This window comes from Notamacropus eugenii, chromosome 4 (genome assembly GCF_028372415.1).
Source record: "Notamacropus eugenii isolate mMacEug1 chromosome 4, mMacEug1.pri_v2, whole genome shotgun sequence".
Classification (NCBI taxonomy): domain Eukaryota; kingdom Metazoa; phylum Chordata; class Mammalia; order Diprotodontia; family Macropodidae; genus Notamacropus; species Notamacropus eugenii.
In genome coordinates, this window is record NC_092875.1 from 381174093 (window position 1) to 381311716 (window position 137624).

Here is a 137624-nt window from a genome sequence, read left to right on the forward strand (position 1 = left end):
ATGTCAAATTTAGTGAGCATGTTATTCTCTCCTTCAGCCACATGTGGAGACAGTGGCTTTATTTTCCCCCCTCTCCCCTTTTTCCTTATCTCCTCCATTGAGTAAGATTTTTCTTATCTCTTTTATGATTTATAGTCTGCCCCATTCCATTTCTCCCTTTCTCTTCCCAGAATTTTCCTCTTTCACACCTTAATTTATTTTATTTTATTTTCTGTGGATATCATCTCTTCTGATATAATACACCCTGTATTCAATATCTATCTAAGTATATGTGTGTATGAGTGTGTGTGTGTCTATGTACAATCTCTTCATCTACCCAAATACTGAGAAAAGATTCAAGAGTTAAAAATATTTTCTTTCCATGTAGTGATGTAAACAGTTCAGCTTTAGAGAGTCTTTTATGATTTTTCTTTCCTGTTTACCATTACATACTTCTTTTTGTTCTTGTCTTGAGAAGTCAAATTTTTCTATACAGATCTGGTATTTTCCTCAACAAGAATGATTTAAAGTTGTATATATCATTGAATTGCCATTTTTTCCCTTGAAGTATTATACTCAGATATACTGGGTAGGTGATTCTTGGTTTCAATCCCAGTTTCTTTGACTTCTGAAATATCTCATTCTAACCCCTTCAATCCCTTAATATTGAAGCTGCCAGATTATGTGTTATCCTGATTGTATTTCCACAATACTCAAATTGTTTCTTCCTAGCTGCTTGCAGTATTTTCTTCTTGATCTGGAAACTCTGAAATTTGGCCACAATATTCCTAGGAGTTTCTCTGTTCTGGTCTTTTTCAGGATTTGATGGGGGAATTCTTTCAATATTTATTTTGGCCTCTGAATCTAGAACATCAGGGCAGTTTTCCTTGATAATTTCATGGAAGATAATGTCTAGGTTTTTGTTTTTGTTTTTTTTTGTTTTTTTGTTTTTGTTTTTTTATCGTGGCTTTCAGGTAGTCCTATAATTTTTAAATTATTTTTCCTGAATCTCTTTTCCAGGTCAGTTGTTTTTTCAATGAGATGTTTCACATTATTTTCTAATTTTTGGTTTTGTTTACTAACTGCTTGGTTTAACTCAAAGTCATTCATTTCCCTGAACTCAATTCTCTCTTTCAAAGAATTATTTTGTTCAGTGAGCTTTTGAACCTTCTCCTCTATTTGTCTAATTCTGCTTTTTAAAACCTCCTTCTCCTCATTGGCTTTTTGGAACTCTTTTTCCAATTGAATTAGCCTCTTTTTAAAGCTGTTATTTTCCTCAGTATTTTTTTGGTTCTCCTTTAGTAAGCTGCTAATTTGTTTTTTAAGGTCTTCTTTTTCTTTAGCCCATTTCAAGTTACCTTTGGAGGTAGGAGCCTTGACTTCCTCTGACAGTATGCCTTGTTCTTCTTCATTTGAAAGAATAGGGGGAGACACCTGTTCCCCAAGAATGTAACCTTGTATGGTCTTTTTTCCTCCCTTTTTTGGGTATTTTCCCAGCCAGGTGCTTGACTTCTGAGTTTCCTCTCCACAACTATCTGGCCTCCAGTTCCACTAAGCCAGCACTTGATGGCTGATATTCAAATGAGCTGCTCCGAAGTCTCAGAGATTTTTGGTGGGGGCGGGGCTGCTATTCAGTGTGAGATTAAGTTCAGTTGCTCAGGTAAGGCAGGGCCACCACAGAGGGTTCAGTTAACTCAGGCACTTTCTGATGAGACCTTCAACAATGGATGTGAGCTACTGCCTGCTTTGGGAGTCCTGTCCTCTGCTCCTCTACTGCTACCACCTGAGGAGGCCTGAATTATGGGCACATCCCACGCCCCTCTCGGCCAGCCGAAAAGACCCTCTCACTGACCTTTGGTGCATGTGGGTTGAGGGATCTATGCTGCTGCTGGAGATTCTGTCCCTGAAAACTGCTTGGATCTGCTTCTTTCTGTGCTGTGTAGCAAAGGCCAGGCTGGGCTCTGCTCTGCATTCGTTTCGTGACGGACCTTTCCTGTTGGTCTTGTAGGTCTCTCTTGGACAGAAATCTCCTCCACTCTGTTGTTTTGTGGCTTCTGCTGCTCTAGAATTTGTTGAGAGTTCTTTTTTACAGGTATTTTATGGGCTGTGGGGTAAGAGCTAAGCGTATGTGATTCTTTTTACTCCACCGTCTTGGCTCCTACCCCCGAGTGGTTAATTCTTAAAGGAAATATCCAAAGGGAGGGTGAGCAGCTATCTGGAGGTGTGGTTTTAGGCCTGAATAATCACTAAGTCAACTAACAATCAGGGATAGCTCAGAAATACTAGGTTGCTTTCATCAATGTCTTGTTAGCAAGATAAATGCAAGGGAATATATGTATATATATGTCTATGTATATATATGTCTATATATATATGTCTGTATATATATGTCTGTATATATATATATATACATATATATATATATGTATGTATGTATGTATGTATGTCCATATATATATGTCTAAGTCTGGGACACATATGATTGACACAGTGTACAACCAGTTCAGTCAGTACACAGCTGGTTCAGACTAATTAGTTCTATAGATGCTGCTGAGTGCTGTAACAGGAAGGGTGATAACAGTTGTTGCTGAGGCAGGATATGTCCTTGAACTGGGGAGAAACTGCCTGGGATGGTGTTTTGAGACTAGCAAAAAATGTGATTTTTATTTTATTTATTCGTTCAAATTATTTTTTTTCATTTTTCATTTTTAACACAGTTCATATCACATAAACCAATTCCAACTTTTGGTCAGGTGAGACTTCTTTTTAAAGCATTTACAATATAGACCACAAAAATTTTTTATTTTTTTAACATTAACCAGTTGAGACACAAATAATATTTATGTATGCTTTCACAAGCCCTTGACCTAATTGTTTCCACAGTATTAATAAGAATTAAAGGACCCTAACTTATTGTTGCTGATCTAAAGTCTTAAGCCTAATAGCTTAATTTTAGACTTAACCTCCCCTGTTTCCCTACCAACTATCTATAATTTAATAGATCTTGTAGTAAGCTAACAAACCTTTTGACTGTAGGAATTTGCCACATAGAATAGGGATATTGCAGGTAACCAATATTTCCCTATATTCATGTCAATTCGAGGTAGGAGTAGATTGTCAACTTGCATTCAGTCAGGCATAAAGTCTGCCAGGTGTCAGTGGGGAAACTGAATGAGGAGAATCCTAATTTAGTACAGGCTGAACAGCCAATCTCCCACCCCTCCCATGAGATCACCTTTTTCAGTTCATACCAGCATCTCACAGACTCACTGGCATTATAGATTGGAGGTTCAGACTATCCATTCCTGGAGTTAGATTCAGAAGTCTTATAGCATCTTAAAATAGCAAGTTCTGATAAGCAGGTTTCAAATATGACTGTAATTTCACTTTGGCTAAGGAACATCTTTTGAAGCAAGTCTTAAGTGGCTTACATGCCTTTCTATATATGTTCTAGTTCCTGATTAAATAGCAATAATAAAATCAAATTTGCCATTAAAACCTTAACTTTTCCATCAATACCAAATTTTACCTGAAGTTACCAACCTCTAGGAAATTTAGACTACAATTCTTTTACCCAAACTAAAGATGCCATTGATTTATTCCCAGTAATTAATTCAGTGAATTGTTTTAATACTAATTGCTTTTACATCACTTTGTAACATGTCCAACTTTTCTCCCCATCACGCCCCTCCCCCGCTTCCTAATACTTTGATTCTGATTACTCCTTCTCTCAATGTACTCTCTCTTCTATCACACCCCACCCTACCCTTATCCCCATCTTTTCTCTGTTCTTTTAGGGCAGGATAAATTTCTGTATCCCATTCCCTGAATTTCTTATTTCCCAGTTGTATGTAATAAAAATTTACAGCATTTGTTACTAATATTTTGAATTCCAACTTCTCTCCCTCCTTTCCTCCCTACCCATCGCCACTCAGAATGCAAGCAATTCAATACCGATTAAATATGTGTTGTTTTGCAAAAGACTTTCATAATAATCATGTTGTGTAATACTAACTATATTGCCCTCTATCCTACTCTATCCCCCTTTATTTTTTTATTCCCTCATTTGTCCTTGTCCCTTCTCAAAAGTGTTTATTTCTAGTGACTCTCTTCTCTCATTTGCCCTCCCTTCTATCATTCCCTTCACCCCACTCATTGCCTCCATCCCTATTTTCCTGTATTGTAAGATAGATTTTCATATCAAAGTTAGTGATCATGTTACTCTCTCCTTCAGCCATACGAGGAGAGAGTAGTTTCAGTTTTCCCCTCTCCCACTCTCTCTTTTCTCCTCCATTGAACAAGATTTTTCTTATCTCTTTTATGAGTTACAGCTTGCCCTATTCCATTTCTCCCTTTCTCCTCATCCCTTCATTTTTATTTATTTTTTTTTGTATGTGGATATCATCTCTTCTGATTCAACAAAACCTGTACTTTTTATCTATATGTGCACATGTGTGTGTGTGTATGTACAATTCCTCCACCTACCCAAATACCGAAAAAAGATTCAAGTTATAAATATTGTCTTTCCATGTAGGAATGTAAACAGTTAAGCTTCAGAAAGTCCTTTATGATTTCTCTTTTCTGTTTACCTTTTCATACTTTTCTTGATTCTTGTGTTGGAAAGTCAAATTTTCTATACATTTCTGGTCTTTTCATGAATATGAATGCTTCAAAGTCCTCTATATCATTGAATGACCATTTATTCCCCTGAAGTATTATACTCAGATTTGTTGGGTAGGTGATTCTTGGTTTTAATCCCAGTTCCTTTGACTTCTGGAATATTCTTTTACAAGCCCTTCAAACCCTTAATATTGAAGCTGCCAGATCCTGTGTTATCCTAATTTTATTTCCACAATATTTGAATTGTTTCTTTCTACTTGCTTGCAGTATTTTCTCCTTGATCTGGGAACTCTGAAATATGGCCACAGTATTCTTACAAGTTTCTCTCTTAGGGTCTCTTTCAGGAGGTGATCCACAGATTCTTCTGTTTTTCAGGCTCTTCTATTGCCTGAACCCAGTTTAAGTTCCCTTTGGAGGCCCTGAAGTCAGGCGCCTTGACTTCTTCTGACAGTATGCCTTGTTCTTCCTCACTTGAAAGGGTGGGGGGAGACACCTCCTCCCCAAGAAACTAACCTTCTGTGGTTTTATGTTTTTCCCTTTTTTGAGCATTTCCCCATCCAGTTACTTGACTTCTGAGTTTCCTCTCCACAACCACCTTGCTTCCAGTTCTGCCAAGTCAGCACTGGGGGCTGAGATTCAGATGAGCTGCTCCAATCCATCAGCGAATTTAGGTGGAGACAAGGCTGCTATTCAGTGTGAGATAAGATCAGCTGCTCAGGTGGGAGCAGGGGACACACAACGCTCAGTTCCCTCAGGGTCTGGAAATCTCCACTCCATCACTATGTGACTTCTGCTGCTCTAGAATTTGTTGAGAGTCTTTCTTTACAGGTATTTTATGGGATGTGGAGGAAGAGCTAGTGTATGTCTGTTTTTCTATTCCGCCATCTTGGTTTTGCCCCAGAAATGTGATTTTTAAAGGGAAATGTGATTGTAGAATTGAGTTCCAAGCACCTACACCCAAGCACCCCATCAGTATCGCATATAAATATCATGATTATATTCTTTTCTATTCCCATTCAGGAGTAAGTAGAGGGTCTATCATATTTATCGTTGTTTTTTGTTTTTGTTTTTTATCTTGGTATTAAAAAAGGAAATAATTTTGTTCTGTTCCTCCCTGTAAACCAATTGTAAGTAATTATTTACTGGGTTCTGCTGTGCAACAATATTAAGTACTAATATTTTATTTTCAAGAGTGCCTAAACATAATGGAGTTTCAATATTTATATGTTTTAATGCATATACTTCTACTATTGATTTATCGGAGATACTGATCATCACTTCTCCATCTTTTAAATACAAAGCTTACTTGTTGCATAACCAATTCTACAAAAATTCCTTATTTCAACTCTATGTGAAACTTTATGTTTCATTTATGCTTCTTGGTCAATATTTATTAGGTTTTGCTTTCTTATCCTTTCCACTAACCTTTCCTGTTTTATGATTAAGTTCATCCCATTCATGTTCAGTGTTGCAATCATTAATGTTTTCCTCCATCATATCTTCATTCATTTTATTCTCTTTGCTTTTCCCTTTATTAATAAAAGAACATTAAGAAAGAAGAAACACAATAAATATCATTATTCTGTAATTGAAGTCATCTATTCCTATGCCATTGCTCCCATTTTCTACACCTGGATTAGATTTTGGTCAATAGTTTGTGTCGTTTCTTAATTTTCTTTTAATTCATCCTTATGTGTGACACTGAAAAGCAGCAATTGCTTATTCTCTCCTTAACTATGCCTTCATCTTGATTCTGCCACAGGCTTTCTCCTTGTTGCGTATGTTTACCTGTTTCTATGAAAACCTTAGTTGTTTGTGTATTTTTGAAGGTGTATATTCAAACTTTCTTTGTTAGGTTTAGAAAAGAATGACATTCATGGCATGTTCTTTTTTCTGTTTCTTTTTTCTTTGTATGAACTTTTGTTCTTAGACTACAATAAAAAGAAATAGTAACTTCCTCCCCCAAAATTTTCATTTTTTTCCCTAGGGTAATTCTTTCCTTCTTATTTTCCCCTCTAAAAGCCACGAAAAAATGAAAAAAAAAAACACTTCTAGGATCTCTCATGTTTCCCACCACCACCACAAATTTCCCTCTGAGACTTTTTTCTCCCCTACCCATTTTGATGTAATTACTTAACAATGCAATTCTTCCTAATTTCTCATATGTTTTTACCTTTCTCTTGATGCTTGTGTTTGCTTTCTAAGTTTTCTTTTCTGGAGAGGATTCTGGGAGGATGGCTGAGTATGTAAGAAAATTCTAAGCTCTCATGATTTTCCCCCCAAAAAAGTTAAAATTTCCCTTCAGGGTGAACAAGATGTGGGTGGAGATAAATAAGAACAGCTGCACAACTGGGTTTTACCAGTGACAATTTGAAAAGATAAGAAGAAAAATCCTAGGACAAGGTTTGGTCCCTGCGAATAATATACACCTCCAAGCTAGGTTTCATTTGTTTTTAACAACAAGCAGCAAGTACTGGGGTTAGTTGGCTTGATAGCCTTCCTAGGCCCCAGCCACATGAACTTTAACTCCAGGTTAGTAAGAAGAGTTGAGAGTTTGAACACTGGAAGATTGGGGGAACCTTTGCTGATAAGGAAAACCAGACTCAACTGTGCTGAGAAGAGAGTCAGAAGGATCCAGCACATGATCGGTGAGTGCACAGAAAGCCCCAGGCTGCAGGCAATTACAGGAGGTTGGAGAATCGGTTTTGGTTTCAGGCAGAAGGGGAGAACTGAAGATTTGGGGCAAGAGGCACCATTTCCCATAGGCCAGGGCTATTGCCACAAAAATGTACAGGTAAAGAAGAAAGAATCCAGCCATAGAAAACTATTATGGGAATAGAGATGACTGCAGTTCATATTCAGAGGAGGAAATTGACGTAAAGAAAACCCCAGTGACCCATGCCAAATGATCATTTGCCCCAAAAGAATTTTTAGAAGGTCTTTAAAAAGAATTTAACACCAAATGACAGAGACGGAGAAAAAAATTAAAGAAAACAATAAAAATAATCCAAGAAAAAACAAGAAGGTTATGAAAGGAAACTCAAACAATTAAAAAAGAAAATCCAGAAACTTAAGGAAGAAAATGAAGTCAGCAAAATTATAACAGATAAAAAAATAAAGAACCAAAATATGAATAATGAAAAAATAGGAGAGAAAGTGAAACATAAGAAAACCAACAGAGTTAGAGAACAGAACAGGAAAAGAAAAATATAAAAATAATCATACTAACTGAAAGTTTTGATGAAAAACATTATCTCGATTCATTAATACAAAAAATAATTAAAGAAAATTGCCCTGAAGCATTAGAAGGGGGGAAAGCAGAAATAGAAAAAAACCCTATCCTCACTTAAAAGAGATACTGTGAGGAAAATTTGTAATAATGTCATAGTCAAATACTAAAACACCCAGCTCAAGGATAAAATATAAAATTATCAAGATTAAAACAATTTAAATATAATGGTGCCCCAATTAGCCCCACACAAGGCTTGTAGCAGAGACATTAAAAGGACCACAGGTCTTGGAACATAATATATAGAAGAGCAAAACAACTGGGACTAAGTCAAAAATATCATGCTCTTCAAAGTTAAAGTATCATCCTGAATGAAAAAAAATGGCCATTTGCTAAATTCTGAGACTTTCAAGATTTCCTTTAAAAATAAAAACAGATCTCCGGAGGGAGAGTCTGACCAGACAGTGGAGGTGTAGAATCCAGTGGGTGACGGATTTTGACGGATTCGGAGCCCAGGCTGGACGAGAGGGTCCACGGGAGGGATCTGTTCCGCGGGGGTAAGACCCCGGCGCACAGCGCAGCGAGGTCGGCACGGCAGGGCGGAGGGGACCAGAGGAGCCCGAGAGTGGCGGGCGAGACCAGTGGAGCAGGAGATAAGCCAGGCCGAGCCGGTGGGAGCCGCTGAGTGCCAGACATCAGCGCAGCAGCCCTTGAAATCTTCAGCCTGAAGACGGACTTCGGTGGGTCACTACTTGAACTTCCAGGAACTGGGATGGCAGAGTGATCAGTAAGTGCTCTCTCCTCCCCCCTGATGACCCTGAGGGAACCATAAAATTCTTCCCCAGATTAATCCTGGATCAGCGGGAACAGCAGAAGGGGGCGGGTGGTCTCATAACACCAGAGGCTGGAAAAGTGGCAAAGGGGGATTCTTCCTATGGTAGCGGAGACGGCTGGAGGGACAGACGACCCAGGGTAGAGAAAATTCGCACTGAGACCCAGGCAAGCCTCAGAGCCGGGAGATAAGCCCCAGGAGGGGCGGGAACACTCATTAACTTCTAGGTGTGCCCCAGCCCTCCAGGGGAAAAGGGAAGACAATAGGGAAGCTGGGATCACCATCCGCTGACCTTGCCTTTGCCTCAAGTCAGCTGAGGAGATATCCTGAGGACAGACCACCCCTCCCACACACCTAACAAGCTAACCCCAGGGTTGATCAGGGAAACAAAAAACAAAAGCCTGCTTTTAGCGTAGACACAAATCAGGTCAACTTAAAGATCTGTACCTTCTGACTGAAAGAACCAAAAGCTACAACACTCAGCCATCATCATGAATCGGAAAAAGCAGACGAAAAGTGAAAAAACCATAGAATCTTTCTATGGGGATAAGGACCAAAACACAAACACCAAAGAGGTTAGAGCTGAGACTGTACTTCCATCTGAAACCTCAGATGGGACTTTGAATTTCTCGCAAGCACAACTAGATTACCTGGAACGTCTGAAGAAGGATATAAAGGAAAAACTGGCCAATGATTTTAAAACTATAAAAAAAGAATTCACTGATGAGAACATCACCCTGAAAAAGAAAATTGAAGAAATGGAAAAGGAAGTTCAAAAATTAACTGGAGAGAATAATTCCCTAAAAGGAAGAGCTAATCAAAGGGAAAAGGAAACCCAAAACCTAATTGGGAAAATTGATCAGATGGAAAAGGAAACCCAAAACCTAACTTGGAAAATTGGTCGAATGGAAAAAGAGGTACAAAAATTAAATGGAGAAAATAGCTCCTAAAAGGGAAAAATTGGTCAGATGGAAAAGGAGATGGAAAAGCTAACTAAAGAAAACACTACGATGAAGATTAGAATTGGGCAAGTAGAAACTAATGACTCAATGAGGCAACAAGAATCAGTCAAACAAAATCTAAAGAATGAAAAGATAGAAGAAAATGTAAAATATTTAATTGGAAAAACAACTAACCTGGAAAAAAGATCCAGGAGAGAAAATCTAAGAATTATTGGCCTGCCAGAAACCCATGATGAAGAAAAGAGTCTGGACAACATCTTCCAGGAAATCATCCAGGAAAACTGCCCAGAAGTACTAGACTCAGAGGGCAAAATAGTCATCGAAAGAATCCACCGTTCCCCTCCCGAAAGGGATCCCAAACTCAAAACCCCAAAAAATATAGTTGCCAAATTCCAGAGCTATCAAGTGAAGGAGAAAATACTACAAGCAGCCAGAAAGAAACAATTCAAATATCAAGGACACACAGTCAGGATCACACAGGACCTTGCAGCTTCTACATTAAAAGATCGAAAGAATTGGAACCCAATATTCCGTAAGGCAAAGGAGTTGGGACTTCAACCAAGGATCAACTACCCAGCAAAGTTCAGCATAACATTTCAGGTAAGGAGAAAGTCATTCAACGAAATAAGGGATTTCCAGAGCTTCCTGACCAAAACACCAGAACTCAATAGACAATTTGATCTTCAAATGCAGGTCTCCAGAGAATCATATAAAGGTAAACAGAGGGGAAAAAACAAAAACAAAAACTTGCTACTCAATTAGGGCAAACTGTTTACCTCCCTATAAGGGAAGATGATACCTGTTAATCTTGAGAACTGTGCAGCTATTATAATAAAAGGGATATATGTAGAGGGAACGGGCATAAAGTAAATGATGTCATGTCAAAAATATGATTTAAGTTTGAGAAGGGAATGTAATAGGAGGTGTGGAAAGGGGGAAGCAGAAAATGGCAAATTATATCACAGGAAGAAGTACAAAACTATAGTAGAGGGAAGGAGGGGAGGGAGAGGAGCATTGTTTGAGAGGTACTCTCATCTGATTTGTTCAAAGGAGGGAACAATAATCTTAAGTAGATAAGCCTAACTAGCTCTATAGGTAGTAGGAGGGGAAGGGGGAAGAAAGGGGAGGGTGGCTAAAAGGGAGGAAAGAAGCAATAAGAGTAAAGGGGACTAAAAGGGAGGGGGGTCAAAAGAAGGAGGGGAAGGCTGCAGGAGGAGGGGGAGAAAAGTGAATACTATTGAGGAGGGGAAGGGAGACGGGAGAGCTAAAAGCACAAATGGTGGGAAAGAGATTGGAGGGAAATACACAGACTGTAATCATAACTGTGAATGTGAATGGAATGAACTCTCCCATAAAACGGAGACGGATAGCAGAATGGATTAAAAGCCATAATCCAACAATATGCTGCTTACAAGAAACACATTTGAAACGGGGGGATACACATAGGATAAAGGTCAAAGGATGGAGCAGAATATGTTGTGCTTCAGCTCATGTAAGAAAGGCAGGAGTAGCAATCCTAATCTCAGACAAAGCAAAAGCAGAAATAGATCTAATCAAAAGGGATAAGGATGGAAACTATATCCTGCTAAAAGGCACCGTAGACAATGAAGCAATATCATTACTAAACATGTATGCTCCAAGTGGTATAGCATCCAGATTCTTAGAGGAGAGGTTGGGGCAGTTGAAGGAAGAAATTGATAGCAAAACTATACTAGTGGGGGACCTCAACCTCCCCCTCTCTAAACTCGATAAATCCAACTTCAAAATAAACAAGAAAGAGGTTAAGGAGGTAAATAAAACTCTGGATAAGGTAGATATGATAGATCTTTGGAGAAAATTAAATGGGAATAGAAAGGAATATACTTTTTTCTCAGCGGTACATGGAACATTTACAAAAATTGACCATGTACTAGGACATAAAAATCTCACAATCCAGTGCAGAAAGGTAGAGATAATCAATGCATCCTTTTCAGATCATAATGCAATAAAAATTACATGTAATAAAAGGCCATGGAAAGAGAAACCAAAAATCAATTGGTAACTAAATAATCTAATTCTAAAGAAGGGTTCGGTTAAAGAAGAAATCATAGAAACAATCAACAATTTCATTCGAGAGAATGACAATAGTGAGACAACATACCAAAACTTATGGGATACTGCAAAAGCAGTTATTAGGGGAAGTTTTATATCTCTGAATGCTTACATAAATAAAATAGAGAAAGAGGAGATCAATGACTTAGGCTTGCAGTTGAAAAAGCTAGAAAAAGAACAAATTGAAAATCCCCAAGTAAATACCAAATTAGAAATACTGAAAACCAAAGGAGAGATTAATAAAATTGAAATTAAGAAAACTATTGAATTAATAAATAAAACCAATAGTTGGTTTTATGAAAAAACTAATAAAATTGATAAACCTTTGGTCAATCTGATTTAAAAAAAGAAAGAAGAAAACCAAATTACTAATATTAAAAATGAAAGGGGTGAACTCACCTCCAATGAGGAGGAAATTAAAACAATAATTAGAAACTACTTTGCCCAACTTTATGCCCACAAATTCGATAATCTAACCGGGATGGATGAATATTTTAAAAAATACAAATTGCCCAGATTAACAGAAGAGGAAGTTGAATACTTAAACAACCCCATCTCAGAAAAAGAAATTGAACAAGCCATCAATGAACTCCCTAGGAAATAATCTCCAGGGCCAGATGGATTCACAAGTGCATTCTATCAAACATTTAAAGAACAGTTAATTCCAATACTACATACACTATTCTTGAAAATTGGGGAAGAAGGAGTCCTCCCAAATTCTTTCTATGATATAAATATGGTTTTGATACCCAAACCAGGAAGAGACAAAACAGAGAAAGAAAATTATAGACCAATTTCCCTAATGAATATAGATGCAAAAATTTTAAATAAGATTCTAGGAAAACGAATACAGCATCTTATCACGAGATTAATACATTATGATCAGGTAGGATTCATACCAGGACTACAGGGCTGGTTCAATATTAGGAAAACTATTAGCATTATCTATTACATCAACAACAAAGCTAACAAAAATCATATGATTATCTCAATAGATGCAGAAAAAGCTTTTGACAAAATACAACATCCATTCCTACTAAAAACATTGGAGAATGTAGGAATAAAGGGAACTTTCCATAAAATAATAAGCAGTATCTATCTAAAACCTTCAGCAAGCATTATATGGAATGGGGATAAGCTAGATGCATTCCCAATAAGATCAGGGGTGAAACAAGGTTGTCCATTATCACCACTATTATTTAATATGGTACTAGAAATATTAGCTGTAGCAATTAGACAAGATAAAGATATCCAAGGAATTAAAATAGCCAAAGAAGAAACTAAGTTATCACTCTTTGCAGATGATATGATGATTTACCTAGAGAATCCCAGAGATTCAAGTAAAAAATTACTAGAATTAATAAACAACTTTGGCAAAGTTGCAGGGTACAAAATAAACCCACAGAAATCTTCTGCATTCTTATATATTAGCAACAAAGTCCAACAGCAAGAGATAGAAAGAGAAATCCCATTTAAAGTTAGGGTAGACAGTATAAAATACTTAGGAATCTACCTGCCAAAACAAACCCAGGGATTACATGAACACAATTACAAGACACTTTTTGCACAAATAAAGTCAGATTTAAGTAAGTGGAAAAACAATAGTTGCTCATGGGTAGTCCGTGCTAATATAATAAAAATGACAATTCCACCCAAATTAATATACTTATTTAGTGCCATACCAATTAAACTATCAGACAATTACTTTCTAGAGCTGGACAAAATAATATCAAAATTCATTTGGAAAAACAAAAGGTCCAGAATATCAAAGGGACTAATGAAAAGAAATGCTTGGGAAGGTGGCCTAGCGCTACCAGACCTCAAACTCTACTATAAAGCAGCAATTATCAAAACCACTTGGAATTGGCTAACAAACACAGAGGTAGACAAGTGGAATAGACTTGGTACTCAAGATGCAGTAGGCAAGGAATATAGCAACCTTCTGTTTGATAAACCCAAGGACCCCAGCTTCTGGGATAAGAACTCATTGTTTGACAAAAATTGCTGGGAAAACTGGATAACAGTGTGGCGGAAATTAGGCATAGACCCATACCTGACACCGTACACAAGAATAAAGTCCAAATGGGTACATGATTTAGGTATAAAGATTGATACCATGAATAAACTGGAGAAGCAAGGAATAGTGTATTTATCAGATCTATGGAGAAGGGAAGAATTCTTTACTAAAGGAGAGATAGAATGCATTATGAAATGCAAAATGGATAACTTTGATTACATTAAACTGAGAAGTTTTTGCACAACCAAACCCAATGCAACCAAAATCTGGAGGGATGTAGTAAATTGGGAAAGAATTTTTACAGCTAAGCTCGGGGATAAAGGCCCCATTTCTAGAATATATAGAGAACTGATCCAAATGTATAATCATACAAGTCATTCCCCAATTGATAAATGGTCAAAGGATATGAACAGGCAATTTTCAGAGGAAGAGGTTAAGGCTATCTATAATCATATGAAAAAATGCTCTAAATCACTATTGGTTAGAGAGATGCAAATCAAAACAACTCTGAGGTATCACATCACACTTATAAGATTGGCAAACATGACAGAACAAGAAAATGATAAATGCTGGAGAGGATGTGGGAGAGTTGGAACACTAATTCATTGTTGGTGGAGCTGCAAGCGCATCCAACCATTCTGGAGAGCAATTTGGAACTATGCCCAAAGGGCTACAAAAATGTGCATACCCTTTGACCCAGCAATATCACTACTAGGACTATATCCCCAAGAGATCATAAAAATGGGAAAGGGTCCCACATGTACAAAAATATTTATAGCAGCACTCTATGTAGTTGCCAAAAATTTGAAGTTAAGGGGATGTCCATCAATTGGGGAATGGCTGAATAAATTATGGTATATGAATGTAATGGAGTATTATTGTGCCATAAGAACTGATGAAGCAGAAGACTTCAGAGAGGCCTGGAAGGACTTATATGACCTGATGCTGAGTGAAAGGAACAGAACCAGGAGAACTTTATGCACAGCAACAACCACAGTATGCGAGAGTTTTTTCTGGTAAACTTAGATTTTTGTAATAACACAAGAACTTGTTATCAAAAAAAAAAAAAAATCCCAATGGAGGATCTCAAGGGAAAATGCCTGCCACACTCAGAGAGAGAAATATGGAAGTCACTCACATATTGAAGCAGATCATGTTTGTGTATGTGTATGTGTTTGTGTATCATGTTCTGATTTGTTATACGATTTCTTTCATTTATCTTAGTCTGACTACATAGCATGACTATAGTGAAAATATACTCAATAGGAAAGTATATGTAGAATCTATACAGAATTGTATTCAGTCGTGGGGAGGGAGGGGGGGAGTGGGGGGTAGGTGGGGGGGATAAAATCACAATTGTATGGCAGTGATTGTTAAACACTACAAAATAAAAAGAATAAAAAAAATAAAAATAAAAAAAATAAAAATAAAAAAAATAAAAACAAAACTCTTAACTTGATAGGTTTGACATAAAAAAAAGAAAGAAAAATAACTTATTTACCAAATACTGAAATATATAAGGGATTCACAGTGACAGACTACTTATTTTTTAATACATATATATATATATATGTATGTATATAAAATGTATGTCTAAGATTTTTTTTAATAAATGGGTACTTCACTAGTAGAATTGGGGAAAATCTGAGTAAGAAATGAATTACAACAGTAACAACCACTTCGGAAGAGCTAAAAAGTGTAATTGTTTTATACAGATTAGGTGCAAGAGGAAGAATCCATAAAGAAGAATTAGATGGGGGAGAAGGGAGAGTAGTTCTGGTAACCTACTTTCATTGGGAATGGGTTTAAGAGAGATCAGTACATATACATACATACATACATACATACATACATACATACATACATACATACATACATTATATATATATATATACATATATATATATATATATATATATTTATATATATATATATTTGGAAAGGGATAGAAGTCTAAGATCATAGGGAGTGGGGAGAGGAAAAGGGAGAGATCTTTCAAGGGGAGGGAGAGGGAATAGGTAAAAAGGGAGGGGGTAAATAAGGGTGTTTAGATTTATAGGAATGGGAGGATAGGGGAGGGATCCTTGGAGGCGGGTAAGCAAGTAATAGGAGGACAGAAGAAAAGTAGAAGACTCAAGAGATATAGGAAATGAGATATATACAAACATAAAACAAACAGATCAGGAGTAAAATATGTTGAGGAAGTACATATGTATATATGCATGTGTATGTGTGTGTGTATATATATATATATAGTTATAGTTATAGAGAAACATATCTAAACTTTATTAGAGCCTTCTAGTGGAGTCTTGGGAGGGGGGGTGAAGAATAAAGTAAAAAAGTGCCCAGCAAAGAGCAAAAGAAGTTATGAGGAAGGAAGGAAAAGATGGACAATTTTCAACACAACAAATATTATTTATCATGTAGATTTTCATGAAGTGAAAATTTATTGTTACATAATTTGAATCCTTTCTTATTTGATTTTCTGCTATGCACTTGGCATTTCTTTTTCCTTTCAATTTTCCATTTAAGTTTCAATATTTAAGTTTATGTTGTATTTTTTTATTCTTTTCTCTATTCTCCATTTCTGTTGAAGTGTTGGAGTCTAAAATACAATTTAAAAAAATATTCTCTTCAGCTTTGATCTTTTCGTCTGGAATGTTGACAATTCTCTGTTTTATTGAAGGTCCAAGGACTCTACCTCCACCGCCATTATTGCCCTGGTCTTATTTTGCATAGTCTTAGAGGGTAAATTTTACTTACAAATAAACTTTCTTTTTCTTTTTACCATTTTCATTCTCTGCCCTCACTGACTTTTGGGGTGGTCCAATTGGACTTCAATTTATTCAGGCTGGTGTCCACGGCAGTTTAGCTCCTTAGCTATCTAGCTGAGTACTGCTTTCACGTTGCTATGACAGACAGAGGAAAATTGTGAATTTTGTTTTTCTTTGACCAAAAGGTACCAAGGACTGAGGAAAGAGTCTATCCCTCTATCTTTTTGGTGATGTGACTCAGAAGTGTGAATTTAAAGGTAAATTCAATTTTAAGTTGTTATGGTACTATTAAGTACCAACAAAAGTGCCAGAAACTGTGCTAAAAACTTTAGAAGTATTTCATTTAAGTATAATTATTTTTCCCTTTGTATTTACCTCTGTGGAATTGCTTAACCAGTAATATTTTTTCATATGTTTAATGTTTTCTGGGTTTTGATTAAGGATTTTGTGCCAGATCTAGGTCTTCTCTATCCTACAGCCTTGAAGAAGGTAATGTAGCCCTGTCTGGGTCTTCCAGGATTCACCTGTCATTGGATTCTACATCCCTACCAATGAAGAAAGAGAGAAAAGAAAGAAGGAGAGGGATTTAGCATTTCTGTGTTGCCTCCTATGTGTCAGAAACTGTTAGATACACAGATGCACACATACATACATAAATATATATACCTATATGTGTGTGTTTGCGTGTCTGTGAGTGTGAGTTTACCCTGTACCCAATATCTCATTTGAACCTCTCAGCAAATCTGAGATATAGGTACTATTACTATTCTCATTTTATAGTTAAAGAAAGTGAAACAAACAACCATTAAGTGACATACCCAAGGTCACACAACTAGTGTGGGTGTGATACTAGATTTGAACTGAGGACTCAGGTCCTCTTGACTCCAGGTCCAGCAGTCAATCTACTGTACCAAGCCCTGCATCACAGCACTTCTGACTTCATTCCTACTTGAAGCATGACTTTTTAGAGGGTTCTGTTTTTCTTCTCCATACGCCCATGTATGTCAGAGAACACCAAAGCTTCAGGTCCACCTGCCACATCCCTGGTTAATGTTTTGGGAGGTTTCTAACCTATTTACCTGTGCATGCACCAACTTCCCTAGGAAGTACTATTCTCCTTGTGACCCTCGGCTTTTGGTTGTATTTTAAATGTAATTTCATATGGGAAGAAGAGTATGTGACTGCTTTTCGTTAGATTTCTTGATTACTATTTGAATTTTTTACTTTTGATAGAAAATATGAGAAAGTTATTTTCCTTTATGATGTTTCCTGTGACCATCATTACTGGAAGTCCTCTGTTCAATGTCTCATGATAAATGACTTTATCACTATTTTATATTCCTCAGATATTATTTTACTGTCTTTAAAAAAGAACACTTCATATTTTTTATTATTTATATTGACTTGTAATGAAAAATATTACAGGTATTTATTTGTGAATCCTCCCAGTCTTGTATGCTTAAGCAAAAAAAAAAAATCCTTATGAAAATTATCTAGTCTAGATTGTCAAGTCTCGAACTGAAGAAATTATTCAAAAAACTGATAACTACTTTAAAATGACAAATAAATTTATCATCTTCCTTTCTTACTTTTTAATACTATTATCTGTTTTTGATTCTGCTCCCCTTGCCCCCTTTATCCTTTGTAAAGACTGGGAAATGATTGTATATACCTCTTCCAGAATTAAATTCCTGAGACATGAAAGGTTAGATGAACAAATATACGTAACCTGATGAATTATTTTTTCCTAAGAATCCAGTTTTATTTTCATCGTGAGTTGAAGTTAAGGGAAAATAATCGTAGATTTTGTTCTCAAGGTCACTAAGCCTGGATCACTGTTATATCGTGCTATTCCTTGGAGCTTAAGAGGACCTTTGTTTATCCTTCACTGCTAATGTGCCAGGGAAGCTAGGTGGCATGAAGAATAGAGTGCTGGGCCTGGAGTCAGGAGGACTCATCTTTTGTCTCAGACACTTAGCTTTTTGACCCTGGGCAAATTATTTATTCCTATTTTCTTCAATTTCTTCTTCTGTGAAAGAAATTGAAGAAGGAAATAGTAAAGTGCTCCAGTATCTTTGCCAAGAAAATCCCAAATGGGATCACAAAGAATTGGACATGATTGAAAAATGACAGCATAGAAATATCAATCTATTTGATTTTACTCAGTTCTCCCTATTCTTGAAATGCTTTCCCTCATCATTTTCATCTCCTGTGACACCTAGTTTGCATATGCCATTAACATCCTTTCAGTGTCCCTTCTTAGGCTGTTTCAATATATAATATTCTTTTTTAAAAATAGTTTTATTTATATATTTTTAGATTTCCACAGCCATTTCCACAAAATTTTGAGTTCAAACTTTTCTCTTCATCTCTCCCTTCCCTCTACCCCGTAACACCCTATATTCTGATTACTCCTTCCCTTCCCAATGAGCCCTCCCTTCTATCACACCCCACCCTTCCCTTATCCCCATCTTCTCTCTTCTTTTGTAAGGCAGGATAGATTTCTATACCCCATTACCTATATTTCTTTTTTCCCAGTTACATGCAATAACAATCCTCAACATCGGTTTCAAATACTTTGAATTCCAACTTCTCCTCCTTCCTCTCCCCCCTCCCATCCCCACTGAGAAGGAAAGCAATTCAATACAGGCTATATATGTGTGCCTTTGAAAAAGACTTCCATAGTAGTCATGTTGTGCAAGAATAATTATATTGCCCTCCATCCTACATTGTCCCTCCTTGTTTTTCTATTCTCTCATTTGACCTTGTCCCTTCCTAAAAGTGTTTACTTCTATTTAGTCCCTTCTCCCATTTGCTCTCCCTTTTATCATCCCCCTCACCTCACTTGTCCCCTTCTCCCCTACATTCCTGTAGTGTAAGACAGATTTTCACACCAAATTTAGTGAGCATGTTATTCCCTCCTTAAGCCATATGTGAAGAGAGTGAGCTTCACTTTTCCCCTCTCACCTCTTCCCTTTCCTCATCCATTAAAAGAGATTTTTCTTATCTCTCTTTATGAGTGATTGTCTACCCCATTCCATTTCTCCCCTTCTTCTCCCAATATTTTCCTCTCTCACCCCTTAATTTTTTTTTTTATGGATATCATCTCTTCTGGTTCAACTCAACCTGTACTCTTTGCCAATATGTGTGTGTGTGTGTGTGTGTGTGTGTGTGTGTGTGTGTGTGTGTGCGAGTATAATCCCTTCACCTACCCAAATACTGAGAAAAGTCTCAAGAGTTACAAGTATTATCTTTCCATGTAGGAATATAAGCAGTTCAGCTTTAGAAAGTCCTTTATGATATCTCTTCCCTGCTTACTTTTTCATGCTTCTCTTGATACTTGTGTTTGAAAGTCACATTTTCTATTCAGTTCTGGTCTTTTCATCAAGAATGCTTCAAAGTCCTCTATATCATTTAATGACCATTTTATTCCCTTGAAGTATTATAGTCAGTTTTGCTGGGTAGGTGATTCCTGATTTTAATCCCAGTTCCTTTGACTTCTGGAATATCCTATTCCAAACCCTTTGATCCCTTAATATAGAAGCTGCCAGATCCTGCGTTATGCTGATTGTGTTTCCACAATACTCGAACTGCTTCTTTGTAGCTGCTTGCAATATTTTTCCCTTGAGCTGGGAACTCTGAAATTTGGCCACAATATTCCTTGAAGTTTCTCTTTTGGGGTCTCTTTCAGGAGGACATTGGTGGATTCTTTCAATATTTATTTTGTTCTCTGCTTCTGGAATGTCAGGGCAGATTTCCTTGATAATTTCATGAAAGATAATGTCTATGCTCCTTTTTTGATCATGGCTTTCAAGTAGTCCCACACTTTTTAAATTTTCTCTCTTGGCTTTATTTTCCATGTCAGTTGTTTTTCCAATGAGATGTTTTACATTATCTTCTGTTTTTTTCAATCTTTTGGTTTTGTTTTGTAATTTCTTTGTTTATCATATAGTTATTAGCTTCCCTGTACTCCACTCTCTTTTTTAAAGAGCTATTTTGTTCAGTGAGATTTTGAACCTCTTTTTCTGTTCGGCAAATTCTGCTTTTTAAAGTCTTCTTCTCCTCATAGGCTTTTTGGACCTCTTTTTCCAATTGAGTTAGTCTATTTTTAAAGATGTTATTTTCCTCAGCGTTTTTTTTTTTTTCTTTTGGTTCTCCTTTAGCAAGCTGCTGAGTTGCTTTTCAAGCTTTTCTATGGCCTGAGCCCATTACATATTAATTTTGGACATATTGGAGGCAGAAGTCTTGACTTCTTCTGACAGTATGTCTTGTTCTTCCTCATCCGAAAGGATGGAAGGAGACATCTGTTTGCCAAGAAAGTAACCTTCTATGGTTATAATATCTTCCCTTTTTTGAGCATTTTCCCAGTCAGTTACTTGACTTCTGAATCCTTTGTCAAATGCTCCTTCCCCAGTACTGTGCTCAGGGTTATAATATTCTTTTAATAGAATGTATGTTCTTTCCTTGAGGTTAGATAGTACTGTGTGTGTGTGTGTATGTGCACATGCATATCCCCAGCTCTCAACATAATGCCTTGTACATTATTAACAAGTGCTTCTTTGATGTGAAAGAAAAACTGTACAGCAAAATCAGCATATGAGGTGTCAACAAAGAGGTCCATAGAAAGAGGTGGAGAGTCAGTCATGTAGTAATACATATTGATAATTGATATAAGGTCTTTGCTGTCCATTCGTTTTCACTCAGGGTTAATTGATGTAGAGGGAAAGCGCAGTATATTCAGGTCCCTTGTTCAAGATTTGGTAGAAGATATTTTACTTGAGTGGCAGAAAGTCAGAAAATATATCAATATATTCTTTTCCATATTATTTACATTGTACACATCCTTAGAAGAAACTAAGTAATTGCTAATCCTGGTAAAGTACTTAAATGAAAAGTTTTTTTAGAAGAATATTTGTGGAAATATAGATAGGGGAAGAAAAAATATGGTCAACATTGTTCATTTTTTCATGGCTTTGCAAATAGCTTGATCAGATTAAGGTGCTAACAAAGTCAACTCATGTTTCTAGGCCAATAATTCTTTGCTGCCCCAAAGTGTTACATTTAATGGTTTCATCCATATGTGAAAGCAGAATTTAGGTATTATTGACTGCATTTAAAAGTTAAGGTCAAGTGAAGTGTCCATGTATGTATTTAAGTGTTAATTAATATTTTCCTATCTTTCTAGAACTTACAGTTATGTGTTACGACAATGTTAAATTTGATGTAATATTCAATGTTCATTTGTTCTTTAGTTTTGTTTAGTCTAACCTACTTAAGACTAGCTGGTATAATGGATGTTTTCAAACAGTGTAGTAACAGAATTAGGGATTTGTCCTAGGTGAAAATCTGAATTCATAAAATTAATATCCACAATTTAGACCTCTAAGGTCTTTTCAAGATTCATTTAATTTGATACAATAATTTCACAAATGAGAAACATGATGATCAAAAGAAAAAAAATAACATGACCTGATTTTAAGAATCTAGTGACCTTAAGAAAGAGAGCGTGAATACATTTATGGCAGTGCAATGGGAAAAATTTTAATTTCCAAAGTTGTAGATCTAAAATACCCCATGTAGAGAGTGATACAGATATTCCAGTGTATGTTCTTTACATTACCCTTCCCATTAAATAGATACTGCAGACATGGAAGATGCCAAGGCCATCGACTTCATGCCAGGTCATTGTCAGTTGTCTGGACTTTTGTGTTGTTACTGGACTTTGCCAACTTAGGAAGGGAGAGTGAGGCTGAAAACTTTCTGTCCCTCTTCCTGACATAAATTCAATTCACACATGAGCCAAGACATCACCCCATGATGGCACTGGCCCTCTTCAAAATGAAGGACAAAATAAGAACAACACTCCCAAAATTAGCTGGATATACTAAGATTTTGGAAGACTAATGCCTGACATTTAGTAGCTGTGAGATTTCAGATTTAATGCTTGATACTTGCTAGTTTTGTGACACTGGCCAAGTCATTAAACTTTTCTGAGCCTTTGTTTTTTCATGTATAAAATGGTGATAGTGGCTTTAGTGCATACCTCTTGAAATTATGAAGTTTAAATATGATCAATTATATATAATGCTTTACCATTTCTAAAGTATAAATTTCTACTTTACAATTGCTGCTGCTACTACAACTACTAATAATAACTAATAAAAGTAGAAATATAATTGAACTAAAGCATCTTTGTTGTTATAATTAATTCCTCTTTCAAGAAATGTTCATGTTATAGCTTTAGTATTTGCACTATACTACTTAAAGTATAGAGTTACATTATTATGGATTGAATACACTTATCTATTCTAGTTGGAGCAGATGGTAATGAAAGCCCTTCCAAAATTTGGAATGCACTGAATATGTGTATGTGTGTTTGTGTGTACACATATATACTTACGTGTGTACGCACATGTAAATATATATATATATATACAAACAATATATACATATATATGACACTCATACAAATATATGATATATGTGAGAGCACATTTTCTAATTTTCAAAATGCAAATTAAAGTTTAAAAATAACATGCTATATTCCTCATATATTAACTTGGAGTATTTAAGGTTAATTAAGGTAAAGGTCAGAGGTATTTCTACATTATTTGGTTAGCATGAGAGGAAGTAATGATTTCATTTTGATCAAAAGAGACAGTGTGCTGTGAAAAACTAACCCTACATATGCAAGTTAGTGTATACAGATGTTTTATATATATATATATATCTATATATATATCTATATATATATATACACACACATACATACATACACATATATACATACACACATACACATATATACATACACACATACACATATATATGTATATATACATATATATGTAAATACATATACATATATATGTATATATAAAACTTATGGCGACTTCCATCAATTTTGAACAGTTTGATCTGTCTAGTACAGACTTTGAAAAACCGCTGTAGGAAAAAAGAAACCAAATGGTGCTTTCTATAGCTATGTTTTTTGAGCATAAATATATAGTTTCTGAGGTTAAGGATTTATTCAGAAGAACAACTTTAACATAGAGGAAAGTAAGTTTAAAAATATATATATTTTTGATTTTTCCATTTTAAGACAGTTTTGGATTAACTATATGGACAATTAGATGACTATGGGGAGATCCACAATTAATTTCATTGTTGCTATTTTCTCCAAAATAACATTTTTATTATCAAGTTACATTTACAAGAAATTTCCAGTTTTCTTTCCCATCCTCATGCTTAGTGCTCATGAACTGTGACTCATACCAGCAAATGCAAGTGCTTCCCTAGAATGGGCCACGCATTCAGTAACATCTTCTACATCAAGATTTCCCAAATATGAACTTCTCCAATATCTACAATTTACATCTATTATTTAAAGGAACACGAAGTATTATTATTCACTCCAAACGTTTGACATGACATGGAATAATCATATTTATTGTTTCTAGAAAAATAAGATTAGAGTTTTATTCTCCTTTCATTTTCATGTTTATAATGCATCTTCAAAACTATGCTCTATTAAGTATTGAATATCACCTTATTTAAATACGTACATTCTACTACTTACCTGACTCTTTTTTTTTGTCTTGGTGAATTCTTATGTAGCACATAAACGTCAGTTACCTTCTTTTTTTTTAAAAAAAATGATGTGTTCACACATTGCAATGAAGAACAAATAAAATAAAACTGGAGAATGCAATGTTTTTGTAAGTGAAAAGTTAAATGAAATCAGTTTTAATCTCTACCCTATTTTCCAGGATTAGCTCTGCAAAATCTGGTTCTCTTTAAATTGCAATTTGTTGACTGTTATTTTCTTAGTATTATATTTCATGGTGTTATATCCATTCTAATTACCATGCTGGAAACATGTCTGCCTCAGCACCAACTATTGGATAACAGAAGTCACTGTCACCTTAGTTTGTCAATTTCCCCGTGATGCCCTAGAAGAGGGCATTGCTTGTTCCTTTCATTTCTATTTCTCCTCTTCCTAATTCCCCAAGGAGTTGAAAGAATTAAAAATATGTTGCCAAAAACTGGAAATCAAGGGGATGTCCATCAATTGGGGAATAACTGAATAAATTATGGTATTTAAATGTAACCGAGTACTATTGCGCCATAAGAAATGATGAACAAGAAGTCTTCAGAGAGGCCTAGAAGGACTTACATGATCTGATGCTGAGTGAAAGGAGCAGAAACAGGAGAACTTTGTGCACAGCCAGAACCACAGTGTGCGAGAGTTTTTTTCTGGTAGACCTGGAACTTCGTAACAACACAAGAACTTTAAAAAATTCCCAATGGTCTTTTAAGGCAAAATGCCTTCCACATTCAGAGAAAGAACTACGGAATTCATTCACAGAATGGAGCAGATCGTGTGTGTGTGTGTGTGTGTGTGTGTGTGTGTGTGTGTGTGTGTGTGTGTGTGTGTGTGTGTGTATTATGTTTTGATTTGTTATATGATTTCTTCAATTTATTTTAGTTCATCTACACAGCATGACTACAGAGAAAATATATTCAGTACGAATGTATGTGTAGATCCTATATAGAATTGTATGCCATGTTGGGGAGGGAGGGGGATGGTGGAGGGTAAGGGGGGGGGAATCTAAGGTTTATGGTAGTGATTGTTGAACATTAAAAATAAAAAAAGAGAATTAAAAATACAATTCCCTCCATGTGACATTCTTCAGAACACTCCATAAGTGGAATTTATTACCTTTGCTGTCATCACGAGGCCAGGTTTGCTTGCTTTTATTTTGATTTCAAAATCTTAAATAATTTTAATCTTTTGGCAATACTTTCACAGGACATCCAAATTCTGGAAATAAGATTAACCCACAACTACCTATGCTATTTAGATTACATGCTTCAAAGAAAGCATTTGGGATTAAAGTTGAAGTGACTAATAAGCTTGGCCCTCTACCCTGGCAAATTAACTTCTGTTCCCACCTCCACAGCTAGGTCAAAGAGCAAAAGCATCAGAATAGGACTGAGCCAAAGGCTGTAATTGCATTTTGCAAATGACACAGAAACTAGTTAAAATATTTTCTGACCCGAATTCCAAGAATTTGGATTTACTACCCAAGATATTTCCAAAGAAAAAAAATTCAACTCCAGAAGTAGTAAAAGTACTTCAAACAGTATTGATCTATATATTACAACACTTGTAATGCACACCCAGGTCTGTTAAGACCTGTGTAATCTTTAGATATTATTTTGTAGGTCAATTCAATGGTAATATATACATTTATGTTACCTCAGTATATCAGAAAACCTGACTTATTATTTCATGTAAGTGAATTACGTTCAATTTTGTAGTCGAAATAAACAACCTTTGATTTTTTTTCAATAATTAATGTGAACAAATTAAAAATAAGAAAGAAAGTAATGAGAAATTCCAGAATAACAAAAAATTAAAGCAAAGTAATAATGACTAAAATTTTGTAGAGGCGCTGAAGAGCATGGCATGCCATCTGCTGCTACACTTGCTTCCAATGCCCATTCACAATGTTATGTGATCAGTTCATTAAAATGTCAGTTCATCCCCTTTTGTCTCCCTAGTTAGAGTGTGCATTTTCTCCCTAAGCACGGATTTGAGAAGGAAATGATTAGCCATGCTTAGCAACTTAGAGATAGCAGAAAAGTATGTGGCTACAAAGGTAGTTATTTAACTACTAAATAAGAAATGAAAAAAAGCATATTTGAAATATGTGTGTACATACATATACATGCTTACATGTATAATGCATTTGCATGTGTGTGCATACAAATATATAAATACATATACACATATGTAAAAATTTTCTTCTTTTGACTTTTTCCTCCTGGCAGAAATATTTTCTTAGGGTTACAGACTTAGAATAACCCAATTACTCTTTTCCTAACCATTATTTAAATAACATTTAAATAACTTTTCCCCATCATATTAATTGAAATGTGTAATTAACAAAATATTCATGGATACAGCTTTGTAGAGGAGGCACTGAAGAACATGGAATGCCACCTTGTTTCAAATATAGCAAAAAGAATATTATCATGTGATATTAGAGCAGAAAAGATCCTTAGAAATGATTTAGTTGCTTCGACTAATTTTATAGATGGTGAAGGAACGGTCTGGAGAGGTTAAGGAACCCGATGAAAGCCATAAAACCTGTCATTAAGAAAGTAAGTGATACAATGCATGTCTTGTTAATCCATATGGATGCAATCAAAGTGAACATGATCATTTATTTTTTTACATTTTATTTTGGATTCATACTTCAGAACACAAATACAGAATAGAGAACACAACGAAAACATACGATAGTCTTAAATATTTGAACTTAAATACGAAGCTAAAAAAATCATGTCATATGCATAGTAGAATATGAGAGATGATTCAAATAACATGACAATAAATTTTCACTTCACGAAGGTCTGTATAATAAATAATATTTGTGTTGACAATTGTCCATCTTTTCTCTGCTTCCTTGTGAATTCTTTTGTTCTCTGCTGTACAATACTTTTTACTTTGTTGTTTTCCCCTCTCCCCCACAATCTCCAGAAGGGTACAATATAATTTTCATATGTTTCTCTATAGCTATAGATATGTACATACACATATGCATGTATACATGCATTTATATACATATATGTTCCTAAACATATTATACTCCTGATCTTAAGTTTTTCCTGTGTTTGTGCATATCTCTTGTTTCCTATCTCTCCTATGTCTTCTTTACTTCAACTCACTACTTTGCCCCTCTATTACTTGCCTACTCCCTCCAAGGATCCCTCCTATGTCCTCCCATTCCCAGAAATCTAAACAGCCTTCTGTATCCCCGCTTTGCCTATTCCCTCTCCCTCCCCTCTACAGATGCTTCCCTCATCCTCTCTTCCCTCCTTATGCCCCTACAATTTTATTTCTTCTGAATTTAGACTTTTATACTCTTCTAAATATATGTACATATTGTTCCCTCTTGAACTATTTCCCAATGAAAGTAGGGTACCAGAACTACCTTCCCTCCTCCCCCATCTAATTCCTCTATATTTATTCTTCCCCTTGCACCTCATTTGCATAAAATAGTTACTCTTTTCAGCTGTTCCTGAATGGTTTTAATTTATAAATTCATATCCTATTCAGGTTTTCCCCAATCTTATTTATCAGCTACCTAATTGTTAAGAAGAATCTTAGTCTCTCTCTCTCTCTCTCTCTCTCTCTCTCTCTCTCTCTCTCTCTCTCTCTCTCTCTCTCTCTCTCTCTCTATATATATATATATATATATATATATATATATATATATATATATGAAAGTTTGAGAGTTTAACAAATGTCTATTTTTATTTCATTCAGGATAACATTTAACCTCGCAGGAAATGATATTTTTGGCCAGAGTTCCAATTCTTTTGCTCTTCTATATATTACGTTCCAAGACCTGAGTTCCTTTAATGTCTCTACCTCTAGGTCTTGTGTGAGTCTAATTCTGATGCCACCATATTTAAATTGTTTTAATCCTGATGCTTTTAATATTTTATCCTTGAACTGGGGCTTTCAGTATTTGACTATGATATTCTTATTTATTTTCCTCATAGGATCTTTTTTAAGTGGTTATTGATGGATTCTTTTCTACTTCTATTTTCCCTCTTTGTTCTAATGCTTCAAGACAATTTTCTTTAATTATTTCTTTTATCATTGTATGGATTCCTTTCTTTATCCTAACTTTCATTTAGTATAATTATTTTTCTATTTTCTCTTCTGGTTCTGTTCACTAAATCTGATGGTTTTCTTATAAGATGTTTCACTTTCACTTCGATATTTTCATGGTTAATATTTTAGTTAATTATTTATTGATCTCTTATAATTTTCCGGGCTTCATTTGGTCCAATTCTAATTTTAAAGGTATCATTTTTGTTCCTTAAGATCAGGGATTTCATTTTCTAATTGGTCTACTTTCTTTGTATTTCTTGGATTATTTTTTTCTTTAGCTTTTCCTCCATCTCTGTCATTTGGTTTTTAAACTCTTTTGTAAGACCTTCTAAAAATTCTTTTTGAGCAAACAGCCTTTTGACATTACTTTCTGAATATTTCTTTATTTCAGTATCCTCCCCTGAAAAGAATCCCCATCATCTCTATTCCCATAATAGCTTACTAAGGCTCGATTCTTTCTCCTTTTCCTTTGCATTTTTTGTGGTAACAGCTTAATTTTTCAAATCACTTCTAGCCCCAGATCTTCAGTTCTCCCCTTCTATCTGACAAAACAAAACAAAACAACAAAAACCAAAAACCAAAAAAAAAACCCTCTTGTAAGTGTCTATAGCCAGAGGTTTTCTGCCCCACTGATGATGCATGTACTTGGCATTTACTGGATCCTTCTGTTCCTACAGCTTTCCTCACCACTTCTGGGTCTGATCTTCCTTATCAGCAGAGCTCAAACTCTCAACTCCTCTCACTAACCTAGGGGTAAAAGTTCCTGTGATTGGGGCCTAGGCAGCCTCTCAGACCAACAAACCTCAGGGATTGCTGCTTGTTGTTTAAGTGAATTGTAGTTTCGTTGATAAAATAGACCCTGCTCTGGAGGTGTTTATTCTTCAATGGGAACAAACCCTGTCCTGGGATTTTTCTTCCAGTCTTCTCAAATTGTCCAAAAGAAGACCCCAGGTATGCCTCTATTTTTATTTATCTCCACTCACACTTTGGTCACTATTTTAAGGTGCTATTTTTTTGGTACTATTTTAACTCTATTTATGGAGGAAAATCTTGAGAGCTCGGAATTTTCTGACCTACTCTGCCATCTTTCCAGATTCCTCTGGTCCATGATGCATGATCATTTGTTATAAGGAAACCTCACAGGAGACTGCAGTCTAAACTTTTGTTTTAAATAATTCATAATGGATTTAATTTACTTCATCAAAGATCTCATTAAGAAAAAGTCTAACAACTTATGATAAAGAAAAAAGAATCACAACATGAATATTTTAATTTTATAAATGTTTGTAGAAATAAAGACATGTTGTCACAAAAGACAAAATAAGTTTATTGGATATATGAAAAATATGAAGAAAATAAACTCACAAAAAGAAAAATTATTCATAAGAAGAGGTGGACTCAAATTTCAAGTACAGCAGTAGTGAGACATGATATACATGTAGCAAAGTAAGTTAAAATATCTTATTTCAGCAGGTCCTGAAATTTATTTTTCTCTTTTTATATATCTCATGTGGCTCCCCTTGGGTATAATCTTTTTTTTTTCAGTAAGCTTATCTAAATAACTTAGGCACACTCCACTCCTTTTCAGAGTTTACTCTTTTCTCTGCCTGCTGACGTCCTGTGCTTGAAAACTGTTTCTTTCTTCATGTGCCTCTGAATCTACATTTTTCAAGAGTGTAAATCTAAGCTCTTTCCTGAAAATAATGTCTCCTACTGATTCAAGAGCTCCCCTTCAAAGTCACATGAACAATGAGAGATAAGATGAGAATAAAATTCTCTCCTCCCCCTCACTCCTACAGTGTATCCTTTCCAGGCAGCTCTCAGTTTACAATCTCTCTCATTCATCTAAACTGGTGGACAGTATATCAATATAGAAAAGTTCACAGATTATTTTAAGTACAAATTGGACTTCTAATAAAAATGACTGTTGTAAATCTGGCTTTCTTAAATGATCATTTCCCAAGACCCTATTCTAAAATGCCAAATGTTCAGCCCATGGTCATCTGTTTTATTTATCTTCCTGGTTCAGGTTAAAGGAAAGAGTTACTTTCAAGAATTTACAGGAAATTGATACTCAGGACAGTGTCACAAATAAGAGTTTTATAAGTATGTGGCACAGCAAGCAGCCAAAAAAAAAAAAATAGCATGTAAACATATCCTATTGTTATTCCCCAAAGATGCAAGAAACTCACTAAGTTCCAGGAGGGAGTTGTGTCAACGAGCAAACATGCTCAAATTGGGGTAAAAGTAGTGAAATTATATATATGAGAATACACAATTGGCACTTATATGGGAAGAGATATTTCTAATCAGTACTTGATGTGAAGGAATAGTTCTCAGGGCCATATCAATATTGATCCCGAATGAGGCTTGAATGAGGTGGGGAACTTTCTTTATGCGGACCAGAAATTGGAAGAGAGTCTGAGTTAACTATCTGTAACATAAGAATGGGAACGATTCAGAGATCACTGCAGTTGGTCAGTAGTGTTATCCAATCAAAAAGTGTTAGCTTTAACTTATGACGCAGCACTAACATAGATCAGAACAGTGAAAAAGCACAATAATCTTTGTCTTTATGCTTCTTAGGGTTCACAGAAGCCCTCTGAGATCCTTTCCAGCTATATATCTATGATTTCATGAATCTTATAACTCAAGCTCCCATAATCTTTCTACAATTCCAGCTAGTTCAGGCTTCTGTCCCTTTGATAGTGACGAGGGGGAGTTGATGCATAGTCTAAAAAAAGAAGATTTATTAAATACTTATTATGTTGCAAGTACTGTGCTAAGAATGAGGGATTCTGTTCAGTCCTTTCTGAATCTTTGTGACCTCATGGAACATACTGTTCTTGAGGTTTTCTGAGAAAGATATTTGAGTGACTCATCATTTCCTTCTTCTACGGATTATGACAGACAGAGGTTAAATTATTTGCCCAGGATCACACAGTGAGTAAGTGTCTGCAAACACAGATCTTCCTAACTCAAGGCTCAGCTCTCTATCCACTGAACCATCTAGTTGCACGCCTAGCACCACAGGTGTGAGGGCTTGTCAAGTTCTTTTCAGGGCTGGTATCCAACTACTATTCAACTGTCACCTGTGTCTCAAAGAAGCTGTAGTATGTGCAGCAGCCACAACCCCATAAAATATCTCAGCACACAGGCTAAACCAGGTTGAGGGTAACCAAAGTGCTTCAAAACTCTTGGTGAGTTAAAGCACTGTATAAACCAAGTATGGGAATACTGTCCCCAACAGAATGGATGTATGAGAACAAATTGTTCCAAGAGTCATGAAGGCAGATGAAACAGGTTCTGTGGAGTACTTAAAAGATTGGTTAGAGACTGAAGATGCCAAGGTCATCACTGCATCCCAAACGATTGCCAATGTTCCTGACTTTTGCCTTGCCAGTGGATTTTAATGATTCTGGAATATATAATGAAGCAGACGACTCTGTGCCATTCTGCCCCACTTAAATCTACCTGACCAAAAAATCGAGAGGACATGAAGACATAGGTCCTATTCAAAAAATTAAGGAAGAACAACAATATGTGCTTCATATGCATTAGGACCACTTAGCCTGAATGATTGTATATTGATGTCCTATAATAGAGTAAAATCAAAGAATATAAGGTTTATAATTATCACATCAAGACGGGACAAGCTTACTAACTCTTTTTTCTTACTATTCTATGCCTAAATTGGCCCACTTGTGGAACAAATAAGTTTCCTACTGCATTTAAAGGTAAATTTGTCTCCTACCTACCTAAACCTAACCCCAAACAATTTCCTTTTTTCTCTTAAAATAAAAGAGTTAAGTAAAATGTAGTTATTCAAAAGACAAAGAACAGTTATTCACAGGCTACATTTCAAAGATTGTGCAACACTATGAAACAATAGTGTCCCACCACTCTAAGAAAAGGAAGAATGTGCCTTCCCTCTGTTTTTTTCTCCTGAGCTTCATTGGTTCAAAATATTAGCTGTTTACTACAGCTGTTTAACTACACAGAAATAACGAAAAAAAGTATGCAGTAAAATATTAAATAAATCAATTCCCTTTTCAACTTATGAAATGTTATTGGCTATGATATTCTACTTCCATTATGGTTGTGGACAGTTCAAAAAGTGAACATCATTGCCTCTCTTTCTATAATTCAAACAAAAATTTTAATACCAGAAATATAGCTTTTGAATTATATTTTTTTCCACCAGGGATAATGTTTATTTTCTTCAGATTTTTTAGCAACATGAAAGATTTTTATGTCAAGATAGGGATAAGAAAGATTTTTTTTATTATGATTTTTTAATGTTTAACAATCATTGCCATACAATTGAGATTTTATCCCCCCCCCACACCTACCCCCCATTAACCCCCTCCCTCCCCACGACTGCATACAATTCTGTATAGGTTCTACATATACTTTCCTATTGAGTACATTTTCACTATAGTCATGCTATGTAGTCAGACTAAAATAAATGGAAGAAATCATATAACAAATCAAAACATGATACACAAAACATACACATACACAAACATGGTCTGCTACATTCTGGGAATGACTTGCATATCTTTTTCTCTGGTGTGGAAGGTATTTTGCCTTAGACAACCGCCATTGGGATTTTATTATTTTTTTTTTAAGAAGTTCTTGCGTTATTACAAAATTCCAAGTCTACCAGAAAAAACTCTCGCACACTGTGGTCGTTGCTGTGCACAAAGTTCTCCTGGTTCTGCTCCTTTCACTCAGCATCAGGTCATATAGGTCCTTCCAGGCCTCTCAAGTCTTCTTGTTCATCATTTCTTATGGCACAATACTACTCCACTACATTCATATACCATTATTTATTCAGCCATTCCCCAATTGATGGACATCCCCTTGACTTCCAGTTTTTGGCAACTACAAAGAGTGCTGCTATAAATATTTTTGTACATGTGGGACACTTTCCCATTTTTATGATCTCTTGGGGATACAGTCCTAGTAGAGATATTACTGGGTCACAGGGTATGCACATTTTTGTAGCTCTTTGGGCATAGTTCCAAATTGCTCTCCAGAATGGTTGGATGCGCTCGCAGCTCCACCAACAATGAATTAGTGTTCCGACTCTCCCACATCCTCTCCAGCATTTATCATTTTCTTGTTCTGTCATATTTGCCAATCTTATACGTGTGATGTGGTTCCTCAGAGCTGTTTTGATTTGCATTTCTCTAATCAATAGTGATTTAGAGCATTTTTTCATATGATTATAGATAGCTTTAATTTCTTCTTCTGAAAATTGCTTGTTCATATCCTTTGACCATTTATCAATTGGGGAATGACTTCTATGATTATACATTTGAGTCAGTTCTTTATATATTCTAGAAATGAGGCCTTTATCCCCGAGCTTGGCTGTAAAAATTCTTTTCCAATTTACTACATCCCTCTGGATTTTGGTTGCTTTGAGTTTGTTTGTGCAAAAACTTCTCAGTTTAATGTAATCAAAGTTATCCATTTTGCATTTCATAATGCTTTCTATCTCTTCTTTAATAAAAAGTTCTTCCCTTCTCCATAAATCTGATAAATACACTATTCTTTGCTTCTCCAGTTTATTCACGGTATCAATCTTTATACCTAAATCATGTACCCATTTGGAATTTATTCTTGGGTACGGAGTCAGGTATGGGTCTATGCCTAATTTCCGTCACACTGTTATACAGTTTTCCCAGCAATTTTTGTCAAACAGTTAGTTCTTATCCCAGAAGCTGGGGTCCTTCTGTTTATCAAACAGAAGGTTGCTATATTGATTGCCTACTGTGTCTTGAGTGCCAAGTATATTCCACTTGTCTTCCTCTCTGGTTCTTAGCCAATACCAAGTGGTTTTGATAATTGCTGCTTTATAGTACAATTTGAGGTCTGGTATTGCTAGGCCACCTTCCCAAGCATTTCTTTTCGTTAATCCCTTTGATATTCTGGACCTTTTGTTTTTCCAAATGAATTTTGATATTATTTTATCCAGCTCTAGAAAATAATTGTTTGATAGTTTAGTTGGTATGGCACTAAATAAGTAAATTAATTTAGGTAGAATTGTCATTTTTATTATATTAGCACAGCCTACCCATGAGCAACTAATGTTTTTCCACTTACTTAAATCTGACTTTATTTGTGCAAAAAGTGTCTTGTAATTGTGTTCATATAATCCCTGGGTTTGTTTTGACAGGTAAACTTCTAAGTATTTTATACTGTCTACCCTAGCTTTAAATGGGATTTCTCTTCCTAGCTCTTGCTGTTGGACTTTGTTGCTAATATATAGGAATGCAGAAGATTTGTGTGGGTTTATTTTGTAATCTGCAACTTTGCCAAAGTTGTTTATTATTTCAAGTAGTTTTTTACTTGAATCTCTGGGATTCTCTAAGTAAATCGTCATATCATCTGCAAAGAGTGATAGCTTAGTTTCTTCTTTGGCTATTCTTATTCCTTGAATATCGTTATCTTGTCTAATTGCTACAGCTAACATTTCTAGTACCATATTGAATAATAGTGGTGATAATGGACATCCTTGTTTCACCCCTGATCTTATTGGCAATGCATCTAGCTTATCCCCATTGCATATAATGCTTGCTGAAGGTTTCAGATAGACACTGCTTATTATTTTATGGAAAGTTCCCTTTATTCCTATGTTCTCCAGTGTTTTTAGTAGGAATGGGTGTTGTATTTTGTCAAAAGCTTTTTCTGCATCTATTGAGATAATCATGTGGTTTTTGTTAGCTTTGTTGTTGATGTGATCGATAATGCTAATAGTTTTCCTAATATTGAATCAGCTCTGTAATCCTGGTATGAATCCTACCTGATCATAATGTATTAATCTCGTGATAAGATGCTGTATTCGTTTTGCTAAAATCTTATTTAAAATTTTTGCATCTCTTTTCGTTAGGGAAATTGGTCTATAATTTTCGTTCTCTGTTTTTTCTCTTACTGGTTTGGGTATCAAAACCATGTTTGTATCATAGAAAGAATTTGGGAGGACTCCTTCTTCCCTAATTTTCAAAAATAGTCTATATAGTATTGGAATTAACTGTTCTTTAAATGTTTGATAGAATTCACTTGTGAATCCATCTGGCCCTGGAGATTTTTTCCTAGGGAGTTAATTAATGGGTTGTTCAATTTTTTTTTCTGAGATGGGGTGGTTTAAGTATTCAACTTCCTCTTCTGTTAATCTGGGCAATTTGTATTTTTTAAAATATTCATCCATCTAGTTTAGATTATCGAATTTTTCGGCATAAATTTGGGCAAAGTAGTTTCTAATTATTGTTTCTATTTCCTCCTCATTGGAGGTGAGTTCACGTCTTTCATTTTTAAAATTAGTAATTTGATTTTCTTCTTTCTTTTTTTTTAATCAGATGGACCAAAGGTTTATCAATTTTATTAGTTTTCTCATAAAACCAACTATTGGTTTTATTTATTAATTCAATAGTTTTCTTTATTTCAATTTTATTAATCTCTCCTTTGGTTTTCAGTATTTCTAATTTGGTATTTACTTGGGGATTTTCAATTTGTTCTTTTTCTAGCTTTTTCAACTGCAAGCCCAAGTCACTGATCTCCTCTTTCTCTATTTTATTTTTGTAAGCATTCAGAGATATAAAACTTCCCCTAATAACTGCTTTTGCAGTATCCCATAGGATTTGATATGTTGTCTCACTATTGTCATTCTCTTGAATGAAATTGTTAATTGTTTCTATGATTTCTTCTTTACCCCAACACTTCTTTAGGATTAGATTATTTAGTTTCCAATTGATTTTTGGTTTATCTTTCCATGGCCTTTTATTACATGTAATTTTTAATACATTATGATCTGAGAAGAATGCATTGATTATCTCTACCTTTCTGCACTGGATTGTGAGATTTTTATGTCCCAGTACATGGTCAATTTTTGTAAATGTTCCATGTACCGCTGAGAAAAAGGTATATTCCTTTCTATTCCCATTCAGTTTTCTCCAAATATCTATCATCTCTACCTTATCCAGAGTTTTATTTACCTCCTTAACCTCTTTCTTGTTCATTTTGAGGTTAGATTTATCGAGTTCAGAGAGGGGGAGGTTGAAGTCCCCCACTAGTACAGTTTTGCTGTCAATTTCTTCCTTCAGCTCCCCCAACCTCTCCTCTAAGAATGTGGATGCTATATCACTTGGAGCATACATGTTTAGTAATGATATTGCTTCATTGTCTATGGTGCCTTTTAGCAGGATATAGTTTCCATCCTTATCCCTTTTGATTAGATCTATTTCTGCTTTTGCTTTGTCTTAGATTAGGATTGCTACTCCTGCCTTTCTTACATGAGCTGAAGCACAATATATTCTGCTCCATCCTTTGACCTTTATCCTTTGTGTATCCCCCCGTTTCAAATGTGTTTCTTGTAAGCAGCATATTGTTGGATTATGGCTTTTAATCCATTCTGCTATCCGTCTCCGTTTTATGAGAGAGTTCATTCCATTCACATTCACAGTTATGATTACAATCTGTGTATTTCCCTCCATCCTCTTTCCCACCATTTGTGCTTTTAGCTCTCCAGTCTCCCTTCCCCTCCTCAATAGTATTCACTTTTCTCCCCCTCCTCCTGCAGCCTTCCCCTCCTTCCTTTGACCCCCCTCCCTTTTACTCCCCTTTACTCTTATTGCTTCTTCCCTCCCTTCTAGCCTCCCTCCCCTTTCTTCCCCCTTCCCCTCCTACTACCTATAGAGCTAGTTAGGATTATCTACTTAAGATTATTGCTCCCTCCTTTAAACAAATCAGATGAGAGAACCTCTCACACAATGCTCATCTCCCTGCCCTCCTTCCCTCTGCAATAGTTTTGTACTTCTTCCTGTGATGTTATTTGCAATTTTCTGCTTCCTCCTTTTCACACCTCCTATTACCTTCCCTTCTCATACTTAAATCATATTTTTGACATGACATCATTTACTTTATACCCATTCCCTCTATGTATATCCCTTTTATCATAATAGCTGCACAGTTCTCAAGATTAATAGATATCATCTTCCCTTATAAGGAGGTAAACAGTTTGCCCTAATTGAGTAGCAAGTTTTTGTTTTTGTTTTCCCCCCCTGTTTACCTTTTTATGATTCTCTTGAGACTTGCATTTGAAGATCAAATTGTCTATTTAGTTCTGGCGTTTTGGTCAGGAAGCTCTGGAAATCCCTTATTTCGTTGAATGACTTTCTCCTTGCCTGAAATGTTATGCTGAACTTTGCTGGGTAGTTGATCCTTGGTTGAAGTCCCAACTCCTTTACCTTACAGAATATTGGGTTCCAATTCTTTCGATCTTTTAATGTAGAAGCTGCAAGGTCCTGTGTGATCCTGACTATATGTCCTTGATATTTGAATTGTTTCTTTCTGGCTGCTTGTAGTATTTTCTCCTTCACTTGATAGCTCTGGAATGTGGCAACAATATTTCTTGGGATTTTTGAGTCTGGGATCCCTTTCGGGAGGGGAACGGTGTATTCTTTCGATGACTATTTTGCCCTCTGAGTCTAGTACTTCTGGGCAGTTTTACTTGATGATTTCCTGGAAGATATTGTCCAGACTCTTTTCTTCATCATGGGTTTCTGGCAGGCCAATAATTCTTAAATTTTCTCTCCTGGATCTATTTTCCAGGTCAGTTGTTTTTCCAATTAAATATTTTACATTTTCTTCTATCTTTTCATTCTTTAGATTTTGTTTGACTGATTCTTGTTGCCTCATTGAGTCATTAGTTTCTATTTGCCCAATTCTAATCTTCATTGTATTGTTTTATTCAGTCAACTTTTGCATCTCCTTTTCCATCTGCCTAATTTTTCCCTTTCAGGAGCTATTTTCTCCATTTAATTTTTGTACTTCCTTTTCCATTCGACCAGTTTTCCCAGTTGGGTTTTGTGTTTCCTTTTCCATTTGATCAATTTTCCCAATTAGGTTTTGGGTTTCCTTTTTAGTTTGATTAACTCTTCCTTTTAGGGAATTATTTTCTCCAGTTAATTTTGAACTTCCTTTTCCATTTCTTCAATTTTCTTTTTCAGGGTGATGTTCTCATCAGTGAATTCTTTTTTTATAATTTTAAAATCATTGACCAGTTTTTCTTCTATTTCCTTCTTCATCTGTTCCAGGAAAGCTAGTTGTGCTTGTGAGAGGTTCATAGTCCCTTCTGAAGTTTCAGATGGAAGTACAGTCTCAGCTCTGACCTCTTTGGTGTTTGTGTTTTGGTCCTTATCCCCATAGAAAGATTCTATGTTTTTTTCACTTTTCGTCTGCTTTTTCCTATTCATGATGTTGGCTGAGTGTTGTAGCTTCTGGTTCTTTCAGTCAGAAGGTACAGAACTTTGTGTTGAGCTGATTTGTGAAAAAGCTAAAAGCAGATTTTTGTTTTTTGTTTCCCAGATCAACCCTGGGGTTAGCTTGTTAAGTGTGTGGGAGGGGTGGTCTGGTCACAGGAGATCTCCTCAGCTGAACTGAGGCAAATTCAAGCTCAGGGGATGGTGATCCAGCTTCCCTATTATCTTCCCTTTTCCCCCTGGAGTACTGAGGCACAGCTAGATACTAATGTGTGTTCCCACCCCTCCTGGGGCTTGTCTCCCGGCACTGCGGCTTGCCTAGGTCTCAGTGCAAATTTTCTCTGCCCTGAGTTCTCTGTCCTTCTGGTTTGCCTCTGCCACAGTAGGAAGGATCCCCCTTTGCTATTTTCCTAGCCTCTGGTGTTATGAGACTATTTGCCCCCTTCTGCTGTTCCTGCTGATCCAGGATTTTTCTGGTTAAATATTTTATGGTTCTTTCACGGTCGTCAGGGGGGAGGAGAGAGCATTTACTGATCACTCCACCATCCTGGCTCCAGGAAGTTCAAGTAGGTAACTTACCGAAGTTTAATCTTCAGGCTGAAGGTTTCAGGGGCTGCTGCGCTGATATCTGGCACTCAGCGGCTCTCACCGGCTCAGTTTGTCTGTTCTCCTGCTCCGCTGGTTCCGCCCGCTGCTCTCAGACTTCTCAGGTCCCTTCCGCCCTGCTGCGCTGACCACGCTGCACTGTGCACTGGGGGCTCACCCCTACGGAACAGATCCTTCCCGTGGACCTTCCAGTCTAACATGGGCTCCGAATCGTCGAAGTCTGTCACCCACTGGATTCTGCTCCTCCAAAGTTTGGTCACATTCTCCTTTCAGAGGTATCCAGAGGAGTTTGTCCAGGAGCTTAGGTGAGTCGTTGCTTTCACTAAGCCATCTTGGCTCCACCCCTAAGAAAGAAGATTTTGTAATATGCTTCGTAGTTTTGCCATCATTCATTGGGAAATGGTACTTACCTTATATTAAGTGTTAGAAACATAGAACTTTAGAGCTTAAATTTGGCCTCAGAACTCATACAATTTATACATATGAAGAAACTGAATGTGGAAGTATTAAACTAGTAGCAGATATGAAAACAGGTATTTAGCAATCAAATTATAAAACTATCATTAAACTAACATATATTAAAATACTGAGTGTATATAAATATGCATGTATATATATGTCTGTATAAAATTAGTATGAAAAATTATTCATACAGATTTATTTGTGAAAACATTCTTTGATAATTCAATATAAATTCTATAATGAATAACTTTTTCATTGTGATAATGAAACGTACTTTTGATCTAGGTTCCAGGAGAAATTTAAATTAGTTCTTAAATACAATGCAGGGATTCCTCAGGCCATTATCAATAACCACTTGAAGGTGATATTCTGTTTAGTACTCTGTCTCAGAGCTGTTTATTAAATTAATGAAATTTTTTATCATCAGTGCTATTCTTGTATTGCTAGGCCAAAAGTAAGGCACATTTAAAAATTAAGTCATGAAGGTATGACTTAAATTGTGTTTACTTTAAATAATTTCTTAATAATAATGAATTTCTTAATAATACTGAATTTCAAAGGCTTTAAATGAAAATTTGAAGTGTTTGAATGACTTTATTTCTCACTTTTTATGTACACAAATGCCCCATCTCATATATATGTATATGTACAATGTTGTTAAATATTTGAGTCTTTTAAAAAATTAAAATAGCATATTCATAAAGAAAGTAAACAAAAATATCTGCTTTGAAGACCTTCCCATTCAATGATCTACTAACGGAATTAGTAAAGTTATATGATTTTACAAATACTTCTAAGAGAACAATATTTTTAAAAATTACAGGAAATTTGAGAATACAGGTGAAGTTCTGTTGGCAAGTCTTTGGAAGATGAAGAGTTTTTTTGATAGAGAGAAATGTTAAGTCACAAATTAGATTTCCTTTTAATTTTTAAATTTCATGCCAGGAATAGTGAGGTTTTAACTGCATTCTTTTTGTTATTGAATAGTATTTTTGTGATCTGCATAGAATCTTTGATTTACCACTCCAGAAAGAATATTAATTGTTATTATATGGAAGGCTGAATATTAAACTATTCTAAGATTAAGAATACATAGATGTTCCTTATAGTATTGATGATGCCAACAATATTTGTCACTCTCTATATACCTGGCTGGTTGTCTTTCATTCCTTAAGAGGACCAAAGTAATATCACCATGTTTAAGTCAGGTTACAGTATGTCCAACTGCACTCATTAGACTAACACAAGTTCAGAATGCTTTAACACAGCTCAGGCACAAATAGTGTATGTGAACAATTGGATTCTTTAAATTTGCACTTCTTATGTTTCTTTTGAACTCCTTCAGTTCTGCTTTCTCGTTTCAAAAATTTCCTATGCTCTACTCTTCCTTCCAGTGACCTTTTCACCTCTGAACATTCTGCATGTCCTTTGAATCAGCAGAACAAGCATTTTTAGATGACTTTGCAGAAAAGGATATTAAAAAACTGTCAACTCAGGGATTTTTTTCTCTGGAACAGTGAGAAACTGGACTCTCGGACTTTACCATCAAATTTGGTTTTTGATGACTTTAAAGTGAAAGAGATAGAAATCAAAGTTCTACAACAGAGATTAAGAAGCTGTATCTGAGACACATTTTATGTGCTGAAAAATAAAAGTTAGCATTTTACTGTAAATTTTCTGAAAAGTACAATTGCAACAATAAACAATTATATTTGTGAAAATCATGTAATCAGCATGAGTGTATTCCAGACTGGTTTTGGCATTGCTAGATACTTCACGTTTTTCTAGAGGCTGATGTGAATTATCTCTTATGAGAGCCTTGGTTAATTATTAGGCACATAGATCCAAATGAAATTTTGATTTCATAAAGTTGAATATTATTGTGTAGAAATTATAGTGACATATTATCTGAATATTGATATAAATTGCATGGTAATTCAAAGTGTGTGGCTTCATAGTTTTCCATTTCAGATTTAGCAATAGACTAATTTTCTTGCATATTTTGTAGGTAGAGGTAAGCCCTCTTAAATCTCTACTGATGTTATTTGGTGGAACAGTCCCTCTGTACACGGAGAAAAATACAAAGGAAAACAACCACTGTTTCTGAAGTAAGGAACTCACAATACGGAACAGAAAAAAAAATTGACGTTGATAAAGATGGCATTGCTGAGGTACAAGTTAAAGCAGAATAATTATGTGAATATTATAGTGTTAGCTACCCGATGAGATAGTATAAGTTATGGATGACTACCTGAAGCACATGAGTTTTAAGCCAAATTTGGAAGCAAAGGAAATCTCTGCACCATTTCTCAGAGAGAAATAGCGAGAACACAGGGAGAAGAGTTAACATTCAGAGATAGAGAGAGTTACGACCACCCTAACATCTAACAGTCTTTGAAGCAATGAACCTGTAATTTCCTTCGAGTGAGCCAGGGGAGAGAAGAGAAACAAACAAAAATAACCTCGTTAAAAATAGATGGAATTTGCTGAAAATATAACCAGATTTCAATTTCTAGCTTCTGAACTGGAAATGAGATTTTTTCGGCAATATTTCAATGATAAACAACTTTCTATACTTATACTTCATTCAGCACTTCGTAAGTATGATCCACAGTTCTTTAAAATTGGAAAAGTACTTTGGATTCTGGTATCACTGTAAAACTTCTACATTCTACTGGAATTGAATCATAACCTGAGTGAAACCAGTTTTAATTTGGTAAGTCTCTCTTTTTCTCTTTTTTTCTTATTATTTTTTTTTTCAGTTTTCAACACTGATTTCTACAAGATTCTCAATTCCAAAATTTCTCCCCATCTTTTCTCTTTCCCCACCCAAGGACAGCATGCACCCCAACCACCCCTTCCTCCAATTTGCCTTCCCTTCTATCACCCCCTTCTCCCATTCCCCTCACCTCTTTTTTTCTAGTAGGGTAAGATAGATTTCTATACCCCCTTGCCACTACATGTCATTTTCCAGTTGCATACAAAAACAATTTTTAACGTAAATTTTTAAATCTTTGAGCTCCACATTCTCTCCCTTCTCCCCTCCCCACCCAACCTCATTGAGAAAGCAACCAGTTCAATATAGGTCATATATGTGTAGCCATGGAAAACACTTCCTTAACAGTCATGTTGTGAAAGACCAACTACATTTCCCTCTATCCTGTCCTGTCCGCCATTTATTCCATTTTCTCCCTTGACCTGTGCCCCCACAATAGTGTTTGGTTCTGATTATTCCTTCCCCTAATCTTTCTTGTCTTCTATTATCCTCCCTCTTATTCCCTTTTTGCCCATCTTCTGTAATGGTAATTTAAGGTAAACTGTGGGTGGGAGAAAGAGTCACTTCCCCATACATTAACAGACCTCAACATCTTTTGATAATTTCTGCTGGATCGTAGGGTCCTGCCCTCCACTTCTAAAAAGTGTATAAATACTTGGAGGTGAGACTGTTTTGGGGCTTGGTTTTTGGAAGAAGGTTTGTGCACCAGATGAAACTCTGGGAAGTCACTAATGAGCATTCCAGCTTTGAAAACTCAGATGTTGCTGTTTCTCTCTCTGGTTGGTTGGTTGTTGACCTTCATTCTATGAGAGGACCAAAGTGATATCACTATCATAAAGTTTCAATGTGTCCAATTGTGGTTGATCAGACTAATAAGAACTAGAAATTCTTTGTCACAGATTGGGCAGATAGTCCCTGTGAACATTTAGGGTGGATACCATAAATTTGTGCTTCCTGTTTCTTTTGAGCTGTTTCAATTCAGCGTAGCACTTTTTCCTATGTTGGCATGACATGCTGAGCAGTCTTGTGCCAGTGTCTCTCATGCCACACTATCAATTCCAAAGTTCTTGAGAGAGATCTTGAGATTGTCCTTATATTGCTTCTTCTGACCACCACGTCATCACCTACCCCATGCCAGTTCTCCATAAAACAGTTTTTTAGTTTTTGTTTTTTTTTTTTTGTCAAGCATAAGTTTTGCATTTGAACAACATATCCAGCCAGTTGGAGTTAAGCTCTCTGAAGCTTAGTTTGGGGTTAGGGTTAGGGTTAGGGTTAGGGAAAATGCTTGACTGTGTAGTTGAAGTAAGGACCTCAGTGTCTGGTACCTTTTCCTGTCAAGTGATACTCAGAATCTTCCTAAGCCAGTTCAAATGGAAGTGATTCAGCTTCCTGGCATGGTGTTGGTAAACTGTTTATGTTTCACAGACATATAACAATGAGGTCAGCACAGTGGCTCCTTAGACCTTCAATTTGGTAGTCAGTCTAATACCTCTTCACTGCCATTATTTTCTTCAGAGACTCCCAAACACTAAACTAGCTCTGGGAATGTGTGCTTCAACCTCATTATTAATGTGTACATCCCTGGAAAGTGCACTACCAAGAAAAGTGAACTTATCCAAAATATTCAAAACTTCTCCTTTTTCTGTAACCAATGGCTCCACATATGGATGGTGTGGTAGTGTCTGATGGAGCACCTATATTTTCTTAGTGTTAAGTGTTACGTCAAAATTAGCTCAGGCAGCAGAGAATTGATCCATACATTGTTGTAACTCAGCTTTCAGAGGCTGCATTTTGTGCACAATCATATGCAAACAGAAAAGCATGTATCAACATTTCTTGCACTTTGATCTTGGCTTGTAGCCTTTTCAAATTGAAGAATTTGCTATCAGTGTGGAGGAGCTGACCTCGATGCCATGTTCATCCTCGTTGAAAGTATTTGGCAACATGGCTGAAAATAACATACTAAAAACCATGGGAGCAAGCACACAGGTCTGTTTCACTCCATTGGTGGCTAAGAATGCACGAGAGCATTGTCCATCATCCAGGACCCAGGAAAACAAGTCATCATGAAACTGACATACAATACAGATGAACTTCTCTGGAAAGACAAATTTCCACATATTTTTCATAAGCCCTCACACCTAAAAGTATCAAAGGCCTTGGTCCAATCTATAAATGTATGCAGACCTCTGTACTGCTCCTAGCATTTCTCCTGGAGTTGTTGGACAGCAAATACTATATTGATTTTTCCTCAGTCCTTTCTGAAGCCACACTGCCTCTTAGGTAGGTGTCCATCTTCCAAGTGAAGAATCAGTCTATTAAGTAGGAGTCTGGCCTCTGATTGTCACAGGACAATCTATTTTCTTTATAGAGCTGGAAAATGGAGGCATCTTTGAACTTCTGGGCATAACCTCATCTTGTCATATAACCTGGAAAATTTCAGTCAGCTTTTGTATGAGCAATGAACCCCCTACCTTTCAAATCTCAGTTGGAATAGAATAGGCAGGTGCATTGCTACATGAAAGGAGCTTAATGGCTTTCAAAACCTCTTCATTTGGAAGTTCAGCTGAGGAGGGATTGATTTCAACCTTAGGTAAACAGTCAATGGCCTCAGCATTGATTAATGATTGTCTTTTGAGAACACTATGGAAGGTTCTAGCCCATTTCTCTAGGATTATGTGTTTATCATTAATCAATGTGGCTCCATCAGCACTCAGGGGTTATGATGCACTGTAACATTTTGGTCCACAAATAGCCTTCAGGGAATCAAAAACGTGCTTTGCATTGTTACTATTTGCATAAAGCTAAATTTCATCTGCCTTCTTACTGAGGCAGGAATCCTGCTATTTATGTATGTAATGGTCAGACAATTTCATCTGTCTGTTGATCTGTAAAGTATGAATTGCTCATGGTTCAACAGTTGGAATTCCTTTCTGTTGAACGTTATTTCTCTGTATTTTCTCCAAAGTTCAGGTTACTGACTTTTTCCCCTGAACTAAGTGAATGATATATGTGCTTGGTTAAAGTAGATTGTTACCCCCTCCTCAAAAGTTGCTTTCCTTTTAAAAAAACAGATCTAAGAACCTGTATAGCAGGCTCTCCTGTGTACATTGGGGTTTTTGCTGCTACACCTTCCTGCAGAGTAAGATAGATTTCCATACACAATTTATATGTGTTATTGCCTCTTTAAACCAAATCTGGTTAGAGTAAGGCTCCCTTATTCTCTCTTCCCTCTCCCATCTTCTCCTCCAATGCAAAAGCTCTTTCTTGCCTCTTTTATGTGAGAAGATTTGAGACATTGTAACTCTCCCTTTCTCTTTTTTCCCAGTATATTCCTCTCAATATTTAATTTTACCTTTTAGGTATCCTACATTTATATTAAGCTCACTCTATGATATATATCTATATCTATCTATAACTATATCTCCGTATAGACATGTGTGTACACATACGTGTGTATATACATATGTATATGAATGCATATATACACATACATACATGTGTATGCATAGATACATATATCTATACATCCATATACATATACACACATATAGTGTACCCATACATATCCATGTATACATATATAAATGTAATATATTTATGTATGTGCATGTATATATATGAATATGTATATGTGTATATATACATATATGTGTGTATGTATATCTATTCTCTCTCACTGCCCTAATACTGAGAAATTTCTCATGAGTTACAAATATAATCTTTCCATATAGGAATGTGAACAGTTCAAATTTGATGAGTTCCTTATGGCTTCTCTTTCTTGTTTACCTTTTCATGTTTCTCTTGATTCTTGTATTGGAAAGTCAAATTATCTACTTAGTTCTTGCACTTTTCCACAAGAATGCTTGGAAGTCCTCTATTTCATTGAAATTACATTTTTTCCTCTGAAGGATTATATTCACTTTTGCTGGGTAGGTGATTCTTGGTTTTAATCCTATCTCTTTTGACCTCTGAAATATCTCCCTTATGCAGAAGATGCTAAATCCTATCTTATCTTCATTGTGTTTCCATCCTATCTTATCCTCATTGTGTTTCCACAGTATTTTAATTGTTTGTATCTGGCTGCTTGTAGCATTTTCTCCTTGAAATGGGAACTCTGGAAATTGGCTACCATATTGCTAGGAATTTTCTTTTGGGGATCTCTTTCAGGAGGTGATTTCCACTTGTATTTTACCCTCTGGTTCTAGACTATCAGGATAGTTTTCCTTGACTATTTCTTGGAAGATAATTTCTAGGCTCTTTTGCTGATCATAGCTTTCTGGTAGTCTCATAATTTTTAATATGTCTCTCCTGGATTTCTTTTCCAGGTCAGTTGTTTTTCCAATGAGATATTTCACATTGTCTTCTATTTTTTTTATTCTTTTGATTTTGTTTCATAATTTCTTGATTTCCCACAAAATCATTATATTTCCTTTTCTCCATTCTAAATTTGAATCAATCATTTTCTTCAGTGAGTATTTGGACCTCCTTTTTCATTTGACCAATTCGACTTTACAAGGTGTTCTTTTCCTCATTCACTTTTTGGACCTCTTTTGCCATTTGTGTTAGTCTGTTTTTAAAGGTGTTATGTTCTTAAGCATTTTTTTCATCTCCTTTAGCAAGCTGCTGAATTATTTTTCCTGATTTTCTTCCATCACTTTCATTTTTCTTTGCAACTGTTTCTCTACTTCTCTTGTTTGATTTTCAGAATCTTTTTTCAGCTCTTCCATGGCCCAAGACCATTTCATATTTTCTTTAGAGGCTTTGGATACAGTAGCCTTTTTTTTTTTTTGCAGTCTTCCTCTGGTTGTATGCTTTGACCTTCCTCATCCCCAAGGGCATAAGGAAAATACATTTTCACCAGTAATGAAACTTTTCATACTCGTATTTTTCTACTTATTTGCTCATTTTCCCACCAATTACTTGACTTTTGAGCTCATTGTTAAACGGAGGATGTACTTCCACAGGTAATAAGGGTTTTGTAACCCGTTGTTTTCAGTTGTTTTCAGAGATATCTTTGGGAACCTGTGAATTTTCAGTGCCTCCAAAATAGTATGATCAAAGAACGAGTGTTTACTGATCTCCTGGCTTGCAATCTTGTCTGTGAGAAACCACAGCCCTTTTATTCTGCCGTAGAACTGCAAGCAAAATTCCCTCTCCACCTCCTCCACTCATTGTGCCATATCAGCACTCTTCCTCTCCCCAGCATCGCCACCCAGGAATGCAACCCAGATCAGTGCTAGATTCCCCCACCATCTGTAAGATGAGAGCTCTAGAAGCAACCACTATTTGTGGCAGTAGCTGTCATCACTTTGGGACTGGGGCTTGTACCAGAATATGTTCCTCTGTAATGGAGGTGAGAGAGCTTTCCTACTAATCTTTGAAACTGTTTTTAACACATGTGGGTTGAGAAGTCTAGAAACTGCCTCAACTTCCAGAGATTCAGTATCCTGAACCCTGCTCCACTGTTCTGGAAAGCAATTTAGACTTATTAAATAGAAGTTACTAAATGGCTCATGCCTTTTGATTCATAAATCTCATTCTTAAGACAATAATCCACACCTAATATAACAAAAGACACCCATATTTAAAATATTTCTAAAATAGCTCCTTTGATAAAATTTGGAAACAAAATATATCAGTTTTACATGAATAGTTGAACAAATCATACTATATGAATGCAACAAAATATCACTTCTTGGAAAGGATAGGAATTTGAAAAAGTCTAGACTTCAGATTTCATTTATTTAGATAAATGCTGCGTGAGTGCATTATTTGTGTGGTCATATGAGGTGGGTATGTCCACATGAATAGTCGCAATGTATAGACATAATTCATGGGAGATATGAACAGATACACTTCTCTTTTCTCCAGTCTCAAAGAGGGGTATCGGACAAGAATTATAGCTCTCTGTTCCTCAGCCACTCAAATATTGCTGGTACAGCAGTACAGTATAAAAAACTGCTTCCCTGGCCACACTGAAGGACACAGTTAGCTTCTACACTTGGTCCTTTGCCACTAAATGCTGATTACACAAAATCCTCACAATACGTAAACAGAACATCACAAATAATGAATGAGTGAACCCATTTATTCAAATAAACAAGATAGTGAAATTAGAGAATATACATTAAGACATGAAAATAAAGGAGTTCTACCATTGACAATTTACATAGCTCAGCTCAAAGCATAAGAGAGGTCTCAAATTTTAATTGGAAAGAAAATCTCCAAAGACGTGGTATGAATGTAGTCTGTATGAATACATGTCTGAAGTTTAAGAGTCTTTCCAGATCAAGTGTTCATCTGGTATAACATGAATCCTCTAAAGCAAGTCTCACACCAACTCCATCACTTTTGAAAACATGATTAATAATTTCTAATTTTGTTCTGCCATTAAATAGTCAAATTTCCTTTCATATAAAGCTTTCCCCTCTCCATCAGCTCCAGTTGAAATTGTTGTAAAGACCACAAAACTTTGCTCAATCAGTATTCCTAACATACTATCAGAGTTAAATGATACATTATTTCTCCTATCCAAATCATAAAAATGCAAAAGTCATGTGTTGTTAATCACAATCATGCTATAAAGAATTTTACTTAACTTTTGAGGCATTATATTTGTAGGGTAGTTTGAGGGTGGTCTGGAACTTGATTACAAATGCTGTGATATCATTGTAAAATATATTAATAAATTCTAAAAGAGTAATAAATTTGATACAATTAACATATTAGTCAATGCCAATAATTTATACAATTAAAAATAAAGTCTATATAAAATATAGCTTTAACATTCCCTTGACCTGTCAGTCTTGTCATTCCATTTAAATACGAAATAAGGTTAATTTGTTATTACATGATCTTGATGAATCTGTAGTGACTGCTTCCTTTTCTACTTGTACACTAGACTTCCCATTAATAATATATTACAAGAATTTTTTCAGGAATTGAAGTCAAGTTCTTTTATGTTTAATTTATTAATTACATTACTTTTTCCTTTTTTTTTTTTTGAAATTTATAACTGTTGCCCTTTTCCATTTCTTTGGCAATTCTGTACTTCCTTAAAACATTTTAAAGACCACTGACTGGAGTTCTAGAATTTCACCTTATTCTGATTTCTGTCCCCTGAAAAATAATTAACCTTGACTTTTTATCCTGAATTAGTCAAATGCTGATAGGTTTTTTTCCTATGAAATTCTTTATTATTTTGAGTTTCAGCCCTATATTAATCTTTTTGTTCTATCCTTTCTAAACCAAGTGTCTTCCTTATTAGAGAAATAGGAAGTAAAAAAATAATTTCTTCTATCAGAATAAAGGTAATCAGAGATGGGACTCTCATCTTTCCTCACTAATTTTTATGATTCAGAGCCATTTTGCATCCTCAAAAGGCCAGAGCACATGACCATCTACATGGGAAGTGCAATACCCTTGACCAATTCATCACAGGAGCTTCGTTGATTCACGTTTTAGTATTATTATTACGTTAGGCATCTCAAAAAGGAGTTTAATCTCTTCTTTTATCCTATTTTTTTCCAGAAAAACTTAAAATATCAGTTTATTTATTTTATTGTTTCTTTCACCAGCTAGAATTCATGAATGTTTAAGATTAGTGAAATTCTTTTTAATGTCTATACCATGTTTTCACATTTACCTACTTAAATTTTTCCTTGATTGCATATTTTCCAAATACTGTGAAAATCTAAATTGGCTTATGAATTCTTTATCTCTATTGGCAACATCAGACATCTCAACATTTTGTTCCTTACTGGAGTTGCTTGTTTGATGTCTTCAGAAACTTATTCACAAGTATGGACCATCCTTTCTAAACTAACTTGAGTTGTTTTATTCTAGTCTATGATATCTGAACGAATTGGAATCTGCTTTCCTCAAAATCTAGTATACATGACAGGCAGTACTCAGCTAGTTTTTCCTTCTCCATCACAAATTATAAGATAGAGTGGCCTTTCTAGTCTATATACACATTGTTTCTAATATACCACTAAGAACTTCTTGCTTAGAATGAATCACAATTATAAAAGAAACTGCCTTTTTTCTTTGCTCTATCTTCTGATGTATGAAACTATAATTAAGAGAAGTCAAAAGATTATTAACTACTCTGCTTGGGGGTAGAAAGAATCACAATAAATATAAAAGTAGTTTAATTTATTCGTCATTAATGTATCTTCATTCAGACTTTCAATTGGTTTTCTAAATTCTTAATTTATGCCTGCTTTCTTTCCATGTTGAACTTTGGAGAGTGTTATGATACTATAGGCTCAGCCAGGAGGTGAAGTGGATAAAATGTCAGACCTAAAGTCAAGAAGAATCATCTTCCTGATTTCAAATCTTATCTCCAGCACTTACTAGCTTTGTGATCTTAAAGGAGTCACTACACTCTTTTTGTCTTAGTTACTTAATCAGTAAACTGAGCTGGAGAATGAAATGGCATATCATTCCAATTTCTTTGTCAATAAAACCCAAAATGGGATTACGAAGAATCTGACATGACTGGAAAGACTGAAGAACTACTATGATGCTATTACTTCTATTTTTCCTCCATGAAATTACTGATTGATTCTTTAATGCCCCCAAATCTTAAACATAAGAAGAGTGTACACTTAAACTTCATTCATTTTTCATATTCAACTTTTAAGAGGATGCCAATAATCAAGGAGAATTAAATAATTTTAAACCCTCTTTGTCTTTCTTACCATATATTAAATCGTTTGTTAGGCAATTTTGGTGAAAAATACAATTAAGCAAATGATTCTCAAACGTTGTTTTTCTTCTTACACACTTTCGTTAAAAGAATTTCTATCAGTTTTCACTTGCATTGATCAAACAAAAAGAATGGTTACATTTGATGAAATACAAAGAGGCCTATCCTAAAATATGTATAAACTCTTAGAAAAAAATAGAAAGTAATTCTTATTACACACATTAATCTTCTAAGAAGTGATCAGCAATCTAAACATCGAGGACACTCTATTGTATTTGTAGTACAAATAAACCTGCTGTGAGAAATTAATGACTGATATTTCTCTAGTAATAAAGAAAGACTATTTTGAGAAATTGTCACTTGGACTAGGAGTTAAACAGTCTTAGCAAGTGAAAGGATCTAAAAAGTTCTCCACTCAAAATCTCTCATTTTGTAGATGAGTGAATTCAATCAAAGAGATGTGTAGTAGTTTAATTTTCATAAAAGTATTAACTGTTGATTATGTTGAATGCATACTTTCTCACTCTTTATGCAATGTTTTGTTTAGATTTTTAATATAACACTGACAAAATAGAGAAATATAATCCAAAAACAAAAGCAAACTATAAATATTACTACAAACTGAACTGGGAATTTTCAAAATCCTATAACTGAAACAACGAACTAAATAATTTTCAAATAAAGCAATTTTACAATATTCAATTTTTATGAAAAACAGTTTTCCTTCAACTTTTGTTGTTAGGTTTACTGACAGCTGTGAGGTAAGACGGCATTTCTTATATTTAAAAAATACACCAAACATAGTGAATGAGATCAAGGTTCTAGTCTTGTCTCTCCAACTTTTGTTTTGTGACTGTAGCAAGAAAATCCATCTCTGGAAGATGGAGTCGAGACGGAGGGCTAAAGGCAGGGACTTGTTTGATCTCTGCCCCACGTCCCTCCAAATACCTTTAAATAATGACCCTAAACAAATTCTAGAGGAAACACACAAAAACATAGAGTAAAAGAATTTTATAGCCTCAAGCAACTTACAAGGTCAGCAGGAAAGGTCTGTTGTACCAGGGTAAGAATGGAACATAGTACAGTGCAAGCCACACTAGTACAGACCAGGTCCCAACAAAACAACTGGGAAGTCTGTCCAAGAGCTATAAAACCATGTATAACCTTTAATCTGGCAGTGCCAGTACTAGGTCTTTATCCAAAAAGAGATTACAAAACAAAGTGGAAAAGAATCTATATATACCAAAATATTTACAGCAGCTCTTTTCTGATGAGAAGTATCTTGAAATTGGGTAGATGTCCATCGATTGAGAAATGACTGGAGAAACTATGGAATGTGATTAGGATGGAATACTATAGTGTTGTAAGAAATTTTGAGCAGGATGCTCTTAGAAAAATTTGAAAAGACTTACATGAATTTACATGATGCAAAGTGAAATGAACTGTGTACAAATAACAGCAATATGGTAAGATGATAAGCTGTGAATGGCTTAGCTATTCTCATCAATACAATGAGCTTAGACAACTTTGAAGGATTTTTAAAGTAAAATGACACCTATCCCCTGAACAAAAACTGAGAATGTCTGAATACATACTGAAATATGATTTTTTTAAAACTTTTTTTTCTTTTTTTAATATGTTTTCTTTCACAACATGACTACTAAGGTAATGTTTTGCATGACTACACATGTATAACCCGTATTGAATTGCTTGTCTTCTCAATGACAGGAGGTGAGGAGGGAGGGTGAATATAAGGGGCTCAAAGTTTTAAAATTGATTTTTAAAATTTTTTTTCACATGTTACTGGGAGAAAAGAAAATACTAAATTTAAAAGAAAAGAAAATTCACCTAAATAAGTCTCCATAGTTTACATACCTATAAACTTAATATTTACGCTTATGTTATTACTAAAGAACTTCTTATTTCTCAGTCCCACTCTTTGTCTTTTTCTATTTCTTATTGGAGAGAGAATGATGGAAATTGATTAGGTATTTAATGTTGTAATGCTGATATCACAATGAATTAATAGAAGGAAACTGATTTATTGAGTAGTACCCACATAGATTCTCTGGAAAAGTGAAAACAGTATCCAAAGCTGCCTAATATAAAAATAAGGATATGTTGAAAATCACACTGCTGTATAAAATAAACTATTCTTCTGCTCTTCCTCAATTTGCTCTGTATCACTTCACACAGTTCTTACCATGTCTCTTCGAGATTATCTTTTTTTTTTGTTTGTTTCTTAGAGTTTCTTAGGGTATAGTATATTAATACAATTGATCAGCCACTTGTTTACCTATTCCCAAATTGATAAATGATCAGCCATTATTCCACATGACTGGAAAAGAATGCTGCTAAATTCATGATAGAAAGATCAAGTTTCAGAATAAGAAACAAACCTCTGGATGTGGCCTATGTAGGAACACTTTAACTATTCTTACATGATTCAAGCCTTTTTTTCCCTTCATTCCTCTTTTTCTCCCTCCTTCTTTTCCTTTCTTCCGCCTTTTTTTTCCATTGTTTTTCTCTATCTGCCAGTGTTTGAGGATGTGAGAGGCAGAAAATCTAACATGAATGGGGAAAAATATTCCAGTGATAACCCATAACGAATAAGAGAAAGATCACTAAATATTTAGGACACAGCGATTGATAGAGTATTTAGGGAGATACTTTTATCAAGGAAACTAAGGATAAAACATGAACCAACCACTTCAGACATAAGACATATATAAGACAAAAGTATATGATTTTGGGTAAATAAAAATGTTGTTAATGATAACCTAATTATAGAAAAAAGGCTAATCTCCTTATTACATTTGGATTTCTTTTTCATTTTTAACAAAGAACTTCCCAGTAAAATAAGAAGCAACGTAAAAAGTAAAGGCCTGAGTGAAAAGGAGGCATTGCTTCTTGATAACTAATAATTTTAAAAAATAAGTGCTATTCATTTTTACCATTATTTTCCTTTTATATTTTGAGATCTAAATTCCCTCTTCCTCTTACCCCACCACAATCCGCTGAGAATGCAATCAAATTAATACAAATCATAAATACTAAATCATGCAAAACATTTCCATATTAGCCATGTCACTAAAAAGGAAAAAAAAAAATAGAAAAAACAAACCAAGAAAGAGAATTATACCTCATTTTGAACTTACAATTCACGATTTCTTTCTCTGAGGTGGACAGCATTATTTTCATTTGAGCCCTTCAGAATTTTCTCATTGCAATGTTGATATTATTGCGTACAATAATCTTTTAATTCTTCTCACTTTGCATCAATTCATATAGTTCTTCCCATGCTGTTGTTATTGTTCCTGAAACCAATCCCTGCTCATTTTTTATAGCACAATAGTGCTTCATTACAATCATAGACCAAAACTTGTTTAGTCAATTTAAGAGCATCTCCTCAATTTCCAGTTTGAATCAACAGGACACTCAGTTTTTGATGAGTTTATTTCCTTCCCCACCTACTTATCTATTGGGTAAGATAAATTTCTATACCAGTCTGAGAGTGTACATACATACACACACATATATTCTTCTATGTTTTAGCCACTTCTGATGAGAGCAACATTCATGCACTGACTACCCATTCATTTTCACCTCCACTATAAAAGTTATTCCTTGTATACCTCCTTTAGGAAAATAATTTGCCCCATTCTACCTCTCTTCTCCATTCTCCCTGTACATGTCTCTTTCTCCATGTTTCTCTTTTATTTTGTGGGGGGAGAAATCATGCCTTCATAAGTGACTCGTACTTATACCCTCTACTTATGTAGGTTCCCTCTAACTGTCCAAAAGTTAAAGTTATTTGGATTTACATATATAATCTTCCCATTTATCAATGTAAGAGGTTTAATTGTATTGAGTTCCTAATGATTATTTATTAATGTTAACCTTGCTATGCTTCTCTTCAGTCTTCTGTTTGAATGTAAAATGTCTATTCATCTCTGGTCTTTTCATGAGGGATGATTGAAAATTCTCTATTTAGTTAAATATCTATTTTCCCCATGAAGTATTTCATTTCATTTTGCTGGGTAGGTGATAGCCTAATTGTAGTTCTATTCTCTTTTATTAACAGAATATGATGTCCCAAGCCCTTTGCTCTTTGAATGTCAAATCTGCTAAATCTCATGTAATCCTAACTTCTGATCCATAATTGTTGGAATCATTATTTCTTGATACATGCAATATTTTCTACATCCCAAATTTCCCTGAAATTTGGCTCTTATACTGTGAGGAGTTTTCTTTGGGGATCTCTTTCAAGAAGCAAACAGTGGATTTTTAAAATTTCTGTTTGCTATCTGGATCTAAGTTATTGTTACGTATTTCTTCTGTACTTTCTTGAACTATGATTTTTAAGCTCCTTTTTAACATAGACTTCAGGTGGCCCAATAATTCCTAAACTATATTTCCTTAATCTGATTTCCCGGTAACTTATTTTTCAGATAAGATAATTCACATTATCTTCTATTTTACATTCTTTTGATTTTGTTTTCTTGACTCTTGAGATCTCATGGAATCATTACTTTCCTCTTGTCCATTTTTAAATTTTAAGGAATTACTTTCTTTTATTGAGTTTTTGTATCCTTTTTCATCATTTGTCAATTATGCTTTTTAAGAATTTCCTTTCTTGGAAGCTATATCCTGCTAAAAGGCACCATGGACAATGAAGCAATTTCATTACTAATCATGCATGCCCCAGGTGGTATGGCATCCAGATTCATAGAAGAGAAATTAAGGGAGGTACAGGAAGAAATAAAGAGCAAAACTATAGTAGTGGGGGACCGCAACCTCCCCCTCTCTGAACTTGATAAATCTAACCTCAAAATGAATAAGAAAGAAGTTAAGGAGGTGAATAAAACTCTGGATAAGGTAGATGTGATAGATCTCTGGAGAAAATTGAATGTGGATAGAAAGGAATACACCTTTTTCTCAGCAGTACATGGCATATATACAAAAATTGACCATATAAAAGACCATATAAAAACTTTATAATGCAGTGCAGAAAGGCAGATGTAGTCAATGTATCTTTCTTAGATCACAATGAAACAAAAATTATATGTAATCAAAGACCAGAGAAATACAAATCAAAAAATAGTTGAAAACTAAACAATCTAATCCTAAATAATGAATGGGTTAAACAACAAATTATAGAAACAATCAACAACTTCATTCAAGAGAATGACAAGAATGAGACAGCCTACCAAATCTTATGGGATAATACAAAGCAGTTCTTAGGAGAAGTTTTATATCTTTGAATGACTACATGAATAAAATAGAAAATAAAAGATCAATGAATTGGGAATGCAGCTGAAAAAGCTAGAAAAAAAACAAAATGAAAATTCCCAAGTGAATACCAAATTAGAAATATTGAAAAACAAAAGAGAGATTAATAAAATTAAAATTAAGAAACTTATTAAACAAATATTTAAAAAAGAGAGTTGGTTTGATAAAAAAAGTAAAATTGATAAATGTTTGGTAAATTTGATTAAAAAAAAAAGAAACAAAACCAAACTAACAGTATCAAAAATGAAAAGGGTAAACTAACTTCCAATGAAGAGGAAATTAAAATAATAATTAGAAATTGCTATGCCCAATTGTATGGTCATAAATTCGATAATCTAAATGAAATGGATGATTATTTTGAAAAATTGTGTTCATCCTACATGGATGGAAAAGACCATGCCATCAGAGAAACGATGATATGACTTGCTTTTGACTTTGTTTTGAGTGAGGGAGGGCTGTGCAAGTCAACAGCCTCACTTCTCCTCCAGAATCATCTGAATCCAGTGACCTCAGGATGATTGGAAATGGCTCAACATGCACAAGAGGAAGATGAGTACTTAAATAACCGCATATCAGAAAAGGTAATTGAACAAGTCATCAATGAACTCCCTAGGAAAAAATCTCCCTGGCTAGATGAATTTACATGTGAATTCTATAAAAAACTTAAAGAACAGTTAATTCCAACGCCATATAGATTACTTGGGGAAAATTCTCTGAAGAAAGAGTCCTACCAAGTTCTTTTTTTTAATACAGATATTATTCTGATACCTGAATCAGGAAGAGTCAAAACAGAGAAAGAAAATTATAGAAGAATTTCACTAATGAATATAGATGCAAAAATTTTAAATAAGATATTAGCAAAAAGAATGTAGCAACTTATCACAGGAATAACATTAGGATCAGGTAGGACCTATACCAGAAATGGAAAACAGCTTCAATATTAGGAAAAAGTATTAGTATTATTATACACATCAACAACAAAACTAACAGAAACCATAGGATGATCTAAATAGATGCAGAAAAAGCTTGTGACAAACTACAACAACCAACCCTATTGAAAACAATACAACGCATAGGAACAAATGGAAATTTCCATAAAATAATAAGCAGTATCTACCTAAAAGCACCATAAGGTATTATACGCAATGGAGTCAAACTAGATGCACTTCCAATAAGATCAGTGGTGAAACAAGGATGTCAGTCATCAACACTGTTATGCAATAGGATATTGGAAATGCTATCTGTAGCAATGAGAGAAGATAAAGAAACTGAAGTAGTTAAAATAGGGAAAGAAGAAACTAAGTTATCATTTTTTGCAGATGATATGATGATATACTTAGAGAATCCCAGAGAATCAAGTAAAAAACTATTTGAAATAATAAACAACTTTGGCAGTTGCAAGTTACTAAAAGAAGCACATAAATCATCTTCATTTCTATATATTACTAACAAAGCTCAGCAGCAAAAGATAAAAAGAGAAATCCTGATTAAAACTACAATAGACACTAAAAAATATCTGGGATTCTCCTTGCCAAAAGAAACCCAGGGACTACATGAACATAATTACAAAACACTTTACACACAAATAAAGTCAGATCTAAGTAAGTGTAAAAGCATCAGTTGCTCATGGGTACCCCGAACTAATATAATAAAAATGACAATTCTATGCAAATTAATTTACTTAGTCAGTGCCATATCAATCAAAGTACCAGATAATTATTTTCTAGAACCAGAAAAAATAGTATCAAAATTCATCTGAAAGAACAAAAGGACCAGAATATAAAGTGGACTAATGAAAATAAATGCTGTAGATGGTAGCCTAGCCCTACCAGATCTCAAATTGTATTATATAGCAGCAATCATCAAAACCACTTGGTACTGGCTAAAAAATAGATAGGTAGACCAGTAGAATAGGTTATGTGTTCAAGCACAGTAGTTAATTAATATAGCAATCTACTGTTTGATAAACCCAAGGACTCAAGCTTCTGGGATAAGAACTCAATTCTGGACAAAAATTGCTGGGGAAACTTTATAACGAAGTGGCAGAAACTGGGCATAGACCAATGTCTGACACCATACACAAGCATAATATCCAAATGGATACATGATCTAGGCATAAAGATTGATACCATAAACAAATTAGGGAAAAAGGAAAGTGTAATTGTCAGATTTGTGGAGAACAGAAAGAATATTACCCAAGAAGAGATAGAGAACATTGTGAAGTGCAATATGTATAACTTTGATTACATTAAATTGAAAAGTTTTTGCACAAATATACCCAATGTTACAAAGACTAGGAGGGAAGCAGAAAATTGGGGAAAATTTTTGCAACTGCTGTCTGTGATAAATGCCTCATTTCTAAAATATATAGAGAACTGAGTCAAATATACAAGAATAAAGTAATTCCCCAATTGATAAATGGCGAAAGGATATGAAAGAGGAATTTTCAGAGGAAGAAATTAAAACTAATTATAGTCATAAAAAAAAGAATGCTCTAAAGCACTATTGACTAGAGAAATGAAAATCAAACCAACTCTGAGATAGCACATCACACCTATCAGATTGGCTAACATGATAATACAGGAAGATGATAAATATTGGAGAAGATTTGGGAGAGTTGGAACACTAATTCATTGCTTTTGAAGCTCTGAGCTGAACCAACCATTCTGGAGAGCAATTTGCAACTATACCAAAGGGCTACAAAAATGTGCATAATCTTTGACCCAATTATATCTCTTCTGGGACTGTATCCCAAAGTGATAAGAGAAACGGGAAAGTGGCCAACATGTACAAAAATATTTATAGAATTTCTTCTTGTGGGGGCTAAAAACTGGAAATCAAGGGAATGCCCATCAATTGGGGAATGACTGAACAAGCTGTGATATAAGAATGAAATAGAATTCTATTTTGCTATGAGAAATGATGAACAGGAAGACTTCAGAGAAGCCTGGAAAGACTTATACGAACTGATGCTGAGTGAAAGGAATATAAGCAGGAGAACTTTGTACACTGCAACAACCACCATGTGTGAGGAATTTTTCTGGTAGACTTATTACTTCATTGGAATGCATGGACTCAAAAAATTTACAATGGACTCTTGAAGCAAAACACCTCCCACATCCAGAGGGGGAAAAAAAACAACTATGGAATTGGACCATAGAAAGAAATAGGCCATTTTCTTTTGTGTTACTGTAAGGGGCACTGACCACCACACCATCTGGGACGCCACACTGATGGACATTAGGTAAACTGAGTCCGGTGCAGGGAAGGGTGAACAAGATGGCGCTGGAAGGGACTGCCCCACCCCTGGTTTGTTTTTGTCACTATAGTTCCAGCTTGTGTTCATTACTATAGCTTCGTGTTTGTTTGTGTGTGTTACCATGGTTCACTGGACTAGCTGGCAGAGACTATATAATCAGAATGCTTGCTTGAATAAATCGGAGTTGCTTCATGACCCGCTCTCCCACCTCATTCCTTTACTCTCGAGCTCCACAGGAGGACGAGCAGCCTGCTGGCCAGGCATAAGACTTGCTCCTCTTGGTAAGCTATGCCATCACCATAGCAACTTGGCGCCCAACTGGGACAATAGCAAACTGGGGCCACAAGCAGGGGGAAGGAGCAGGAAGCTCAGCAAAAGGAAGTCAGGTCCCTTAAGAAACTCAACCGAGGGAAGTCAGGTCCCTCAGGAGCCTCAGCTGAGGGAGTCAGTTCCCTCAGTACCCCCTGAATGAGTCAGGCTCTCCAGAAGCCTAGACAGTGTGCAGGAGCTATCAGGACAGGGTCAAAAGCTGATACCTGAGTGCGACAGGAAACAGTAGCCTGTCTGCCTCACCGAGTTCTTTCAGAAGTGGGTCCAAGAAGCAGACGGAGAAGAAGACGTGCACATTCAGCTTGAGTGAGACGAAGTGTAACCGTGAGTAAGATTGAAATGGGGCAAAGCTCACAATAGTTGAGTCAGGGCCAGTACACATTCTTTCTATATAACATGCTGAAAATGTGTTCATAGAGGAAGACGGTGGCAAGGCCATACAAATGAGAACATTCATCACATCCTCACAGACAGCCCCGTCAGAGTCAGAGAGTAGTATAAGGGACAATAGCCCAGAAAGGCAGCCAGCACCCGTATATCTAAACTTAGAAGAGAGATGGAAGAACAGACAGATGGTGCAGAATTTGCAGGACAGTGTTAAAGAGCTAACTGATAAATTGAGAAACCTACTGAAGAAAGAGAAAAGACACCTCAGAGATAAGGCTTTGAAACTCCTAGGTGAAAAGGAGGAGACTTGGCGCTGCTGGACTTTGTTCCAGAGTCTCCCTCACTTCCACTTGCAGTTTCACAACTTTTTCTTTCAAAAACATTTTTAAGGAGTGGCCACAGACGTGAAATTTTCTTGAGTAAAAGTTAGAACCATCAATATGTTTATTTTACTCTATAATCCAGAAATGGTGTTAGAGAAAGCAATTTGTAATCTGAATTTTGTTGAAACTAAAAGATGTTGGAAAAGTTATGTTATTTAGAAAACCAGGTATTTTCACCTTTGCCTGTTAAAAAAGTTACAGCTAAAAAGCTGCTGTTTTAATGCTAAACCAAAAATTGTTAATGGATTACTATGTGTGGAAAGAAATGAATGGAGTAATAATTTATTTAGACTGGTTCTGCCCATTCAGAACAGTCCTCCTATATGTTCGGGGTTGGCAGGCATGGGATCCATGCCAATTCCTTTTATTTTGTAAAACTGCCAAGGCTCCTTTCATGTGGACATGGTCATCAATCCTAAGAAAATTGTTTGGCTTGTATAATTCATAAATAATTGGCTTTTATATCAGGACAAGTTTTAAATTTGAGAAAGAAGGATCTGAAATGAAATCTCTTATGTATGTGAGTCCTGCTAATCTTCATTGCTTATTTCAACTCCATGGGAATACAAATAACTGTATTTGGCTTTAAGTTAGGACTAGTGAAATTTGCCGTTTGAGATAAAAGTATTTGGGACCATAAATATTTTTGTTTAAGTTTGAATTTGGGTATAGTCGTCTGCATTAAATCAATATCTGAAAGAATATGCCAGAAGTTACTCAGAGAGACTGTGATCCTTCATCCTGTACTGTTATCAGAGGAAATTTGTATCTGGGGAGGAAACACAGAGGGGAAAATTCTAGACTCAATCTAGGATGGGATCCTCCTGGTCAGTTTCTCCACTGTGTCCTTTTATAAAGGAATGTTTCCCACCTGATTGTTCCTGAGTCTGGCTATAATACAGATACTGCATGACTGGAAAATTTCACTCCTATCTGAATTCAAACAGAGTCAAAGATGTTTTATATTTAGAAATTCTTTAATATCTAAGAATCTGGTTTGTTATCATATATTCATTTGTGAGAAGATTTATGATACTTTGCAGAGTACTTGCATAGTGGCTAAATAAAATTTCTTTTCCATAAAGTCTCTCTCCTTGGTTCCCCTCGATTACCAGCTACCAGCTTTCTTTGTGAAAGTGCTGTGGGCTGTAGCTGAAACTTGGAAGGTACCCAAAAATTACTCAAATCTCCAGTCTTTTCTAAAGCCACATGAGCAATTAAGTTGGATTGTCTGTGTTAGGGTATAAAAATTGTGCTTCAGATTTTGTAAGTTGCATCCCTCCACCAGGTAGAGAGATGTCCCTTTCTTAAGAATTGTAATATCACCTATCACCCTCTGAATCGTCAAGTTTATCATACTGGTTAAAGACCTAACCCCTCCAATGTTGGGACCCTGTGAGGCAGGGTCAGCTCTACATCCAGTCTCAGCAGGAAGCAGTTTCAGAAGCCAAGACCTTCATCCCTTATCCCAAAATATGTTGGGTTCCATCTGCTTAATGGGGGATAGGGTGGGGTGCTTGAGTACATGTACTTGGACCCCAGAATTCAGGCAGGTAGAAAGGATGAATAGAACCCTGAAGGAATGCATTGCTAAGCTTAAGGCTGAAACTGGCAAGACCAAAAATGAGATGCTTTAAGTGTGGAAAAATAGGACCTTACCAGAGGGAGAGTAGAAACAATACAGAGGGAAGAAAAGGACTCCAGAACCAAGGGAACAGAACACCATTTAAGAGTAGGCCAACCACACCCAGTCCAAAATGTAAGAAAAACAGGACATTGGGCTTCAGAGTGTAGGTCATTCTCCCCTCTCAAGGGTAGTGCTCAAGATTTATTTTTTTTTTTATTTTTTTAATGTTTAACAATCACTGCCATACAATTGCGATTTTATCCCTCCCCACCCACCCCCCACTACCTCCCTCCCTCCCCACGACTGCATACAATTCTGTATAGATTCTACATATACTTTCCTATTGAGTATATTTTCACTATAGTCATGCTATGTAGTCAGACTAAGATAAATGAAAGAATCCGTATAACAAATCAGAACATGATACACAAACAGATACACATACACAAACATGATCTGCTACATTATGTGAGTGACTTCCATATTTCTCTCTCTGAGTGTGGAAGGCATTTTGCCTTGAGGTCCACCATTGGGATTTTTTTTTTTCAGAAGTTCTTGTGTTATACAAAAATCTAAGTCTACCAGAAAAAACTCTCACACACTGTGGTTGTTGCTGTGCATAAAGTTCCCCTGGTTCTGCTCCTTTCACTCAGCATCAGGTCATATAAGTCCTTCCAGGCCTCTCTGAAGTCTTCTTGTTCATCATTTCTTATGGCACAATAGTACTCCATTACATTCATATACCATAATTTATTCAGCCATTCCCCAATTGATGGACATCCCCCTGACTTCCAGTTTTTGGCAACTACATAGAGTGCTGCTATAAATATTTTTGTACATGTGGGACCCTTTCCCATTTTTATGATCTCTTGGGGATATAGTCCTAGTAGCGATATTGCTGGGTCAAAGGGTATGCACATTTTTGTAGCCCTTTGGGCATAGTTCCAAATTGCTCTCCAGAATGGTTGGATGTGCTCACAGCTCCACCAACAATGAATTAGTGTTCCAACTCTCCCACATCCTCTCCAGCATTTATCATTTTCTTGTTCTGTCATGTTTGCCAATCTTATAGGTGTGATGTGGTACCTCAGAGTTCTTTTGATTTGCATCTCTCTAACCAATAGTGATTTAGAGCATTTTTTCATATGATTATAAATAGCTTTAATTTCTTCCTCTGAAAATTGCCTGTTCATATCCTTTGACCATTTATCAATTGGGGAATGACTTGTATGATTATACATTTGGGTCAGTTCTCTATATATTCTAGAAATGAGGCCTTTATCCCCGAGCTTAGCTGTAAAAATTTTTTCCCAATTTACTACATCCCTCCGGATTTTGGTTGCATTGGGTTTGGTTGTGCAAAAACTTCTCAGTTTAATGTAATCAAAGTTATCCATTTTGCATTTCATAATGCATTCTATGTCTCCTTTAGTAAAGAATTCTTCCCTTCTCCATAGATCTGATAAATACACTATTCCTTGCTTCTCCAGTTTATTCATGGTATCAATCTTTATACCTAAATCATGTACGCATTTGGACTTTATTCTTGTGTACGGTGTCAGGTATGGGTCTATGCCTAATTTCCGCCACACTGTTATCCAGTTTTCCCAGCAATTTTTATCAAACAATGAGTTCTTATCCCAGAAGCTGGGGTCCTTGGGTTTATCAAACAGAAGGTTGCTATATTGCTTGCCTACTGCATCTTGAGTGCCAAGTCTATTCCACTTGTCTACCTCTCTGTTTCTTAGCCAATACCAAGTGGTTTTGATAATTGCTGCTTTATAGTACAGTTTAAGGTCTGGTAGCGCTAGGCCACCTTCCCAGGCATTTCTTTTCATTAGTCCCTTTGATATTCTGGACCTTTTGTTTTTCCAAATGAATTTTGATATTATTTTATCCAGCTCTAGAAAGTAATTGTCTGATAGTTTAATTGGTATGGCACTAAATAAGTATATTAATTTGGGTAGAATTGTCATTTTTATTATATTAGCACGGCCTACCCATGAGCAACTAATGTTTTTCCACTTACTTAAATCTGACTTTATTTGTGCAAAAAGTGTCTTGTAATTTTGTTCATATAGTCCCTGGGTTTGTTTTGGCAGGTAGACTCCTAAGTATTTTATACTGTCTACCCTAACTTTAAATGGGATTTCTCTTTCTATCTCTTGCTGTTGAACTTTGTTGCTAATATATAGGAATGCAGAAGATTTGTGTGGGTTTATTTTGTACCCTGCAACTTTGCCAAAGTTGTTTATTAATTCAAGTAATTTTTTACTTGAATCTCTGGGATTCTCTAGGTAAATCATCATATCATCTGCAAAGAGTGATAACTTAGCTTCTTCTTTGGTTATTCTAATTCCTTGAATATCTTTATCTTGTCTAATTGCTACAGCTAACATTTCTAGTACCATATTAAATAATAGTGCTGATAATGGACAACCTTGTTTCACCCCTGATCTTATTGGGAATGCATCTAGCTTATCCCCATTGCATATAATGCTTGCTGAAGGTTTTAGATAGGTACTGCTTATTATTTTATGGAAAGTTCCCTTTATTCCTACGTTCTCCAATGTTTTTAGTAGGAATGGGTGTTGTATTTTGTCAAAAGCTTTTTCTGCATCTATTGAGATAATCATGTGGTTTTTGTTAGCTTTGTTGTTGATGTGATCGATAATGCTAATAGTTTTCCTAATATTGAACCAGCCCTGTAGTCCTGGTATTAATCCTACCTGATCATAATGTATTAATCTCGTGATAAGATGCTGTATTCGTTTTGCTAAAATCTTATTTAAAATTTTTGCATCTATATTCATTAGAGAAATTGGTCTATAATTTTCTTTCTCTGTTTTGTCTCTTCCTGGTTTGGGTATCAAAACCATATTTGTATCATAGAAAGAATTTGGGAGGACTCCTTCTTCCCCAATTTTCAAGAATAGTGTATGTAGTATTGGAATTAACTGTTCTTTAAATGTTTGATAGAATTCACTTGTGAATCCATCTGGCCCTGGAGATTTTTTCCTAGGGAGTTCATTGATGGCTTGTTCAATTTCTTTTTCTGAGATGGGGTTGTTTAAGTATTCAACTTCCTCGTCTGTTAATCTGGGCAATTTGTATTTTTTAAAATATTCATCCATCTCATTTAGATTGTCGAATTTGTGGGCATAAAGTTGGGCAAAGTAGTTTCTAATTATTGTTTTAATTTCCTCCTCATTGGAGGTGAGTTCACCCCTTTCATTTTTAATGTTAGTAATTTGGTTTTCTTCTTTCTTTTTTTTGATCAGATTAACCAAAGGTTTATCAATTTTATTACTTTTTTCATAAAACCAACTATTGGTTTTATTTATTAAGTCAATAGTTTTCTTTATTTCAATTTTATTAATCTCTCCTTTGCTTTTCAGTATTTCTAATTTGGTATTTACTTGGGGATTTTCAATTTGTTCTTTTTCTAGCTTTTTCAAGTGCAAGCCTAAGTCATTGATCTCCTCTTTTTCTATTTTATTTATGTAAGCATTCAGAGATATAAAACTTCCCCTAATAACTGCTTTTGCAGTGTCCCATAAGTTTTGGTATGTTGTCTCACTATTGTCATTCTCTTGAATGAAGTTGTTGATTGTTTCTATGATTTCTTCTTTAACCCAATCCTTCTTTAGAATTAGATTATTTAGTTTCCAATTGATTTTTGGTTTCTCTTTCCATGGCCTTTTATTACATGTAATTTTTAATGCATTATGATCTGAAAAGGATGCATTGATTATCTCTACCTTTCTGCACTGGATTGTGAGATTTTTATGTCCTAGTACATGGTCAATTTTTGTAAATGTTCCATGTACCGCTGAGAAAAAGGTATATTCCTTTCTATTCCCATTTAATTTTCTCCAAAGATCTATCATATCTACCTTATCCAGAGTTTTATTTACCTCCTTAACCTCTTTTTTGTTTATTTTGAGGTTGGATTTATCTAGTTCAGAGAGGGGGAGGTTGAGGTCCCCCACTAGTATAGTTTTGCTATCAATTTCTTCCTTCAACTCCCCCAACCTCTCCTCTAAGAATCTGGATGCTATACCACTTGGAGCATACATGTTTAGTAATGATATTGCTTCATTGTCTATGGTGCCTTTTAGTAGGATATAGTTTCCATCCTTATCCCTTTTGATTAGATCTATTTCTGTTTTGCTTTGTCTGAGATTAGGATTGCTACTCCTGCCTTTCTTACATGAGCTGAGGCACAATATATTCTGCTCCATCCTTTGACCTTTATCCTATGTGTATCCCCCCGTTTCAAATGTGTTTCTTGTAAGCAGCATATTGTTGGATTATGGCTTTTAATCCATTCTGCTATCCGTCTCCGTTTTATGGGAGAGTTCATCCCATTCACATTCACAATTATGATTACAATCTGTGTATTTCCCTCCACCCTCTTTCCCACCATTTGTGCTTTTAACTCTCCCGTCTCCCTTCCCCTCCTCAATAGTATTCACTTTTCTCCCCCTCCTCCTGCAGTCTTCCCCTCCTTCTTTTAGCCCCCGTCCCTTTTAGTCCCCTTTACTCTTATTGCTTCTTTCCTCCCTTTTAGCCACCCTCCCCTTTCTTCCCCCTTCCCCTCCTACTACCTGTAGAGCTCGTTAGGATTATCTGTTTAAGATTATTGTTCCCTCCTTTGAACAAATCAGATGAGAGTACCTCTCAAACAATGCTCCTCTCCCTCCCCTCCTTCCCTCTACTATAGTTTTGTACTTCTTCCTGTGATATAATTTGCCATTTTCTGCTTCCCCCTTTCCACACCTCCTATTACATTCCCTTCTCATACTTAAATCATATTTTTGACATGACATCATTTACTTTATGCCCGTTCCCTCTACATATATCCCTTTTATCATAATAGCTGCACAGTTCTCAAGATTAACAGGTATCATCTTCCCTTATAGGGAGGTAAACAGATTGTCCTAATTGAGTTGCGAGTTTTTGTTTTTGTTTTTTTCCCCTCTGTTTACCTTTTTATGATTCTCTGGAGACCTGCATTTGAAGATCAAATTGTCTATTGAGTTCTGGTGTTTTGGTCAGGAAGTTCTGGAAATCCCTTATTTCGTTGAATGACTTTCTCCTTGCCTGAAATGTTATGCTGAACTTTGCTGGGTAGTTGATCCTTGGTTGGAGTACCAACTCCTTTGCCTTACGGAATATTGGGTTCCAATTCTTTCGATCTTTTAATGTAGAAGCTGCAAGGTCCTGTGTGTTCCTGACTCTGTGACCTTGATATTTAAATTGTTTCTTTCTGGCTGCTTGTAGTATTTTCTCCTTCACTTGATAGCTCTGGAATTTGGCAACTATATTTCTTGGGGCTTTGAGTTTGGGATCCCTTTCGGGAGGGGAACGGTGGATTCTTTCGATGACTATTTTGCCCTCTGAGTCTAGTACTTCTGGGCAGTTTTCCTTGATTATTTCCTGGAAGATATTGTCCAGACTCTTTTCTTCATCATGGGTTTCTGGCAGGCCAATAATTTTTAGATTTTCTCTCCTGGATCTATTTTCCAGGTCAGTTGTTTTTCCAATTAAATATTTTACATTTTCTTCTATCTTTTCATTCTTTAGATTTTGTTTGACTGATTCTTGTTGCCTCATTGAGTCATTAGTTTCTACTTGCCCAATTCTAATCTTGATCGTATTGTTTTCTTCAGTTAGCTTTCGCATCTCCTTTTCCATCTGGCCAATTTTTCCCTTTAAGGAGCTATTTTCTCCATTTAATTTTTGTACTTCTTTTTCCATTCGACCAATTTTCCCAGTTAGGTTTTGGGTTTCCTTTTCCATCTGATCAATTTTCCCTATTAGGTTTTGAGTTTCCTTTTCCGTTTGATTAACTCTTCCTTTTAGGGAATTATTCTCTCCAGTTAATTTTTGAACTTCCTTTTCCATTTCTTCAATTTTCTTTTTCAGATTGATGTTCTCATCAGTGAATTCTTTTTTTATAGTTTTAAAATCATTGGCTAGTTTTTCTTTTATATCCTTCTTCAGACGTTCCAGGTAATCTAGTTGTGCTTGTGAGAAATTCATAGTCCCATCTGAGGTTTCAGATGGAAGTACAGTCTCAACTCTGACCTCTTTGGTGTTTGTGTTTTGGTCCTTATCCCCATAGAAAGATTCTATGGTTTTTTCACTTTTCGTCTGCTTTTTCCGATTCATGATGTTGGCTGAGTGTTGTAGCTTTTGTTTCTTTCAGTCAGATGATACAGATCTTTTAAGTTGAGTTGATGTTTGTCTAGGCTAAAAGCAGGCTTTTGTTGTTGTTGTTGTTGTTGTTGTTGTTGTTGTTGTTTCCCAGATCAACTCTGGGGTTAGCTTGATAGGTGTGTGGGAGGTGTGGTCTGGTCTAAGGATATCTCCTCAGCTGGCCTGAGGCAAAGGCAAGGCCCGGGGATGGTGATCCCAGCTTCCCTATTGTCTTCCCTTTCCCCTGGAGGGCTGGGGCACGCCTAGATGCTAATGCGTGTTCCCGCCCCTCCTGGGGCTCGTCTCCCGGGCTGAGGCTTGCTTGGGTCTCAGTGCGAATTTTCTCTGCCCTGGGTCGTCTGTCCCTCCTGATAGCCTCCACCACGGTGGGAAGAATCCCCCTTTGCCACTTTTCCAGCCTCTGGTGTTATGAGACCACCCGCCCCCTTCTGCTGTTCCCACTGATCCAGGATTAATCTGGGGAAGAATTTTATGGTTCCCTCAAGGTAATCGGGGGGGAGGGGAGAGCACTTACTAATCACTCCGGCATCCCAGCTCCTGGATGTCCAAGTAGTGACCCACTGAAGTCCCGTCTTTAGGCTGAAGATTTCAAAGGCTGTTGCGCTGATATCGTTGTCTCGGCCTGGCTTATCTCCTGCTCTGCTTGTCTCGCCCGCCACTCTCGGGCCCCTCGGGTCGCCTCCGCCCTGCCGCGCCGACCGTGCTGCGCTGTGCGCCGGGGTCTTACCCCCGCGGAACAGATCCCTCCCGTGGACCTTCCAGTCCAGCCTGGGCTCCGAATCTGTCAAAGTCCGTCTCCCACTGGATTCTACACATCCAAAGTCTGGTCAGACTCTCCCCCCAGAGATATCCAAAGGAGTTTTTCCAGGAGCTTAGGTGAGTCGTTGCTTTCACTCCGCCATCTTGGCTCCGCCTCCAGTGCTCAATATTTAAACACGCAGATGGGCGTCCCTTCAGCCCAGGAGAAAAGGAGTGGATACTGGGAGGACGCAGAGAGGATCCCACAGGCCACTTTAGAATTCAGGAGGAGGTACCAGATACTCAAGTCGGTGCCATACAGTCAAAATTAATTACAAGCCTAGGGAATTTCCTAATACCTCCATGCACAACAGTATGGTTACCAATAGAGGAAGTATGCATCAAAACAAAGCAAGAGATTATCATTTCTGCACCAGCAAATGTTTACACAGGCTTACAGGCCGTAGTACAGCAACCACCAATTGGTACCTTGCACAAGATCATGTGCAACTCTAACAATGTGGAGGTTGAGGTTGATAGAGGGCAACCAGTGGCACAATTGATACAAATGAATCATAACACAGAACTAACAATATATTGGACTCATCAAATTGGCAATCAGAAGCCAATGCTTACCATATATATATAGAAAGAATACCTAAAACAGGCCTTGTTGACACCGGTGCAGACAGAAGCATATTCCCTTTTTCACAATGGGAATTTCAATGGCCTATAGGAGAGGAAAACAGTGTATATGGCATAGGAGGATCACAATGGGCCAGGGAGGTAGCCAGACCACTACGGTGGATTTTGAGGACAGATCAGGAAAATTTTGGCCACAAGTATTGGAAGGGCTTCCCATAATACTATGGGGAAGACACCTGCTTACACAATTAGGGGTAAGATTAACAACAAATTTTTGAACGGGTCCATTGATGACAGTGCCATGAGAATCCCACCACCAAAATTACGATGGATCTCGGATGAGCCCATCTGGGTGGATCAATGGACCCTAAAATATGAAAATCTCACGGCCCTGAAAGACCTAGTACAAGAACAGTTAGAGTTAGGGCACATTGAGGAATCCTTTAGTCCTTGGAACTCTCCCGTATTTGTCATAAAAAAGAAATCTGGAAAATACAGAATGTTGACTGATTTGAGAAAGATCAATGACATCATGCAGATGATGGGTGCTTTGCAGCCAGGTTTGCCATCACCCAATGCAATTCCCAGCACTTATAAACTTTGGATGATTGAAATCAAGGATTGTTTTTACAGTACTCCTGTTCATACTGAGGATAAGGAAAGGTTTGCATTCTCTGTACCCAGTGTCAATCTACAGGAGCCATACCATCGTTACCAATGGAAGGTACTACCCCAAGGAATGAAAAACAGTCCCACAATTTGTCAGTGGTATATAGACAAGACATTACACCCAGTCAGGAAAAGATTTCCCCAGGTGTTGATACTCCATTATATGGATGATATCTTAGGAGCTCATGATAACATTGGAATCTTAGAAATGACATTGCAAATGATAGAGAGAGAATTCCTTAGACAGGGCTTAAGAATAGCATCTGATAAGATACAGAAAGACCTGCCTATACACTACTTAGGACACACCATATTAGAACATCAAATTCATATTAAATCACCAGCAATAGATGTGTCTAAAATCAAGACTCTCAATCATATGCAAAAGGTGATAGGAGAGCTTCAGTGGATCCGACCACAATTAAGAATACCTACAGGTGAATTACACTCATTATATGACATGCTGAAAGGAGATCCTGACTTAAATTCACCACGAGAATGGACTCCTCAAGCGTTGGAGTGCATCTCCAAAATTCAAACAAAAATTGTAGAGGCTAGCACCAGAAGATATGTACCAATAGAAAGTATGTATATCTCTATCCTTTTCACTGTGGAACTTCCCACAGGATGCCTTCACCAAAAGGAAGGAGTATTAGAATGGATACACTTGAAGAGAGTACACAACAGGTCTTGTGTCCCTTACTGTGTACTAGTCGCACAAGTGGTTTACAAGGCAATTCAGAGAGTGAAGAAACTGATAGGAAGAGATCTTGATGCCATCTACTGTAGATACACTACAGAACAAGTAGAGAAATGCTGTACAGAATACCTAGAATTGCAAGTCATTATTAATCAAAACTTCAAAACAGGGAACATAAATAAGGCTCTAAGCATATACCAGGAAACACCATGGACATGGGCCAAGAAACACCAGGACACTCCAGTTATAGGAAAGAATGTATTTACTGATGTCACAAAATTAAATAGAGCAGCCACAATGGTTGCAGGTATATAATACTCCATTCTCATCCACCCAAAAGAACGAACTAATTGCAGTCTGAAAGGCTTTAGAAATTGATGAGCCTATCAATGTCATTACTGACAGTAGATATGTAGCTGCACTTATACCAGACCTAGAGACTGCTTGCATATCAACTCAATTAGAAATTGGACAGTTACTAGCAGAAGTCCAAAACACCATAAGAGGACGTATGTTCCCATTCCACATTTTACATACAAGATCACACTCCAATCTACCAAGGCCTCTAGCAGAAGGAAATGAGGTTGTGGATCAAGTAGTGTCAGGAGGTGTATACCTAGAAACCACTGAGGAAGCTCAGCAGGCTCACAATAAGTTTCATATATCAGCAAAATCATTAAGACATTTATATAAACATACTAAGAAAGAGGCCCGAAAGATTGTAAAATCATGCACAGCATGCATTCCTTTCCAGACACTGATGCCATGCAGAGTGTACAGTCCTAAGGGATCACATCCTAATGATATCTGGCAAATGGATGTGACTCACATAGCTTCATTCGGGAGGCTTGAATATGTTCATGCGTCTATAGACACTTTCTCTGGTTTCATCATGGCTACTTTACGCACCAGAGAGGCAGTTAAGGACGTGTGTAGTTTTTGCTGCCCATGGCGTCCCACGACTATTAAAGACTTATAATGGCCCAGAATACACTGCTTCGGCCTTCCAAAAATTTCTCTCAGAATTTGGAATCTCTCATGTGACTGGGATCCCCTATAACCCCACAGGACAAGCCATAGTAGAACGTGCAAACCGCACCATAAAACAATATGTCCAAAAACAAAAACAGGGAGCTTTGGGACCCAGGTCCACGGCACATGATCAATTAAAATTGGCACTTTACACAATCAATTTTTAAAATTCAATGAGTACAGTCTTACATCTGCCATGAAATACATGGTCAGCTCAGACTGACTGCTAGAACACATACCATAATAACATGGGGCAAGGGTTATGCTTGTATCTTTACAGGAGACAAGGAGATCTGGGTACCAGTGAAAAGACTACAGGTCGTACAGCACCAGGAAGAAATCACAGGGATTCTGCCAGAGAAAGAAGAAGAAACTACAACACCTGAACCATGAAATTTGTCAGCTGCATCTTACTGCTTCTAACAGTGAGCCAGGCCGAGGACCAGTATTGGACCTTTGGACATTAGTAGACATTTCAACTTTACAGGACTGGTGAAGGGCTATCCTTGGTGTTCGCACAAATAATGTACCAGTGGTATTTAGGGAACAATTGAGGATGGATCACGAATTCTATCAGGCCATTCTAATGTTATAAAATGATGTAATAGCTATTAGAGATGAACTGCAGGCCATAGAAACACAATTGGCTTTAAGATGTGATTACAGATATCGTCATTTTTGCATGATGAACAAATTGTACAATGATACTGAATTTAATTGGGAAGAAATAAGAGCTCAGTTGCATGGTTTAACACTCACCAACATTTCTAGTGAAATGAAACTGTTGGAAAAGTTGGCATTGGATATAAATACTCAAGGGACAAAAAAGTTAATGCTTGAAAATTTTGTTTCAGACATGATGCAACTTTTTGGTCATTCCAACTCATTTTTTAATTGGCTAAGTCCATTGTTGTCAGGAGGTATTGTTATCTTGATTTTTATATGTGTCGTACCAGCATGTCTCAAATGTGCCCTACAAACGTTAAAAGATACCGTGTGGATGCTTACTGAAAATCAATTTAAGTTGAGAGAAGTACAAACCCGTGAAGGTCATCAGGTCTAAAACAAAAAGGGGGAGTTGTAAGGGGTGCTGACCGCCACACCATCTGGGATGCCACACTGATGGACATCAGGTAAACTGAGTCCGGTGCAGGGAAGGGTGAACCAGATGGCGCTGGAAGGGACAGCCCCACCCTTGGTTTGTTTTTGTCACTATAGTTCCAGCTGGTGTTCATTACTATAGCTTCGGGTTTGTTTGTGTGTGTTACCATGGTTTACTGGGCTAGCTGGCAGAGACTATATAATCAGAATGCTTGCTTGAATAAATCGGAGTTGCTTCATGACCCGCTCTCCTACCTCATTCTTTTACTCACGAGCTCCACAGGAAGACGAGCAGCCTGCTGGCCAGACATAAGAGTTGTTCCTCTTGGTAAGCTATGCCGTCACCATAGCATATTATGTTTTGTTTTCTTTTATGGTTTTTCCCATTCATTTTAATTGTTCTTTGAAACATGCATTTAATAGGAAAGTATGTGTAGAATGTATATAAGATTGTTCGGTATCTCAGGATGTAGTGGGGAAGAAGCGGGAATAAGGGGGATGTTGTGGAAAGAATTTTTGGATATATGGAAGCGATTGTCAAAAACTGAAAAGAAATAAAATAATTACAAAAATAATTTCCTTTCTTTAGTGAATTATTTTAACATAAATTTATTTTCCTTTTTCAGCGTTCACTTCCACAAGAATTTGAATTCCAAATTTTCTCCCCACCATTCCCCTCAACAGTCTCTAGGACAGTGCACACCCTAGCCACCATTTTCCGTAGTCTGTCCTCCTGTCTATCTCCTCGTCTCTTCCATAGTCCTACCCTCTATTTTACTGTTGGGCAAGATGGATTTCTATAACCCATTATCTGTACATCGTATTTCCTCATTGCATGCAAAAACAGTTTTTAACATTCATTTTTAAAGCATTGAGTTTCATATTCTTTGCTTTCCTCCTTCCCCACCCACCTCCATTGAGAATTCAAGCAATTCGACATATGTCACACATATGTAGCCATGAAATACATTTCCATAACAGGTATGTTGTGAAAGAATAAGCGCATTTCTTTCTTTCCTATGCTGCCCTCCGTTTGTTCCATTCTCTCCCTTGACCTGTCCTGCAACAATATAGTATGTTTGTGATTATCCCTACTTGATCAGAACCATGCTTTTACACTGCCATCTTTGTTTTGTTCCTTCTCTTTCATGAATTTTTGTATGTCCTTCTTCCTTTGACTTTATTGTTTCCTCTGTAAATTTTCCAACGTTGTTTATTCTTTCAAGTAATTTGTTACTTTATTCTCTAGGATTCTCTAAGTATATCATCATATCATTTTCAAAGAGTGATAACTGAATTCCTTCTTTGCATATTATAATTTCTTCCATTTCTTTTTCTTGTCTTATTGCTAAAGCTGACATTTCTAGTACCATATTGAATAACAGTGCAGATAATGGTCATCCTTGTTTCACACCTGATCTTATGGGAAATGCACCTAGCTTGGCTCATTACATATAATGCTTTCTGATGGTTTTAGGTAGATACTGCTTCCTATTTTAAAGAAGTTGCCATTTAGTCCCATGCTCTTCAGTGTTTTCTATTAGAATGACTGTTGTATTTTGTCAAAAAGCTTTTTCTGTATCTATTCAGATAATCATATTGTTTGTGTTAGTTTTGTTGTTGATATGATCAATAATGCTGATAATTTTCCTAATACTGAAGTAGCCTTGCATTCCTGGTATACATGCTACCTGATTGTAATATACTATTCTCATGATCAGTTGTAATCTTTTTACTAATATCTTGTTTAAAATTTTTGCATCTATATTCATTAGGGAAATTAATCTACAATTTTCTTTCTCTGTTTTGACTATTCCTGGGTATTTGTGTTATAAAAAACACTTGGAAGGACTCCTTCTTCTCCAATGTTCCCAAGTAATCTATATAGTATTGGAATTAACTATTCTTTTAGTGTTTTATACAATTTCCTTGTAAATCCATCTGGCAATGGAAATTTTTCCCATGGAGTTCACTGATGGCTTGTTCAATTTACTTTTGTGAGATAGTATTTAGCTCCCTCTTCTGTGAATCTGGGCAATTTATATTTTTTTCAATATTCATCCGTTTCACTAAGATTGTCAAATTTATTGGCAAAGTCACATCTAATTATAGATTTAATTTACTTCTCATTGGAGATGAGTTCACCCTTTTAGTTTTTAATATTGGTAATTTGGTATTCTTTTTTTAATTAAATTGACTAAAGTTTATCAATTACATTTTTTCATTAAAGCAATTCTTAGTTTTACTTATTAGGTCAATAGTTTTCTTAGTTTTAATTTTATTAATACCTCCTTTGGTTTTCAATATTTCTAATTTGGTATGTATTTGGAGATTTTCCATGTGTTTTTTTTTCTACCTTTTTCCACTGTATGCCCAATTCATTGATCTACTCTTTATTTTATTCATATAGGCGTTCAATGATATAAAAATCATCCTAAGAATTCTGTTCTCAACATCCCATATGTTTTCGTAGGTTGTCTCATTTTTGTCACTCTCTTGAATGAAGTTTTTGATAGTTTCTATGATTTTTTTTGTATAACCCACATGTTCCTTAAAATTAGATTATTCTGTTTCCAGCTACTTTTTGCTCCATCTTTCCATGCCTCTTTATTACATATAGTTTTTATTGCATCATAATCTGAAAAGGATGCATTGTCTATCTGCCTTTCTGCATTAGATCGTGAGGTTTATTTGCTCCAATACACGGTCAGTTTTTATGTATGTGCCATGTTCCTCTGAGAAAAAGGTGTATTTCATTCTTTGCCCATTTATTATATTCACTTTATCCAGAGTTTTATTCATCTCCTTAACTTCTTTCTTTGTTACTTTGATGTTGGAGGTGTAAGCTCAGTTCCATGTGGACAGTCTCGGGCAGGTAAAGGTGAGGACTTCTAAACCTTAGAGTTCTAAACCTTAGAGTTCCCCCAGGGAACAGCTGGGAATTGAGGTGTGAGACCCGGGCTATCTCGTGCGTCTCTGCCTCTTCTCTGTGGGATACGTGGTGAGAGAGAGCATCCCCGCCCTCGAGATTGGCCCGGGGTCTGAGCACACCTATTGTTGTCTAACAGGCGTGGTATTCAGGTGCAAACTATGTGGCGGGAGAGCTTAAGTAGGGTCAGGAAAGCCTGAAGGCGCTCTTAGCGCTGAGGGGCCCTTAGAGGACAGAAGGCCCCTCTTCCCTCTCTCCTCTCTTCTCTCTTCCCTCTCCCCTCTCTCCCTCTTCCACTTCCGCTTCCGCTTCCATTCTCTTACTGTAAGATCTTTGCCTCCTGGGGAGATTCCTCTTTCCTCAGGAAGAATTCCCCCTGCACATGTAACCAAGACCCTGAATAAAGCCTAACCCTTGTTCGACTCTGGAAAGTCTCTTCTCTCATATGTTTATCCGGTTTGGCCAGCTGAAAACCTGCGATAGGTAAGGTAAGACTTGGGTAGCCCTTAGGCCTCTAGGCCTGGCACTTTGAGTTTAGATTTATCAAGTTCAGAGAGGGGGTCGTTGAATTCCCCCACTAATATAGTTTTGCTGTCTATTTCTTCCTGTAACTCCCTAAATTTCTCCTCTAAGAATTTAGATGCTATACCACTTGGTGCATATATGTTTAGTAATGATATTGCTTCATTGTCTATTTTGCCTTTAAGTTGGATATAGTTTCCTTCTTTATCTCTTTTGATTAGATCTATTTCTGTTTCTGCTTCTTCTAAGATTAGGATTTCTACCCCTGCTTTTTTACATCAGCTAAAGCATAGTAAGTTCTGCTCCAAACTTTTTTCATTACTCTGCATGTATCCTCCTGTTTCAAATGTGTTTCTTGTAAACAATATATTGCAGAATTATGGTTTTTATTCCATTCTGCTATCAGCCTCTGTTTTATGGGAGAATTTATCCCATTCACACTCACAATTATGATTACTAATTGTGTCTTTCTCTCCATCCTATTTCCCCCAGTGTCAAATACAGATCTTTATAATGCCCATTTTGCAAATTAGGGAAACTGAATAAAAAACGTTGTGGCTTATCTTGGAGAGATATCACATAGTAATGTAAATCACATAGTAATATAATAAACAGCCTGTGCCTCTCTTTTACTTTGCGGATTCAATACACATTTCTCTAGTATTTAAAACCCTTCCAACCTGGCTCCACTACTTTCCCATACTTATTCATTACTCTTCCCAATTCCTGCAGTTTAGATGAACTGGACTTCTTGCTATTCCTTCCACATGATATTCCCTTTCTCATCCCCCTGCTTTTACAAAGGATATATTCCCTCCATTCCCCATCATGCTCCCTGCCTCTTAGAATCCCGAACTGAAACAATATTTGGTACAGGAGGCCTTCGCCATTCCCCATGTACTTGTTGTTCTCCCTGATAGAATGGAAGCTCTTTAAGGGCTGTTTCCTGTTTGTCTTTGGCTCCCTAATGCCAGGCACGGTGCCTGGCATATAATAGGAGCTTAAATGCTTATGAATGATTGGTAGAACTGTGTGTCTTGCCCACAAGTCCTAAATGAATATTGAATTAGTCACAGAATCAGAAAAAAAAACCCTGCATTTTTGAGCTCTAAGTCTCATATGTTCCACTAGATAACACTGTTAATGTAGAACGTTATTAGAGCCAAATTGTAAAGAAAGAGGAGAAACAATTTTTTTCCCCCCAGTGCACTGACCTCTAGGGAAGGCCATACCATTCCAATCAGAACCTCTTTTTCCTACATGGAATTTTATTAATCTCAAAGACTTTTGATCTGCTATTCAGTCAGTGGAGAGGTATGATTCAGTAAATACTTTATGCATCTAGTATGTGCCAAGCATAGTTCTAAGCAATGAAGATGCAATTAATAAAATGAAATGCAAATCTTGCCCTCAAGGACCTCAGCACAGGGGCATTTGGAACCAGGTTAAGCAGTAGATACTGAATGGAGTTGGCTAAAAAGACCAGATTCTGTCCTGTATAAAGGAAGGCACTGGGAGGAGTTCCGTATTCTATCCTCTGGCCCTTCAGTTCTAGAGAAGGGGGCTTGAAGAAATTGGTATCAATCAAAGCTTGAATTAGTATGTTGTGGTGAGATTAGACGTGATGTCAGGGAAGGGGGGGGCAGAGTCAAGTTGGTAGAGCAGAAGAATTCACCTCTAAAAGCTCTCCCCTCACAACCTATAAAATACCTGTAAAAACGATTTTAAACAAATTCTACAGCAGTAGAAGCCACAAAATGACATATTGAAAGAGATTTCCAGCCCAAGGCAGCCTGGAAGGTTGACAGGAAAGGTCTACTTCATCAGTCTCATAGTGGAGCACAGCTCAGCCTTGGCCACGCCAGGGCAGGGAGAGGAATGGAGCAGGTTTCAAGCCAACACCACCAGAGCTGGGACTCCCAGATGCCTCAACCCACAAATGAAAAAGGAAGCTTCAAAGGTCAATGATAAATCTCTTTCATCTGGGTGAGAAAGGAAAGCAGCTGTTTAATCCCAGCTCCAGGTGCAGCAGCTTGCATTGCTGGAGTCCAGTGCTAAAGACCCTAGGGGAACTGAGCTGTTGATATGGGTCTCAGCCCTGAGTGTTGGTCATGGGGCGAGGAGGAGCATTGTCTGCTGTGGTGGAGCTGGTGGCGACTCTGGAGTGGCAACTGTATTGGAACATCCTGGGCAGAAAAGAGTACTTATAGTTGTTCCCAGACCAGAGCGCAGGTCAGAAGAAGGGTAAACTCCTCTCCCCTGATCGTGCCACCTTGGAGGAAATGAGAACTTAAAGGTGCCCGGAGTATACACATAGAACCCAAAAGTCAAATAACTGGCTGGAAAAAAAAAAAACCTAAAGGGGAAAAGAATAAGACAATTGAAAATTACATTCTTGGTGAGCAGATATTTTCTTCCATTTTTTTTAGATGAAGAATAACAGTGGATACCATCAGAGGAAGACATAAAAGTCAAGTCTTCTGCATACAAAAACCTCAAAAAAAATATGCAATGTTCACAGGCTATGGAAGAGTTCAAAAGGGATTTTGAAAATCAAGTAGGAGAGGTGGAGGAAAAATTGAGAAGAGAAATGAGAGAGATAAAAGAAAATCATGAAAAGTGAGTCAACAACTTGCTAAAGGGGATCAAAAAATGCTGAAGAAATTAACGCCTTTAAAAGTAGACTAACACAAATGACAAAAGAAGCCCAAAAAGGCAATGAGGAGAAGAATTCTTTGAAAAGCAAAGTTAGCCAAAGGAAAAACGAGGTTCAAAAGCTCATTGAAGAAAATAGTTCTTTAAAAATTAGAATGGAGCAGATTGAAGGTAATGACTTTATGAGAAACCAAGAAACTACAAAACAAAAACAAAAGAATGAAAAAATAAAGGGCAATGTGAAATATCTCACTGGAAAAAATGACCTGGAAAATACATCCAGGAGAAATAAATTTAAAAAAAAAATGGTTGAAAAAAGCTTAGACATCATCTTTCATGAAATTATCAAGGAAAACTGCACGGATATTCTAGAACCAGAAGGTAAAATAAATATTGAAAGAATTCAGCCATCACCTCCTGAAAGAGATATGAAAATAGAAACCACTAGGAATACTGTGGCCAAATTCCAGAGTTCCCACATCAAGGAGAAAATATTCCAAGCAGCCAGAAAGAAACAATTCAAGTATTGTGGAAATACAATCAGGATAACACAGAATCTGGCAGATTCTAGGTTAAGGGATTGAAGGACTTGGAATATGATATTCCATAAGTCAAAGAAGACTAGAATTAAAATCAAGAATCACCTACCCAGCAAAACCGAGTATAACACTTCAAGGGGAAATAATGGTCACTCAATGAAATAGAGGACTTTCAAGTATTCTTGATGTAAAGGCCAGAGCAGAATAGAAAATTTGACTTTCAAACACAAGAATGAAGATAAACATGAAAAGGTAAAGAGGAAATAGAAATAATAAAGGACTTTCTGAGCTGAACTCTTTACATTCCTACATGGAAAGATAATATTTGTAACTCTTGAAACTTTTCTCAGTATTTACGTATATCAGGAATTACAAACACAGATAGACACACACACACATACACATACACACCCATATAGACAGAGGGCACTGAGTGAACTGAATAGGAAGGGATGATATTAAAAAATAAATTTAAGGGATGAGAGATGAATATAATAAGAGGACAAAGGAAGAAATGGATTGAATCAAATTATTTCCCATAAAAAACTCAAGATAAATAATTTTCAATGGAACAGAAAAGGGAGTGGGGAGAGGGAAAAAGTAAAGCCTGGTCTCATCACATTTGACTTAAGGAGGGAATAACAGGCACCCTCAACGTGGTATGAAAATCTATCTTACACTACAAGAAAGTAGGCAATAAGGGGATAAGTCGAGTGGAGGGAGCTGATAGAAGGGAAGACAAATAAGAGGAGGGGTTAATTGGAAGTAAAAACTTTTGAGGGATGGATTAAGTCAAAAGAGAGAATAGAATAAATGGGGGCCTGGATAAGATAGAGGGAAACATAGTTAGTCTTCCACAACATTACTATTTTGGAATTCCTCAGTAAAACTACATATATGTATATATATATATATTTGTGTGTGTGTGTGTATATATATATATATATATATATACACACATATATATGTATATATATACACACATGCACACACATATATACATATATATACACACACATATATACATATATATGCATACATATGTGTCTGTATACCTATATCTATCTATATCTATATAGCTCTATGTCTATCTCCGTATCTATATATCTATATATCTATAATATATCTATATCTGTCTATCTCTCTCTATGTATATATATGTATATGTATGTATGTATAGCCTCTGTTGAATTGCTTGCCTTCTCAGTAGCGGTGGGTGGGAGTGAGGAAGGGAGAAAAGTTGGAAATCAAAATTTTAGGAAGGAATGTTGAGACTTGTTTTTCCATGTAACTGGGAAATAAGAAATACAGGTAAATCAGAATAGAAATCCATCTTGCCCTTCAAGAAAAGAGAGAAGATCGGGATAAGGTAAGGGAAGAGTGTGATAGAAGGGAGGGCAGATTAGAGAAGGGGTAATCACAATATATAGTGTTTTGGGGTGGGAGGAGGGGAGAGATGGGGAGAAAATTTGAAACTCAAAATCTTGTGGAAATGAATGTTGAAAACAAAAAATAAATATATAAGCTGGAAAAAAAAAGTGATGACTTTATCTGGGGAAGGCCATCTTTTTTACTGAAGAGCAGCAGATGATGATTGGAATGGGAGTGGGATACATGTAACCTTGTTGGCATGCTTTTCCAGTTTTCTAACCAAGCTCATATGATCCTAGGTAATTTAGAACCAGCGGGGATCTTAGAAATTATCCAATCCAACCCCTTCAATTTACACGTTAAGAAACTGAGGACCCTGAAAAGAAATGTCACTTGCCCAGGTTTACTTGGTTATATTAGTGGTGTTGAGGTTTAGTGGACCTCAGGGTCACAAAATACCAACACACCGAGCCCTACCTGGATGAATTTGACTCAAGCGTTCTATCAGTCCGATAACAACGTTTATTAAAGATCTCCCATATCAGGTAGATGCTTAAAAAGCCTAAGCATCTGTGATGAAGCAGGCCAGATAGCATCTCAGCTACATTCAATCTGAGCATTTTCATGAAGGTAAGAAGAATCTTATACACAGCAAGATCTAGAAGGGATCTAGAGTTGTCCAACTCGTCCGGGGTAACTAGAAAAGGGGTTCGGGGAGGCCAGTCAAAAGAGGTCTCCTATTGCATCCTGGGTCATCTCCAGTCATCCCGATGAATATCTGGTCACTGGATCCGGATAGGTCAGGAGGAGAATGTGAGGTAACAAAGCCAAGTGCAAGTCATGTCATTATTTCCCTGATAGCATTGTCTTCATCGAAAATGAAGGACAAACACAACAGTTTCCCCTAATTTATTGTTTAATTTCTTCCTTCCCCTACACATTAGAATTTTAGTTTTGACCACTGCTTTCCTCAGTCTTCCCTTCCTTCTATCAGCCCCCTTCCCTTTTTTCCCTTTTACCCTTACTACTTCTACCCTCCCTTTTAACCTCCCCTCCTTTTTTTCTTTTCTCTTTCCCCTCCTACTGCCTGTAGGGCAAGTTAGATTTCTATACTTAACTGGGTATGGTGTTCCCTTTTTGAACCAAATCAGATATGAGTAAATCTCAAACAATGTGCATCTCCCTCCCCTCTTTCCATCTACTATAATATGTTTCTGTGCCTCATCTTGTGATGTAATTTATCTTTTTCTGTCTCCTCCTTTTCTCTTCTCCTATTACAATCCCTGGAAATCTTAAACCCTTTCTCCTATTGTGCTCTGTCACTCTAAAATTTGTTCAGATTATCTTTTTAGAGATATATGACGTAATTTTTGGTAGAAGTAAGGCGAGTTCATGCTCTTACTCCACCATCGTGTCACCACCCCTTTCTTTTTTAAGCTACATTTTTCTTCAGTATTCTCTGTGACTTTCACTAAGCTGTTTATTCTCTTTTCATAATTTTCTTGTGTTGCTCTCACTTTTTTCTCAATTCTTCCACTACCACTCATTACTTTCCTTAGCTCTCCATGAATTCTTGTTGAGCTTGAATCCAACAGTTGTTTCTCTTTGAAGCTTTTTGCAGGGGTTTTGTTTTGTTTTTTTTTCACATTGTTGTCTTATTCTAAGTTTACATCTTGGTGTTCTTTGCCACCATAATAACTTTTTATGGTCAAATTCTTCATTGTGTTTTGCTCATTTTGCCAGCCAATTTCTTAACTTTGAACTTTATGTTAAAGTTGGGATCTCCACTTCCCCGGGGGTGGAAAACACTGTCCCAAACTTAAGGCTTTATCACTGTCCTGTTTTCAGAACCACTTCTTGGGGCCTGCATATTTTATTAGCTTCAAAGGTGGCATGATCTGGGGAGAGGTGGGGATCACTGCTTTCCTGATTTGTTCTCTGGTCTTTGCCTAGAAACCGGTCTTCTTCCTCTGTGGCCACAAGTGCTAACACTCCTTTTGGTACTGGAATTTTGACCAAGTGCCCTGCCATTCTTCAGCCTCAACCAATATTGTTTATTGTTACCTTGGAATTTTGACTAGTAAGCCTATTCTGTTGTGAGTGAGTGCTTTTCTCTATCCTTAAACTATGACGAAGAATTGTAGATTGGCAATAGAGTTGCCAGTCATTATCCATTATTTCCAGAGCCAACAAAGTGTCCCCTATAATCTCTTTCTGACGAGTTGTTCAACTCCCTTACCATTTCTCAACTGAGAGTTCCTAAAGCTGTTACTGGTTCGGCAGACTCAGCCACCTGCAATACCTGTTGCTAGAGCTACTGATACAGCACTCTGGGTTGATTCCCACCTTTTTGTCACAGACCTCTCTTATCATCTTCCTAAGGTTTTTTTAAGGCTGGAATAAATGTCTCACTCTGACCTTTTGTTCATTCTGCTGCTCCAAAATTTAATTTAAGGTATAATTTTAAAGTTGTTTGGAGAGGAATTTGTGGAGAGTTCAGTTAAGTTGATGCCTGTGCTCTGCCATCTTGACTCTACCTCTGCTTCCAGATTATTGATAACAACATATCTTTACAAAAAGACTACTGGGTATCAGATTAGCTTGTGATGGGAGACTATGGTTTCTAAATAAATTAATGATCTAAAAGTTCTTTGCAAAAGTTGAATCCATTAAGTTAACAATCTAATATGTGTACATATATACATGTATGTATATGTATGTACATATATGTATACACAGATATAGATAGATACATAGGTAATTACAGAACTACTAACAAATATTTTAGTGATCTTGGGGAAGTCATTTATGAAGACAGAGAAGGTATTATTTGAAGGTCAAATTTAATACACAATTGTCCTAGGAATTTTTGATTTCTTTGTAGTTTATTAGTACTTTTCTCCTTTACAAATATTTATGACAAGTGGTTCTTCAGTGTAAGTTTGGTAATAATTTTGCTATTTTTTATTGCATTCAACATTTTCTGACCTATAGTATAACATTTATTTTTAAACAGGAAAAAAGGATGACCTTAGGAACAACATACCTACTAAATGAACCTTGACTCTTGGTAGATTTCATATACACAATTAAATAGATATTTTGCAATCAAATAGGAAATGATATTACACTAGAAAAATAATCTGTATGACTTTGTAAAATCTAGGTAATAGATTTCTAAATCACATCCATTTACTTTTGTGACAGAATGAAACACAGAAGAAGAGGGAAAGATTGCTTCTATAAGGGCACCGTTGTGGCTTTTAACTGTCTCCCGCATCCATTACAATCAACGAATCAAGACGATGTGCTGAGACTATAATTTTTCAACCTTTTCTCATAGAAGCCCTGGTTGTTAAGATATGTCTAAGAATTTTCTAAAAGAAAGTGCATTAAAAATAAGCAGATCTAATTCATCAACGTTCAATTATTTCCTATGCTTAGTGAAACTGCAGCATAGATTATGACTCTGTGAATGAGAGACAGGATGCAATCATACTACAACAAAACTAAGATCAAACTCCGTAAGATCTTGAGAGTATTACAAACCAATAAGGGTATCTGGGCAATTTCCTCAGACTGAGAAACTATGGGGGCGGTGGGTGATGTTGAGATGGAAGCAGTATCACAGCATCTGGGAAGTTAGATTCCTAGGTGAGTCTAAAGATCACATAATAATGAAGTTGATCTCTTGCCAAAAGAACAGAATCAATCAGTCTCAGCAATCAATCTTTCTGGCTTGACCACAACGATTTAAAGCTCAGATAACATTTCAATTAGCAACTGAAGGAAGGGTGGAAGAGAATTCAATAAACAGAGGTTGAGTTGGATGATCTCCAGTGTAGGTATGCAGGACAACTTGAGTAAAGGCAACCATATGTGACAGGTAAAGGAGAATGGAGACTAGAGAGTAGTAGTTTGTCTAGAATCTTAATTTGTCTGATAAGCATGATATTTAGGCTCCCTAGGCCTAATTTACTCATTCCTGCCCTCCCCTTCACTCCTATTCTCTATACACATAACCAACTGCTCAGATTTCACCTGATTAAAATCTTTCATTTTCTGAATTAAAGTGCTATGTCCAAGTCTTATAATATATTGAAGAGCAAATAGTAGAAACCATAAGAGTATTTAGTTAAGTCAAAAAGGGAAGAAAGGACTAGGTTCCATTATTATCATTTGGTATTTGGACAGATTTGCTGGACAAAAGTACCCCACAAGGTATCTCTATATGGCTTTATATTGACTTTGGGGAAACTTTGATAGGTAAAATTAAGTTGGATCTGATATTTTTTTTACATGTTATGTAAAAACTACATGAAATTTTAACAATATGCTTGAGGATATTTAATATTATTGAGCTAGATAAGTGTCAAAGTCTGTTCCTACATATTTGTGATCTTGTTACCCTGTGAAGTAGGGTAGAAAACAGATTCACTAATAATGTGTCATAAACAGTATAGAACTCATTAATGTACTATTGTTTTTCTTTTGTTTTTGTTGTTTTAATGAAACTCATATAAACTGTAAAGTTTATAAAACACTTTAGAACAAAAGGAGCCTTGGAGGTGACTGAATATAATTTCTGAATGTGAAACATGAGGAGTCTGAAATTTCCAGGAACTTTTCCAGAGTCATATAGGTAATAAGTCAAGCCCTTTGAAATGTAGCTGTGGTTTTGTTTTTTTGCTTCCTCCATTACACTTTTTTTGCCTCCCTTATAGGATTGAGACTTAATCCGTCCCATTGTCTTTGACGTTAGTTAGATTATTAGTAGGAGATTCTGCCTTAAATTCTTCCTTAAATATTTTAAAGAGGATTTTCAAAACTTGAAGATCAAGAGCAGAAATATCTAAAAATTAAATTTGAAATTTCTATAAAGAGAAACCTTCCCTTCATATTAGAAGGGAAGATGAGGAGTGAGATAACAATGCATTTTTTAAATTTTTCTAAGTATTAGGTACATTGTTCTAAGTAAGTGCTAGGGCTAAAAAAGATGAAATAAGTCCCAGACTCTAACCTAAAGGAGATTGTCATATAAATGTAATACAGTGCTTGTGAGTGGTGGTAGTGGTGGGAATGAATGGATGAATATCTTTAGAAATAACTGTGGCACAAGTCAGAAGGAGGTGAATTCAAAGAAGTTTAGGGGGAAAAAAGAGAAGTTTCACTTTCAGTTGTGGAAAATCAAGGAAGCATTTGGAGAGGAAGTAGCATCTTAGAAAGTTCTTGAAAGAAATGCTATTAAAAGTATTTTAAACACAAAAAGACATGGGGGTGGAAAAGAATGAATAAAAATGGGCAACAGCAAGTGGTCCAGAATAGTGGGAATATCCAGTATGTGAATGAGAGAGCCTGAGATAGCAGTTGTCATTCATGTGGTACATTAAACTATGTTGTATGTGATTGCATTCTTTCCATTAGACAGTGAAATCTGGAAGATATTCCTATTTAGGGATGGCTTTGTGGGCCGCACCAACACCTAGAATAACACAGAGATTCCTGGATGAGATAAATAACTATTCAAAAAAGTTCAGCCTATCTATATAGAAACATCCAAATGATGAATGCAAACTCTTTAGCCTATGATATGCAGGCAGAAGAATAAAGTATTGATTTTATCTATAGATTCACATATAATGTGCTGGGGATGGAAGCTCAATTCCAGGTGGACAGTCTCGGGCGGGTAAAGGTGGGAACTTCTAAATCTTAGAGTTCTCACGAGGCCCCCCCAGGAAACGACTGGGAATCGAGGTGAACCGAGCTATCTCGTGTATTTCCGCCTCTTCCCGTGAGAAACGTGATGGGAGAGAGCTCTCCCCGCCCTCGAGATTGTCCCGGATCTGGGCACACTATTGTTATCTAACAGCACGGTATTCAGATGCAAACTATGCTGCTGGAGAGTTTAAGTAGGATAAGGAAAGCCTGAAAGTTCTCTTGGGTGGAGGGGCCACGTGTGAGGACAACAAGGCTCCGCTTTTCCTCTCTCCTCTCTCCCCTCCCCCTCTCTCCCCACTTATACTTCTACTTCCAATCTCTTATTGTAAGATCTTTGCCTCCTTGGGAGATTCTTCGCTCCCTCCTAGGGAAGAATTCCTCTGCACTTGTAACTAGACCCTGAAATAAAGCTCAACCCTTGTTTGACTCTGGAACGTCCTTTCTCTCATACGAGCATCCGGTTTGGCCAACCGAAGACCTTGGGAGGTGAGGTAAGGGAAGACTCGGGTAGCCCTCAGGCCTCTAGGCCTGGCAATAATGAACAGAGATTCTTCAAATTATCAAGGAGTTTAGTTTAGAATAGCAAAGGAAGAGGAGGAGAGTGAGCTTAATTGATCTTGGGAAATTCAAAATGTGGATCCTTATTTTCTCTTCATTAGATTACAAAATTAGTCTCCTAAGTGACCTCCTTATTTCTAGGCCTTCTTTTTTCCAAACATCCTTCCCATGGTTGCCTGATCGATATCTCCAAAGCATAGGTCTGTTGCAGCACCTTGCCAGATTTGTGAGGAGAGGTGGCATTGAGGGGTTCTCATATCCTCCTCTCCTGGGCTGGTGAGAGGTGTCTATGGGGCTTCTGCTCAGACTGACTCTAAGGCAAAGGATTACAGCAACCACATTGAGCACCTGTACAGCAGTGAATGCAGATCACAGTCAAAAATATTTCTGAAGTTTGGGTTTGCAACCTGGATGATGAGAAGAAAAAATATCTGTTGTTATACAGAAGTATAATTATGTTTCTATGGACACTGAGTTTCCAGGAGCAGTTCCAAGGCCCATCGAAGAATGTAGAAGTAATGCTAACTACCAATGCCAACTACTGCAATGTGGAGTAAGATTGCTAAAAATAATTCAGCTTGCATTGAGGTTTATGAATGAGCAAAGGGAACATCCTACAAGAACCTCATCATGATAATTCAATATCAAATTTAATTTAACGGAAGACATATTTGCCCAGGACTCCATAAAACTCCTAACAACACTGCGTATCCTGTTTTAAAAGCACAAAAAAGAAATAAAAGAGACATAGTGTTTTGCAGAACTTCCATCTGCTTTGAAATTTGTGAGAGGGTTAGGAATTTTCACTTCACAGTGGTTATAACTTTGGCTATTTAGTCAAAATCCTGACTAAATCTAACTGGACAGAAGAAAGTCAGGACTTTTTTTGAAATCCTCTTATTGTTCTTTCTAGTCATCTGTGATACTAATTACCTAAAAAAACAGCTAGAAATGCCTCATTAGTGGACTGCAGGAAGTTGCTGACTAGGCAGACTGAGGCAGGTAAGACTACACCAAAAGGAGATCTCATTCAGTACTGAAGGAAATGACCTTTTTTTCAGAATGGGAAAAGGGTTCTTTGAAAATCACATCGATGATGTCAAGTATTGTAGGCACTTTTACAGCCTTGATTCAGGTTCCTCCTATGTGTAGAACTCTATGAAGAATGTATATGAAGAAGACACCAATGAGTGGTCATGATATGAAATGGATGGATCACAGACCTCAATGTTTGGAGCTACACGTGTCATTGTATATAAGTTTTATCTCTACCTAAATCCCTTGGACAGTAGAAAAAAAGGCTCTTTCCTTTTTACACTACTCTTTCTCTAACTATTTTTTCTTTTGACTTTCAGTACTATCACCATTACTTCCACATACCCTGAGTACAAGAATCTTCAGGTTAAATTAGACTGTATAATGAATCTATTAATAAGTATTTATGGCCAAAGGAAACATTCATATCATACTTAATCTTGTGATAAATATATGTAGTTGGTCTTTATTTGTACCCCACATCTCTCCCCTCATTCCCAGATTAATAAACAACGACAGTCACTTACTGTCCTATTTCATGTTTGTACCTGTCAGCATGTGAGTGTTTTAGCTATTTGAAAATGTGAACCATCAATTTTGAATTTTAGAGAATGACACAGATACATAACTTTAGCAGAAGTTGTTGATCATTTGACAATTTTCCATAGCAGTCTTTCGTTCTGGACCCATGGAACAGAGTCTATTTAATGTGCTGCAAATTGTTGAATTGACAAAGATCTCCTGAAAGGAAAAGGGAGTACTGAAGAATCAAGCTACCCACTAGCTGTCCCCGGGGTTTTGGAACCATACTCACCAAAACTTTAGAAAGGTCTCTGACTAGATTTTTGAAGTAAAGAAGTGCTTCACAGCAATATTCCACTCATGTGTCAGAACTACTGGCATCCTCATGGCATGGCCACACATATGGTTTGCTTCTTTGTCACTTTTATTCTCCCAGACTGTCCCTCACCACTCCCTAGTGACAGAGTCATATTTACCAAGCCCTTGTTTTGGCAATTTCACAAATCAGTATCTCTAAAGAAAACAAGTCACCTCAGGTATGTCTTATACCAAATTAAATTAGAAGAGATGAGATGATGCCTTTGCAGTTTTTATAAAAACAAATGATCAAGACATTTATTGTAAAACAATGAAACAACAAATTGGAGTGAATAGTCACCTGAAGAATGTAATGTCAATTTTGTGTGTATATCTTTGCATCATATTTCTATATATAGACAGAATAACTATGATATACTTTCTTATCCATGTAGAGAGGAGCATGTGATCAGGCCAGAGTATTTGAAGGAACTAAGGATAACTAACCACTGCTCAGAAATTATGACGAACAGTAAGTGTTGGTGTATATTTTACTTGCACTTAATTAACATTCTATCAGCTATTTGCCAAATTGGCTTGTTCCCTTGAATTTAACATTTTTTACTTGTTGATTTATGATGCTGTAACTGAGTGGTCCTTCTTCAGAAAAGTTACTTACAAAACACAAGGCATTATATATTTTTAAAGTTTTGTAAACAAAGATTTAAAAAATGTTTTCTTACATCTAAAACAATAAAACACTGGTCTGATCATAGTCTCTTGTGCTGAAGAAATTCTAGTAGCTCTCCTCTGATTCCAGAATAAAATCAAAACTCCTCTGTTTCTGCTATGGTAACGGCATAGCACACCGAGTGGAACAAGTCTTATGACTGGCCAGCAAGCTGCTTGTCCTCCTGTGGAGCTCACGAGTAAAAGAATGAGGTGGGAGAATGGGTCAGGAAGCAACTCCGATTTATTCAAGCAAGCACTCTGATTACAGAGTCTCTGCCAGTCAGCCCAATGAACCATGGTAACACACACAAACAAACCCGAAACTATAGTAACCAACACACGCCAGAACTATAGTAACAAAAACAAACCAGGGGTGGGGCCGTCCCTTCTAACGCCATCTTGTTCACCCTTCCTTGCACCGGACTCAGTTTACCTAATGTCCATCAGTGTGGCCTCCCAAATGATGGGGCGGTCAGCGCCCCTTAGGTGTTTCTATGTTGCTTTCCTCCTCACCACCTCCACCACCTCTCTTGAAAGCAGAAAGAAGTTTCATCTTGTTTTTTATCTCCAACACCAGTGAGAGTGCTTTACCATGGCAGGTAGAACTTAATGAATGGTTGTTGGAATATATTAGATTGAAGAGCATTTGATTCAATTAAAATGCAGTGCTGTTGTTCAGTCATGTCTAAGTTTCTGTGACGCCAATATGGGATTTTCTTAGCAAATATACTGGAGTGGCTTATCATTTTCTTCTCCAGACTTTAAGTGACTTGCTCAGAGTCACACAGTTAGTGAATGTGTGAGGACAGAATTGAATGCAGCTCTTGAATGCAGATCTCTATTTACTGAGTTACCTAGATGCCCCTCCAGATTGGAGTAGGGAGATGGTAAACTGAATTTGAAATTTAATGAGTTTTCAGTTGTGATAAGACGGGTAGAAATTCTCAGCTGTGGCTAGGAATATCAAACTGGAAGTCTCAGGACAGATTTGGGATGAGATTTAGGTATGGGAATTAAAATAGTGATTTTTGGAGAAATAGCTGAATGTGGAGTGAGAAGAGAGCCAAAAAGGATGATAGCATGCTAGTAGAAGATACAGCAAAAGAGTGGTCAGTAAATTAGAAAGAATAAACAATACTCTGAAATTTAAGAGAAATAAAAATGAAATTATTATGAAGTATGTGACGGTATGAAAATATTTGGAATGACTAATAAAAGAAATGCAAATGAAAAATCTGAAGTTTCATCTCACATGTAGCAAATTCACACAGATGACTATATAGATAGAGCTATGTATGAGTGTGCAAATTACCATCCAGGAGCTAAACATGATTTTTTTCATTATAAAATATTATTAAATTTAAGCATGTAAAATAATTCTTAGCTTTCTGACCATACAGAAAAACAATGTGTCTATGCTTTGCTGAACACTGGATATAACTATTCAATCTTGGAATAATTTTGGAAAAAATAGGTATAGTAATAAACTATTATTTCATTATTTTTTATTTGTTTTCAGTGTTCTTCAATCACTTAAATATAACTTAGATTTTTCCCCTCTGTCCTCTTCTTTTCCCTCTCCTTCCCCCCTCCTTCCCTGTTTTGGCATATAATTTTATATAAGTTCTACACATACATTCCATTCATTTTCACTTTACTCATGTTGCATAGAAGAATTAAAATGAATGGGAGAAATCATAAAAGAAACCAAAGTGAAATACAAAAGGAAATGATCTGCTATATTCTGCGATCGAATTCCACACTTCTTTCTCTGGATGTGGAAGGCATTGTGCCTTAAGTGATTATTGGGAATTTTTTATGTCCTTGCATTGCAATGAAGTTCTGAGTCTACCAGAAAAAAAATCCTTGCACAGTGTGGTTGGTGTTGTGGATAAAATTCTCTTAGTTCTGCTCCTTTTGCTCATCATCACTTCATATAAGTCTTTCCAGGCCTCTCTGCAATCTTCCTGTTCGTCATTTCTTACAGCACAATAGTATTCCATTACATTCATATACCACAATTTAATTAGTCATTCCCCAGTCAATGGGTAACCCCTTCATTTTCAGTTTTTGAGCACCACAAAGAGTGATCCTTTCCCATTTTTATGATCTTTTGGGAATACAGTCCTAGAAGTGGTATTATTGGGCTAAAGGGTATGCACATTTTTAGCCCTTTGGGCATAAATCCAAATTGCTCTCCAGAATGACTGGATCAGCTCACAGCTCCACCAACAATGAATTAGTGTTACAACTCTTCCACACCTTCTCCAACATTTATCATCATCCTGTTTTGTCATGTTATCAATCAAATAGGTGTGATGTGGTATCTCGGAGTTGGTTTGATTTGCATGTCACTAATCAATAGTGATTTAGAGCATTTTTTCATGACTATAGACATCTTTAATATCTTCCTCTGAAAATTGCCTGTTCATATCCTTTGACCATTTATAAATTGAGAAATGACTTATATGTTTGTGTATTTGACTCACTTCTCTGTATATTTTAGAAATGAGGCCTTTATCACAGACGCTAGTAGCAAAAATTCTTTCCCAGTTTTCTGCTTCCCTCTTCACCTTGGTTGCATTGGATTTGTTTGTGCCAACACTTAGCAATTTAATATAAATAAAATTATCCTTTTTGCCCTTCATATGGTTTTCTGTTTCTTCTTTAGTCAAAAATTCTTCCCTTCTCCATAAATCTGATAAATTTAACATTCCTCATGCCACTAATTTGTTATAGTATCAGTCTGTATACCTAGATCGTAGACCCATTTGGAATTCATTCTTGTACAGGGTGGCAGGCATTGGTCTATGCCTAGGTTCCACCATACTGTTATCCAGTTTTCCCAGCAATTTTTGTCGAACAGAGGTTATTGTCCCAGAACGGGGGCCCTTGGGTTTATCAAACAGTAGATTGATAGATTCATTGACTATTGTGTCTTGGGTACCTAACCTATTTCACTGACCTACCCTTCTGTTTCTTAACCAGTACCAAGTGGTGTGACAATTGCTGCTTTATGATATAATTTGAGATATGGTGGATCAAGGTCACCTTCCCTAGCATTTCTTCTAATTATTTTCCTTGATATTTTGGACCCTTTGTTCTTCCAGATGAATTTTGAATTTATTATTTGTAGCTCTATAAATTATTTATCTGATAGTTTGATTGGTCTGGCACTGAGTAAGTAAATTAATTTAGGTAGAATTGTCATTTTTATTATATTGCCTTGGCTTACCCATGAACAATTGGTGTTTTTCCACTTACTTAGATCCGACTTTGCTTGTGTGAAAAGTGTTTTGTAATTGTGTTCATATAGTCCCTGGGTTTGTTTTGGCAAGTAGACTCCCAAATATTTTATAGTGTCTACTGTAGCTTTAAATGGGATTTCTCTTTTTATCTCTTGCCATTGGGCTTTGTTGGCAATATATAGATACACAGAAGATTTATGTACGTTTATTTTGTAACCTGTAAACTTGCCAAAGTTGTTTATTATTTCAAGGCATTCTTTACTTGATTCTCTGGGATTCTCTACGTATATCATCATATCATTTGCAAAGAATGATAATTTAGATTCTTCTTTGCCTAATCTAATGACTTCAATTTCTTTTTCTTCTCTTATTGCTACAGCTAAGTACCATAATTCTAGTACCATATTGAATAGTAGTGGTGATAATGGACTTTTTTTTCACCCCTGATCTTATTGGTAATGTGTCTAGCTTATTCCCATTGGATATAATGCATATGAAAGGTTTTAGGTAGATACTGCTTATTATTTTATGGAAAGTTCCATTTATTCTTATCTTCTCCAGTGGTTTCAATAGGAATGGGTGTTGCATTTTGGCAACAGCTTTTTCTGTATCTATTGTGATAATCATGTGGTTTCTGTTAAATTTACTGTTGATATGATCAATAATGTTAATAGTTTTTCTAATACTGAAACACCCCTGCATTCTTAGTATTAATCCTACCAGATCATAATGTATTATTGTCATGATTAGTTGATGTATTCTTTTTGAAAAAATATTATTTTAAATTGTTGCATCTATTTTTTAGAGAAATTGTTCTATAATTTTCTTTGCTTTGTCTCTTTCTGGTTTAGGTCTCAAAACTATATTTGTATCATAAAAAAAGACGTTGAGAGGATTCATTCTTCCCAAATTTTCCCAAATTGTCTATATGGTATTGGAATTAACTGTCCTTAAATGTTTGATAGAATTCACTTGTGAATCCATCTGGCCCTGGAAACTTTTTCTTAGGGAGTTCATTGATGGTATTTACAATTTCTTTTTTCTGAGATGGGGTTATTTAAATATTCAAATTCCTCTTCTGTTAGTCTGGGCAATTTGTATCTTTTAAAATAATAATCCATCTCTTTCGGATTGTTGACTCTATGGGCATACAGTTGGGCAAAGTAATTTCTTATTATTGTGTTAAATTCCTCCTCATTGGAGGTGAGTTCACTCTTTTCAATTTTGATATTGGCAGTTTGCTTTTCTTCTTTATTTTTCTAATCAAATTGACCAAAGATTGATCAATTTTATTTGTTTTTCATAAAACCAACTCCTAGATTTGTCTATTAGTTCAATATTTTCTTAATTTTAAGTTTATTAATCTCTCCTTTGGTTTTCAGTATTTCTAATTTGGTATTTACTTGGGAATCTTCAACTTATTCTTGTTGTAGCTTTTCCAACTGCATGTCCAATTTATTGAACTCCTCTTTCTCTATTTTATTCATGTAGGCACTCAACGGTATAAAACTTCCCCTATGAAATGCTTTTGTATCAGCCCATAAAATATGGTAGGTTGTCTCATTATTATCTTTCTCTTGAATAAAATTGTTGATTGTTTCTATAATTTTTTGTTTAATCCACTCATTCTTTTGGATTTGATTGTTTAGTTTCCAATTAGCTTTTGGTTTATGTTTCCATGGCCTTCGATTACATGTAAGTTTTATTGCATGATGATCTGAGAAGGATGCATTGACTATCTCAGCCTTTCTGCACTGGAGTGTGAAGTTTTTTATGGCCTAATGCATGGTTAATTTTTGTATGTGTGCCACATATCCCGAGAAATAGGTGTATTTCTTTCTATCAGTTTTCTCCAGAGATCTATCATATCTCACTTATCGAGAGTTCTATTCACCTCCTTAACTTCTTTTATGTTTGTTTTGAGCTTAGATTTATAAAGTTCAGAGAGGGGGAGTTTGAGGTCACCCACTACTATAGGTTTACTGTGTATTTCTTCCTGTAACTCCCTTTACTTCTCCTCTAAGAATTTGGATGCTATACCACTTGGATCGTATATGTTTAGCAATGAAATTGCTTCAAGTATATGGTGCCTTTTATCAGGACATACTTTCCTTCTTTATCTTTTTTTTATTAGATCTATTTCTGCTTTTGCTTTGTCTGAAATTAGAACTGCTACTTTTGCTTTTTTATATCAGGTGAAGCACAATAAATTCCGTTCCAACTTTTTACCTTTACCCTATGTGTATCTCCCCTTTTCAGATGTATTTCTTGTAAACAAAATATTGTTCGGTTATGGTTTTTAATCCATTCTGGTATCCATCTCCGTTTTATGGGAGAGTTCATCTCATTCACATTCACAGTTATGATCACTATTTGTTTCTCTCCCTCCATCCCCTTTCCCTTTGTTCACGCTTTTAGTTCTCTTTCTCTTCCTCTCACCAACAGAGTTTTAAGTTTTGACCACTGCCTCTCTCAGTCTTCACTCACTTCTTTCAGCCCCTCTACCATTTAGTCTCCCTTTCCTTACTACTTGTTTCTTCCCTTTTAGCATCTTCTCGCTTTTCTTCCAACCTTCCCCTCCTATTGCATTTAAAGCTAGTTGTGTGTGTGTGTGTGTGTGTGTGTGTGTGTGTTCATCCTTCGTTGCTGAAAAGACCATGCCATCAGAGAAATAATGCCATGACTTGCACTTGACTTTGTTTAGAGTGAGGGAGAGCTGTGCAGGTCATCAGCCTCACTTCTCCTCCAGAGTTATCTGAATCCAGTGACCTGATATTCATCAGGATGACTGGAGAAAACCCAGCATGAGGCAATTGGAGTGAAGTGAGTTGCCCAAGGTCTCATAGCTAGTGAATATCAAATGTCTGAGTACTCCTCCTGACTCCTGCACTGATACTATATCCACTGCATCACCTAGCTGCCCAGAGCTAGTTGTATATTTATACTTAACGGAGTTTATTGTACCCGCATTGAATCCAATCAGATGAGAGTACCTCTCCAACAATATTCATCGCCCTCCCCTCTTTCCCTCTACTCTAATCTATTTTTGTGCCTCCTCCTGTGATGGAATTTATTTTTTTTCTGCTTCCTCCTTTTCACATCTCCCATTACACTTCCATTGCGTTACTCCCATTTCACATCATTGGATATATACCCACTCCCTCTATCTAGGTGTGTCCTTTTTACATTTCATAATAGATATACAATTCTCAAAAATAACAAGTATCATCTTCCCTCCTAGGAATGTAATGGTACGCCCATATTGTGAAACAAGATTTTTTTCCCCCTATTTACCTTTTTATGCCTCTCTTGAGAACTGTGTTTGAAGATCAAATTTTCTGTTGAGTTCTGGCCTTTTCATCAGGAAGGTCTGGAAATCCCTCATTTTATTGAATGTCCATCTCCTTGCCTGAAATATTATTCTCAGCTGTGCTCAGTAATTAATGCATGGTTGTAGTCCTATCTCCCTTGCCTTAAGGAATATCATATTTCAATTTCTTCAGTCTTTTAATGTAGAAGCTTCAAGGTCCTGTGTGATCTATAGTTCCTCACTACTTGAGTTACTTCTTTCTGGCTGCTTGCAGTATTTTCTCCTTCACTTGATAGTTCTAGAATTTGACAACAATATTCCTTGGTGTTTTTAGTTCCGGGTCCCTTTCAGGAGGTGAATAGTGGATTCTTTCGATGACTATTTTTCCCTCTGCATCTAGGACTCTTGAGCATTTTTCTTTGATGATTTCTTGGGTGATATTGTCCGGGTTCTATTTCTCATTATGGCTTTCTACTTGCCCAATAATCCTTAGATTTTCTCTCCTGCATCTATTATCCAGGATAGTTGTTTTTCCAATTAGATATTTTACATTTTCTTCTATCTTCTCATTCTTCAGATTCTGTTTTACTGATTCTTGATGTCTTATAGATTTATTAGCTTCTAATTTCCCATTTCTATTTTTTCTCACATTGCTTTCTTCAGTTAAGTTTTGCATCTCCTTTTCCATTTGCTCAATTTTTCCTTTTAAGGAGTTATTTTCACCAGTTAGGTTTTTTATTTCCTTTTCCATTTGTCAAATTTTCCTTTTTAAGGAGTTATTCTCCTAGGTGAATTTACTTTTCATATTTTCAAAATCATTGGTCAGTTTTTCTTCTATTTCTCTAATTTTGGTTTTAAAAATCCTCCCAGAGCTCTTACAAGAAGATTTTTGTTCTTGTGAGCAGTTCATATTCCTTTCTGAAGTTTCAGATGGGAGTACAGCCTGAATGCTGACCTCTTTGGTATTTGTGTTTTAGTTCTTGTCCCCATAGAAAGATCCTATGGTCTTTCCTTTTGTAATTTCCTTTTTACTCATGATCATAACCGTTTTCCTGGCTTTTAAGGTAGATCTCTGCATCTGTGGCACAGGGAGTTCTGTCCTACAGTTTTGGGGCCTAAAACTTGATGCTTTATTTGTTGTGGCTTTTGTTTTTTGCAGCCAAAAATTAAATCAGCTTCCCTGGCACTGACCTGGCTGGTGTTGGAAAGCAGAGACTACTTAGGTCTTTTGGGGTTTCCTTGCAGTTGCCCTGGAGGTAGCTCCTTAAGTGTGGTGAAGAGCTGGTCTGGATGCTGGAGGTTCATCTGTTGACCGAGAGCATAGGCAAATTCAGCTGTTCTTGCTAGTGACTTCCTGGTTCCAGTGGGGGTGTTGAGGCACACCTGAAGCCCTGGTGTTGACAGGTTCTGCCTTCATTCTCCTGGGGTTTCAGGATCTTCATCGAGTTTGTTGAGATGGGACTGTCTGGGACAGCTCTGATCCTGTATTGGTCGCCTTTGGCCACAGCAAGATGAACTCTCCTTAGTGATCTTTCTAGCTTCCTGTGCTGAGTCTGTTTACCTCTTCTGCAGCACCCACTGTTCCATGGATTTTCTAAGGAAATAATCTCTGCACTGGTCAAGGTCAACAAGGGGAAGGAGATAGAAGTTACTGATCACTCTGCCATCTTGGCTCCTGTTTTTTCATATTAATACACTATTGTTGGAGTTATTCAATTATTGAAACATATCAGGAAAGAAATTTGGAACTATGAATATTAAGTGCTTACAATGTTTATTCTGTATGACCTATATATTCCACAACTTCACTCATAGTCGGAGAAAGTCAGTAATAAGAAGAAAGACATCATATACATCAAAACATTTATAGCAACACTTTTGAATATAATGAAATGTTAATGTCATATAAGAAATCATTAGTATGATCAATGTAGAAAAGAACTGAAAGACTTAAAAGAAATGCTGCAAAATGATATAAGCAGAGCCAAAAAAAAATCCCACTGAATATTGTGACTTCAACAATATAAATGGAAGGAAATTACCAACAAATAATTGTTTAAAAATTAATGCACAAAATTTACAAGAACAAATTTGACCACAAAGATAGAAGAAAATATCTACCCTCACTCTTTTTAAGCATTGAGGGGTCCAAGATTTGATGGGTCCACTGTTTTGGAATAATACACATAACAGTTTTAATTTTTTAATTGGACAGGCTATTTTCTGACTTCTGTTCTTTTTCCTTAAAAGTGTTATAAGTAAAGTTTTTCTTGAAGGGGATAAGCACAAAGGAAATGAAGAAATTAGGTGAGGTAAAAAGAAAACGAAATTAAATTTATTTTGAAACAAAAATTGGACATTCATGTGAAGTAAAGGTAAGCAATGTTGGATTAGTTGTATAAATAATGAGTTATTAAGCCAAGAAAATGATCTTTCATCAGACATAGACTGAATTTTAAGTCTTTCTTGTTTCAAGAGGAGCACTATAAATGGCTCCCATAAATAGATGTAAATATTTGGGAAACTTTCCCAAACCAATAGCTAACTGAAGACACTTAATGCCTAGCACATCATACTTAATTGATGTAACTCTGTTAAACTGAATTAAAATATGTTTGGAGGAAAATAACTTGATAATTTGATGTCTCCCATATTCAGTAGCATCTTGTCTTATATTTAGCAAAAAAAGAAAGAGCTATTTATTCTGCCAACATAGGTGAAATCTGCAATGTTACTAGAAACAATTACTAATTAATTAGGGAGCTAAAACAATTTCAGTTAGAGTACTGCTTTCCCAGTTACTACTAGTTGTCTGTCTTCTTAGTGTGAGAATTTGGCTGTATCAAAAACAAACATGGTTTATGGCTTTTACCAGCAAAATATTTTTGTATCGAAATTGTTACATTTCACATTTATTGGCTTGCACAATAGTGCTTTTATTTTTCTTAGTAGATTACATTTTTTTCCTAAAGATCTCATTGTTACTCTCCCTACTATTCATTTTCTTTATGTGAAAACAAATACAAAGTTTCATCTACTTGATAAATAGGTTTTCATATATTAAAAGGCTCTCTTCTTGCTTTTTTTTGCTCTACATCATGTCTATTAGGAAAATGAACTTTGTAATAATTGCTTTAAAACATAATTTCTCTCCCTCCCTCGCTCCTCTTTCTCTCTCATACACAAACATCCATATGTATACATGTTAATATAAGTGTGTTTGTATACATACACTACATGTACACCTGTATGTATACATTATATATGTACATTATATAAACACACTAATGTATACATATAAACATGCATACAAAGATTTGAATATACTCATTGATGTAGACATAGATATTCTATGACTGTAGTCCAGGTATCAATAAGTATACAACCCTTCTTTTCAATTTGTCACCCTTCCTTCATCAATATTATTAGAATAGGAAAGTGAGTTTATTCAGTATACTCAATAATCAATTTATTGCCCAGCCCTTGAGAGGAATAAGGAGAACAGTAAATGTAGTTAACTTCGGTGTCTTCCTCATTTATTCATATATCCCTAACTAATTAGTGAATTACCTTGTTGGGAAAAAATCCAAGTAACATTGCATATTGGTTATAATTCTCTTTTTGACACACACACACACACATATGTATGTATATATATTTACTCCTAAAAACTTCCCAAAGATTATGGGAATGGTCACTTGAATTTCAGAAGAGACCACTTTTAAGCATCCAAAATAGATTAAGCTTTGAAAAAAATCCTATTTAATTTATAACAATTACAGTTACAACATCTATTACTCCAAAAACTTAATGGCAAAAATCAAAATAATTTCCTTTTTAAGACATAATGAAAACAGCTACTTTTTGCTTTTCTAAATTATTTACCATAATGTGTTTATTGGTAGCTCTCTACAATTCTCAGTGTAAAGTTTTAACTTATGAAAATATTTTTACCCATGCCTTCAATTCTGCAACAGTCCTGCAACTGCCCTGCCCTAGTCCATTCCCATTACTAGAAATATCTGTTTTCTCAGTGGTCTCACAGGTAGCTAACATTTGATAGTAGTAGCTATTGATTATATAGAAGTTTATAACTATTACCTAACTTCATCTTCACAACACTTCTGGGAAATAGGTGCTATTATTTACCTGTTTTACAGATGGATACTGAGGCAAAGAGTAATTTATTTCCCCAAGTTGACATAGCTATTAAGTGCCTGAGACTATATTTCAAGTCAGATCTTCCTGACTCCAGATCTAATATTGTATCCTCTATACCATATAGCTAACTCCATATCCCTAACCCACTTTCTCACCTCCACCATCTAGAATAATTTGATTTTGCCCTGTTCATTGCCTAATGTCTTTGTTGCTAAGCAACTTAACTCTGTATATTCTGTCAACCTTGATCTTCATTTTGACCTCTGTCATGATATTCTCTACCCTAATGTACAATGTAGCTCCTCTCTACCTGCATTCCCAACTTTTATTCTGAGAACTCTTATCAAATCACCAGAATTATGAATCCATGACTTTTAGAATTGAAAGAGATATCAGTGGTCATCTAACCTATTTTATACTTAATAGGAATCCTTACTACACCTCTCCCTATGCAGCGTATTTCAATTTCTGCTTAAAGATCTCCAGGGATTGGGGCACCAATGTCTCTGCAGACAACTCATTCCCATTCTAGGATGATGTTGTCCAGTCATTGTAGTCATGTAAAACCCTAGTTTGGAATTTTCTTAGCCAAGGCACTGTAATAGCTTGCTGTTTCCTTCTCCAGCTTATTTTACTAATGAGGAAACTTTAGTAAACAGGGTTAAGTGATGTGCCCAGAGTCACACAGCTAGTAAGTGTCTGAAGTCACACTGGAATACATGAAGATGAGTCTTCCTGATCTACTTCACCATCTAATTGTCTCATGCTAGGATAAGTATAAGTGACTTTGTCTCCATGTAAGTTCTACCCGTTATTTTTTTATTTAACTCTGAAGTGCAAGAAAACAAATTTAACCACTCTTAAACACGACATCCATTAAGATATTTAAAGACAGCTATCATATTCTTCCCCATCCCACATGCAGTCTTCTTTTCACAGCAATGAATATGTCCATTTTCTTTAATTCTTCCTCATGTGCCACACATTTAAGGTCTTTCTCTATCTTTATTGTCCTCTTCTGTATACTCATCAATGTCCTTCTTCACCGTGTTACCCAAAGCTAAACATAATTTCCCTGACAGATTCTCACTAAAGCAGGTAACAGTGGAGCTATCGTCTTTTTTTCCCTTGAAACTACATTCCTCTGAACAAAACCTAGTATTGAGGGGGTTTTTGTTTGTTTTCTGTTTGTTTGTTTGTTTTGTTTTGTTTTGTTTTTTTTACCACCTTATACTGGTGACTCAGAGCTTGGAGTCCACTAGAAACCTCAGATAATTTTCATATACATAAGTGCATTTCCCCTTCTTATTCCTCTTAGAACAATTTTTTTTTCGTTTGTATTTTTATTTTTATTTATTTAACTTTTAACATTCATTTTAACAAAATTATGGGTTCTGAATTATCTCCCCTTTTGTCCCCTCCCCCCCCAAACACCAAGCATTCTAATTGCCCCTATGACCAATCTGCTCTCTCTTCTATCATCCCTCTCTGCCCTTGTCTCCATCTTCTCTTTTGTCCTGTAGGGCCAGAAAAGTTTCTATACCCCATTACCTGTATTTCTTATTTCCTAGTGGCAAGAACAGTACTCGACTGTTGTTCCTAAAACTTTGAGTTCCAACTTCTCTTCCTCCCTTCCTCCCCACCCCTTCCCTTTGGAAGGCAAGCAATTCAATATAGGACAAATCTGTGTAGTTTTGCAAAAACCCAGTAATTGACCCTAGAATCATAATATTCGTGCATAATAAATTGTGTTCTGTCAAAATACTGAGGGAATGCCATAATTATTCAACAAAACCACGTATTATACTCATTCAGGATTTGATTAATAAAGGTTATTTTTTCCTTAAAGGTGGACTTTTTAAAAGAAAGTTAATGAAAATAAGTGAGGAAGTCAGAGAAGCAAAAACTGTATCTACCTGTTAAACATTTTCTGCAAACACAATTTCAGTGGTTGTGTCTGCCATGGTCATGAGATATTTATAAAATTTAAGTTAAAAATATACCTTAGGAAAGAAGTGAAGATGTTCCCTATATAGAAGTTTTATCAAATGACCACAGATGAACTAATTTGTGGCTCAATGATCATTATGTGGTTATTTAGAGGACAATTAAACACATAGATGTGACCTTACATTTGATTGAACTTAATCAACTTCATGAAGCATTTACAAATTGAAAACATTGTGGGAGGAAATGAAAATATGAATCAATCCCTCTGCTCAAGGAACTTAATTTTCTTGGAGGAAGGCAACATGTACATAGGTAATCAGAAGAGAAAGAGAACGTTCAGTGATAGTGGATATTGGGGAAAGCTTCCCAGAAAAGATGGCGCCTAACTTTAATAGTGAAGGAAGAAAAATTTCTACTTCTATGTTATAGATAAGGAAAAAAAATCTCAATTGTAGAAATTTAAAAATAATTTTTGGTATACTATAAATATTATAGAGAATATTTATCTCTACTTTGAAAATGTTGAATATAAAAATATCAATATTTAATCTGATTTAAGCTCGTTATTCAGCAGTATTTTTTTCTTTTTAAATTTAGCCTTCTAAATCCAAGCATTTATAGAGAGAATTAATGTCATAAATGTCATAAAGCCCATGCCCCCTGACATCTCTGTACCCCAAGAAAAATTTAAAGTAACATCGATAGAAATTTTGACTTACAAAAAGGTCATACCATGTTAAAACACAATGATGGATTAAAATTCTACTCCATCTAATATAGGACAACACTCGCTTAATCTAAAACTTTTCAATTTCTTCTTTGACGATTTTTCTCAAGGCTTCAGAGACCTGATCCTTATAAAATAGATTTAAGTTTTACTAATGCCAATCAATTTAGGGCTTTGAGGAAAATACTGACATTGGAGTTTTGTTATTATGCTCAATCCCCAGACCTTAGCTTTTAGTCTTAACCTTTCACATATTTTCCTGTTGGTGTATCTTGCCAACTTCAATGCCTACCCAAGATCCAAGTTCTCCACAGCAGCTGTTTTAGTCACTTTCATGGCCACTAGAATGAATAGTTTCCAACCATGCATTCCCCCAGGGAAGGTTTTCACATGCTTGGAGTAGAGAGGCTAGTCAGTTTACCTTAATCTGGTTTAGCCTATCTGTCAAGAGAGTTTTGTCAAGGTATGGGCACTGCATTCCAGGCCATCACTAGTCATTTAGACACTTGACTTTGATGACTCTGAAAGAGAGATTGAGGCTAAAAACTTTGTCAAGGCATCACTCTATGATGTCATTGGTCTTTTTTGGAAACAAAGGATGAACCATAACAACAACTTTCTTAATGGGAAAACAACGTTGGAAAAGACTTTAAACTAGAGGACTATTTTTCTTTTATAATTCTTTATTTAAGAAGATGGCAGAGTAGAAAGACGCATATATGCTAGTTCTTACCCCACAGCCCATAAAGTACCTGTAAAGAAGAACTCTCAACAAATTCTAGAGCAGCAGAAGCCACAGAACAATGGAGTGGATGAGATTTCTAGCTCAGAGTAACCTGAAACACAGACAGGAACGGCCTGTGGCACTGGATGTGGAGTAGAGCCCAGTCCAACCTTGGCCACATGTCACCAAGAGGAGCAGAACCTAGCAGGTTTCAGGGACAGAATCTCCAGTGGAAGTGCATATTCCTCAACCCACAGGTGCTAAAGGTAAGTGAGAAGATCTTTTCAGCCAGTCGAGAAGGGAACATGGTGTCCCCATAACTCAGGCCTTCTCAGCTCACAGCAGTGGAGGCAGCAGTGGACAGGACTCCCAAAGCAAGCAGTAGCCCACATCCATTGTTGAAGGTCTCACCATAAACCCCCTGAGGGAACTGAGCCCTCTGTGGTGGCTATACCCTGACCTGAAAAGCTGATCTTAATTTCACTCTGAATAGCGGCCCTGCACTTCCTTAAAGCTCCTGAGTGTTTGGAGCAGCTCATCTGAATCTTATCCCCCAGTGCTGACTGGAGGGAACTAGAGGTGAGGTGGCTGTGGAAAAAGAAAACTCAGAAGTCAAGTAACAGGCTTGAAAAATGCCCAAAAAGGGGGAAAAATGAGACCCTAGAAGGTTAGTTACTTGGGGAACAGGTGTCTCCCCCATCCTTTCTGATGAGGAACAACAAGGCATACTGTCAGAAGTAGTCAATGTCTCTGTCTCCAGTGCCTCCAAAGGGAACTTAAACCAGACTCAGGCAATAGAAGACCTTAAAAAACAAGTTAGCAGCTTACTAAAGGAGAACCAAAAAAAAATGAAGGGGAAAATAACAGATTTTAAAAGATGCTAACTCAATTGGAAAAAGAGGTCCAAAAAGCCAATGAGGAGAAGGAGGCTTTAAAAAAGCAGATTTAGCTGAATGGAGGAGAAGGTTCAAAAGCTTACTGAACAAAATGATTCGTTGACAGAGTGAACTGAGTTGAGGGAAATAAATGACTATAAGATAAACCAAGCAGTTAGTAAACAAAACCAGAATTTTAAAAAAAACCAAAAGAATGAACAAATGGAAGATAATGTGAAATATCTCATTGGAAAAACAACTGATTTGGAAAATAGATCCAGGAGAAATAATTTAAAAATTATGGGACTACCTGAAAGCCATGATCGAAAAAGAGCTTAGATATTATCTTCCATGAAATTATCAAGGAAAACTGCCCTGATGTTCTAGATTCAGAGGGTAAAATAAATATTGAAAGAATTCTCCGATCACTTCCTGAAAGAGACCCGAACAGAGAAACTCCTAATAATATTGTGGCCAAATTTCATAGGCCCAAAATCAAGGTGAAAATACAGCAATAAACTAGAAAGAAACAATTTTAATATTGTGGAAATACAATCAGGATAACACAGCATCTGGCAGCTTCAACATTAAGGGACTGAAGGGCTTGATATGGGATATTTCAGAGTCAAAGGAACTGGGACTGAAACCTAGAATCACCTACCCAGAAAAACTGAGTGTAATACTTCAAAGGAATAAGTGGTCATTCAATGATATAGAGGACTTTCAATCATTCATAAAGATCAGATCTGTATAGAAAATTTGACTTTACAAAAATCAAGAAAAGCGTGAAAAGGTAAATAGGAAAGAAAAATCATAAAAGATTCTCTAAAGCTGGACTGTTAACATTACTATATGGAAATAAAATATTTTTAACTCTTGAATCTTTTCTCAGTATTTGGGTAGATGGAGATATTGGACACACAAATACACACACACACACACAGGATACAGGGTGTGTTGAAGCAGAAGAGATAATATCTACACAAAATAAAAATAAAATAAAATAAAAATTAAGAGGTGAAGGAGGAAAATACCAGAAAGAGAAAGGGAGAAATGAAACAGGGCAGGCTATAACTCATAAAAGAGATAAGAAAAGTCTTTTTCAGTGGAGGAGAAAAGGGAGAAGGGGCGAGGGGAAAAGTGAAGCTATTCTCTGCACATGTAACTGAAGGAGGGAATGACGTGCTCACTAAATTTGATATGAAAATTTATATCATACCACAGGAAGGTGAGGGAGGAGGCGACAAGTGGTGTAAGGGGAATGATAGAAGGGAGGGCAAAAGGGACAAGGGAGTTACTAGAAATAAACACTTTCGAGAAGGGACCTGGTCAATTGTGCGGGAGGAGATAAAGGGGGATAGAGTAGGACAGAGGGAAATATAATTAGTATTACACAACGTGACTTTTATGGAAGTATTTTGCAAAACTACACATATTTAGTTTGCATTTAATTGCTTGCCTTCTCAGTGGGATTGGGGAGGAAGGGGGAAGGGAGAGAAATTAGAATTCAAAGTATTGGCAATGAATGTTGAGAATTTTTATTGCATTTAATAGGGAAATAAGAAATACGGGGAATGGGGCATAGAAATTTATCTTGCCCTACACGAAAAGAGAGAAGATGGGGATAAGGGAAGGGTGGGGTGTGATGGAAGTGAGGGTACATTAAGGGCAGGAGTCATCAGAATGCAAGGTATTAGGAAGCAGAGGGAGGGGAGAGACAGGGAGAGAAATTGGACATGTTACAAAGTGAGGCAAAAACAATTAGTATCAAAATAACGGAATATTAATTACTGAGAATAAATCAATGACATCTTTAGTTTGGGGAAAAGAATTTTGGTCTAAATTTCCTAGAGGAAGGTAACCTCGAGTAGAATTTGGCATTTAAGGAAAAGTTAAGGTTTCAATGCTAAATTTGATTTTATGATTGCTATTTAATCAGAAACTAGAACATGTATAGAGAGTCCTGTAAGCTACTTAAGACTTGCCTCAAAAGATGTTCCTTAGCCAAAGTGAAATTATAATCATATTTGAAGCCTGCTTATTGGAACTTGCCATTTTTAGATGCTATGGGACTATTAAGTGACTTATTCTGAGTTTAACTCCAGGTGTGGACAGCAAGAAAGGCGGTCTGAGACTCCAATCTATGAGACCAGTAAGCCTGTGAGATGCTCGTATGAACTGAAAAAGGTGACTTCATGGGAAGGGTGGGAGAGCGGTTGTTCAGCCTGGGCTGAGGTAGGATTCTCTTGACTAAATTTCCCTGCTGACACTTGGCAGATTTTAAGCCTGACTGAATGCAAGTGGACAATCGAATCCTTCTTGGAACTGACATGAAGTTGGGGAGATAGTGAACCCTTGCAATGTCCCTACTCTTGGTGGCAATTTTCTGTAGTCAAATTGTTTGTACGCTTAATACCAGATCTGGTAAATTATAGATTATTGGTAGGGGAACATCCGAGGTTAAGTCTAAAATTCAGCTATTAGGCATGGGAGTTCAGAGCAACAACAGTAAGTTAAAGTCTTTTAATTCTTAGTAATACTGTGGAGACAATTAGGTCAAGAGCTTGTGAAGTTAGCAATATAAATATTATTTGTGTCTCAGCTGGTTAATGTTTAAAAAAATTCTTTTGTGCGCCATATTGTAAATGCTTTAAAAAGAAACATCAACCTGACCAAAAGTTTGAGTTGTTTTATCCGTTATTAACTGTGTTAAAAATGAAAAATAAAATTAAAAAAAGAAAAAATATAAATGTTTATTTAATTTTGAATTTAGGGAATAAAACAAATATTAACATAACATAATATATTTTATTAAAAGGAAGATTAAAAGTGAAACTGATTTTTTTTCTACAAGTTGCTCTTTCTTTTAAATACATGATAAAGTTACTATGTAAATTTGCTTTTCTTTCCTCTACTTATCTCTAGAGATAGTTACTATTAGAATATGTGCCTGTGTATATGTACGTGGGTGCATAAAGTCATTCTGTACATATTTCTGTTTATCAGTTATTTCTCTGGATATACGTAGTGTCTTCTTTCATATGTCTCTTAAAATTAGAGCATTCATAATACTTAAAATGACTTATTCACTCAAAGTTGTTCTTAAAGTAATATTCCTATTGCTATATACAGTGTCTCTTGATTCAGGTCATTTCTCTTTTCATTATTTCATGCAAGTCTGTCCATGTTTTTATAAGGTCATCAAACTTATTATTTCTTACAGCATAGTAGTATACCCTCGCCATGCCATAACAGAACTTGGTCAATCATTCCCCAATTGACAGGCATCCTCCTAATTTCCTGGTTTTTTGTTACAGCAAAGTGAGCTGTTATCAATATTTTAGAACATATAGGTTCTTTTCATATTTATTTATTTTTTTCTTTTCTTTTTTTTAAATTTATTTATCTTTTAACATTCATTTTTACAAAATTTTGGGTTCCAAATTTTCTCCCCATTTGTCCCTTTCCACACCCCAAAACACCAAGCATTCTAATTGCCCCTATCACCAATCTGTCCTCTCTCCTACCATCCCTCCCTTCCCTTGTCCCCATTTTCTCTTTAGTCCTATAGGGCCAGAAAAGTTTCTATACCCCATTACCTGTATTTCTTATTTCCTAGTAGCAAGAACAATACTCCACAGTTGTTCCTAAAACTTTGAGTTCCAACTTCTCTTCGTCCCTCCCTTCCCACCCATTCCGCTTGGAAGGCAAGCAATTCAATACAGGCCATATTTGTGTAGTTTTGCAAATGACTTACATAATACTCATGTTGTGTAAGACTAACTATATTTCCCTCCATCCTATCCTGCCCCCCACTGCTTCTATTCTCTCTTTTGATCCTGTCCCTCCCCAAGAGTGTTGACTTCCAATTGCTCCCTCCTCCCATTTCCCTCCCTTCCATCATCTTCCCCACCCTGCTTATCCCCTTCTCCCTCACTTTCCTGTACTGTAAGATAGGTTTTCATACCAAAAGGAGTGTGCATTTTATTCCTTCCTTTAGTGGAATGTGATGAGTGTAAACTTCATGTTTTTCTCTCACCGCCTCTCTTTTTCCCTCCACTAAAATGTCTTTTGCTTGCCTCTTTTATGAGAAATAATTTGCCCTATTCCATTGCTCCCTTTCTCCTCCCAATGTATTTCATTCTCACCCCTTAACTTCATTTTTTTAAGACATGATCCCATCCCATTCCATTCACTCTGTACACTGTGTGTGTGTGTGTGTGTGTGTGTGTGTGTGTACCTGTGTAATCCCACCCACTACCGAGATACTGAAAAGTTTAAAGAGTTACAAATATTGTCTTTCCATGCAGGAATGGAAACAGTTCAACTTTAGTAAGTCCCTTGTGACTTCTCCTTGCTGTTTACTTTTTCATGCTTCTCTTCATTCTTCTGTTTGAAAGTCAAATTTTCTTTTCAGCTCTGGTTTTTTCATCAAGAATGCTTGAAAGTCCTCTATTTCATTGAAAGACCATTTTTCCCCTGAAGTATTATACTCAGTTTTGCTGGGTAGGCGATTCCTGATTTTAGTCCTAGTTCCTTCTACTTCTGGAATATCCTGTTCCATGCCCTTCCATCCCTTAACGTAGAATCTGCTAGATCTTGTGTTATCCTGATTGTATTTCCACAATACTTGAATTATTTCTTTCTAGCTGCTTGCAATATTTTCTCCTTGACCAGGGAACTCTGGAATTGACCACAATGTTCCTAGGAGTTTCTCTTTTTGGATCTCTTTCAGGTGGTGATCTGTGGATTCCCTGAATACTTATTTTGCCCTCTGGTTCTAGAATCTCAGGGCAGTTTTCCTTGATAATTTCATGAAAGATGATGTCTAGGCTCTTTTTTTGATCATGGCTTTCAGGTAGTCCCATAGGTTTTAAATTGTCTCTCCTGGATCTATATCCAGGTCAGTTGTTTTTCCAATGAGATATTTCACAGTATCTTCCATTTTTTCATTCTTTTGGTTTTGTTTTGTGTTTTCTTGGTTTCTCATAAAGTCATTGGCTTCCATCTGTTCCATTCTAATTTTGAAAGAACTATTTTCTTCAGTGAGCTTTTGAATCTCCTTTTCCATTTGGCTGATTCTGCTTTAGAAAGCATTCTTCTCTTCATTAGCTTTTTTAACCTCTTTTGCCAATTGAGTTAGCCTATTTTTCAAGGTGTTATTTTCTTCACCATTTTTTTGGGTCTCCTTTAGCAAGGTGTTGACCTGCTTTTCATGCTTTTCTTGCATCTCTCTCATTTCTCTTCCCAGTTTTTCCTCCACCTCTCTAACTTCATTTTCAAAATCCTTTTTGAGCTCTTCCATGGCCTGAGCACATTGAATATTTATTTTGGATGTTTGGGATACAGAATTCTTGACTTCTACGTCTTTCCCTGATGATAAGCATTGTTCTTCCTCATCTGAAAGGAAGGGAGGAGATATCTGTTTACCAAGAAAGTAACCTTCCATGGTCTTATTTTTCTGGGCATTGGCCAGCCATTTACTTGAGTTCTAAGTGTCCTCTCCACATACACCTCGTCTCCAGATCGACCCAGTCAGTACTTAAGGGCTGAGATTCAAATGCTGCTTCCCTGCCTTAGGGCTTTTCCAGAGCGTGGTTACTATGCAGTGTGAGATTAAGTTCAAGTGCTTGGGTTTGGGCAGGGATACCACATGGGGCTAAGTTTCCTCAGGGTGTTTATGCAGAGATCTTCAACAATGGATCCAAGCTCCTGCCTGCTTTTGGAGCCCCTGTCTGCTGCTGCCTCGGCTACTGCTTCCCAAGGGGGCCTGGGTTATGGAGACACTCCGCTTCTCTCTTGGCCTGCCAAAAAGACCTTCTCAGTGACCTTGGTACCTGTGGGTGGAGAGAACTGCTCGGCTGCTGGAGATTCTGACCCTGAAGCCTCCTTGGATCTGCTCCCCTAGGTGCAGCGTGGCCAAGGCAGGGCTGGGCTCTGCTCTGGGTTTGGTGCACAATGGACCTTTCATATCAGTTTTTCAGGTCTCTCTGGAACAGAGATCTCCTCCACTCCATTGTCCTGTGGCTTCTGCTGCTCCAGAATTTATTGGGAGTTCTTCTTTACAGGTAATTTATGTGCTGTGGGTTAGGAGCTAGCATATGTGTATCTTTCTACTCTGCCATCTTGGCTCCTCCTCCCTATTTATTTCTTTATATTTAATTAAACTAAAAAGATTTATAAAATATGCTTTCACAATACTTTTCATTGTTTTGCTTATTCACCTTTCTAAAGTTAATTTGTTGATATTAAGACCAAAAACTTAGCTTTTAATTTATCGGAGAAATTTCCAGTGTAGCCACACATGTTTTCCCAATTGACACTGGGCTGCAATTTGCCTCTGTACCTTCTATTATGACTCTACATTATCCAATGGCACATTGAGATAATAATGGATATTGAATAGTCAGCTTGTCTTTAACCATAGCACATAGTGCTATTTGAGTATCAAGATTCATACTGAAAATGAGCTTAGAGTCTGCATAGGTTATAATTATGCCATTTAGGGAAGGAAATATCTCTGCTTAATTTTATTCAAAACAAATATTTTTTTTTAATATTACAGTGTAGTCTCTACTCTCACCCAGAGGTGCTCTATTGAAATATTGCTGTCCTTTGGCATCATATTTAATTTCGTCTAATGTATAGCCTCTTTCCCTTAGTCCTTCAGTTTACTAATATTTTAAATCAAGCAACTGAAGTACATTATATTCGAGGTTACTTCCAGTTCTTAATCTGTGATTTTATATTTATATCTCTTTTGGAACCTTACCCATAGCCTCAGGGCTATTTCAGCTCTTTTATGATTCAGGCCTAAAGCTATATCTTTCCTTGTAGCAAAAATCCTTTAAGGAACATCTATCTTTTGAACTTATATTTACTCTGTCCTCTCACGTTGGCAATTCCTTAAAGCCATACATAAGTAGGAGTGAGTTATTCTTTTAAAATTATATCATGTATCAGGTAGACAGCTTTTATTCTTATACATCACTGTGATTTTGAACATGTGATTGAAGGGGGGGGGTGATTGGAGAATATTGCTTTATTGCATTTGCAACTAACTTATGCTTCCGCAAGAAAAGCATAATATCTAGACCAACTTTTAATTAGTTCACATTCCCTCATTTATTTATTTCTCAACCTTGAATTGAACTACAGATAATTTTTTTCTTTAATAAATTAAGAGGACATCAAAGTGGACCTAGCCTGTCTTACTTTGACTCAGTGGCCATAGAATTTAGGTTTATGGGCATAGATTTCTTGGAACTCAGTTGTAGCAAAGAGATTTTCTATAACTAACTCTTTTTTTAAATTAATTTATTTATTTAACTTTTAACATCCATTTTCACAAAATTTTGGATTCCACATTTTCTCCCCTTTTGTTCCCTCCCTCTACCACAAAACACCGAGCATTGTAATTACCCTTATCACGAATCTGCTCTCTCTTCTATCATCCCTCTCTGCCCTTGTCTCCATCTTCTCTTTTGTCCTGTAGGGTCAAATAAATTTCTATACCCCTTTACCTGTATTTCTTATTTCGTAGTGGCAAGAAGAGTACTCGACAGTTGTTCCTAAAACTTTGAGTTGCAACTTCTTTACCTCCCTCCCTCCCCACCCATTCCCTTTGGAAGGCAAGCAATTCAATATAGGCCATATTTGTGTAGTTTTGCAAATGACTTCCATAATAGTCGTGTTCTATAAGACTAACTATATTTCCCTCCATTCTATCCTGTCCCCCATTACTTCTATTCTCTCTTTTGATCCTGTCCCTCCACATAAGTGTCGACCTCAAATTGCTCCCTCCTCACCATGCCCTCCCTTCCCTCATCGCCCCGACCCTGCTTATCCCCTTATCCCCCATTTTCCTGTATTGTGAGATAGGTTTTTGTACCAAAATGAGTGTGCATTTTTTTCCTTCCTTCAGTGGAATATGATGAGAGTAAATTTCATGTTTGTCTCTCACCTCCCCTCTTTATCCCTCCACTAATAAGTCTTTTGCTTGCCTCTTTTATGAGAGATAATTTGCCCCATTGCATTTCTCCCTTTCTCCTCCCAATATATTTCTCTCTCACTGCTTGATTTCATTTTTTAAAGATATGATCCCATTCTCTTCAATTCACTCTGTGCACTCTGTCTCTATGTGCGTGTGTGTAATCCCACCCAATACCCAGATACTGAATAGTTTCAAGAGTTACAATTATTGTCTTTCCATGTAGGAATGTAAACAATTCATCTTTTGTAAGTCTCTTATGACTTCTCTTTTCTGTTTACCTTTTCATGCTTCTCTTCATTCTTCTGTTTGAAAGTCAAATTTTCTTTTCAGCTCTGGTCTTTTCATCAAGAATGCTTGAAAGTCTTCTATTTCATTGAAAGACCAATTTTTCCCCTGAAGTATTATACTCAGTTTTGCTGGGTAGGTGATTCTTGGTTTTAGTCATAGTTCCTTTGACTTCTGGAATATCCTGTTCCACACCTTTTGATCCCTTAATGTAGAAGCTGCTAGATCTTGTGTTATCCTGATTGTATTTCCACAATACTTGAATTGTTTCTTTCTAGCTGTTTGCAATATTTTCTCCTTGACCAGGGAACTCTGGAATTGGCCACAATGTTCCTAGGAGTTTCTCTTTTTGGATCTCTTTCAGGTGGTGATCCATGGATTCCTTGAATACTTATTTTGTCCTCTGGTTCTAGAATCTCAGGGCAGTTTTCCTTGATAATTTCATGAAAGATGATGTCTAGGCTCTTTTTGTGATCATGGCTTTCAGGTAGTCCCATAAGTTTTAAATTGTCTCTCCTGAATCTATATCCAGGTCAGTTGTTTTTTCAATGAGATATTTCACATTCTCTTCCATTTTTTCACTCTTTTGGTTTTGTTTTGTGATTTCTTGGTTTCTCATAAAGACGTTAGCCTCCATCAGTTCCATTCTAATTTTGAAAGAACTATTTTCTTCAGTGAGCTTTTGAATCTCCTTTTCCATTTGGCTAATTCTGCTTTTGAAAGCATTCTTCTCCTCATTGGCTTTTTTAACCTCTTTTGCCAATTGAGCTAGCCTCTTTTTCAAGGTGTTATTTTCTTCAACATTTTTTGGGGTCTCCTTTAGCAGGGTGTTTAATTGTTTTTCATGCTTTGCTTGCATGTCTCTCATTTGTCTTCCCAGTTTTTCCTCCACCTCTCTAACTTGATTTTCAAAATCCTTTTTGAGCTCTTCCATGGCCTGGGTCCATTGAGTGGGCTGGGATACAGAAACCTTGACTTCTGTGTCTTTCCCTGATGATAAGCATTGTTCTTCCTCGTCAGAAAGGAAAGGAGGAAATACCTGTTCACCAAGAAAGTAGCCTTCTATAGTCATATTTTTTTTCCCTTTTCTGAGCGTTTTCCTAGCCAGTGACTTGACTTCTGAGCATGCTCTTCACACACACTTGGCCTCCAGATCTGCCCAGCCAGCACTTAGGGGCTGAGATTCAAATGCTGCTGCCTAGCCTCAGGGCTTTGGGTGGGGGCAGGGCTGCTATTCAGTGTGAGATAAAGTTCAGGTGCTCAGGTGGGGGCAGGGCTGCCTCTTGGTCTCAGTTCCCTCAGGGGGTTTATGCAGAGACCTTCAACAATGGATCCAAGCGCCTGCCTGCTTGGGGAGCCCCTCTCTCCTCCTGCCTTCGCTGCTGCCTCCCAAGGGGGCCTGAGTTATGGGGACACCCTACTCCCCTATCAACCCTCCAAAGAGACCCTCTCACTGACCCTTGTCACCTGTGTGTGGAGGGACGCACGTGGCCACTGGAGATTCCATCCCTGAAGCCTGCTAGAATCTGCTCCTCTTGGTGCCACATGGCCGAGGCAGGGCTGGACGTGGCTCCCTTGTCCACAGCGCAAAGGACCTTTTGTGAGAGGTTTTCAGGCTCTCTGGAGCAGAAATCTCGTCTGCTTCGTTGTTCTGTGGCTTCTGCTGCTCCACAATTCACCTGGGGTTCTTTTTTACAGATATTTTATGGGCTCTGGGTTCGGAGCTAATGTATGTGTGTCTTTCTACTCTGCCATTTGGCTCCTCCCCCATAACTAACTCTTTAATGTAAATCACAGATCAAGCTTCCTTGGCTGCTATTTTGTAATGGTATTTTATTAATACATTTTCATGATTGAGCAATTCTAATCTGTTAATTTCCTGGTAGCTACTATTGATATTTTAACAGGGTGGTAAGACATTCAAAGGCTTGTTTCGCAATCTATACCTGGTAAATATTTGAAGAACTCAGTCGGTGAATAAACTTTTCTTAATCACCCAGACCTTATGCTAAGCAGCAAGAATATCAAGAAAGGCAAACGCAAGTTCTTGATTTCACAGGGCTCATAGTCTAACAGAAGAGTCAACATGTAAATTAAACAGAAACACGGTATTAACATGGTAAATTGGAAATAATCAAAAAAGGGAAGGTACTAGAATTTGGGAGAAGATTAGAAAATGCTTCCTATGTATGTAATGATTTTAACAGGAACTTGAAGGAAGCCAGAGAAACCAGGAGATATGTGTGACTATCAGAAGCATTACAAGCACAGGGGAAAGTCAGTGAAAATTCAGAAAGCAGGATGATAGAAGATCTTGCTTTAGGAAGACTCAAGAGGGCACTGTCATTGAATCATAGAGTACTTGGCTGTTAAATAGTGTAGATAAACACAGTGGGAGACACTATAAAGGTTTTTGTACACCAAACAGAAGATTTTATATTTGGTCCTAAAAATAAATAACAGAGAGCCGTTGAAATTTATTGGGTATGGAAATGACATATTCAAACATATGCTCCTGTAACTATGTTGTCTTCCCTAATTAATTAGATTTGCTTCTGAATAGTTCCAGGAGAGTAGAAGATCTGGGAATCAATGAGTCCAGCATTTGTGAACATGTCTCCAGTGATGACACAGACAACAGTGAGGAAGTGGGTAAAGAACCTGTGATTCTCTGTCTGCTTGACCATCATGGGTAAGAGCTCATGCAGCACAAAGGCTCTGGGAAAATCTGGTCCCCAGTCAGCTCAATGACAACTTTCTTGTCACAGAGAATTGATTTGTCCTCAAATCTGTCCTCAAAGACAGTCAACAGGGAGAGATTGAAGACAAATGGTAGTGGAAGAAAGGAGAAAATCTGTTGAATAAAATGGAATAGGATTACTTTGCTTTGTAAAACAACTGTCTTGCCAAGGAGATGAACCTCTTTACTATGTGAGAAAGAGCTGGAGGGAAGTGAAAGTGCCAGAAGGCATTTGGGTTATATGCAATGCGGAAGAGGGAAGAAGAGAAAACTCTTTGGTCAATGGATTCATTTTTTTCAGTATGAACAAGGATCTCAGCTGAGTTTGTGGGGCAAAAGTAGCCAAGAAAGGTTTGAGAAAGTATAAAATACCTTGGAAGAACAATGATAATGATTAGAAAAGTGAATATAGAGGTTAGAAGAAAAAATGATTATTGGAGTGATCCAAGGTTGAGACTTGGCACACTAATAAAAAAAAAGTGTTATGATAAAGGGGCAAGAGACTCAAGAGAAGAGGAGAAGGAAATAAGGAAGGAGAAAAATAAACATTTATTAACACAAATTATGTACCAGACATTGTAGGAAGTGTTTTACAAATATTGTCTTATTTGATCCACATAATAACTTTGAAGGCAGTTGCTGTAATTGTCCCCATTTTAGAGTGGAGAAAACTGAAGTAGGCAGAGATGAAATGACGTGTCAAGGGTCACACAAATAATATCAACAATAATAATAATATAATAGTAATAATAAAGTCTGAAGCTTTATTTTAGCGTAGGTCTTGTTGACCCAGACTCAATACTGAATCCACTGTACCTCCTAGCTGGAAAGAAGAAGAAGAAGAAGAAGAAGAAGAAGAAGAAGAAGAAGAAGAAGAAGAAGAAGAAGAAGAAGAAGAAGAAGTAGAAGAAGAAGAAAAAGAAGAAGAAGAAGAAGAAGATGATGATGATGATGATGATGATGATGATGAACACAAAGAACACAAGACGAAGTAGAAGAACCAATCCCTATTTTCAAGTAGCTTACATTCTAATTTGAGACATGATGTAAATTACTAGGTATATGATATGCAGATAGATGTAGATACAGATATTTGTGTGTATATGACATTTACCTAGTAATTTAAATGATTAATTTATTTACATAAATGAATTTACATAAATAATTTACATGAGTGTTTCTGTATGTGTGTTTATGTATATATGTATGTAATCACAATGCAGGCACTAGAAGCTGGGTAACTGAGAAACAACCCTAGAAAAGGAAAGATTTAAGCAGTCTTGAAGGAAGCCAGGGAAGTTAAAGGGCAGGTTTAAAGAGGGAGGACATTTCATGAACAGGTGAAGCAAAACAATATTTAGAGTACTGTGCGTGAGGAACAGACAGAAGTGAATGGATAGGTAAAGCAGTTACAGTCTAAAAATATAAAGATCACTTAAAAAGGAATCAAGATCGCTGGGTTCTAGTCCCAAATTCTGCCAGTTTTTAAAGATGTGACCTTGAGCATTCATTTTACCTTCATAGCTGTTTAGTCTATTCATCTATAAACTGAGTAGTTTTAATTAAATTATCTCTTGACACTTTCCAATTTTAACCTTCTGTGATCATAAATCTGCATGATGACAACTTGGTCTTTTTCAATATTAGTCCATCTACATAATATAAAGTCAAATCATTTTAGCCCTAGATGCCAGCAAGGGATTAGAGTAATGTATTTGGCTTTGAGAAGTTGGCCATTTGTATATTTCTTCTACTTGACTCCACAATTGCAAGATATGTGTGTGTGTTTGTGTGTGCATGTGTGTGTGTAGAAGAAAATGAGAGAGGAGGCAAGAGAAAGGAAAGATATGCACACATTCATACATATGTACATATGTGTTTCTATAAATTAGGGATAGGAGATAATTAGAAATTGAGAATTAAGACTGAGTAAATGAGAATTTCCTCATGTGATATAATAGCTCTGGTATTATCAATGTTCATAGCCTGATCTGCCATAACCTACTTCCTTTTATAGATTATTATTTCCAGGAAGGAATTAAGTTAAAATGAAATGATTCATTAGGACTCAAAATCTTGTTAATAGAAGCATTTTATTTTTCCCACTCTGATTGTTCATAATTTCTACGGAGATTTCTCTCTCCTATATTCCCTCCTGTTGCTATGCAAAAGACCCTGTTAATGAATCTATTCCTTTTTGTCTTCAGAAAGTGAAAGGATACAATGACAACCCTGTTATTCTTGTCACATGCCTAAACATTTTCATCTCTGAAAGGCAGATTGGTGAGCAATCTTAAAGGAATCATTTTCATGTCTTTATAGGCAACTTAAATTATACTTAACACACAGCATAGACCTTACTGGGAATGGAAAACACAGAAAGGAATAAGGAAAAAATACTTCTCCTATTTCTTATGGAGATCTAGAACATGTGCAATCTTTAACTCCAAAAGTAGATACTGAGTCCAAATACAAGATATTTAGGACAAACAATGAATTGAAGCCAAACTAAAGTAAAGTGACACACATGGGTGGGGGATTATTCTTAATATGTGGAAAATAGACATTTAAAAGGAACTGTATATAATTATTCTATTTATAAATGCTTTGCTATCCAGCAGAGTTTGAGGAAAGGATGTATCCAATTTCATGTGGTGGTTTATACTATTATAAGATTAAATGTTACTTTAAGAAAAAAAATAATAATTCAAACCTGTGTAAGAAAACCATGAGGTCATCTGGTTACATATCTCTGAAGGTCTATGTCAATTAGTATATGGCCTTTAACTGGCACCTGGATTTGTGCTATCATTCCTATAAGGGATTCCAGGAAATTTCAGGCATTTCAAATATCCTCTATTAATTCAGGTTGATACCTTTCCTAAAATATACACTTTTAGACAGTAGCATTGAGCATTGAAAAATTAAGTGACTTGCCTAAGATCTCAGAGTCAGTAATGTATCAGAACAGGGACTTGAATTCAGATCTTCCTGTCTTTAAGGTCAAATCTATCCATTCCACCCTGTTGTCTCTGGAATGACTTTTGTGGGTTAGAAAATATTCTAATCCTCAGTGTGAATCTCCATAATTTGGCATTTATTTCCTTATTCATTTATTTGTTTATTTTTTTCTGTTTAATCACGCATTCATTTATTTATTCATTCATCCAAGATTTGTTTATTTGAGCTAAGGCCTCCCTGTCTTCCCAAGGCTGAATATTCATTGATATTCATAGGATATTTAGTAGGCTCCATGTAAAAACTGTAATTGTTGGCTGCATTTTTTCAGCAAGACATTAGAATATTTGGGCCATTCATTCAGGATACTTCAGTTTTAGGCATAATGTAGCTCAGAATTCCTGATTTCAAGGTGTCCCCAACACTCGTCCTCCACTTGCTGAGATTATAGTTTTTTGCCATCACTCCTGAGTCCCTTTTTAAAGGATTTTTTGAAGAATAATCTAGTTTCATACTGAAACATAAGAACCATTTTTATTTTAGTTGAGCTGGAACCAAGGCAAAGCTTGGCTCCAAGGCCCTGAATTTAAAGGGTGATAAAATCACACATAGCACCTATTATTTTGGAATTTCCATCTGATAGATGGGACAAGGAACCACCACACTCCCATGTAATTTCTTTAGCACCATGGTGCACAAGAACTTGTAATGCCATAGGTGTCTTGGAATACATCATTTTCATGGGATCATATGTCATGGAACAGATTCAAGGTCCAACAACTTTCCTTAATCAAATACCCTAGCCTCTCCTACTTACAGTGTAAGTAGTATGGTATGTACACCATACCAAACCTATCATTCATTTTTATTTCTTTACTATAATGACAGGTGAGTCTCAGTCCAGGCAGGAAGTAAGCCCTATGAGCCTCTGCCAGAGAGGAAAAAATTAGAATAATGCTTATAACAGTCTCAGTCACCAAAGATGTTCTTCCTTCTATGATGACCCAACCACAGACACACACACACACACACACACACACACACGCATGCACATACATATGTATGTATATGTATCTCACACTTACCACAAGAAGAAAAGAAAAATAAAAAAGAAGCAAGACTTCTTACCTTCACTGGGTTTATGGAGAGCGTGTGACCAGAAGATATAGCATCAACTCATGGAGTCTTTGGTTAGAAGGTTTATGAGGATGAGTTCCTGACACTTTTTCCAATTGTAGTTTCTGATATGCTGGGTGCAAATATTGCTAGTTAAAGTTCTGAGGTTCCATTTTGGACACAGTGTAAAATTGTGAAGATTTTCCTGACTTTGCAAAGCAAACTAGCCTTTAATATACTACATACAATAAAATAGATCCTTCATCAAAGTCAGACCCAATACCTCATCATGGTGTGTATCTTCTCCAAAGCTATGTCAGGACAGCCATGACTTTAGTTCAACACAAATGACTAAGCAGTGACTGGGGGCCTAGATATAGATTTTCTGTCTTTTATGAGAACCAGATTAAGTTCAGAAAGCGTCATCACCAAGTTGTCTCTAAGGGAATGTCTTCTCTAACTGTGGCATCTCACCTAGATCATATGTCAAAATATAGAGGGATCCTTATCAGTGTTGATGGAGAATAAACACCTACTTAGTACTAAACTGACAAGTACTTTACAAATATTAAGTCATTTGATCCTCAAAACAACCCTAAGAGATAGACACTCTTATTATTATAATTTTTCAGATAAGAAAGCTGAAACATAATTAGCAAGTGTCTGAGGTTGAATTTGAACTTAAGTCTTTCCAGGTCTTATGATCTATCTACTTGTAACACTTAGCTGACCTAGGTGGAGGGAGTCCCTAAACCCACATAATCATATGTATGTGAAGTGTCTATAAAAGAAAAAAAATGACAAGAGACTTACAGACTTAAAATAATACATCAAAGAAAATATTTTACTAGTGTCTTCATTCACCAGCTCATTTCATAGAAGTAAAATCAGAATTCTAGAAGATTAGGCCACTGGAGTTCATGTTGAACTAGTCATATTAAATTATGAAATGATTTGTTGTACAGGTGAAGTAGCAGAATGTAAATTTTTCCAGTTGCATTTGACAGTGTTCTTACTCATCACTCCTCTCTTAGAACACTGGGCATTCTTGTCCACTTGCTGCTTTTCAAACATATCATTCCATTTCCCAACTCTGTGTCTTTGCCCTTAAAATGATCTGCCTTCTCACTTCCTTCCCTCAATGTCTCTATATTCCTTCAAGACTCAATTTAAATGCCACCTCCAGCAGGGTATTTTTACTTGCTCTGAACATTTTGTGATTTCCCTTCTAAGGTTACTACGCAATAACTATGTACATATTTGCATGCATTATCTTATACACAGAATGTAAACTCCTTGAGGATAGCGACTATTTTTACTCAGTTTTGTTCAGTTAGTACAACCATTCCCCAATTAATGGACATCCCTTCAATTTCAAATTCTTAGCTACCAGAAAAAAGGTACTATGCATATTTTTTGTACGTATATGTCCCTTTCCTTTTCGTTTTTAAATCTCTTTTGCATGGTTTTATAGCCCTTTGTGCATATTTCCAAATTGCACTAAAAATAGTTGGCATGGCTATCCTCAGTCATTCTGATCTGGATCTTGACACTGGAACCAGATGGGTCTGGAAGAGAAAGTGAGGATGATAACTTTTTACAATTCTCCCTCACTTAAATCCATTCACTTGAAAGTCATAGCATCATCTCCCTGATGTCATGGTTCCCTTTGAGAACAAAAGACAAACAACAAAAAACAGACTGATTGAATCAGTTCACAACTCCACCAAGAGTGCATTAATGTCTTATTTTACCCATATCTCCTACAATATTTGTCATTTTCCTTTTCTGTTCTATTAGCCACACTAATAGTTATGAAGTAGTACTTCAAAATCGTGTCAATGTGCATTTCTACAATCAATAGTTATATCATTTTTCATATGACCCAAGATAGTTTTGATTACTTCATCTGAAAACAGTTCAAATATTTTGATCATTTACCAATTGGGGAATGACTCAGTTTTTAAAAAATAAATTTGATAGTTCTCTATATGTTTGAGAAATAAGGCCTTTATCAGAAATATGCTTAGAAAAATTTTTCCATAGTTATTAGTGCTAACTGTGTTTCCTTCCATCCTATTTACCCCTGCTTATTCTATTCTCCCTTTCCTTTCACCCTGTGCCTCCTCAAAAATGTTTTGCTTCTTATGATTCCCTCATCAAACTTTCCCTCCCTTTTACAGCTCCCCATCTTACCTCTTTCCCCTCCTATTTTCTCGTAGGGTTAGATTTCTATACCCAATGAAGTGTGTATTACTCCCTCTTTGAGCCAATTCTCATGAGAATTAAAGGCATTCACTTGCCTTCCTTTTCCCCTCTTCACCTCCCCTGTCAAAGCTTTTTCTTGCCTTTTCTATGTGAGATAAGTGACCCCATTCTATCTCATTTTTTCCCTTTATTCCAATACATTCCTCTTTTACCCTTTATTTTTTTTGGTATCATCCATTCATATTTATCTCACACCTATGCCCTCTTCATGTGTGTGTGCATATATATATGTATATATATATATGTGTGTGTGTGTGTGTGTGTGTGTGTGTGTAGGGTGTCTGTGTGTGTGCACATGTGTTTGTGTGCATGTATGCATGTTGCTTCTAACTGCCCTAATAATGAAAAACTTCTTATGACACATGCAACATCTTCTTATGTAAGAATATAAAGTTTATTCTTATTTAGTCCCTTATAATTTTCATTTCCTGTTTTGTTTTTACATATTTTTGTACCTGTAAAATTGTGGTGTTGGCACATAATAAGTACTTGCTAAGTGCTTCCTTAATAGTCATTTGATTTGATCCAGTGACCAGATTTGTTAAGTTTGAAGAAGTGCTTCACCTAAGCAGGCTGTAGGATAGTATGTTTGACTTAACTACTTAAACTTCATAGTGACCACCTTCTCTTTTAGTGGCACGAATACACTGGCCAATGAAATCCCTGGTCCCTGATATACTGACATATCAGAAAAAGGTATTGTTAATCACAGAACAAATTTCACTTAGCACTTGTTATTTATTTTCCTTATATAATTTTATAGTCTTCCATTTCCTTGTTGTATATATTTCATTCAAACAGATAGTAACTCCTCATTGCCTTAATTAAAACTTTAGGTTTTCAGGAATAAAGACAAACAATAACAACAACAACCATGTTCTTAGCAACCACAGTAGCCACAGTAGCAGCAACAACATCAATAACAACAATAAAACTCATGACCTTAAGGTGATAAACCTCTACCAAGTAAAGGAGGATAAAGAAGGGAAAGAACACATACAATTAATTCATTGTTGAGCCCTTACTTAAAGACTTCCCAGGTCACAGATTTAGACTTTCTGGGAAAGCTTTTGATCTAGGATCATGGAGATATCTTAATGAGGGTCACAAAGTAGGATCTAATTAGAGTATATTTCCATGTATGGATAAAATTTGCTTCATCATTTTAAAATATATTGATTAACTTTTTCTCTCTTTGGGATAGGGAATTTTATTCTTATTTCAGTATGTAGTTACTTTTAAGTAGAAATTGCATTAGATGAACAAAGATGTACTTTGCATCCACATCCTGTCATCAGCTCTCAGTCATTCATTCAAACTTAACCATGCCTCATCCATCCTTTAAGAAAATTTACTTAGGGCTCAGATGCAATCCAGCTCAGACTCTGTCTAGCTGGGATTGTGTCTGTCCTTCTTGTGAATACAAGCGTTACAAATGCTTAGGCTCCTTAAGAGGCAACCCAATTAGGCGACTCCTTAATAAACTTTGTTTTCTTTGGCTTTAAGAAGGCTTGAGTCGAATTCATTCGAGCATGACCCGGACCGTCGGTATTTTGGGGTCCCCCACCACCCCTCAACCTCATCAGTTCTGGAGGGAAAAAGTGGGAAGAACAGATGAAAAATGCATAGCCATTCTGACAATATAACCTACCCACTCTGCCTACTCTGAATAATTGTTCTGGAACAGTTCTTCCCTCCACTGGGTCACAGGTCTTGTGGCAGACACAAGCAGGATGGACAGAAACTGTTCTCCATACTGGTAGAGTTTGGACCTTAATCATAATGGTATTTAAAACTGAATGCAAATATCTCTCTTCAATTGTATATACATACATGTGTATGTAGGTATATATCTATGTGTACATGTGTATATGTATATACACATACATGTGTATCTATCTAGATATACCCAGCCCCTCAATTTTCCATTTGAAGAAAATGAGAAAGAAATAATGTTAAGTTGAAAAGTATTTAGAAAATGGAGAGTAACTTAAAATTTAGAAAGAAAAAGCACACAGAGAAAGAGGAATATATCTGAATGGAAGTTCATAAATAAGGTACAGCTTGGATAGTCATTTAAAAAGGTTTGAACTATTACCAAGGCAACCAAAGCATTATGAAGCTGCATGAATAGTGAGGTAAAGTGACAACAACAGGAACATCTGAGCTTTAAATGAGCAGTGCAGTTTATTTACAGATATGGTTTTAATAACACAGGAGATAAAAATAGCTGCTTTGTTCAAGCTAACTTTTGCTAGTAATCAAAAGAAAAACAGTTTTTCAGTTTGAAAATTTTATTTTCTTCCTCTGCCTCTTCAGGAAACCTCTGAGGTGATGCCAGCACACCCAGAGCTGTTTCTCAAATGACTATGAGTTCCCACAAATATCCTAAAGCAGGATGTGGAGGTTGTGCTCTTTGAATTGTGTACTATTTGGGTGATGGATAATTCTCAGGCTTGTAGATTGATTCTATATTTATTTAAAAACCTCAGTGTGTTAAGTGTTTTACCGAGGTCCCTCTGCTGTCACCTTTTATTTGAGATGCTTGAATTCCAATTAAGGTGAGATAGACAGATTTATCACTTTTTATTTTTATGCTTTTGTAGGAAGCAGTTAATCAGAAGTGGCCTTGTGGGTAATGTATGCATTTATGATGGTTTCTGGACAAAGGAAACCAACCTGACTATTTGATGCAGAAAATGATGGAAAGTCCAGGGAGGCCATAAAAAGCTGTCTGTGGTCATTACTAAGCCCTAAGAGGGGGTGTGGCTATGCATATATTTTCACAAAATTTACAAGGGACTTTACTATAAGTTATTGTTATGTCACTTTCAAGTAACAGCTTTCATGATTCCTTCCTGTAAAGATTCCATATTAATTTCTTTTGTCTTCTCCACCTATTACTGTCATGAGTCCAGATCCTCAACAGAAGTATATGGCATCAGAAAAGGAGTCAAAGGCTTTGAAGTAGAGGAGCATGGTGAAAATCTTGTAATTGAATGGACCTTGGACCTGTTCAGAGAACAGTATTCTAATGAAGAGTTTTATAATCAATACATTTGGTAATGGTCAAGACTCAATCTAGACTGTCAAGTTCACTGTTAGAGAAAGATCTTGGCAAGCTAGAATATGGATTGAATCTAATAAGAATAAATTCAATAACCTCCCAATAACAAAGAAAAAAAGAAAAAAAATTTACTTGGTTCTACCACTAAATGGATGGAAAAGCTATTTTCCTACCATCTTTTCCACTGTTTGCAACTCAGACTTCTAAAAATGTTATCTAGACTTTTCTTCACTTACTCACTTCCTATTGACTTCTTGCTACTCCTTGCAAACTGGCTTCCAACCTCATCACTCAGCTAAAACTTTATTCTCTAGAGTTAACATTAATCTCTTAAATGACATATCAGGTGGTTATATTTCAAGTCCTCATCCATCCTGACTTGTCTGCAGCATGTTATTCTTCTCATCATGCCTTCTCATTATACTTCTTTTCTGAGATTTCATGCCACAACTCTCACAGGTATCTCTTCCTGCTTTTTATACCACGAATTATTGATATACTTTATTGAATCACAATTCATGTCCCATTCTTCATGGTGGGGACATTTTCCAGAGTCCTGTCATTAGCTCTTTTCTCTTATTTATTATCTATATACCCTTTCTTTAAAATATCATTAAGTTCCATAGGGCCAATTATTATTTCTATACTAATGGTAGCAAGTTACACATATTTAGTCCAATCTCTCTGCTGAAGTTTGAATTTCAAATCACCAATTGTTTATGAAATATTTCAAATTTGGTGTCCTGCAAGCATCTCCACCATACTATGTCTCAAAGCAAAACTCTTATTTCTCCCTAAACCCTCCACTTTACCTAAGTTTCTATCTTTGTTAAGGGTCCCACAATATTCTTCTAGTTACTAGGTTTGAAACAAAGTTTTTCTCAGATTCCCACTCTCAGGCACTTATCCAATCAATCACCAAGTCTTGCCAATTATATCTCCACTATATATTTCACTTCTCACCTCTTTTGTCCATTCAAACAACCACAACGTTAGTTCATTTACTTGTTCATTCTCACCTGAATTTTTAAAACAACCTTCTGATTGTTCTCCCTGTAGCCAATCTGCCCCTCTATTATCCATCTGCCAAATAACTATCAAATCCCTCTAATACAAGAAGGTGGGGAGATACTTTGTGCCTGTAGGATAAAATGCAAAATTGTTTTCTTGAGTTTTTACATATTCATATATTTTGTTAGTTTGCATGTTTTCCATTTGTATTGTATGTTTGGTTAGTTTGCATGTTTTCCAGTTTGCATATTTTCAATTTACGTCACAGTTATATCCCGTCTATCTACCCCTTTTAAGAAAACAGAGAAACTAAATTGAGCAAAATAATATGATATATAAAATTATCTACCAAAGTATTCCATACTATCTTACAGCTCCCAGAAGACTCTGCTTTAAAAAAAGGATGTTTTGTTATTACTCCTCAAAAATTTCATTAGTTTTCCTATCTTTCCAAGTTCCATGCCCTTTTAACAATCTTTTCATTTTCATTGTTGTAGTAATCATGCATATTAGTCTTTAGTTTCTCCTTATTTGGCTCTGCATTACACCACCTTATTTTTTCTGAAGTTTCTATAATGTCCATATATTCATCACTGCTTAGTAACTAATCATATTTTATTGAATCCATAAACCACACTTAAAAAAATAGACCCTAATATAATAAGTACTTCTTTTTTCCAGTTTTTTTGTTTGCACAGAAAGTACTGCTATCAGTATTTTGGCAAATATTTGACCCTTGTGCCTATCTTTAACTTTCTTGTGGTATATGTCCAGTTGTGGCATTGCTGTGTCAAAGAATACAGGCATTTGACCACTTTGCTTGCATAATTCTAGATTAAATCCAGAACAGGTAGCTCCACCTAGAAAGCCTTATAGCTACAACTAGACAGCACTAATACACCTATCTTTCCAGAGTCTCTCCAATATTTTCCGATCACATTGTCATCTTTAATAACTGCATAGAATGAGGCAAAAACTTAAGAGCTGTTTTAATTTACATTTCTCCTTTTTATATAATTTTAAAATCATTGGCCAGTTTTTCTTCTATTTCCTTCTTCAGCTGTTCCAGGAGAGCTGCTTGTGCATGCGAGCAGTTCATAGTCCCTTCTGAAGTTTCAGATGGAAGTACAGTTTCAGTTCTGACCTCTTTGGTATTTGTGTTTCGGTCCTTATCCCCATAGAAAGATTCTATGGTTTTTTCGTACTTATTTTGCTTTTTCTTTTTTTTCGTAATGGTGATTGTGTGTTGTGACTTTTGGTTCTTTCAGTTAGAAGCTTCACAATTTGGTGTTGAGCTGAAGTGTGAAAAAGCTAAGAGCAGGTTTTTGTCTTGTGTTTCCCTCATCAGCCCTGTGGTTAGCTTGTTAAGTGTGGGGGAGGAGTGGTCTGGTCACAGAAGATCTCCTCAGCTGAACTGAGGCAAAGGCAAGCTCAGGGGATGGTGATCCCAGCTTCCCTATTGTCTTCCCATTTCCCCTGGAGTGCTAAGGCATGCCTAGATGCTAGTGCGGGTTCCCACCTGTCCTGGGGCTCCTCTCCTGGCCCTGAGGCTTGCCTGGGTCCTAGTGAGAGTTTCCTCCTCCCTGGGTCCCCTTTCCTTCCGATTTGCCTCTGCCACAGTAGGAGGAATCCCCTTTAGCTATTTTCCTAGCCTCAAGTGTTATGAGACTATTTGGCCCCTCTGCTGTCCCCGCTGATTCAGGATTTTTCTGGGGAAATATTTTATGGTTCTTTCAAGGTCATCAAGCTGGGAGGAGACAGCATTTACTGATCGCTCCCCTATCCTGGCTCCCAGAAGTTCAAGTAGGTAACTTATCGATGTCTAATCTGCGGCCTGAAAGTCTCAGGAGCTGCTGTGCTGATATCTGGAGCTCAGGGCCCGCCACTCCCTCAGCTTTGCTGGTCTCCCACCCTTGGGTGCCATTCTGCTGGTTCTGCATGGTGCTCTCAGGTTTCCCAGGGCCCTTCCACTCCACTGCACTGGACTGGCTGCGCTATTTTCTGTAGGCTCACCCCTATCGAACAGATCCTTCCCATGGACTTTCCAGTCTGTCCTGGGTTCCGCATATGTCACAGTTTGTCTCCCACTGGATTCTGCACCTCCAAAATTTGGTCAGATTCTCCTTTCAGAGGTATCTGAAGGAGTTTATCCAAGAGCTTAGGTGAGTCATTGCTATCACTCCACCATCCTGGCTCCATCCCTACATTTCTTTTTTTTTTTTTTTTTAAAGGTGATCTGGAGAATGTTCCTATGGTATCTTCAGTTCAGTTATGAAAGCCACTTACCACATAGCTCCAAATCAACTTTTCCAAGTTTAATTGATGTTCTCCACATATTTTATGTTCCAGTCAAAAGGTTTACTAGCTGTTTCTCATGCCTGTTAGTTCATCTTCTATCTCTGTAATTTTGTGATCTCTCCTAATTGCCATCTTGTAGAATTCATATCTTCTGTATAAGTTCTACTCCAGTGGCAGATCCAAAAAGAAGCATATCTTATCTTCTCAGTTGTTAATGACTGTCTCCAGCCAACATGCACATAGGAATTGCACTAAATCCTATTCGTATACTATGTATAGATTTTGCATTTAGTTACTGTTTTCCTTCAATTATATGCAATTTCCATGCTATCAAGGTCTAATTTTTATCTGTGTATCCCTAGTGCTTAGTATAGCTTATGATACAGATTAGGTGCTAAGTGTTGACTGAATGAATGATTGGGACAAATAAACAAAAACACACTGGAAATGACAACGTGTACACTAGGAAGGTTGGTAGAAATGACAGCTTTGAGTGAGATAAAGGATTCCTTATGTTGCTGAAGTGGGGGGGGGGGGGTTCCAAAGACTTGAAAGACGCAGTTTTAAACTTATTTCTACCCCAAAACAAAAGAATATGAAAGTATTGATAACCATAACGTCTCCCATTTTTCAACATCTTGAGAGTAATTAAGCACATACTTGAGGTGTTTGAAACTAGGAAAAGCAAGCTCAGTCAAATTATGTCCTACAGCAGGAGGCATTTTCATAGTCAAACAATGACTGAAAGGTTACAGAGCACAAAATCACACTACATTTGTTCTTTTTGATTTTAGAAAAAAATCTTTGGTTTATTAGAAGAAAAGAGATTTATTGAAACTAATATCTTCTATTAATATATTAATTTCTTATAATAGTCTTTAAAAGTTCTATGTAATAGCTGGAAAGTAATTTTTCCATTGTATCTTTGTTAATTAATGTAAAATAAACCATAAACAGGAAGAATATGCTTATCAAAGAAGTTTATCACTGACATTGAAAATTGCAGAAGCAGAGTCTAAATAAAATGGGGATTTTCTATAATTGGTAAAATCTTCCAGATGATATTGCTTCCCTATGTGCATATCAAGCTGCAGCATTGACAAGTGAGAGCATAATCACTCAAAAGAAAAGAAACAACTATCCCTACTCAAACATAAAGAGGATGAAAGTTATGAAGCTACTACTGCTACTAATGCTGATAGTAGTGATGATGATAAAAGACATTGAATTAACAATTAAATCTGCAAAGTGTTTTATATTAGGATACTGGATGTCAGTTGTTCAGACTCTGATATACACTTAGGTAGAAAAATTAAATACAAGGTTCACATGATATACAAATACATATGTACATATTTATACACATGCATATATCTATATGTGTGCACATATATATACATATATGTATATGTATAAATATGTGCGTTTGCATATTTTTACAGATATAAAATGAATTGAGCCCAAAACTGAACAAAAGTAAGATAATGAGCTTGATTCATGTTTGCAAATTGCATAAGCCTTTTAATAACACAAAGTTCTTTTCTGAATAAGACACATCTTTTTAATGTAAATATTTGCCAGTGATGCTTTGTAGCTGCAAGCCATAAAATACCATCATTTCCCATACTACAATTATAAAATACACCAAGAGCAATATACAGGCACATTGTAGTAATAAATTGACTACAATTTATTACCAATGATGATTTACAAGGAAATAATACCAAAATGTTATTATCTAGATGTATGAATAGAAAGGAAGATGGGTCAATCATCTTTCAAAACGGGGACAGGGAGTATGTGTGTGTGTGTGTATATGTGTGTGTGTGTGTGTGTGTGTACACACACACATACATATACATATATATACATACATATATATGTATATATGTACATCAAGATCATGTATACTCTGTATAAAGCAAGACAATGCCAAAAGATCTGGAAGAAGGCCTTCCACAAGTTGGATGAACCACTTGTTGAGAATTTTTAGAAACACATGGGCAAAAATTGTACAAAATTGGGGAAAATTTATAATTAGTGATTTCTACAGTATGAAGAAAACAACTATACCAATGAGGTCACCAATCACTGAAATATCACAGTAGCAAAATTATTGCTATATTGTAATATATTGAAAATTTCTCCTTGAAAAGGTAATTTTTTTGGTTTTAATTTACATGATTGCTGCAAACTTTGTTTTATAGCCATGGTTTCAGAGTTCCACTGTTTTGGGGCTATTATTGGTTTTTTATCTTGCTTTTGAAATATACAATCTGAAGTTAGTAAAACTTGAGTGTTTTGACACTTTCTATTTCTTTTTAAATTAGCTTACATACCCTCGTCCACTTTATTCATGCATATGTATCCTCATCTATACCCTTTGCAGGTGACATTTGCTTACATTGTTTTCCAAGAAAATGAAAAGAAAAAGGTAAAGCAAAAACTTTAAAAGAAAATCAGTGTAACTAATACCTTCTCTCTTTGCTCTATAATGAAAGTCCTTGGATTAATGCAAAATAATTTGATATTGTTGTGTTAACATATACACATGTATATAGAGGAGTTGGTTAAAAGATGAAAAAAAGATTAAAGAAGCATGATATTGAAAAGGTAGCTAGGTGCCAAAGTGGATTATGTGATGGGGCCTGAAGTCAAAAAAAATTTATCTTCCTGAGTGCAAATCTGGTTTTAGACACATACTAGCTATGTGACCTTAGGCAAGCCACTTAACCCTGTTTGCCTCAGTTTCCTCATTTGTAAAATGAGCTGGAGAAGAAAATGGCAAACTACTCCAGTATCTTTACTGAGAAAACCCCAAATAAGGTCACACAGATTTGGACATAACTGGAAGCAACTGAACAACAAAAAAATGACATTTGAAGACAATTTAAGTATTTTTAATAGGTATATATGTGTATATGCCTATAGACTCAGACACCTACTATTTTCCAGCACCAATACACACTATTTTTACTCCTTAAACCAGGATTTCCACTTCAAGTAAAACTTACCCGTAACAATAAGCTATTCTTCACTTAGTTGAAAAGAAGGCAGAGCAATCCCCCAAGCTTATTTTTGTCTCTTTTCATAAATTATTTCCTGGAGTTGATCTGTCAAAGGCATGATTGCTACATTCATCTTCAGCAATGAACCTTCATAGAATGCTGGCTATCGAATAATTTCCTTTTGCTGCTCAGTAAATTGATGCAATCTACATTGCAAAAGCATTGTGTTGCTGAAGGATGCTTAGAGCACCATATGCTGTTAAAAGTGAGATTGTCACCATTTCCACTAAGTCAAACTTGAAAATGCAAACCATGCACTTGTGTCTCATCACAAATCATTCCCCCCAGAAGCACATTTGATGGAGAATCAAGGATTACATTGTATAGCTCAGTAGTGAGGTCTTTTGCCTGAGTAAACTTCAATTTTATCTTCCATTTCCATTCCTGATGTTTGTTCTTTTCTCATTGCTTACCCTTATCATCTCATTCCTCCCACTTTTCTTCTGTTATAACGCTTTCTGTCAGGCTCAGGATGTCCGCAGACGCCAAAATATTCATGTGTTAGAATGTTGGCTCTACTAAGAAAGCAAATGGTTTTATATTTTCTTTGTGGTATTCTATTCTTTTGGTTGGACATTGGTGGGATGGTGGGGAAATTCTTATTACTCTTAACTCAGTCTTTACTACTTATGCCTGAATATAACAGAGTTATCCCTGTTCTAGATTCTAAGGGGCATTTTCTGTGTCTTGAAGTTCCAGGGCTCTGTGTCTGGTATCCACAAAGAAGCATCAATAAGTCTAAAAGGTAAGCCTAAAAAGTAAATCACATAATGATCTAAATTTTTCTCTCTTTCCCCTAGACTGTGCCGCAACAAACGTTACAAATATATTTTCTTCTTTTTTTTTTTTGCAAAGCATTTTTTTTAACTTTTAACATTCATTTTAACAAAATTTTGGGTTCTACATTTTCTCCATTTTGTCCCCTGCCCCCACTCCAAAACACCGAGCATTCTAATTTCCCCTATCACCAATCTGCTCTCTCCTCGATCATCCCTCTCTGCCCTTGTCTCCATCTTCTCTTTTGTCTTGTAGGGCCAGACAACTTTCTATACCCCTTTACCTGTATTTCTTATTTCGTAGTGGCAAGAAGAGTACTCGATAGTTGTTCCTAAAACTTTGAGTTGCACTTCTTTACCTCCCTCCCTCCCCGCCCATTTCCTTTGGAAGGCAAGCAATTCAATATAGGCCATATCTGTGTAATTTGGCAAATGACTTCCAGGATAGTCGTGTTGTAAAACACTAACTATATTTCCCTCCATCCTATCCAGTCCCCCATTACTTCTATTCTCTCTTTTAATCCTGTCCCTCCCCATGAGTGTCGACCTCAAATTGCTTCTTCCTCCCCGTGCCCTCCCTTCCATCATCTTCCCCACCCTGCTTGTCTCCTTCTCCCCCACTTTCCTGTATTGTAAGATAGGTTTTCATACCAAAATGAGTGTGCATTTTATTCCTTCCTTTAGTGGAATGTGATGAGAGTAAACTTCATGTTTTTCTCTCACCTCCCATCTTTATCTCTCCACTAATAAGTCTTTTGCTTGCCTCTTTTATGAGAGATAATTTGCCCCATTCAATTTCTCCCTTTCTCCTCCCGATATATTTCTCTCTCACTGCTTGATTTCATTTTTATAAGACATGATCCCATCCTCTTCAATTCACTCTGTGCACTCTGTGGTTATGAGTGTGTGCATGTGTGTGTGCATGTGTGTGTGTGTGTGTGTGTGTGTGTGTAATCCCACCCAGTACCCAGATACTGAATAGTTTCAAGAGTTACAAATATTGTCTTTCCATGTAGAAATGTAAACAGTTCAACTTTTGTAAGTCCCTTATGACTTCTCTTTGCTGTTCCCCTTTTCATGCTTTTCTTCATTCTTGTGTTTGAAAGTCAAATTTTCTTTTCAGCTCTGGTCTTTTCATCAAGAATGCTTGAAAGTTCTCTATTTCATTGAAAGACCAATTTTTCCCCTGAAGTATTATACTCAGTTTTGCTGGGTAGGTGATTCTTGGTTTTAGTCCTAGTTCTTTTGACTTTTGGAATATCCTATTCCATGCCCTTTGATCTCTTAATGTTGAAGCTGCTGGATCTTGTGTTATCCTGATTGTATTTCCACAATACTTGAATTGTTTCTTTCTAGCTGCCTGCAATATTTTCTCCTTGACCTGGGAACTCTGGAATTTGGCCACAATGTTCCTAGGAGTTTCTCTTTTTGGATCTCTTTCAGGTGGTGTTCTGTGGATTCCTTGAATATTTATTTTGCCCTCTGGCTCTAGAATCTCAGGGAAGTTTTCCTTGATAATTTCATGAAAGATGATGTCCAGGCTCTTTTTTTGATCATGGCTTTCAGGTAGTCCCATAATTTTTAAATTGTCTCTCCTGGATCTATTTTCCAGGTCAGTTGTTTTTCCAATGAAATATTTCACGTTATCTTCCATTTGTTCATTCTTTCATTGATTTATTGGTTTCTCATAAAGTCATTAGCCTCCATCTGTTCCATTCTAATTTTGAAAGAACTATTTTCTTCAGTGAGCTTTTGAACCTCCTTTTCCATTTGGCTAATTCTGCTTTTGAAAGCATTCTTCTCCTCATTGGCTTTTTGAACATCTTTTGCCAATTGAGTTAGTCTATTTTTCAAGGTGTTATTTTCTTCAGCATGTTTTGGGGTCTCCTTTAGCAGGGTGCTGAGCTGCTGTTCATGCTTTGCCTGCATGTCTCTCATTTCTCTTCCCAGCTTTTCCTCCACCTCTCTGACTTGATTTTCAAAATCCTTTTTGAGCTCTTCCATGGCCTGAGCCCATTGAGTTGGCTGGGATACAGGAGCCTTGACTTCTGTGTTTTTTCCTGATGCTAAGCATTGTTCTCCCTCATCAGAAAGGAAGGGAGGAATTATGTGTTCACCAAGAGAGTAACCTTCTATAGTTTTATTTCTTTTCCCTTTTCTGGGAATTTTCCCAGTCAGTGACTTGACTTTGGAGTATTCTCTTCACACCCACTTGGCCTCCAGATCTGCCCAGCCAGCACTTAGGGGCTGAGATTCAAATGCTGCTTCCCAGCCTCAGGGCTTTAGGCGGCGGCAGGGTTGCTATTCAGTGTGAGATTAGGTTCAGCTGCTCAGGCAGGAGCAGGGCCACCTCACAGGCTCAGTTCCCTCAGGGGGTTTATGCGGAGACCTTCCACAATGGATCCAGGCTCCTGCCTCCTTGGGGAGCCCTTGTCTGCTGCTGCCTCCGCTGCTGTCTCCCGAGGGGGCCTGGGTTATAGGGGCACCCCACTCCCCTCTCGACACACCAAAGAGACCCTCTCACTGACCCCTGTCACCTGTGGCTGGAGGGACCCGCGTGGTTGCTGGAGATTCTGTCCCTGAAGCCTGCTCGGATCCACTCCTCTCGGCACCATGTGGCCTCTGGGCTGGGCTTGACTCCGCGTCTGCAGTGTGACGGACCTTTTGGGAGAGATTTTCAGGGCTCTCTGGAACAGAAATCTCATCCGTTCCATTGTTCTGTGGCCTTTGCTGCTCCAGAATTCGCCAGGAGTTCTTTTTTACAGATATTCTATGGGCTATGGGTTCGGAGCTAGTGTATGTGCGTCTTTCTACTCCGCCATCTTGGCTCCACCTACATATATATTTTCTGACCATTATTTAGAAAGCCAAGGTATCATAGAATGGAGGAGACATTTTGCTCTTCTCAGAATCTGTTGAAACCCATTCGAACTGGCAGCTAGGTGGCACAGTGGCTAGAGCACTGGGTTTGATTGAAGTCAGGAAGACTTATCTGAGTTCAAGCCTGGCCTCAGACACTTACTAATTGTGTGACCCTGGGTAAGTCATCTAATGTTGTTTGCCTCAGTTTCCTCCTTTGTAAAATAAGCTGGAGAAGGAAATAGCAAACCACTCCACTTCTTTACCAAGCAAATCCCAAATGCAGTCACAAAGAATCCGACATGACTTTAACGTCTGAAAAATAACAAGAATCCTAGGGAAGTTAGTTGCATACACATTGCACCTGATTTTCCCTTACCAATTGGTCCATTGAGCATGTTGGTTGTAACTCTCACTAAAATAAAGGCAATCATTGTCATTTCTGCAATATTTTATAGTTTATATATACTTAACTAATTTTGTCTGAGTATATAAGAAGTACGTGATAACTACAAGAAAAAAACATTGTATGCATATATGTGACCTTTAAAAAAACTTTATTTCTTACCTTGAGTGACTGATTTATTCTTTCTTTCTGTTTGTACCTTAAAGATATTATATATATTTTTGTATTTTTTGATGTACTGTTTCATGGTCTAATAAATGCTAAAGTTTGCATGTAAAGGGCCTACTTGTATTGTGATCATTCTTTAACTACTCATGTTCAAACAAGTATTCTACCCTTTAAGCTTTGACATAAAAACCTTGTTATATTAGAATTTTCTAAGAATCCACATCACAAATCCTTTTGGAAATCGTGTGACATTTTATAGTAAATTGTGTTGCAATTTATTTTACTTCTGCAATGTGATTTATTATTATAAGAATGAAATTTGTAAATATCAGAAGCCTAATTATGCTTCCCTTATTTCTTTCCATTTAGACAATTTCTAACCACTAAAAACGTTAGTAAATAAGTTGGGAAGGATCAAACTCATGTACCAAATAACAGATGACATGAGACATTTACTCACCTGTCTTTCTTTCTTTTATTCTTTGTTTACTTATTTACTTCCTTCATAAAACTGAGGGTATGAATAATATTCTATATCATGTTGGAATTCTGTATTTTCTTCTAATGCTGCTTATTTTCTATGATAATAAGTTCCATAAAAATCAATAAAGTCAAAATTAATAATACTCTGAATTTTTATATGTTATTTGGGAAGACAATACTTTTAAAATGTGTGAATATCAATAGAAATAAAATGCAGTATTTTCTTAAAGTGTGAAATATGTATTTATTTTTCAGTCTAGCCATTCTGTAGATCCTTATTGTGAACCAAAACTTTGGACAAGAATGACATTAACTATAATAGTCAATCAAGATGGTAAAAACTAGCTTTCATCTAAGTTAGTTATGAATGTTCATTAAATTTCAAGGAATTAATAAGACTTACAGTTTGCTGAAGTGGCCAGTATTTTGCCCGCAATTATTGGTATACAGTTTTGCTGTGAAAAATTTGTTGTAGGAAAATTTCTCGTGCAAATCTATGTCTTTTATGTATTCTTTAATAGGTACTTTTAGTGCTCCTGGGAGAAGCATAGTGTGGGCACACAGAAGAGTGTTTTAAGAATAATATCCTATGTCTCTAGCTTTTCTGAAGACTCAGCAATACTCAGAGCTATAATTATAATATGTCCTCTATTCTTTCACATTCCTTATTCAAGATATTATGAGTCTAAAATATAAAGGACAGTTGACAATATCATTGCCTGCACAATTGGAGCAGATTCATAAAAGAGATATAGAAAAAAGAGAGGGTAAATCTAACCATGCCATAGAACTTCTTAGAAGAAAAAAGAAAAACCTTTTTGCTCCCCATTGCCTGTTTCATAAAAT

The 137624-nt window shown here is 36.4% G+C and overlaps 1 long non-coding RNA gene and 1 pseudogene across 1 annotated transcript; both read left to right on the forward strand.

The window, feature by feature from the left end:
- The first annotated feature begins 59730 nt into the window (after positions 1–59730).
- On the forward strand, positions 59731–118916 carry LOC140501655 (uncharacterized). The gene is made up of 3 exons (XR_011966286.1): positions 59731–60226; positions 95027–95085; positions 116124–118916. It is a non-coding gene; the product is annotated as an uncharacterized lncRNA (long non-coding RNA).
- On the forward strand, positions 85817–88591 carry LOC140498764 (CCR4-NOT transcription complex subunit 7 pseudogene; annotated as a pseudogene).
- Positions 118917–137624: the final 18708 nt, after the last annotated feature.